Below are 144,179 nucleotides of genomic sequence, written 5' to 3'. Positions count from 1 at the left end.
AATTAGGGAAACTATACCCTTCACAATAGCCACAAATAATATAAAGAATCTAGGGGTAACTAACCAAGGAGCCAAAAACCTGTATTACAAGAAGTTCAAGTCTCTGAAGAAAGAAACTGAAGAAGACAGAAAAATCTCCCATGCTCAAGGATAGGTAAGATTAACATAGTAAAATGGCCATCTTACCAAAGGCAATCTGCAGATTCAATGCAGTCCCCATCAAAATATCAACACAATTTTTCACAGACCTTGAAAGAAAAAATCTAAACTTCATTTGGAAAAACAAAACAAAACAAAAAAACCTAGAACAGCAAAAACGATCCTATAAAATAATAGAACTTCTAGAGGTATCTCCATACCTGACCTCAAGCTATACTACAGAGCAATAGTAACAAAAATTGCATGGGACTGGCATAGAAATTGTCTGTTTGATCAGTGGAATTGAATTGAAGTCCCAGAAATAAACCCATACACCTATGCACACTTGCTTTATGACAAAGGAGCCAAAACCATACAATGGAAAAATGACAGTATCTTCAACAAATGGTGTTGGTATAACTGTATATCTACATGTAGAAAATGCAAATGGACCTTGCACAAAACTCAAGTCTAAGTGGATCAAAGACCTCAACATAAAACCAGATACACTAAGTCTGCTAGAGGAGAGAGTGGTTAAGAGCTTTGAACTCATTGGCACAGAAGACAACTTCCTAAACAGGGCACCAACAGCTCAAGCTCTAAGATTTACAATTACTAAACAGAATCTCTTGAAATTGAAAAGCTTCTGTAAAGCAAAGGGTACTATTAATAAAATGAAATGGCGGCCTACAGATTGAGAAATGATCTTCACCAATCCTACATCTAACAAAGGGCTAATATCCAGAATATATAAATAACTCAACAAATTAAACAGCAACAAACCAAATAATCCAATTTAAAAATGAGATACAGAGCTAAACAGAGAATTCTCAACAAAGGAATCTCAAACAGTGAAGAAGCACTAAAAGAAATGCTCAATGTCCTTAGTCATCAGGTAAATGCAAATCAAAATAACTCAGAATGGTCAAGATCAAAAACTCAAGTGATAACTGTTGTTTATTTTTAATATTTATTATTGAATTATCTTTTAGTTAAAAAGCGCTTATTCCTAAACCAGCTGTGCACTCAAGCTTCCATACAGAGACTAGAATTTATTTCATTAACTCAGAGCACAATGCTGGGCAATAATTACTCCATCCTAAACCTACAAGTCTGCATAGTTTCCTCCCATTCAGATTTCCCACATTATACTTGCTTTTAGCCATATCTTAGGTCCAGTTCGTCTCTCCTCCTGGTTCCAAGTCCTCTCTTGCTGATATCTCTCTCTCCCTATCCTCTCACTCTTTTCCTTCTCCTCCCCTCTGGACCAGGATGTCCTACCCTATTCTTTACATTGCACAGCATTGGCTGGATGTTTAATTGACAATACAGAGAACAAATGGTGGCACGTTTACACAGACTTGAGACAGGTGATGCTTAGAATAAACAACACAATACAATGTCCATATTGAAACCAGGTAGTGTGGTAGAGAAATCAGCATTTGAATGAACAAGGGTAAACGGTATATATTCCACAAGAACATTATACCAACAGATAACACATGCTGGTGAGGATGTGGAGAAAGGGGAACACTACTCCGTTGCCGGTGAGAGTGCAAACGTGTACAACCACTTTGGGAATCAATCCGGCACTTTCTCAGAAAGCTGGGAATAGCCATATCTCAAGACCCAGCTGTACCAGTCCGAGGCACACCCCCACAGATGTTCCACCACACACCAAGGACATTTGCTCAGCCGTGTTAACAGCAGCTTTCTTCATAACAGCCAGAAACTGGAAACAACCTCGATGTCCCTCAAACAAAGAATGGGTAAAGAAACTGTGGAACACTTACAGAATGGAATACTTACTACTCTACCATTAAAAAAATGAGGAAATCATGAATTTGCAAGCAAATGGATAGAACTAGAAAACCTCATCCTTAGTGAGGTAACACAAACCCAGAAAGACACACATGGTCTATACTCGCTTATAAGCCAATTTTAGCCATATAGTACAGGATATACATACTACTATACACAGGCCCCCACAAAGATAAGTCTGATGGACATCTTAGGCTTCATGTTGGCCCACCAGTTAGGGGAGTGGAGGATATGTCTGGCACACACTATATTGGCTGCTTTCTGATCACTTCCACCTGAAGGGACTTCCCTAAGGGTCACAGGGGAGGAAGACAAACTCAGTCCTCATGTGAATAGATGACCTGGGGCATATGGGTATAGGGGCCTCTGTATTCTGAGGAATAAGGGAGAGGGGACGTGGGGAGAGAGAGTGGGACTGGGGGAGAGGAGAAAGGGGCCTATGATTGAGATGTAAATTGAATTATTAATAAAAAGAATAGCTAATACACTGAACACTTAATATTTTTCACTAATTTAAATGCATTGTCTACTTATTTATTAAACTGTCATCATAACTCCATGAAGTAGGTATTATTATTTTGAAGAGAAAAGTAGACAATGCGGATTTGTTTAATATCCTGCTTATAAATATTAGAGTACTTCAACCTATGCAAATTCATTCTTCAACTTGTGTTATTGTCATGAGATGATAATGAAGAACTTAAGAGGACCTTCTGTTTATCTAATATGTTGATAGCTGCTGAGAGAGGGAATGCTTCCTTCAAGGACATGGCCCCTGGTAGGTTTCTCATGCCACAGTGATGGTCTCATATCATGTGCATATGAGAAGTACTAATTGTACTCAAGGGTTTATTAATAATAATAAAAAAAATGAGGACATGAACTTGGGAAGGAGACAGGGTGGAGGAGCATTTGGGGCAGTAGGAGGGATTAATAGTGGATGTATTTGAATGTATAATATAATAATATATAATATATAATATATAATAATATATAATAATCGTTATATAAGTATATGCAATTTTCAAAAAATAAACTAAAACTCTTAACAAAAATAATTAAAGACTTGGAATTAAGAACATGGTTTGTTTTGTTTTTAGTTCTTTATGTATTCTGGATACTAACAATCATAAAAAAAAAAGAAGACGGTTTTTAAATAGTCCTGGACTGGTAATATATGCAGCTGTCAAGTAGACTCCAAAGCAAATAAAGTGTAAAAGAGTTAGCCTCTAACTCAACTGTCAAGGAATTCTCACAGTAAACCACCTCCGAATAAGGCTTGGAGTATAACGTCAGAAGACCCAGAGAGCCTCAAGTGTAGAGCCACTGGAACTAGTTTTAGGACTGAGATTAAACCACACAGCAGTGTTGTGGAGAATGATGGGCACAGCGTAGCAGTGCTTGGCACTTATTTCTTGTTCTCTCTCTCTCTCTCTCTCTGGCATCAGTCAGGAGGCTTTTTAAGAAATTACGAAGGTGCTCACCACCCGTTATCAAGAAGGCAACATCCCAAGGACATTCTTGACAGATGGGTAGAAAAGCTGATGAGTAGGTAACTCCACCCTTCACCCCATGACAGATACTTCTATAATGTCAACTTCACCAAAGTTCTGGTGGGGCAGAGTCCCAGCGGCTCAAGATAGATCTCAGTCAGTTCCGCACTAAACCATCATCTCCAGCACTCTTTCCTGTTTGTTTGCTTTGATCACATCACACAGAAAACTATTTGCCTGAGAATTTAAAATACAGACAAGGGCTGGTTGTGACGGCACACAGCTTTGATCTCAGCACTCAGGAGACAGAAGCAAGCAAATCTCTGTGAGTTCAAGACTTGCCTGGTCTACACAGTGAGTTCCAGGCCAGCCAGGGTGCTACATAAAGAGTTCCATCTCAAATATACATATATAGTTACACAAATATATTTATGTGCGCATGTGTTCTGTGTGTCTATGCATTTGTGAAACAAAGGACTATATAAAACATGAACAAGATGACTTCGGCAGAAAAAAATAGAACTTTTAGAAATAAAAAATTTTAATATAAAACTCAAAGGAGTCGTTAAACATAAAAAAATATTAAACTGGAAAATAAATCCAATTATTTTTTGCATGAAACAAAACTGAAACACAAATGTGGAAAATATAGGACAGCAAAGGGAAAATATCTACAAAAGTCAAAGTGAAAAATGTTAAAAGGGACATTTGAAGACATGCTATTCAAAGAAATAGCTGTGGAATTTTCAAAAATGGAATAATTTCAGTCTTTGGAGTCACAAAACCCTAACTTGGAAAAGAGAAATACATAGAAAAGTTTGAAAAATAAGAATATAACTGAGATGGTAACATCTGAAAAACTATATTAATGGAAATGGAAAAATACACCTATTTAAAATTCAAGATTATTGAATCGAATTGAAAAATTAAAACTTACCTGTAACGTAGTTTATAAAGAAGGTATCTATAAGTAAAAGAACAACAAACTGTTGAAACCAGAAGAGTGAAAATCCATGGGCTGGAGACCTGGCTCAGTGGGGAAGAGCACCTTCTGCTCAAGCATGAGGACCAGAGTTCTGATCCCGGCTCCCCTATAACAAGCCACCATGCCTCAAGGATAATGCCTATATGACAATGTCCTCTTTAAATTTTTCTAGAATAGCCATACCAGTAAATGCTCAAAAAAGCAGCCATCAAAGCATCCTCGTTACAGTTTGGTATTTTCTCTTTTCTAATACTTATTCTGATGTGGAATCTTTTCTCTTAAATTTGCCTTTTTGATCTGCATTTTATAATCTATTCCTTTAGTCGGTTAGGAGTCTCCTTCTACATATCCTATGTCCATTGGCTAGTGGGTTTCCTGTCTTTTTCATGTTGATATACAGGATTTGTTTTCAATAAGATATATATATGTACATTCACATATATATTTGGATTTCCACATTATACATATTTTTGCTTGGTGTATAATCTGTCCGTTAACTCTGCTTATGCTATCACTCAAATGGTGAATAGACATACCCCCAGGTAAAACACTCATCCACATAAAAACATCAAGAATGAAGTGAGAAGGTGCCAACTATAACATTGGAAGGAGGGAGCAGCTAGAACTCGTGTGTGCCAGCCAGCTTTCAGTCACTATGACAAAACCCCTGAGGATGCTGGGAGACGGATGTTGTACTGTATGCCAGGAATCCCAGCACTCCAGAGGCTAAGGCATGAGGGCTCTGCATTTGGAGTCAGCCTAGGATCCACAGTGAATTCTGCTGCCCTCTGTCTAAACAAAGCTCTTAGAGCCCCGGATGTCACACAACCCTCTTGGCCGCAGTTTCACTTGGGAAAACCAAGTCCACAAGGATGGTGTGGTTTTACAAGCAGTCAGGTGGCGGCCTGTGGGGTGCTTTTGTTTTCTGAGCTGGCTAAAGCCGACTTCTCCAAGCCATGAAGGCCATATGCTTCCGGGAGAACTTCTCCTCTAATTCACACTAGCTGCACTTGGATTTTCTGGAAAGATTTCTGTTGACGCACGGGAACAAAAATTCTGACAGGTTTCCAACCACTATCACCAGCAGCTTCAGTTTCCTTGGATTCTGAACCCTTCCTGGAGCTGAACAAGGCTCTGCCCTGCAGAGCACCAGCTAGCCAGCCTAGGAAAAGCAAAATATACTTTTGAAAAGTAAAGTCTACCTAGATAAATTATAGCCCAGGAACAAAAACCATAAAACTTTCTCAGCTCAGTTCATGGAGGGGAAAATAATAATAATAATAATAATAATAAATCTGGACAAGAACAAACCTAATTACTAGCCTCTGGCCTGAGGAATGGAACACAGCTGTCTTGTCCTGCTTAAAGTCACCATTGCACCTTCATTTTTATGTGTCCCCATTTTAATTTGAAAATGCATTTCTTCAAGATGAATCGGCTCCAAAGTGTCCCAGTCTTATTCAACAGTGTGTGACACTTCATTAAGGGTTGGCGAAAGTGGCAGCTCGTGAGGCATCATTATCCTAAGGAGGCACCACGTCTTTTATTAGCACTCAGCTCTTGACACACACAGTGTCATCTGGTTGTCCAGCATTTCAAAAGGAGCCTGATGTGGCCATTTAGTGAGGATACCTCAGCCAGACTCTTTGGGTTTAGATTAAACTCGGCTCCTGATCTGAAACTTTAATGAACTTGATCAGTATGTGCCTCTGTTTCATATCTCTAATATTGGTGTTTAAAAGATTTCAATCACGTAAACCCATGCACCCATGGACAACTGACTTTTTATAAAGAAGCCAGAAATACACACTAGGAAAAAAAAAGCATCTTCAACAAATGGTGCTGGCCAAACTGTTTGTCTACATGCAGAATAATGCAAATAGATCCATACTTATCACCTGCACAAAACTCAAGTCCAAACGGATCAAAGACTTCAACATAAAACCAGATACACTGACTGTCTCTGACATGAACTCGGTGGCTGGCTCTTTGACCACTGCCCCCTGAGGGGGAAGCAGCCTTGCCAAGCCACAGAGGAGCACAATGCAGCCAGTTCTGATGAGACCTGATAAGCTAAGGTCAGATGAAAGGGAAGGAGGACCTCCCCTATCAGTGGACTTGGAGAGGGGCATGGGAGGAGATGAGGAAGGGAGGGTGGGATTGGGAAGGAATGAGGGAGGGGGCTACAGCTGGGATACAAAGTGAATAAACTATAGTTAATATAAAAATAAATTTGAAAAATATATATTTCACATAAATATGTGAAATATTAATGAAAAAAACAGATACACTAAAACAGCTAGAAGAGAAAGTGGGAATAGTCTTGAATGCATTGGCACAAGAGACAGCTTTCTGAACAGAACACCATTAACACTGGTACTAAGATGAACACTTAATAAATAGGACCTCATGAAACTGAAAAAAACTCTGAAGTATACCCCTATTCCTACACACAAGAGACTTGTCCACACCCTAACCCCAAAACCTTCAGATAGGTTATATTACATGGTAAGGGAGAACTAACGGGACAGAATTAAAGTGACTAATATGCTGACCTTGAGCTGGAGAGATAGCAGTGTAATATTTGGGTAGACCAAATGTAATCATCGATTCTGTCAATGTGGAAGAGAGGGACAGGAGAAGTAACAGATGTGAGAATCAACTGGCATCACTGTTGGCTTTCAGGGTCTTAGGAGATCGTGACTCAAGGAATGCAAGAAGCCTCCAGAAGCTAAAGAGGTGGAAAAGATTCTGCTCCAGAAAGGAACACAGCCTATGGACTCCTTGCTTTTTAGTCAAGTTGTGCCCATCTCACCCTTCTGAACTCCGTAGTTATGAGATCGTGAGGGAGTGCTGTTTCAGCTGCTACATTCATGGTGATTTGTTGGTGCAGTGATGAGAAATTAACACAATATATAATTCTCATTTTGCATTCAAGTTAACATTATAGTTTGGAGTTAAAACGCTCCCCTGCCCTGCAGGCTGCTTCAACACTTGGCTCATAGGTGGTGATGCAGCTTGTGGTTGGTGTGCAAACCCTGGGGGGTGTTGCCTAGCTGGAGGGAGCAGACAGCTGGAGTTCAGGACCTGGAGTATGTGTCTTGGCCTGCTTCCCATCTTGTCTCTTCCTCCATGATCTGCTCAGATGTAAGTAAGCAGCCTCATGCTCATGTCAGCACAGTCTTGAGTCTCCCTCAGTCGTGATTGACAGTGCTTTCTCAAACCATAAGCCTAAATAATTCTTCTGCCCTAAAATTACTTCAGTTATAATATCTCTGCAGCTCACACAGCTAATGAGCTTGCCTCTGGTGTGTGTTTGAGTGAGTGTGTGTGTGTGTGTGTGTGTGTGTGTGTGTGTAAACCTGACATGAAAAAGGCTTGGCTTGGGAGTCTCTGTTAGGAAAGCTGTCCTCATTCTCGACAAAGGCCTGGGCATGGCAAGTGCACTGTCATCTTTGAAGGGAGCTGAAGTTCCAAGCCTGGAAATCTGGCCAGCTGTGCAAACTCATTTCAAAGCCTAAGGACTTTCATCTCTGATCTGGTAACCCAAGGCCACGGGCAGAGTATTTGAGACGCCTCCGCCAGTGCCTCCTCATGAAGGATTGAAAGTAAATACTTTGGAAACACTTTTTTTTCCATTTGGTCTTAGTCCCTGGTCAGTCCATTTTTGGAAACATCATGGGCAGAGGCTAGGCTTACAAGAGTGCAAATGGCCTTGACAGAAGCACGCTGTACAACACAACAGTGAATGGCCAAGCTCTCTGAGTAGCTGGCTACTCTGAACAATGAGTCCATCCCAGAGTCTATGTCAATCTCTCTCCCTCCATCTGCACAGTTACACTGGGGAAATGGAACCCAGGAAGCTAATATCTCCTGTGTCTTTAATCTTTTGCTTATAGCATTCCAGTAAGTGACTAAAGGCTAAGCACTTTGTCTTTGTTGTTCTTGTTGTTTTTCAAGACAGGATTTCTCTGTGTAGTCTTGGCTGTCCTGGATCTCTCTTTGTAGACTAAACTAGCCTCAAACTCACAGAGATCCACCAGTCTCTGCCTCCTGAATGCTGGGATTAAACATGTGGGCCGCCACCACCTGGCTAAGGCAAAACACTTTCATTCCAGGATTTTTTGTCAAGTACCAAAACTCCTGGTAGCTCAGCTTTGTTCCTCGATTCTGTTGTGATACTGGCAATAGCTAACTGTACAATCTGGAACTGAAGTCAAGGCTAGCTAGCTACAAATCTGCACTAATAACAGGATACTGTGCTCATCTTTTGTGTTCAATTGAAGTCTAAGGACTGGTGGTGGCAGCTTAGCCATGGGCTGATTAATTAATGGACTAAATAATTTCTCTGAACAGGAAAATTCAACAACAGTTGGTGATGAGCTAGACATGGAGTGTCTAAACAATTGGCTCCTCTATGGAAACAATTGGCTTAGGGGTGGAGAGATGGCTCAGTGGTTAAGAGCACTGACTGCTCTTCCACAGGAGAGGGTTTGAGTCCCAGCCCCCATATGGTAGCCCACGACTGTTTGTAACTCCAGTGCCTAGGGGATCTTATGCTTTCTTCTGGCAACCATGGGCACTGCATATTGTTCTTTCCTACTTAAGGTATTCTGGGACTCAGAAGCCCAGAGTACTCAGCTCTGAGAGGATAAGGTATCCCAATAAAAGAGCATCCTGAGACTCGGAAGCCCAAAACCACAAATGTCTTGAGGTGGGACAGTGTCCCAATGGAAGGGCATCCTGAAGCATGGAAGCCCAGGAACCCACACAGCTGTGAGAGGAAGCCTCCTCAGCAGAGGCATTGTAGCTCCCAGGGCAGGTTATCCCTGGCTGAGCTCAGGAGCTCAGGAGCCTCAGCCCTGCTCCACTTCTTTGCTTCTTCTCTTTTTCTCTTCATTGATTCTTGGCTTCTTCTGATGAGCAAGTCACACCTGGCAGCAAATCTCTTAAAAGAGATTTATTGGAGGGACATATCTAGGGAGAGAAAGGACAAATCCAGAAGTGGATGCCTCTGCTCCCAGAAGAAGGCAGCAGCGAACTGAGCAGATAAAGAGTTTATATAGGATTTCTTAGGGTCTGAACTTTCTAGGGCAAGGATTTTCAGTGTGATATTTGGTGGAATTTCAAGTCCTGAGTTTGGAAAGCCCAGTCGTTGGTGAGTTTTCTTCTTCAAGGATTGGTGACTTTTCCTACTCAGGGATTAGTAGATTTTTGGGGGAAGCTCAGTAATTGGTGGGTTTTTGTGGGAAACTCGGAGATTAGTGGGCTTTTCTGTTTAGGAATTGGTGGTTTAATTAGCATAACCTCGGATGGCTTCTATTGAGGGGTAGGAGATGACCTTTGTGAGAACTACAGAGGCTGGATATGCTGTTAAGACAGTTACAGAGGTCTTGAGAAGAGCCCCGGCTGCTGGATCTCCTCAGGTAGAAGCCTGGCCACTTTTCTGCCTTAAGGGGTTACAAAGTTTGCAAAAAGAGTCCAGAAAAGTGAAGCCTTTCCCTGTAGCTTGAGTAGCCAATAGAAACTGGAGAGGAGATGCTGCCACCGTGGACAGCTCCTGTGTTGGCATCTCAAGGCAACAGGCTGAGGCAGGGAAAGTGCATACACCATGGACAGCTCCCACTAGGCAGCGTCACTGCTCTGACAGGAGCCGCCATTTTGCCTGCTTTTGTGGTGGCAGTGCAGGCTGGGGAGGGAAAGAGGGTCTCTGACAGCTCTTGGGGCGTTAAAGCTGCTTAAAGCTTTTGCTGCGCCCTGCTCAGAGACTTCACTGCATGTATATGGTGCATAGACATGCAGGCAGTCAAAATAATACATACATAAAATAAATGCAGAATCTTTTAAATAAATAAATAAAAATAATTCTCTTGAGCCACACATTAAATATACAAACACCAACAAAACTTGATGGGTAAAGACAAACAAATAAATAAATATTTGTGTATAATTTGCAACCACATATAAGGAAAAAATGTTCTCACATAATAATTTTAATTAGGTAGTGCCTTACTTACTTGGAGAGTCTTTAAAATTATGGCCCAGGTCCCAAAGAAAATAAACATATCTAAGTAATAAAAACTTTACTGACTTATTACTATTATTATTGTTGTTGTTATTGTTGTTATTGAAAATAAGGTTATAGGCCTTGGAGAAATCAAGTTGGCACTGACCAGGGTGCTTCCTCCCTGCTGGGAAGCTTTTATTGTACTGGAGGTGCTAACTAGGCTGCTGGGGGAGGGAGAAAAGTCATCAGCAGTAAGTGATTAAAGGCTGAACCATCCTATGAACCTTGAGAGCCACAATAATGTCCAGTGTGGCAAGATCAGACCCTGTATAAAACAGCAGCACCTATATCAGGGAGGAACTAACCACTTTCTGAGAAGATAGATAGCACAAATGATCACAGTGGGTCATTAAAAAAAAAGATACAGAGTTAGGGAAAGGAAGGTAGGGGGCAGATTTGGGAGAAGCAAGGGGGTGGACATAACCAAAATAGATTGTATGAAATTCTCAAAGAATTAATAAAATGTTGTTAAAATAAGGAAGATAAAACTGGTGAGGTGTTTCATATTTGAGAAACTAATGCTGTTTTTAAATTTTTATTATACCCTATCTATCTATTTATATTTGTGGGCCATGTATATTACAGTGTGTGTGTGAAGGTCCAAGAGCCACTTGTAGAAGTCAGTTTCTTCCTTCCACCACATGAGTCAGATCAAACACAGGTCCTGGGTGTGGTTACAAGAGCCTTTTGGTTTGATAGGAATAGTTGCAATTCTCAAGGCGTGCTCCTTGTATATTTGGTTCTAATATTACTCCCTTTGCATATGTATGTCTGTGTAGTTTGGTTCATGCATGTTTACATGTACATGTGTGTGTGTGTGTGTCTGTGTGTGTGTGTAGATGCATGTGTGTATTCTTAAGTATAAAGGATGAAGAAGGTGACTTCCTTGCTCTTTTCCATCGTATACACTGAGACAGGGTCTCTCACTTGAAGCCAGAGCTCATCAACTCAGACTAGCTAGCCAGCTCTATCCAGCTTATTTCTACCTCCCCCAAGCTGACATTACAGGCAGGCTGCCACAGCCGCACAACATACATGGGTACTAGGGATCCAGGCCAGAAAAGGTTGTTGGAGCCCTGGTACCGGAGTGATGAGGAGATGGAAGCCACTATGTGGGTGCTGAAAATCAAACAAAATAGAAAGTAAGTAAGAACTTTCTATGCCTGCCTTTGCTCTGAATAACGACAGGAGACGTTCATATATATTAAAAGCTTCAGACACTATAGCTGGGCAGATACTCAGCTATTCGAACCCGACAATACTGGCCTGGCCTACTTCCAGCCACGTGGCTCACTACCTCCCATCACGTTCTGATGGTGGCTCTCCCTGGTATCCACCTGAGACCCTTCCCTCCTTTTGGGCCCAAACATCCCACTTTTTCCTCTCCAACCAAACTACTGGCTCTTCTGATCTTTACTTGGCCAATCAGAAGGTGATGGAGAACAATGTTTTACAAAATACTGAGTCAAGAGATGCTTTACAATAATGACAATACTGCAGCCAGATTTCTGGGTACAGAAATCAGCATTTAAATACACAGTGCACACACACAGACACACAAAATCCTCCAACAAAAAGTCCTCTGAAAAGGCAGCCAGTGCTCTTAACTGGTAAGTCATCTCTCCAGCCCCCACACATAACGCCTTATGGTGCTACTTAGACTATCTGAACTTGGAAAGTACACACTGGAGGTGGCACACATCCCTTAAAGGCAAGCCATATTCCAGCCATATACATACATTTTATATTTGTATAGCACTATTTGCTTTCAAAAAACCACAAACTGGGTTACCAAAAAAAAAAAAATTTTTTTTTCATAAAGTTTTAAGTAAGTTTATGCTTTCGGGTTGTGCCACATCCACAGCCACCCTGAGCTGTGGGGTTGAATGCCACAGAATTAGTTGTATGAGATGAAAGAAAGGGAAGAATAAAGGACGAGTTTCTGGTATGGGCTAGAGGAGCATAAGATGAGGTGGCAGCTGATGTCACATGATAGAGAAGCAGAGCTGTCCTCTGACTGAGAGCCAGCACTCCAATGAAGTGAATGTTGGCAATGGCTTTGTGATAGCTACTATGGGCAGAATTTTGGTGTTTGGATGAGAATGTTAATCTCTTCTTATTTCAATTACTAGATATCAGGAGATGTAGTTTATAAAGGGATACAGCACGCATGCCACTTATGACCTCTCACCATTCCTGTGGTCAGATAGCTTCGTCCATGAAGTCAGATATTGCAAATTCCTGGAGAAAAATGCACAGCTAAAAGGGTTACCATCAACTAAGATGGCTACACAGACACACACAGTCTCCAAATCAAGAAACACAAGAGGAACAGAATTCTTTGGAAATAACAAGATCTGAGGAAGCTAATAATTTGCTAATTAAATAGTTGAGAACCATAAAGCTACCACGCAGTTTTAGTTTTCCACATTTATCATGTTACTTTCACTTAATGTTTAATCAACACAATTAATTAATTTGTCTCCATGTTTAGAGAAAAATTTAAGAATTCATTTAGGCCAGCTATTTGAGGATGCTATGGACGATGAGTTTACTCTAATCCCTTCTTCTGCACTGCATTTCATTTTTTAATTATCTATTCATTTTGCATCCCAGTCTTAGCCTCCCTCTTTCCTCTCCTCCCAGTCCCACCCTCCCTCCCTGTTTCGCCTATCCAACCTCCCCTACTCCTCAGAGAAAGGAAGAGGTCCCCTAAAAACCCACTCTGGAATATCAAGTGTCATTAGGACTGAGCACATCCTCTTCCACTGTGGCCTAGAAAGGTAGTCCCACCAGGAGGAAGTGATTGAAAAGGAAGCAGCAGAGTCCATGTCAGAGTCACCCACAATCTTCTTACTAGGGGACGTATAAGGAATGAGCTGCTTACTGGCTGTGTAGGGGGCCTAGGTCCAGTTCATGCACGGTCATTGGTTGGTGCTTCAGTCTCTTCAGAACCCCCTGGGCCCTGGTTAGTTGGCTCTGTTGGTCTTCTTGTGGAGCTCCTGTCCCCTTTGGGTCCTTCTATCCTTCCCCTCACCCATCCATAAGACTCCTTGTTTTCCTTCCAGTGTGTGGTTGTGGGTCTCTGTGTCTGTTTCAATCAGCTTCTGAGTGGAGTCACTCAGAGCACAGCTATGCTAGGCTCCTGTCTTCAAGCATAGCAGAACATCGCTAACTGTGACAGGGGTTGGCTGTCTCCCATTGGGTGAGTCTCAGGTTGGGCCAGTCATTGGTTGGACAGTCCCTCAATCTCTGCTTTATTTTTGTCCCTGAACATCTTGTGGGAAGGGTAAATTTTGGGTCAAAGTTTTTGTGAATGAGTTGGTGTCCTCACTCTACTAGGAGTCATGTCTTGTCTCCATGACCCCTGTTATGAGGAGTCTTAGCTACAGTCACCCTCATATCCTACCAGAAACTTACCCTGTCAAAAGTCTCCAGCTTGTCACAGAGAAGTCCCTGCCCAAGGTTTCTCTTCCTTCTGCAAGCCCTCTGTCTTCCCATACCTGCTCTCTCCAGGTCTGATATTGACCCTCATTTCTCTCCATGCATCCTCTTTTACCCTGTTCCCTCCTCAATCACTTCTGCTAATTCTATTTCCACTTCTGAGTGGGAATTAAGCATCCTCCTTTGAGTCCTCCTTGTCACTTATCTTCTTTGGGTCTGTGAGTTGTAGTATGGTTATTCTGTACTAACAGCTAAAATCCACTTGGAAGTGAGAACATACCATGTGTGTCTTTCTGGGTCTAGGTTGCCTTACTCAGGATGATCTTTTCTAGTTCCATCTATTTGTGTGCAAATTTCATGATTTCCCATTTCTTAATAGCTGAGTAGTAGTCCATTATATAAATGTACCAGTTTCTTTATTGGGGGACATTCGTTGGTTGAGGAACATCTAGGTAATTTCCAGATTCTGGCTATTATGAATAAAACTATTATGTACATAGTTGAACAAGGGTCCTTGTTGTATGACTATATCCCCAGGAGTGGTACAGCTGGATGTTGAAGTAGAGTTATTATCAATTTCCCGAAATAGTGCCATATTGATTTCCAGAGTTGTACAAGTTTGTACACCCACCAACAATGGAGGAGGGTTTCCCTTTCTCCACATTGTCACCAGCATGTGCTATCCTTGTGTTCTTTATTTTAGCCATTCTGATGGGTATAAGTTGGGACCTCAGAGTCATTTTGATTTACATTTCCCTGATGACTAAGGACTTTGAGCCTTTCTTTATGTGCTTGTAGGCCATTCTACATTCCTCTGTTGAGAATTCTGTTTAGCTCGGTACCCCATTTTTAAATTGAATTATTTGGTTTGTTAGCATTTAATTTCTTGAGCTCTTTATTTTAGATATTAGCCCTTTGTCAGCTGTAGGGTTGGTGAAGATCTTTTCCCAGTCTACAGGCTGCTGTTTTATCCTGATGACAGTTTCCTTTGCCTTACAGAAGCTTTTCAATTTCATGAGGTTCCATTTATTAATGTACATCTTAGAATCTGAGCTATTGGCATTCTCTGTTCAGGAAGTTGTCTCCTGTACCTCTTCTAAAAGATTTAGTGTTTCTGGTTTTATGTTGAAGTCTTTGATGCACTTGGATTTCAGTTTTGAGCAAGGTGATAAATATGGATTTATTTGTATTTTTCTACATATAGACATCCAGTTATACCAGCACCATTTGTTGAAAATTATTTCCTTTTTCCACCCATTGTATGGTTTTGGCTTCTTTGACAAAAATCAAGTGTTTGTAGGTGTGTGGATTCATTCCTAGGTCTTCAATTCGATTCTATTGATCCACTTATCTGTTTCTATGCCAGTCCCATGCAGTTTTTATTACTATTGCTCTGTAGTACAGTTTGAAACCAGGAATGGAGATACCTCCAGAAGATCTTTTGTTGTATAGGACTGTTTTAGCTATTCTGGTTCTTTTTTTTCCCATATGAAGTTAACAATGGTTCTTACAAGGTCTAAAAAGAATGTGTTGGTATTTTGATGGAAATTGCATTGAATCTGTAGATTGCTTTTGGTAAGATGACCATTTTTACTATATTAATGTTATTGATCCATGAGCATGGGAGATCCTTTCATCTTCTGATATCTTCTTCAGTTTCTTTCTTCAGAGACTTGAAGTTCTTGTCATTAAGGTCTTTGACTTGCTTGGTTAAATTTACACCAAGATACTTAATATTATTTGTGGCTATTGTGAAGGGTATTATTTCCCTAATCTCTTTCTCAGTCCATTTGCCATTTGTATACAGAAGGGCTACTGATTTTTTTTTTTTTTAGTTAACTTTGCACCCAGCCACTTTGCTGATGGTGTTTATCAGCTGAAGGAGTTCTCTGATAGATTTTTTTTGGGGGGGTCATTTAGGTATACTATAATATCATCTGCAAATTATGATATTTTGATATCTTCATTTCCAATTTGTATTTGGTTAGAACTTCAAGTATTATATTGAAGAGATACAGAGAAAGTGGGCAGCCTTGTCTTGTCCCTGACTTTAGTGGGATTGTTTAAGTTTCTCTCCATTTAACTTGATGTTGATGTATATTGCCTTTATTATTCTTGGGTATATATCTTGTATCTTTGATCTTTCTAAGACTTGTATCATGAAAGGATGTTGGATTTTGTCAAATGCTATTTCTGCATCAATTGAGATGATCATGTAGATTTTTTCTTTCAGTTTGTTTATATGGTGGATTATGTTGATGGATTTTCATATATTAAACTATCCCTGCATGGCTGGGGTGAAGACTACTCGAACATAATGGATGATATTTTTGATGTGTTCTTGGATTTGGTTTGTGAGTATTTTATTGAGTATTTTTGCATCAATGTTCATAAGGAAAATTGGTTTGAAATTTTTTTTCTTTGTTGAGTCTTTGTGTGGTTTAGGTAGCAGGGTGACTGTGTCCTCATAGAACAAGTTTGGCAATATTCCTTCTGTTTCTATTTTGTGGAATAGTTTGAGGAGTATTGGTATTAGCTCTTCTTCGAAAACCTGGCAGAATTCTGCACCGCAATCATCTGGCCTCTGGGCTTTTTTTTTAATTAAATTTTTATTTTTTATATTAATTACAGTTTATTCTCTTTGTATCCCAGCTGTAGCTCCCTCCCTCATTCCCTCCCAATCCCACTTTCCCTCCCTCATTTTCTCCCATGCCTGTCCCCAAGTCCACTGATAGGGGAGGTCCTCCTCCCCTTCCATCTGACCCTAGCTTATCAGGTATCATCAGGAGTGGCTACATTGTCCTCCTCTGTGGCCTGGCAAGACTGCACCCCGCTTAGGGGGTGGGAGGGATATGATGGGAGACTTTTAATAACTTCTATTTCTTTAAGGGTTATAGGACTATTCAACTCTTTTACCTGATGTTGATTTAACTTTGCTAAGTGGAATCTATCAAGAAAATTGCCTGTTACATTTAGATTATCCAATTTTGTGGACCACGGGCTTTTGGAGTAAGACTTTATGATTCTTTGGATTTCATCAGTGTCTGTTGTTATGTCACACTTTTCATTTTTACTGTTGTTGATTTGGGTACTGTCTCTCTGACTTTTAGTTAGTTTGGCCAAGCGTTTGTTCACCTTGTTGATTTTCTCAAAGAACCAGCTCTTGGTTTCATTGATTTTTTGACTTGTTCTCTTTCTTTCTAATTAATTGATTTCAGCCCTGAGTTTGATTATCTCCTGTTGTCTACTCCTCTTGGGTGTGTTTGCTTCCTTTTTTTCTAGGGCTTTCAGGTGAACTGTGAGGTTGCTAGTATGAGCTCTCTCCAATTTCTTTATGAAGACATTTATTGCTATGCTCTTTTGAGTCCTCTGATGTTGAGAGACATTAATGAACAATTTTTGTTAGTTCCTTTTATTTTGGTGGTGGGAGTGTTTGTGTGCTTGTCTTCTTTTGGTTTTGTTGTGGTGAGGTTATTTGTGTCCTGTGTTTTCTTAAAGTGTACTTAACTTCCATGGGTTGGAGTTTTCTTTCTAATATCTTCTGAAGGGCTAGGTTTGTGCATAAATATTGTTTAATTTTGGTTTTGTCATGGAATATCTTGTTTTCTCCACTTATGGTGATTGAAAGTTTTGCTGGGTATAGTAGACTGGGCTGACATCTGTGTTCTTTTAGGGTCTGTATGACATCTTTCCAGGCCCTTCTGGCTTTCACAGTCTCTGTTAAGAAGTCAGGTGTGATTCTGATCAGTCTGCCTTTATATGTTACTTGACCTTTTCCCCTTGCAGACTTTTATATTTTTTCTTTGCTCTGTACATTTAGTGTTTTGATTGTTATGTGGTGGGAGTAATTTCTTTTTTGTTCTAATATGTTTGGTTTTCTGTAAGCCTATTCCTATTATTCTTAGGTTTTGTCTTTTCATCGTGCTATTTCTTGGATGCTTTGTGTCAGGAATTTTTTTGATTTAATATTTTCTTTGAGAGATGTATCACTTTTTTCAATTGTGCCTGAGATCCTCTCCTCCATCCTTTGTATTCTGTTGGTGATGTTTACCATGGTTGCTCCTGTCCTCTTCCCTAAGTTTTCCATCTCCAGGATTTTCTCAGTTTGTGTTTTCTTTATTGACTCTATTTCCATTTTCAAGTCTTGAACCATTTCATTAATTTCTTTCACGTGTTTGATTGTATTTTTTCTGTATGTCTTTAAAGGCCTCTATTTGTTGGATTGTATTTTCCTGTATTTCTTTGATGGATTTATTAATTTCCTCCTTAAGGCCTCTATTTGTTTGATTGTATTTCTTGAGAGATTTATTCATCTCCTCTTTAAAGTCCTCTAACATCTTCATAAGCATAGGGTCATTTTACTGTGTTTCAGTTTCATTAGGATATCCAGTGTTTGTGGCAGGTTTTGGTGGAGCCACATTGCCCTGTTTTTTATTGATTATGCTGGCCTTTAGCCCTTTGTCTGTCACTGGCATTGGCTGGTTAATCCTGGAGACAGCTGGGATTTTCAGGCATGAAAGAGAAGCCCTGCCTGGGTTGTGTGCTGGATCTCTGCAAGAAGCCAACAGCTTTTCTCTTCTGGATGTGTCCCAGTTGGCCCTATACGCAGGGGGGTTAGGGTGTGGATGCTTAGCTTGTGTGAACGTGAGGTCTGGTGGGTCTGCTCAGGACAGCTGGTAGAGCTGGATCTGTGAATCTCTGGAATCTGTAATAGTTCTCGGGTGGCAAAGTTGGGCCAGATGTCTGAGGCTTGATTCAGTGCATGGTGTCTGGCTGCTGGAATCTTCTCCCCTTTCCAGGGAAACATGAATGGCAGTGGCATTTTGGAGTCAGCAGCATGGGAAGTTGCTGGCTCATAGATCCTGCTCCCTGGGTAGATATTCAGATTCCACGGACACATGGCCATGTTAGTACCAAGTTTTGTATGATCCTATTATCCAGCTGGTCCCCACAGAGAGATGGGTAGAATCATGGACCCAAGGCTAGGGATCGTGTACCTGGTGTTGAAAGGCTGGGCTCTCCTCTGGGAAATAAAATAAGCCTGGTGTCTGTAGGCTGGAGTCGGTATTAGGGAGTTGGGTCTGAGTAGGCAGAAGATGCTGGGTGACCTGGAGTTTCCTGGGTTCAGGAGTCATCCACAGGCATCTGGGACTGTGTGCCTCTAGCTCCTGGGATATCTCCTTTCATCTGGGAAACACAGATGGTAGCATTTTGGAGTCCATACTCTCTGCTCATTTGCATGTCAGATACTGTGTGAATTGCGCTCTGCCATCTTGGAGTCCAAGTAGGCCTGATATGATACATTTCTTTTGAAACATATATTTATTATGCATAGACAATTTCATATAAGTATTTAATGTATTTTGGTCAACTTTACCAGTACGACTCTCTCTCATCCACCTCCCACTGAATCTACTTTCCAACAAGTCCTCCTCCTCCTTTCTTGTGCATTTGTTCTATCTGTTTTCCTTCTTGTGACTCTCTTAGCTGTGGGTTGCTAGAATGAGCATGGGTGAGGGGTGACTTATTGGAGAATGGACAACTTACCAGTGATAATACCACTGCAGAAAATTCTTCCCCTCCACTAGAGACTGTGAGCTAGAGGCACACAGTCCTCAGACAGGGGTGATGTCTCATGATCCCCACTTGTGTCCTCCATGAAGTGTTGACTGGCTCCATACTGTGAATGTCTTACTGTGCTGATGCATGTCTACACCAGGGTAATCACCTACCATAGGGCGCTGCACACTTGGGAGGCAGAGTCAGTCAGATCTATGGGTTCGAAGCCAGCCTGGCCTACAAAGCAAGTTCCAAGACAGCCAGGGCTACATAGAGAAACCCTGTCTTGAACCACTAGAAAAAGGAAAGAAAGAAAACAACAAAACACTGGAAGTACAGCACACTTCCAAACAGAAAGGATACTTGAAATTGGATGTTTTTGTAAAGATAACAAAAGTTGATGACTAGCCATGATGTCTGACAATACAGCTGTTCCTTCTCATTTGGAGGTGATGGACTACGCAGCCTCTGTGCTGTTGCATAGTGGGACATCGGAAGCCTAGGGCCATTAATCAGGCCTACCTACCCGCTTACGGAGTCTCGGCCTCTCAACAGCCTCGTTGTACAAGGCCGCTAACAGGCTGCAGGTGGTTTAGTCCTTCTACAAAGCAGCTACTGCACAAACAGACAGCGTGGCACACGGGAGCACCTGCACCACTAAGACTTTAAAAGTCTGGGTTTCAGACTCCAGTTAGCACATCTTTCTTGCCTTAAGCAAGTCACTACTTGTCTGGCTCCAATTTTCCCATTTGTAAAATTAAAGGCCTTGTTGTAAACTAAAGTTAGTCCATTCGGCACCAGAGGAGCAGGCAGGCAAGTATCCACAGCCTGAGCCTATTACCTAAAAAAATGAACAATAGCAGTCTAACAGAAAGCGTCCCACATGAAAAAGTAGCTTCCACCCCAGAAGGACACCAAAAATTCTTATTACTGTTAAAGGTAAGAGACCTGTGCTGTTTAGTAGCTGTGAAAGCACACAGACAAGAACCTGTTTCATATGAAAAGAAAATATCTTCATTATTAAAACACGATAATGTGCCTTAAATCATCCTGATATTAGCCACACATTTTATATTGGCAAAACAGCTGCTGATAAGGGCAATTATGTACACACTCTCCAAATGGCAAGTCACACTTCAAAGGCCTAGGAATCCATTTCTGGAAACACTGCAAGCAGAGATGGGACCTCAAGTGTAGCTCTCAAGAGAGCAAATGATCCTCTCTTGACAGGAATAAGTGGCCGATCAGTTGTTTAATTTTTATTCTAGTGTCTAGGTTTTCATTCATTCATTTCTTTAAATAAAACAAAACACACGAAGATTTAAAAAAAAACACATCACAATAAAGTTGGACGAGGCAAACCAATGGAAGAAAGAGATCCCCAAGAGCAGGCACAAGAATCAGAAACCCATTGGTTGACACACTCAGGAGTTGTTGGCTACTCACGCCAATTCAAGGAGTGGGAAGGCATTTCATGCTATGGACTTCCTTCATAAATTTTGTAAACTCCCAAGGCAGGAAAGTGACCAGGCCCTGCCAGAGGTGTTCCAGTAGCCAGGCCCTACTCCCCAGACCCCCTAACTGCCCTAAGGTTTGCTTTCCAATGGTTATGACAGTCATCCCCAGCCTAAGGCAGGAGAGTGGCCAGGCCCCATGCTAAAAATAAACAAATAATTCCCACCAAATTCCTGAACAGGAAAATCCATCAATTCCTGAGCTCAACACAGAAACCCACCAATCCCTGAACTCCCTGTTAGCTCAGGACTTGAAATCTTACCAATCCCCCCCCCCCGGAAATATCCACCCTGAAAAGATGCACCCCCTAAGAAATCCTATAGAAGCTCTGCCTTCTGCTCGTTTTGCTACTATTTCTCACCAGAGCGGAGGCAGCCACCCTCCTGGGTTTTTCCCTCCCTATAAATCTCATGTGAGGGTTGTTGTGTGGTATGGCTTTGTGGTATTCCTTGGCTCCTGATTGTCAGGATACCTTTTGCAGCAGAGCTGTAACATTTCTGTAGGGGAAACCTTTCCCTTCGGAGCTGCAACACTGACAGGAGTCCCATAAAAAGACCAAAGTGAAAGCTATAGTAGATACGCAGAGGATCTGTGCAGACTCTGTGCTTGCTGCTTCTGTCTCTGTGAGTTCCTGAGCTTGGCTCATGTTGATTTAGAGGGTCTTGTTTTCTTGGTGTCCTCCAGCTCATCTGGCTCTTACCCTCTTTCTACATTCTCTTCTTCAGGATTCCCTGAGCTCTAAGGGAGATATCCCATTCAGAGCTGCGTATCCCGAAGTCTCTAACTTTGCATAATGTCTGGCTGTGGATCTCTCTATTGTTTTGTTTCCTATCTACTGCAGCAGGAAGCTGCATAATGGCTGAATGACACACTGATCTATAAGTATAGCAGAATGCCATTTGGAGTCATTTTATCACTGAATTTTATTTTTTTTAATTTTTAGACCAGTATTCTTTGCTTTTACCCTTGGCAACAGGGCTATATAGTTTTAGGTTCTCAGTCAACCAGGCAGTGTCAAGGTTCGATCTTGTGAACTGGATCTTAAGTCAAATCAGTTATTAGAAGGCTGCTCCCACACAGACTTTGTGCCGCCATTGCCCTGGTATAACTTGCGGGCAGAACACCATTATAGAGCGTTTGAGGCAAGGTTGGTGTTCGTTTTCTTTTGGTAGCACGGAGACCACCTTCCTGTACAGAAGATGCTGGATCATAGGGGTAGAGGCTCTCTGTAGGCATGAGCTCAACTTTTCTATCTTCAACTAGTTGTGTAGGAGTTGTCTTCAGCCTTGGGGCCTTGCTGCGAGCTTGTGGAGAGCAACCGATTGTCTTGACAACAGCTTGGCTTGTTTGGAGAGAGATTCCTGTGGGGCTCCTTTGGTGAACAACTCAATTACATGTAAACCAGTTCCAGTACTGGAAACTTCATTTGGTGACAAGAGACAGCCAGTTTGGATGCTATTTGGTGATTTCACTTACATCAGGAAGATCTCACTCAGCATATATATATTTCCATCCATTTGCCTGCCGATTTCATGGTATAGTTTTTGTGTTTTTGAGACAGGTTTTCTCTGTATAGTCTTGGCTCTCCCAGACTCACTTTGTAGACCAGGCTGGCCTTTGAACTCAAAGAGCTCTATCTCCCAGAGTGCTAGAATTAAAGGCATGTACCACTGCACCTGGCTGATAGTTTTTTTTTTTTAATTTTTTTTTAAAATAACATTCCATTTTATAAATGTACCTCCTTTTTTTTTTTATCCAGTCTTCTGATGAGGGACATCTAGGCTATTTCCAATTTCTGGCCATTATAAATATATCAGCAACGAACATGATTGGTGTCTCTGTGATAAGATGAAACATTCTTTGGGTATATGCCCAAGAATGGTATTGCTGGATCTTGAGGTAGATTGATTGCCATCTTCATGAGGAACGGCCATACCGATTTCCACGGTAGGTGTACAAGTTTGCACTCACATCAGCAATGTGTGTTTCTTTTTCTCCACATCCTCAACAGCATGAGCTGTCACTTGTTTTGTTGATCTTAGCTATTGACAGGTATCAAATGAGATATCAAAGTAGTTTTGATTCCCATGTTCCTAGTGGCTAAGGATGTTGGATATTTTGTTTCTCAGCCAGTTGCATTTCCTCTTTTGAGAATTCTCTATTTAGATATGTACCTATTTTTTTAAACTGGGTTGCTTTCTTAATATCATCCTTGAGTTTTTTTTAATGTACTTTGAATGAACTGTGTGGTGGTTTGAATAAGAATGGCCCCGTTGGGCTTATATATTTGAAGGTTGGTCCCCAGTTAGTGAACTGTTTATGAAGGATGGTTTATTAGAATGGGTAGCTTTTGGAGTAGTTGTGGCATTATTGGAGTAGATATGACCTTCTTTGAGAAGGTGTGTCACTGGGGGTGGGCTGTGGGGGTTTATGCTTCTACCTTGAATTGTCTTTTCTATGTTTTCCTCTAATAGTTTCAGAGTACCAGACGTTACAAAAGGTCTTTTATCTGTTTTGAATTGGATATTGCTTAGGATGCAAGATGTAGATTTAAATTTTAGTCTTAAACTTCCGTATATCTAGTTTTCCTGGGACCAATGACTGAAGAGGCTATTGAGATTGAGATCAAGTGTTGTAATACCTCTAGCACTGTTATTTCTGCATAAGGACTGCTTGGGATATTTAGGGTCTCCTGTGCTTCCATATAATTTTAGGATTGTTTACAAAAAAAAATCACTGGAATTTTTTTTTATGTCAATTGCTCTGAATCTGTGGATCACTTTGACAAATGGCCAAGTTTTACAGCATTAATTCTGTCAACACAGAAGCATGAAAAGTTCTTCCCATCTTCTAGATTTCCACCCATTTCTTTCTTTCTGATCTTAATTTATTTCATTGTAGAAGTCACTTCTTTGGCTAAGTTTATTCTAAGGTTATCTGTTTCCTTATTGAAGTTATTGTGAATGGAGGGTTTTTGGTTTTTTGTTTTTTTATCCCCAACTTCTCTCCTGGCAAGTCTGTGCAATAAAGATAGGCTACTGAGATTTTGTGCTTATTTTGTATCCTGCTACTTTGCTGAAAGTATAAGATACAAGACTTTTCTGTTATCATTGTTAGGATCTTTTTAGTATTCTATCACCTGCAACTAGGGATTGCTGTGACCAAACACCATTATCAAGGTAACTGATAAAATATAGCATTTAATTTGGGTTAGGGTTTCTAATTTATTAGAGCCCACGATGGCAAAGTAAAGGAGCAGCTGAGAAGACACAGCTTGATCCACAACCTCAAGTCTGGTCAAGACTAGTAATGGCAGAAGTCTTTTGAAACCTCACAGCCTATCTCCAGTGACATACTTCTTCCAATGAAACACACCTCCTAATCCTTCCCAAACAATTCTGCCAACTGAAGACCAAGTAGTAAAATATATAAGCCTATGAGGGCCAAACTCAGTCAAATCACCAGACTGGTTGTCTTTCTCCCTTCCTAAACATAGCTTTTATTTTTCTCTTTCTTATTACTCTAGCTTTGAATGCTATACCAAAGAGCATTGGAAGTAGGCACCTTTCTCTCATTCTTGATTTTAGGAGACATGTTCCTCCACTTTTCCATTTTTAATATATAATGTTGGCTATCGGACTGCCATACATAGGTTGAATCATGTTGAGCTATGTTCTTTCTATTCCTAACTTCTTTTGGACTTTTATCATGAAGGAATACTGAACTTTGTCAAAGGCCATTTTTGCTTTGTCGTGTTACATTTATTTGTTGACATATTTTAAAATAATCTTGTACCTTGAATGAAAACATTTTGGCCTGGTGATCTTTTGGATGCATTTTTAAGTTAAATTTGCAAGTATTTTATAGAGAATTTTTTGTCTGTATCCATCAGGGAAACTGGTCTTTGTTGTTATTATGCTGTTGTTATGACAACATCAGGTTTGTGTATTACTTCCTAAATGTTCCTTCTTTTTTTCTATTTCATGGGACAGCTTGAGGAGTGTTGGTATTAGATATTTCTTAAGGATTTGGTAAAATCTGCTGTGAATCTGTCCAGGCCTTGGTTCAACTCTGTTCACGGGCAATTAATTGAGAGTTTACATTAGAACTATGTTTATCTAATCGCTCTTTTCTCTTTCAATAGTGAAAACACAAAGAGTAATCAGGCCTTTTGCCTAACTCTGGTAGCCATATATGAGCTGACCTTGTAACAATCTACCTGGCAGAAGTGAGTGTGTTCTGAAGAGCCTATTGTGATATCAGACTACTGAAAGAATGGACTCCAAGAAATTATAATTTCCCTGGGAATCTTTTATTGGAAGAAGGGGCTGAAAGCCTAGAGACATGCAGAGAAGCAATTTGTTTGCCAGAGAAAAGGAATGTATATCTCCTGCAGAAAAATTTACAACTTGTTGGGTGACTTAACAGGAGAGATTGATTTGAAGGAGAGAGTTAGAGCTGAGACAGCAGTGGGCAAAGGACCACACTTGGACCCGACTGCTTAGTTATTTATATCTCTTACTTTCTATTTAAACCCTCCCTTAGAGATGAGCTTAGGGCTACTACATCTTTTATTGGCTTGTTACTATAAAGTTGGCTCTTCTAATTGACTTAAAAGCAGGTGGCTTTTGATTGACTTGTTAGGGTAAACTTGTGACCCCCAACTTCAGTAACGATTTGATAACTGAAAAAGCTAAGTGAGTGAGTGGGTACCAGATACGCTAGATGAAGGAATGGCTCACCTCTAGACGAGACAGAGAAGAATGGTACAAGATTTTATGGACAATGTGGACAGTCAATTAAAATCTTATGAAACACTTACTTCTGGAACAAACGCCATCTATTAACTTTGGACTAGGTTAACCACAGAGCAACTGAAACCATGGAAAGTGATGGCTCAGCAGCTAAGAGCACTTACTGCTCTTTCAGAGGGCCTGAGTTCAAATCTCAGCACCCACATGTCATTTCACAGCCATTTGTAACTCCAGTCCCTGGGAATCTGCCCTCTTCTGGCCTGTGAGGATGCCGAATGCATATGGTGTGTGGCTAGATATGAAAACAGGTAAAACACTCATATGCACAAAATAAATTTTAAGGCAAAAAATACTCTTGGGACCATTGACAAATATCCTGTTGCATGTGGGGAAAAAATGGCCAGGAATAGCTCAGAGGCTTAAATTGTAGGAGGCTTCAGGTTTGATTCTCATCAGCATCAAACAAAAACTAATAGAATAGAATCAGAATTAGAACAGGAGCCTCCACACTAGAAAAAAGGCAAATCGTATTTGTTCCTAGAAATTACCAAACACATATACATAAAATGCTAGCATGTCATATAGATAGCTAAAAGATCACTTCCAAAGGAGCTGTAGAGAGAGATCCATGGCTAAGAGCATTTGTTACTCTTCTAGAGGACTCAGACTCAATTGCCAGAACCTACATGGCAGCTCACAAACATCTGTAATTCCAGTCCCAGGGGATTCAATGTTGTTTTTTGGATACTGCAGGCATCAGGCACACTCATGGTGCATACATGCAGGGAAAAAAACACCCACACACTGAATGACATCTTTCAAGATTACTTCCTAAGTTTTCACTATAAGTTAAGACCACCAAGAATTAAATTCTATTAAATTCTATTGAATGTTTGGGAATTAATCTATAGGCAATGAAAGTAAAACATTTTTTTAAAAATCTACGGTTTTGTTATAAATTTTGTCCTGAAATAATAATTATATAATGTGCACGTGTGGAACCATCAAAGAACTTAACACTAAGAGATTTACAATTTGCGGGGCCACCCCACCTCAAGAGGCAGGGGGCAGAAGCCAGCCAGGCCAACCAACCAGTGCCACAGGTGGCAGGCACCACTATGATTAACAGATAGGTGATGGAGAGATAGGAAAGATATGGAGTGGTGCAGTGCACTGGAAATAAGACAGTGGCTGGGACCAGGCTGATGTGAGTGGTCTGCACTGCCACCTGAGGCCATGCTGACATCTGGGTCTACAATGCTGCTAAGGGCCATGCGGGTCTGAGGTCTGACTACAGCCAGGGTCCGTGTTACCACTGATGGCCATGTGGATATCCATTGTTTGTGCTGCAGCCTGAAGCCATATTGATGTTTTGGGATCATGCTGCTGCTGGGGGCCATGGCCGTGGTCTGTGTTGTAACCAGGAATCACGTGGAAGCCTATGATCTGTGCTCCTGCTGACTGGATAGAGCAAGGAAGTTACTTTTGTGGCAATATGGATGACTGCGATACAACTGAGAAAGAGGGACATGGAAGGCTTCTGCGACAACCCCTATCCTACCCCAATCCCCCACCACACCCCCCCAAAAAAAGTAGCATTCTAAACAGAAAACTATCAAAGAGAACTCTTAAGAAAGTGTGATAAGGATGCTAAAGAGAGCTCTCCACAATAAGATGGCTTCTGACAGGGGTGTGGGAGGGCAAAGACGAAGTTCTGTTTAAGGGGTAGTGTGACCATACTCCAGTGAGTATATAGATAACACAAATCAGACTTCATTTCTTTTTTCATTTTAATTTGGGGGGGAGGAGTCATAGAGTTAGGAAGCAAACATGGAAGAACTGGGAAATGAGTATGATCAGGGTATGTGATGTGAAATTTCCAAAGAATCAATAAAAATATTATGTTGAAAAAAAGATGAGCAATTTGAATGAACTCTGTAAGAGCAATCCAAGTCAAATTACCCAAGATAATCTATTTGATAAACAGTCTCAAACACTGAACAGAAGAATAAATTTTGGATTTAAGATGGGTTTTGTGGTGCATGCCTTTAATCCCAGCACTCAGGGAGGCAGAGGCAGAGACAGAGGCAGGTGGATCTCTGTGAATTTGAGGCCAGCTTGGTCTACAAAGCTAGTCCAGGACAGCCAAGGCTACACAGAGAAAGAAACCCTGTCACAAAGAAAAAAAATCAGGAAAAAAAAGATATAAATCCACTATTAATCCCAGCCTTCTTGAGAGTGATAACAGCTGCCTGATCCTTCCTGAATCCTTGAAGTAATGAAGTGTCCATCATTAACACAGCTCTTCACTCATCATGGAAGAGAGAAAATGGTACAAATTGTAAAACAAAACAAACAAACAAAAAACAAAACCCAATCTGGTGTCGACTTCTAAAAAATTGCTAACATGATTTATAGCCAATGCTTGGTCTGTCAAACCTATAATATTGGGCAGACAATAGTTAAGTAAATTTCTAACCTAGGGGGTTGTTTCACCTTTACTGCACATTTTCTGATTATCTAATAAAATACCTTATGCAAGAAGTTTGGCCAATCCAGAATCTCACACACACACACACACACACACACACACACTTCCTGTGGAAAACAAGGAATTGACACTTATCTTCTTTGAGCCAAGACACCAAGCTAGGGTGCCTGATAAATGTAGTCACCAAAGCCTCCACTGAGGAGTGGCTCTTGGTCCACTGTCTTACAACTTTGAAGAATGAGTTTCCTGAACAAACGGTGCCTTCAGAAAGTTCTGGGCTGAGCCGATGGCTCAGTGGGTAATAGCGCTTGCTGTACCATCTGATACCCTGAGTTTGATCCCCATATCGCACAGAGGAGAGAACCAATTCCCGTCTTCTGACCTCTGAACATCCATGTGTGTACACACAGACATTGTCACACACACACGGGCAGTAAAAATATTTTTCAATTTAAAAGTTTTATAAAAGAAAGTTTAAAAGCCACAGAGGACCATGCAGTCAGTCTTGATGAGAGCTGACAGGCTAGGGTCAGATGGAAGGGGGGGAGGACCTCCCCTATCAGTGGACTAAGGGACTAGGGGAGGGGCATAGGAAGAGAAGAGGGAGGGAAGAAGGGGATAGGAGGGAATGAGGGAGGGGGTCACAGCTGGGATACAAAGTGAATAAATTTTAATGAATAATTAATTTTAAAAAAATTTAAAGGAGCAGGAGAGGAATGTAATCAGGCATTTTGGCTACTTTATTGGGTTCTAGTAGAGAAAGGTTAGATGGGAAAGGGGGCAGAGACCTCTTTTTAGACTACTTCCTGCTGATTAGGGGCATCACGTTCTAAGGTTAAACCCAATCTCTGTAGTCCGAGTATCTCCAGCAATCCTGCAACAGCAAATGCAGCAGCAGCAAAGGCAGCAGCGGGGCCCAGCAGCAACAAGGGGCAACAGCTGCCTTCTTTGGAGTGCCCGGGTCCTCTCTTTAGACTCTGGCATTTATCCCCTTGCACAGTTTCCAGAATTCCAAATCTCAACTCTCCTCAGCTGGCAAAGTCACACCCTTGCCAGAGCACAAGACCCATTAGAGTTGGCTGCTATGGACTGTCTGAGCAGCCCCATATCCCACATCTGGGATTAAAACAAACCTATTCACCTGTCATAACCAGGTTTTTAAAGAAACCAAAATCCTCACTACAGAAGAATGACTGCAGAAAACAACCAGAGCTCCTAAACAGCAGGAGATTTGCAGAGAATGACTCCAGGATACAAAGGGAGGGCTTCCTGAAGGGGGCTGCCACTGAATTGTTCGTTTAGAGGCTTCTTACCGGATTTATTGCAGAAACTGGACAGGTCACATCTACTGAGAGACCAGTTAATTCCCTGGGCACACTATGGGCCAAGCCACGTGGGTTCACACGGTACTAACAGGCCCCTTTAGCCTAACCATCGACAAGATCATGCAGTGCTCCCCCAGTAGGCTGTGGTCACGTCCCTCTCTGAATTGCTCCTGTGTTGATAACCTTGGCTGTTGTCAGTGGCTGGCCTTGCAGGTGTTGCTGGTCTTCAATCCTGGCAGGTCTGCCGGCTGCTAATTAGGCTTGAGGCCAGCTGGAATTCACCATCCACCCTTGCGTGCACTGCTCTTACCATTACTGCCAAGACGGGCTATAGTTTTTCTTGTTTAGTTTTTATGTAGCTCTGTCTCCAGGGCAGTCTAAGGTGGTCCCCTCCCTGAAATGGGCAAAGGCTTTTTTGAAGCTGTTTTTACTCACCGTTGAGCGTATGTGAAAGGAAACATCTTTCCTAGGCTTCTCAAGAGGGACTTTAAAGGAGACAGCTGGATCTTGCCAAGAATGGCTTGGTTTTTGTGACAGCTCCAGCCTTCCTCTCAGTAGTCAGCCAGGCTCTCTCATTTATCTCCACAGCATTCCAGAACTCAACATTTTAGCCCTAATATTCCGTACATCTGTTTTTACCATAACACTTAACATGCCTTGTACACACTGAATCCATTCAAACACTGTTATCTGTCTATGTCGCCTAAAGGACTCTTGTTAAGCAAGCCTCCGTCTCTCAGATTATTCTCCATATTCCTCCCCTGAACTGTATTCTCTCCCATATTATTATCTGCATTCACTGACTGCTGAACAGCCCCACTTCATCTACATTAGCAAGAGTACTGTTCAACTGATAACTGATATGCTCCCTTACTCAACTCCTTGTGATAGTGATTTGTGGACTCCATACAAAGAGCAAATAAATCCAGTTATGATGATGACATAAAGATAGCAATGCCTCAAAGCTTTTGGTCAGTATCTCAAAACAGAGAGCTGATGCAAAGGGAGAAATAATTAAACTAAATCCAGCTTGTGACCCCACATAATCTGCATCCTAACTTCCTGCAGAAACAACAGTATCTTAATTTAGGACACAAGTAACAAAATCCTAGCTTAAAAGCTCATTCCTACAGCAGAGCTAAAGCTCAGCCAACAGAGTAGGAGAGCTGTGGTCAACTGCAGGCCAAATGCCTCAACTATATAGAAGAGGTTGCTTCTACCTCATTTCTGGTTCCAGCCAGAACAGCATGCAGAGATCACAATACAGCTATTGGAACCTGCCTGGTGCTGAGAACTGCCAGACTCTAGGGTCACAAATAAAAGCCAGTCATAATCTCAGAAACTAGGTTTGTTGTAATGTTTTAACAAGGCAGTGACCTTTTCCATAATTAAAAAAAAATAATAAAGTGTGTGAATCTTAATTTTAGAGCTAATTATAAGAAATTTCTTTTTTAATGAAACCTGTTGTTTAAAATAACAACTAAAAATATTAAACAATAAAAACTAAAACAGGACCCCAAATGATATGCTGCTTTGTGTATTTTGGGTTCTAATTTGCTACTTTCAATGTATCTGTCTCTCAAATGTCATTGTGCAAATATACTGGCTGCTCACATGAGAAATACTGCATGCGCCTCTTTATCCAAGATGCCACCAGAACTTTTATTTGCTCCCAGTGGCAGAGTTAGAAATGTCAGAAATGCCCCGACCAGCACCTCTGTATGTGCGCTCCTACCTCCCCCTACAGCCAGGCTATAACCACACATGCTGTAACTGCACCAGCACATCTTTTCCAAAATGCCCATCCAATACTTTCTGTCAGGCAGTTATCACTTAAAACATAGCATTTTAATCAAATAAGCAAATTTAAGAAAACATTGCATACTTAAGTTATAATCTACAAATTATATTACAAGTGTGTCATCAGGCATAGACCAAATAGTAAAACAAAATATGATAAATATATTTTAATTTTATTTTCATTATAAATTAAGGCATAAGAAAAACTGAGACCACATAGTATGTGTATATGTGTGTGTGCGCGCATGTGTGTGTGTGTGTGAAACTGAGCACAGAAAGATGCAAATAATTCCTGTAGTATAAGCTTTAATATATAAATTCGATGTCATTTTATCCCATTGTCACTCCAGTCTAAACTTTACATCATGTATCAAAATACTAAAAAGCTAAACAACAACAAAAATAAAACCCATTGCAATATAGGTATAATGTGGGAAAATACATATTTGTGGCTTTACACAATCTAAATTAATCCATTCTATACAATTTTCCAAAATAGAAATGATACTTTACATGCAATAGAACATACCAGCTGGATGTCCTCATATAATATACAGAAAATACCCTTTAAATTAGACAGGTTCACAGCAGAGGTGGAATGTAGAAAAAGGTTTTGCCTTAACATAGTTTTGGATAAGATTACAGAAACATAGAAGAAGAAGAAGAAGAAAAAAAAGACAGTTTCTACTTCCAATTAGCATTTTTTTAAAATGAAGTCTACTATGATTTTGTATTTTCTAATTGTATCACAAACAGAGAAAAACAAAACGGAAAGGAAATGTAAAATAGAAAACCTGATTCTTTATGAATTTTAAGCAGGAGCTCTGCCTGTGGGCTGCACGGGAGCTGCTTTTCTGCCGACAGCTCCCTAGATTACTTCTGTCACTCTGGATTGTGCATCAGTAGTCAGATGAGCTTTCCAGACAGCATTATACCATTGTGTAACCATAGCTGCCACAATGCAGTGCTACGAGGAGTCTGTCCTTGAGTATTTCTTTACTTGGGTATTCAGGTAACTTGAGCATGTTGATGCTTTAAAAATAAAAAATAGGCCACCATTAAACAAAGAATCTCTGAAAATTCTTGTTTTATCTAGCAGTAAAAACGCTGTTCATAATTAACATAAAACCACTCTCAATTTGCATTGAAATTGGAAAAGCCTGAAGTGGTATTTAAAAAGGAAGGAAAAAGAACTGCTGCAGTGCAATCCCTTTCAGAATGCAAATGAGTGGGTGAAAATAAAGGCTCATATTAAAAATAAATAACAGCAATACACAAGAAAGTGACAATGCAACTGAATGACAGACACTATGGCATTTTAACTTTAGTGATATTCAATTAAGTTTTAGGTAGTTTGTGGCCTCCTCTTCAATTTTCCCCTCTAAAAGAGGACCAAACTGATTCATTTGTAGTTCTAAAATTCTAAGGGGAGATTATGGGTGAAGTTTCCTTTCGTTACAGAAATACAGCTTTCTGCACCTCGCAGGCAGCCATGGTTCCTGTAGTTCTGCCACCACTGACAGCAGGAGGCCCTCTTTTCCTTTGGGACCCTAGACCTTCTTCCTACCAGGAACCACAGCCAATACAAGCGGGCTAGGCCTATGTAAGTGTCGACCTAAACCCTCATCAAAGCTGCTTTTTACAGAGAGCCACTAGGCAAAGTGCAGAGAACACGTGGGATGCCCAGCCCCATGTGACACAACCACTACACAACTGCTGCACCAGAGACTCGGGGACCATCAAGAGGGGGAGGAAGAGGCAGAGGACCAGGAAGTCTGCTGAGAGATTGTGACATGAACCTATGACAGGGAAGCAGCCTGTCAGAAAATCCCAACAGCATGGCTCCCTAAACAAGACCAGAACAATTCTAACAACAGGTGGCCACCCAAAGTAGGTGGAGGAAATCTCACAGGGCTCTACCCCTAGATGAAGAGCTACAAGCAACTGACAACCACTGAGAATTCCTCTTCCCCAGGGATGAGCCCCTTGACTAGTTTTCCAATACCAAAAGTCAACCTTAGAAACACACACAAAACCATCCTGAACAGACCCTGTAGGTTGTAATTCTTGTATTTATTCATTTATATGCGTATGTAATAACACTAAAGGAGGCGCCATGATTTGGGAGGGAAGGGGAAAATATGGAACAAACAGGATGCTTTCTTCTGAAGGATAATGAAAGACACCATAAGAAAGCAATAGAATGCAACACTTTGGTTATTTCTTTTATCCTATTATAGTAAAATATACATAAATATAACATTTTAATAATCAAAAAGGAAACACAGCAATTATCTTTGGTCATTTAAAATTAGTAAAAATATTTCATAATGGTTTAACTTACCATGTGCTGGAAGTTGGTAAAAGATTTGGAGTATATGGCACACCAGCAATTGTGAAGTTTTGCAAACCACTTCCACCCATAATGTTGGCAAAACCACCATGCGGGACCCTGGAACTAAGAGTTTGTATTATTAGCTGTGACCAGGAAACAATACCTCAGTCTGACAGACACATTTTAAGTTCTAATTACGATAAGAATATATTCAACTCTAAAACAATGACAGGATGACATTTTTTAGTCTGAAAACTCGGAACTCATTCTTTTTGTTTGTTTGTTTGTTTGTTTGTTTGTTATTAAAGAATTTTCTTAGCTCCCGACTCATTCTGAATTCAAGGGATAAATGAATTAAGCCCCACTAGACCATGGCTTTGCTGTTCACTGAAGACTTTTGTCCTTTCCAAAACAGAGTCTCACTATGAGGTTCATTCTGGCTTTCTCGGAACTCATTCTTATCTTTTGCTTCATGGGTAGTTAGCAAGCTTTGAAAACAAAACAAACAACAACAAAAAACCCTCTCTATGTTTCCATCAGCTAAGCTATACTTTGAACTGGTCACATGATGTATTTACAACACTGTGCCCCTTAGTTCTGTGTCAACCTGACACAGCTGGAGTCTTTCTGAAGAAGGAATCTCGGTGGAGAAAATGTCCCCATCATCCTGGCCCTGTAGGCCAGCCTGTGGTGCGTTTCCTCTCCTGATGACTCATGGGGGTGGCTCAGCGCACTGTGTGACACTCTTGGCTGGTGGTACCGGGTACTGCAAGAAAGCAGGCTAGGCAAGCAGTGCTGCTCCATGGCCTCTGCGCAACTCTTGCCTCCAAGTTCCTGCCCTGGCTTTTTCTCTGGCAGATGGTAATGAAGAAGTGCAAGCAAAAGAAACCTTTTCCTCTCCAAGCTGCTTAAGGCCCTGGGGATTTATCACAGCTATAAAAACTCCAAGACAAAGGTTTGCCTTTGTGTACCTCCCTATTAAATCAGGACTCAAACATGTCCTATTTTTATATTTGTATCACTAGGATTTGTATGCTTGGGATGAGCCAAACTGCCTGGCAATTCAAAACTGTTACATGTTTGCCAAATAATTGGATCACAGTTATCTGAATGGAGAATACCCTCCATAAACTATGTGTTTGCATACTTGGTCGCCAGCTTGTGTTAGTGGGAGGGTTGTAGAACCTTTAGGACAGTGGTTCTCAACCCTTTGGGTTGACTGACTCTTTCACAGGTGTCATCTAAGACCACTGGAAAACACAGATATTTACTTATTTTTCATAAAACAACTTTAATATTACCCAGAGCCAAACAACTTTTGAATCCCTGCTAAGCTGAATCCAATGACAAGAAAGCTTAGAGATAAATTCTGAGCTCTGGCCATCAAAACAGCCATGGCAAGTAGAATTAGCAGTGCTGGTTGGTGGATGGCAGTGTCAGAGAGAGCAAAACATCAGCATGTGAAACACAGATTTTACATTACAGTTCATAGCAGTTATGAAGCAACAACAAAAATAATTTTATGGCTGGGGTCATCACAACGTGAGAAACTGTATGAAAGAGTCGCAGCATTAGAAAGGTTGACAGACTCTGCTTTAGGAGGTAGAGCCTTGCTGAGCAAAGTGCGTCAGTGACGGTCAGGGTCGATGTTTTATAACCTGGCCTTACTTCCTGTTCCTGTCCCCTAACTTCTGCTTGCTGTCATGCACATTGTCCCCACCATAACTGTGAGACAAAATAAATCCTTTCTCCTTGCATGTTCTAATCCAGTGGTTTCCTTCTTTATGAAAAATGTCTAGGTACAAAGCCTCTTCCCTCTATTTTGTTTTCCACAGTGAGGAAACAACAACAAAAATATTTGCATTTCTCTGTCCAGATATGGAGAGTAGCAAACTCATAAGGTCCGAGGCATACCTACGTGTGTTCACCTTGTGCATGTGGAGGTGACTTGAGGCATCTCCTCTGTTCTCACTACCTTATTCTTCGAGACGGCAGCTCATTACTTCCTCTACACTGGCTGCTTCTGCCCACTGGTACTAGGGCTACGGGCGCACGCTAGCACACCCAGCTTTTACATGGGTTCTGGAGACTGGTTCTGAGAACTCAGGTGCTCGCACTTGTACATCAGATAGGTTCTACAAACCATCTTCCCTACCCTCAAATATTACTTTTAACTGTTGTGTAAAAATTTTAAAATCACAAGAGGGCTAAAATTTAATGCATAATCAACTAAAAATTTTAATCCTGGGTACAGAGCTATAAAATATAATTACAACTTTTCAAGTTCTATGCATTTTAAATTAGTCTGTGTATGTGCCATAATTAAACAACTTATTCCTGGAGGGAAAGCATACTGCTGTGAGCATGTAGCCCACTGGAAGTTACTTGCTGAATAGGCATAGGACTGAGAGTTTGAGCCCTAGCACCACAATAAATAAGGGAAAAAAAAAATACTAAATTACAATGGCATGCTATAGTATCTCTAGAATAAATCAGAATATTGACATACATTTAATGAATAAATACTAAATGTGTATTTTTCCACATCTTTTAATTGTAATCATACAAAGTAACTGACCTTCATTATAGCATTTTCATACACATTTCATCCTATTTTGTTCTTACTAATGCACTCCACAGTTCTTGTGCCCCTCTCCTCCTTGCTGCCTCCCTTCATTTCCCCAATAGTCCTTCCTCCCACTTTCATGTTACATACACACTCTATTACCTTCTCTCACTTCCCGTCTTCCTCCCCTCTCATGGTGGTCTTTTTACTTTTGTACCAAAATACATACATATTTATACATAAATTTTGATCTAGATTCTGCATATACCTTTTGGTTGTATAGCTTGGTATTCTTGTGGGACTCCCAACAATGGGAGGGGGGTTGTCTCTGACTCTTCTGCCTGTGCTTGGGACCCTTTTCCTCCTACTGGGTTGCTATCCAGCTGTGATGAGGAAATGTGCCCAGTCTTACTGGATCTTGCTAGTCCATGTTTGGTAAATGGAGTAGGAGTTAGGTAAATGGGAAGAGGGGAGGTAGGGGAGATATACAAGGAGGACTGAAAGAAGGGAAACTGCAGTCAAGATATACTGTATGAAAGAAGAATAAAAGTTAAAAAAAGAAGAAGAAGAAGAAGAAGAAGGAAAGACTCCCTACTTCAGAACCAACTGGCCATGGTGACCATGCCAGACTGGAAATCAGGTAGGTGATCTTTATTCTCCTTACTTCCCCCATTTCCAATTCCCCAGACTCATAACCAACCCCACAGCAGACCACCTGCAGGGGCCTGTCCTCCCTCTCTAGCTGCATTCCCTGGGAACCCCAAAGATCCTCATGGGACCCAGCCTTCTTCCTTCATCCCAACTCTTTGTGGCATTAATATCCACAAGCACTCCGTACCACATGCCAGCCTGGGAATCAAGTAGGTGGTCTATATTCTTCTTCCTGCCCTCCACTTCCAATTCCCTAGTCTCATACACAGCCCTGTGTCAGACTACTCCCACAGGCTATCCTCCTTTTCTGTCTCCCTCCCTGAGAACTCAGGATGAGCGTATCGGCACACCCAGCTTTCCTCCTTCCTATGGATCCTCTCAGCACTGCCCTTGTAATGCCTCCCCGTTCTTTCTGTCAGCCCCCAATATCTAGAAACACATTCTACCAGGGATCCTTAGTGGCTACACCCGGCTAGGGCTCAAAGGAACTCCCTACAAGATAACTCACAGCTACCAGACTACCCTAAGATCTGAAGAGGGCAGCAGCAAACAAGGAATAACCCCCCACACAAAGATAAGACCAAATAGCAACACCTAGAACTACGCTCATCCCAAACCTAGATGCACAGACATCAACACACAAACACCATCAATAGGCAGGCTAGTATGTCTCATCCAGAACCCAGAAACCCTACTACATTTGGACCCCAGAAATGGAATATAGAGGAAGCACAGGACAAGGCTTCAAAATAGCTAGCCCTCTTAATGAAGTCTGTGAAAACACAAACAAACAATGGAATGAAATGATGAAAACCATTCAAGAGATGAAAGAGGGAACCTCAGGTTTTAAAAACAAGGTAGATGAAATAGATACCTCAGTTAAGAAAAATATTCAATCTAAAAAAAAAAATCCAAGAAATCTGGAACACTACAAAAAGACCACATCTAAGAATAATTAGAATCTATTATTGTCCTTAATCTAGTAAGTAGAAGAAACATAGGTCAAAGGCACAGAAAGTATTTTCAATAAAATTATAGAAGTTTCCCTAACTTCTACATGTACAAATCTAGATGGCAGAAGGCATAGAAGGAAAACTTCAATATAAAGAGGTTAAGCATACCCAAGAAAGCATAGCAATAAACAATAGCAGACCATCAAATCAAAGGAAGGAAAAATAACCATACCATAAGAACAAAATAACTGGCTCAACAAACACTGCTTATTGTTACGTTTCAACATCTATGCTCTCAAATCCCCAGTAAAAATATGCAAATTAACAGACTGGATTCAAACCAGGATCTGTGGATCCTGTTTTTTTGATGCATTCAAGAAACCTACCTTAAGATCATGAATAGATATCACCTCAGAGTAAAGGGATAAAAACAATATTCTAAGCAAACAGACCAAAGAAACAAGCCAATGTAGCCATTTCAATATCTGGCAAAATAGACTTCAAACCAAAACTAATTTGAAAAGACAGGGAAGACTTTATATACTCCTCCAACCAAAAATCCACAAAGAGAATACTGCAATTCTAAACATATGCTCCCAAAACAAGGGCACCTGCGGTCATAAAGGAAACAATTACTACAGTTTAAAAAAAATACACATACTGGCTCACACAGTCAATAGTGGGAGACTTCAATACCCCACTCCTGTCAACAAATGGACGGTCTAGACAAAACAAAGAAATACTGTGGCTAAATGACATCATAAGGACCCAGCAGATACTTAGAGAACACATGAAACACATACTACACCTTTTCTCAGTAGCTCATGGAGCTTTTTCCAAATTGACCACATACTTGAACATAAAGCAAGTCTCAACAGATACAAGAGAACGGAAATAACACCCTGCAGCCTGTCTGACTAACACAGATTAAAGCTGGGTATTAGTAACTACAGAAAGCTTACAAACTCATGAAAACTAAACAACTCTCTACTAAATGGAAATCAGGTTGATGGAAGTTAAGAAATTATTTTTGTTTAGAACTGAATGAAAATAAAAACACAACATACCCAAACTTATGAGACACAGTGGAGGTGGTTCTAAGAGTTCATAACACAACTGGAAAGTGCACAAGCAAAAAGAGGAGCTAACACCATCCCAGAGAGAGAGAGAAAAATAATCAAACTCAGAGCTGAAATCAATGAAATAAAAACAAAAAAAAGAAAAGGAAAAATACAAAGAACCAATGAGACAAAGAGCTGGTTCCTTATGAAAATCAGTAAACCCTTATCCAATATAACTAAAACAAGAAAAGATCCAAATTAAAAAAAACTTAGATATGAAAATAGAGAAATAAGAATAGACAACAAGGAAATCTAGAGACTCATAAGGACATAATTTAAAAATCCATCTTCAAATTTCCTGTTTTCGAAATTGGAAAACCTAAAAGAAATAACTTCTTGATGTATACACCACTTACAATAGTTAAACTAAGATCAGTTACACACTTTAAACAGACCTATAACTTGCAGTGAAATAAGACAGTAATTATGTCTCTCAATCAAAGAAAAAAACCAAATTCATATGGATTTGGCACAGAATACTTGATTCAAAGAATTAATGCTAACTCCTTAAATTCTTACACAAAATATAACAAAAAGAACATGCCTGATTGTTTTTATGAGGCCACAATTATCCTCACATATAAACCACATGAAGACCCAACAAAAAATAGAATTACAAATCTATTTCCCTTATGAATGTAGATACAAAATTTCTCAACAAAATACTTGCAAACTGAATCCAAGAACATATCAAAAAGATCACCAACCATGATCAGATTGGCTTTATCCCAGAAGTGGAAGGATGGTTCGACATATGTAAATCAATAAATGTAACTCATCATAAAAACAGACTGAAAGACCAAAAAAAAAAAAAAAAAAACAAAAACATGATCATCTCACTGGATATTTGACAAATCCAACATCCCTTCATGATAAAAATCCTAGATAGACTAGAAATACAAAGGATATACCTCAATATAATAAAGACAATTTACAGCAAACCCACAGCCAACCAATAAGTGGAGATAAACTCAAAGCCTTTCCACTAAAACAGGAACAAGACAAAGCTGTCCACTCTCTCCATACCTATTCAAATTTGAAATCTTAGCTTAAGCAGTAAGCCAACTGAGGTAAATAAGGGTATAAAAGTAGAAAGAAGGAAGGAAATTAATCTTTGTTTGCAGATGACATGATTGTATATAAAAAGGACCCTAAAAACTCTCCAGATACACCTACGGCTGATGAACATCTTGCAGCAAAGCAGGTTACAAAATAAAACACAAAAAATCAGCAGCCTTCCTATAAAGAAATAGAAGCGGACTGAGAACAAAATCAGGAAAACACCATTCACAATAGCCTTAAAACAAAGCCAAACAAAAGTTAGAGTTAATCCGAGGTAACTCTAATTTTTCACTCTAAGCAAGTGAAAAATGCAAATGATAAAACCTTTAAGGCATTAAAGAAAATGAAGAATATATTAAAGGATGAAAAGGTCTCCCATGCTCAAGCATTAGAAGAACTAACACAGTGAAAATGGCCAATCCACTAAAAGCAATCTACAAATTCAATGCAATCCCCACCAAAATTCCAACACTATTCTTTACAGATCTTGAAAGGGCAATTTTCAGTTTCTTATGGAAACACACACAAAAAACCAGGATAGCTAAAACAATCCTGAATAACGGAAGAACTGCTGGAGGTATCACCATTTCTGATCTCAGGTGGTACTGCATAGCCATTGTAATAAAAACAGCACGATGCTGGCTGAAAACCAGACATTGAAATCTTATTGAAGACCCATACATAAATCCACAAACCATCAACAGTTGATTTTTGATAAAGAAGTCAGAAACAGAGAGGGGTTGCAGGAGGGAGAGTGGGAATGGGAGGAGAAGAGGGAGAGGTCTATGACGAAGATATAAACTCAATGAACATCGGTACAAAGTCCCAATTTATTTCTAATATCAGAGATCAGACCTCTACTCTTGCCTGATGCATCTAAAACAAAAAGGGGGAACTGTAGAGAGCTGCGGAATGCTATGCCTTAAAGATGGAGCTGGTTTCCGCCTTCCACCTTCCCGATGGTGAGTGCTCTCTGTCACGAACAATTCCACATTTGGCTAAGGCTGAGGATCTGGCTTGATTCCATGTATGTGGACCTATCTGCATTGCCCACGTGGCACGCCTGGGTTGGCTACCCAGAGGCTATTTAAGCTGTGGGCTGGCTTTCCCCAGGGTCCGAGGATTGTTCAAGGTTCCTGAATAAACTGCATTGAAAAAATAAATAAATAAATAAAATATTTTCTAAATCAAAAAAAGAAAAAAAAAGCAGTATTAAAAAAAAAAGAAGTCACAAATACACACTGGGAAGAAAGAAAGCATTTTCAACAAATGGTGCTGGTCAAACTGAATGAAAATAGATCCATACAAATCACCTTGGACAAAAGCCAATTGATTCAGGGATCTCAACATAAGGCTGAGAACAAGTAGGGAAGTCTTGAGCTCACTGACACGGAGACAATGTTCTGAACAGGACCCTGACAGCACAGGCACTAGACCCAACAATTAATAAACCGGACCAGGTGAAACTGAAAAGCTTCTAACGGTGAAGTGCATCACCATCCAGACAAAGCAGAAGGCTACCAAATGGGAGAGCATTTTAGCAGCTACACATCCCATAGAGGGCTAAAACATATGAAGAACTGGAAACAAGCGTACATCAACAAAAACTGGACATCAAGAAATAGCCCAACTTAAAAACGGGGTACAGATGCAAGCAGAGAATTCTCAAAATAAGAAAACACAAATGGCTAATAAACACTTAAAGAAATATGCAAAATCCTTAGTCATTGGGGAAATGCAAAGCAAAACTACTTTGAGATTTCATGTTAGAATGGCCAAGATCAACAAAATAAATGGTAGCTCATGCTGCTGAGGCTACGGGGTAAAGGGACTGTGGTAGTGCACACTTGCACACCCTTGTATGGTCTGGATGTAACTGGGCCCCACAGGCCCGGAAGACTGGCCCTATGAAAGGTGTAGTCTTGTTGAAGGAAGTGTGTCGCTATAAAGGGGGACTCTGAGGCTCCAAAGCTCAAGCTACTCCCGGTGTGGCACACAGTCTCCTGCTGCTGCCTGCAGATCAAGAGGTAGAACTCGGGGCTCCTTCAGCACCGTGTCTGCCTGCATGCTGCCATGCGTCCCACCAGAATGATGGACTTCTGAAACTGTAAGCCAGTCCCGATTAAATGTTTTTTTTATTTTAAGAGTGGTCGTGGTCATAGTGTCTCTTCACAGCGCTGAAAACCCTAACCACGACAACCCTCTATGATAATCAGTGTGGTGGTTGCTCTGGAAGCTGAGCGTGTAGCCACGGCAAGATCCAGGTATACCACTTCCAGGCACACACCCAAAGGACTCTACATCCGACTGCATGGACACTTGAACAACCATGTTCACTGTTATAACAGCCCTAACAGACAGATGGGAACAAACTAGATGTCCATCAAAGGATGAATGGCTAAAGAAAATGTGGTACACTAACCATGGTACTCAGCTATTAAAAAGTGAAACTTACAGATTAATAGATGGGGCTAGAAAATGCCATCCTGAATAATATAACAGACTCAAAAAAGACAAATATGGTATATATTCGCTTATGTGTTCATGTTAGCTGTTAAGTATCCTTTTTTAAATTTTTATGTTTTATATTAATTACAGTTTATTTACTCTGTATCCCAGCTATAGCTCCCTCTCTCATTTCCTCCCAATCCCACTCTCCCTCCCTCATCGCCTCCCTGCCCCTCTCTAAGTCCACTGATAAGGGAGGTCTTCCTCCCCTTCCATCTGATCCTAGCTTATCAGGTCTCACCAAGACTGGCTGCAATGTCCTCCTCTGTGGCCTAGCTAGGCTGCTCCTCCCACAGGGGGTGGGGAGGTCAAAGAGCTAGCCACTGAGTTCATGTCGGAGACAGTCCCTGTTCCCCTTATTAGGGTAACCCACTTGGATACTGAGCTGCCATGGGCTACGTCCAAGCAGGGGTTCTAGGTTATCTCCATGCATGGTCCTTGGTTAGAGAATCAGTCTCAGAAAAGACCCCTGTGCCCAGATACATTTGGTGCTTGTGGAGCTCCTGTCCTCTCCAGGTCTTACTAACTCCCTCTTCTTTCATATGATTCCCTGCACTCTGCCCAACATTTGGCCATGAGTTTCAGCATCTGCTTTGATATACTGCTAGGTAGAGTCTTTCAGAGGCCCTCTATGGTAGGCTCCTGTACTGATTCTTCTTTTCTCCTACTTCTAATGTCCATCCCATTTGTCTTTCTAAGTAAGGATCCAGTTGTATCATTCCTAGGCATATATCCAAAATATGCTCAAGTACACAATAAGGACATTTGTTCAACCATGGTTGTGGCAGCTTTATTCATAATAGCCAGAAATGGAAACAACCCAGATGTCCCTCAACAGAGAAATGGATACAGAAATTGTGGTACATTTACACAATGGAATACTACTCAGCAATTAAAAACAAGGAAATCATGAAATTTGCAGGCAAATGGTGGGATGTAGAAAAGATCATCCTGAATGAAGTATCCCTGAAGCAGAAAGATACACACAGTATATACTTACTTATAAGTGGATATTAGACCTATAAGATAAGATAAATATACTAAAATCTGTATACCTAAAGAAGCTAAACAAGGAGGACCTGGGGTAAGATGTTAAGTCTTCTATAAGCAGGCTCCAACCTATATAACCAGAGTTTAAGTATACAGCAGTGGTTCTCAAACTGTGGGTCATGTCCCTTTGGGGGTTTAATGACAGGTATTTGTATTACAATTCATAACAGTAGCAAAATTAGTTATGAAATAGCAACAAAAATGATTTTATGGCTGGGGGAGGGGTCACCACAACACTAAGAACTGAATTAAAGTGTCACAGCATCAGGAAGGTTGAAAAACACTGGTATAAGGAACTGGGTAGGGAGTATGGATCTCCCTAGGAACGGGATCTATAGAATAGATAGTTATGGATAAATTGTGGTGGGGGATAAACTAGGGTAATCAAATGGGGAGGAGAAGCAGAGAAGAGATAAGTGAGGGTATAAGGTTAGGGAGGGTATAAGCTATCTGAAGCAATGTATAAGAACAATATGGTGGAAACTTCTAAATATACACATATATAAAAGAAATAAAAATGGGATTACCAAATAACAAGCCCTAAATAAAGAGCTCTAACCACTAAATGAAACCTCCAATTCTACATCTAATCAACCTGTGGGCCAAAGGGGCCATGGAAACAACCCAGGCTATTGCCAAGGCCATTGGTTGTGTTCCAGAAACTTACAGCGAGGCCTTATTGAACATGAAGAAGATGAGCTGGTGCTGATCTAGAGCCTTCATCCCTACTGACTTGTATTCATTATACTAAAGAGATTCTGCCCACCTCCAAAAGAGATGGGTAAACACTAACCCAGCTACAAACCCTTTGATCTATAATGCTGACCTACCTGCAAGATACAGTGGTGCAAGAGTGGCACAAAAGTTGTGGAAGGAACCAACAACTATCTGACTGGAGGTAAGGCCCACTCCCTGAGATAGAATCCATGGCCAACACTGCTCAGGTCACCAACAGTCTGAGACTAGGTGGGCCATAAACCTAGGAGAAATCAAAATACTATTGTTCTGCTACAGGAATATAGCAATAAAATAAGTCCTGATGACATTCTGCTCTAATCATAGATCAGTATCTAGCTCAGCCATCATCAGAGAAGCTTCCCCCTACAGTACATGAGAACAGATACAGAGACTCAGAATGGGACAATGTACAGAGAGTGAGAGACCTTGAAACACTCAGTTCTAACCATTAAATCCTTTCTTTCAGATCTCAGGGACCTCTACAGAAAAGAAGTGTAAAGATTTTAAGAGCCACTGAGGATGAAGAACACCAAGAAAACAAGGCCTTCTAGACATAACAGTGATGATACACCTATGAACTCACAGAGATTGCTGCTGCATGCACAAGATGTGCACAGGTCTCGGCCAGATGGGATCCCAGTGCTGAGGATGGAGGTAGACATGGTCCCATCCCTAAATTAGAAGCTATCTCCAATTGACAGTCACTCACAAAGAAAAAAAATTTCTCTAATGGAGTCTCAATGGGTATACAAACCACACTTAAGGGTATGCCCCATGCCCAACTCAATGGTGTTTTGTAGGTTCTTTCTCTTATATTGTCAGGTTTTGTTATTTTAAACCTTACAGATCCTTTATATATTATGATTTCCAGTTTTGTTTTTATGAATTTTCTATGTTTGGGAATGTGAATGTCTCTGTGTTTGTATGTGTTCCTTGTGCTTTTTCTTTGGCACTTTTCCCCCTTTCTGTTTATTTCTTTTGTCCTATTTCAGTGTGTGTGTGTGTGTGTGTGTGTGTGTGTGTGTATTAATCTTTTCTTCTTTTTTTAGATGCCTCTGTTTTCTAATGAGAGAAATGAATGGTGTGGATTTGAGTAGATAGGTAGGATCTGGGAAAAACTGGCAGAAAAAAACTAATCAAATTGTATTGTTAGAAAGAACTATTTTCCATTAAAAAAAATACAGTAAAATAGGAACTTCAGGATGTGGCTCAGTAGTAAGGCACTTGGCGGAGTACAAATAAGGGTCTGGGGTCAATGCCCAGTCATATGGGGAACAAAATTTCTGAATTTTGTTAGTAAATCACAAATGCATGAGCATTCTTCCTTTGGACAATAGGATAGCTTAAAAAAAACAAGCCAGGGGTATATCTATTTATAGAATTTGAAAAACACAAATTAATTATGTATTTTCACTTTTACCTATAAAAACAGCAAAGTGACCAGGAAAAAAAGTTGAATTACCTTAATTATTTATAAAGTCAAAATTCAATGCAGGCAGACTTTATCAAGACACAATGAGAAAATAAGTCCTCTCATCAATCCTTTTACAAATTGTACCATGGTGTTTCAGCATCTGGCTAAACAACGTAATGTTCTTCACATAACAAAAATTTAAAAGACAAATTAAACAAACAAACAAAAAACACGCTGAGGAAGTAGCTTGGTATAGGATCACCTGCCTAGGACACACGAATGAGTCCTGAACTCAATCCTCAGCATAAATGAATAAATAAGCACCAGCAGATTTCCCACAGTTAAGATCTAAGTTGAAAGTATTCTTTTGGCTTTATTACATGAAGCGGCCCTGAAGCCCTACTCTTCTGTACACCATGAACAGCTGTAGTTAGAGCTCATACTTACTCAGTTAATTTTATACACTAAAAAACTTCAAACGTGATTTTAATTATCCTATAGGAGTAATAACATATAATAGCAAGACATTTAAGAGTCTTATATACCAAAGAAACACTGCTAGGCATGGTGGCACACACCTGTACTCCCATCCCAGAGAAAGCACAGGCAGGTAGGTCTCTGGGATTTTGAGGTCAGCCTGGTCTACATAACAAGAATCTTTCTCAAAATCTCCCTTTTTATATTAGCTTACCTTACAATCAGAACATAACTTGTTCTATTTTCAGTAAGGCTGTAGTAAATTATACTGTGAACTTAGAGAAAGATATTTCAATATGACCAGAATTTTCTGTAAACTCCAATAGGAAAGAACGCTTTGAGTTTAAAATGAGAAATACTGTACCTACAGTAAGGATTAGGGGTCTCATGTAAAAGGCAAGATAAGACTGAGATGAATGTAAGGTTTACTCTCAGCAAAGGATTCGAGTTGTAGTAAGTGCTAAAGAGTTCTTCAAAAAATCAGTGGAAACTCAACCATGCGTGTTTCCTCTCCACTTCCCTGGCTCCGTTCCTCAGTCACAACCACCACCTCAGCTCAAATGAAATTCTCCATATTCTACAGCAATTAAATTTCAAGCAGCTAAGATCTTAGTGATGCTACTTAAGTGGCATGGACTTAAGTATTACTAACCTAACCAATAACAACAACAAAACAACAATAAAAACCCAACGTCTGTAAGGCAGCATTTTATACCTCTCAGTATTAAAAAAAAGCCGAGTGATTTTGTTTTCTCTAACCTAAGGAACTATAGCAACCAAATCACAAGGAAAATGTAATCATTCATCCCGTGGTACTGAGGCAAAAGGCACTTGCAGAAATAGAGTTCCAGCTCATAAGTTAAACCACGTGCTTTAAAAAGGGGAATGCAAAAATTAAAAAGCTAAGAGAAAAATGTAGATGGCTTATTTGGTAAAATGCTTCCTGCCTAAACATGAGGACCAAAGTCCAAATGTGTAGTACGCATATAAAAGGAAGGCACAGTGGTTACGGATGTGACCCTGGCATTGTGGAAGTCAGACAGGCTGATGCCCTGAGCTTGCTGCCAAGCAGTGACCCCTGAACTCACTGGGAAAGCATGTGCAAAAGACAAGGTGAAGGGCAATAAAGGAGGTTCCTGATGTTGGCGTCTGGGCTCCACACCTAAGTGCCGGTGAGAATGCCTGCACAAGTGAGTGCACACAACACACTCACACACATGCACACGCGTACACTGCACATACATTTACACACACATTTTTAAAATGTAATCCTGAGAACAGACGATTTACACAAAGTTCTGATAAGTTGCTAACACTAATTTAAGATTTTCAGTTTATAAATTTAAATTATTTAAAATTCTGTATGTTGATTTAAAGTCAAAGAAAAATGGTAAACTCATAAAAATATATGTAGAGTATCGATATACCAAAAAGAATGCTTAACACTAATTTTTTTAAATGAATGGAATAATGGGAAAAATAAGACAGAAAAAATAAGACAAAAAAGTATATACAATAAGGAAATTCAAATGAACACACATTGTACTCATTAATTTAAAAAGAAAGTTTGAGCATGGCAGTTGTGGCACATACCTTTAATCCCAGGGCTCAGGAGGCAAAGGCAGACAGATCTCTGAGTTTGAAGTCAGCCTGATCTACAGTTCTAGTACCAGGAGTTACAGAAAAACAAGAACAAAACAAAACAAAATAAAACACAAAAAAAGGAAGGAAGGAAGGAAGGAAGGAAGGAAGGAAGGAAGGAAGGAAGGAAGGAAGGAAGGAAAAATTCAATCTCCTGTTTGGCCAAGGGGAAAGGGGGGAATTATGTTCTCACTCCCAACCAATATCGATACCTTTCTGAAAGGTAAATGAACTATTATAGATAATAAAGTATAAAAATTAACATACTCTTTTCATTTTCTGTAAGTGTAATGCTGAGGGAGTTTCTATGTTCTCACTGGACAAATTCCTACCATTCAGACACATCCCCAGTCCAACATAACCTTTATCAAAAGCTTCCCATAGATGTAAATACACTGCTCCAAAAGAATACATGCATTAGAACTTTACTTTTTACAGCCTTATAAGCAAACAGGAAAAATTTACCAATAAAGGTTAAGACCTAAGAACAGGAAAACTATTAAAACTAAACAAATCTATAAAAGGAACACTACTAAATTCAGAAAGTTATAAAACAAGAAACATGGTTTGAAAATTAAAATTTACATACAGAGAATAGTAAGACAAATGTTAACTGGTTATCTTTTGAGATTAGAAGTAATTAGGTTGTTTACTTTTGTCTGTTTATGGCTTATCTATATAAATTATCTAGTCTTAGAAAATACAATGCAGTTTAATGATTTTAATTGAATTATTCAAATCTCTAAATATTCTTAACACTCAGGCAAAAAGAAATTTAACAAGGCTTTCTTTCCTATCTTTAGTATATAATCTGATAATAGTCATGCCTTATTAATTTATTAAAATGTGATTACAGAATGACTTCACCTAGTTTTCTATTTATACGGCTTTAAACGATAGAGCATGGAATAAATGGATCAGTGTGGTTACCTCTGGATGATGAGGTTACCTAATAGGATTTTCATTTTCTTTCATGTTCTACATTTTCCAAATTGTCTAAAATGGTGGTATACTACTTTTAAATAAAAAAATAATGGTACATATATATCATGTAGATTCATACTTGTGCTGGTTGGTTTTTTATCAATTTGATAAAAGGCTGGGTCATCTGGGAAGAGGGAACTTTAGTTCAGAAAATGTTTCCATCAAACTGTAGGCAAGTGTATGGGACATTTTCTTGATTAATGACTGATATGGGAGAGCAGAGGCCACTGTGAGGGTTTGGGGTAATCTTGGGTTGTATAAGAAAACAGACTGAGCAAGCCATGGAGAGAAAACCAGTAAGCAGCATTCCTCCATGGTCTCTGCTTCAGTTTCTGCCCCAGCTACCCTTAATGATAGATTGCAGCCAGTAGGTCAAATAAATCTTTTCATCCCTAAGTTGCTTGTGGTTGGTGTTTTATCACAGCAACAGAAAGCAAACTAATATAACACCCATAATATTTTTAAATATACATAAAAACAAGGAGCTGTAAATACATTAAATTTTATATAATAGCTACTGCTGATGGAATCACAGAAAAATATTCTGTTTCCTAACTTTTAGGGGAAAAACATCACACTCATAATGAAAAATCTAAACTACATTTTCATAAACAAAAAGAAATAAATGAAATTATAATTTTTTCTGATATATTTCATAAATATAAGAAGCTTAAGTCAACTAGTTTATAAACACCTATTATATTTAATGTCATATAATGGAATTCTCAAATATCATACAAATATAGGCTATGAATTTTTAACATATAAAGATCAATAAGAACTGGGGGAAAGTGGTGTGTGTGTGTGCGGGTTTTATGTCACCTTGACACAAGCTAAAGTCATCTGAGAGCAGGGAACCTCAATTAAGAAAATCTCTCCCTAAGTTCAGGCTGAAGGCAATCCTGTAGATTTCCTTAATGACTGATAGGGGAGGGCTCAGCACACTGCAGCACACTGCTGGTTCTGAATTCTGTAAGAAATAATGAGCAAGCCATGGGGAGCCAGCCAGTAAGCAGCACCCTGTCATGGCCCCTGCATCAGTTCCTGCTTCCAAGTTCCTGCTCTGTTTGAGTTCCTGTCCTGACTTCTTTCAAGGATGGACTACAATATTGAAGTCTAAGCCAAATAAACCCTTTCCTCCACAACTTGCTTTTTTTTTTATTATTAGTTACATTTTATTAACTCTGTATCCCAGCTGTATCTCACTCTCTCATTCCCTCCCAATCCCATCCTCCCTCTCTCATCTCCTCCCTGCCCCTTTCCAAGTCTATTGATTGGGGGTGACCTCCTCCCCTTTCATCTGACCCTGTTTTATCAGGTATCTTCCGGATTGGCTGCAAAGTCCTCCTCTGTAGCGGGACTGCTCCTCCCTTGGGGGGTGGAGAGGTCAAAGAGCCAGCCATTGAGTTCATGTCAGAAATAGTCCCTGTTCCCCTTACTAGGGTACCCACTTGGATACTGAGCTACATTTGAGCAGAGGTTCTAGGTTATATCCATACATGGTCCTTGTTTGGAGAAACTGTCTCATATAAGACCCCTGTGCCCAGATATATTTGGTTCTTGTGGAGCTACTATCCTCTCCATGTCATATTAACTCCCTCTTCTTTCATATGATTCCCTGCACTCTACCGAAGGTTTGGTTATGAGTCTTAGTGCCTGCTTTGATACACTGCTAGGTAGAGTCTTTCAGAGGCTTCTGTGATAGGCTCCTGTCCTGTTACTGGTTTTCTCCTACATCCAATGCCCGTCCCATTTGTCTTTCTAAGTGAGGATTGATCATCTTACCCCTGGTCTTCTTTCTTGTTTATCTTCTTTAGGTGTATAGATTTCATTATGTTTATCATAACTTATAGGTCTAAAGAAGTGAGTATATACCATGTGTATCTTTCTCCTTCTGGGATACCTAACTCAGAATGATCTTTTCTAGATCCCACCATTTGCCTGCCAATTTCATGATTCCCTCTTTTTTTATTGCTGAGTAGTATTCCATTGTGTAAAAATACCATAATTCACAACTTGCTTTTTGGTCATGGTATTTTGCCACAGCAACAGAAACCAAAACTAAGATAAGTTGATACCAGGATAGTGGGCTACTGCTGTGACACACTTGGCCCTGTTCAGGAGAAGATTGTAGACGGACTGTGGAACTTTGGGCAAGAAAAACCACTGAGCATTGGTAGCTCAGTGAAATATTCTTTGAGAGCTTGGAAGAATGTTGAGAGCAGTACAAAAAAATGGAGGCCTGGCTTGTGATAGAGGAAGTTTAAAGACTATCAGGACTGTCTGCTCTTTTGATTTAAAATGATTTATTGTTTTGAATTTTAATTCAGCTGGGGCCGAATTCATGATTAATAAGAGACCAGCACCACTGAAGTGAAACTGTTGTCTTAACAGGACAACTGATGCTAGAGCTAAAAAAAAAATTAGCAGTGATTAAGAGACCAGCATCAAGGTAAACTTATGGGGAGTGTTTCCTTGGAGTCAGCACACAGAAGCTGTGTTCCAGAAGCAGCAGAGGTTGCTACAATCAATGTGGAAGTATAAGCCAAATAAACCCTTTCCTCTCAAACTTGCTTCTTAAAGATCATGGCATTTTGTCACAGCAATAGAAACCCAAACTAACACTGTGAAAAAGAAAAAGATTGTGTGTGTATGTGTGTGTGTATGTGTGTGTGTTAGTGTCCATCCACACAAACTGAGCACCTTTATTGTTAAACCAAATCAAAACCATAAAAGACACTAAAAATTCAGGTTTCTGAAATATATTAAAGACTTAGAACTACTATAAATGTTTTCTATCTTCAATATGTAAATAACCATTAGTTTAGCATCTAAAATATGGTCAGAAAGGTAAGAGACAGTAATAATTTTTCATGTTGGCTGTTTTCCTCTGTGATTACTGTGTTGGTCATTAGAAATGAAATACGATGAATTATTTCAATGTTGTCGTAACAGCACTTCTTACCTGCCAGTGACGAACTGCAGGAGAAGAACTCTTTCTTCTTGAGTGATATCTTCTACAACTTCCCAGAACCACTATCAAGAATAACAACAATTTAGCTCACATTTCAGAGCAAATGTACACTTATAGGAACCAGAGACCATGCAATATTCATAAAGCACATTTTCTTCTCTGAAACTCATTTATCAAAGATGATTTCACACAAGGCTTTCATATGCAATATCCCCAAAGAAGAATTTATGCAAAATCTTTACTTTGTTAATGGATGTAGATTTCCATCCAATACAGCTGAAGAGCTTACAAAATTAAATGGCAAACTTAACCTCATTCTAAGCTCTAGAGAGATTTTACCTGAATAACTGGGTCTTCTCTTTCATAGCCACTTGTGTATTCTGTATTTCTTATCCAATCATTCACATCAATTTCTGGCATGCCAGAAAGCAGTAGCTCCTTTGGGAAAGAAGAAAAATATTTCATTAATCTTCCTTGGGAAAAAAAAAAGCCATTACATTTAAATAGTAAATTTGCCTTAATTAGAAACTAATCCCACATAAACCTGGTTTATTTCTGTGACAGTTTCTACAAGTCATCAATAATAAACACGACATAAGGAGAAACGCTCCATGTTGATATTTCAAATGGGACATGAGGGGATGAATCCTCTCTGATACAATCTAACACATAAGAAGGGCGGTAGCTTATGTGTTTATAGTAAACATACACAACAGAATTTGTGTATTATTTGTGTATTACAACAGAATTATTTCTTTGTAGACGATTTTTAAGTATTCCCTCTGGTTCACTTTATTTTTATTTTAGTATTCTTTATAAATATGGTTCTTACCAACAAAAATGACAACAAAAGCCTGAATATTAACCAAATGGAAAGCTCACATTTTTTTCTTTATTTAAAAAAAAAAAGAGTTACCCTCATATGTATTCTATTTTGGAGTTATTCAGATCTTTTAAAGTCAATTTTCTCCAAGGTAATAAAAAGGTGAGTATTTTCTAGTGGCTTTGCTTGCAGTGCTAGGCATGGATCCTGCAGGCCTTGTCTACACCAGGCAAGCACAACCACTGAGCAATGTCCTCAGTCCTCCTAAATATCTGGTTGGCTTCTTTCCACGATCAGCAAACACACAAATCCAAGTGTTTGATCATATAAGTAAAAGTTAAATCAAGAAAGCCAAAATAGTTATCATCAGGTCTTCCAATGGGTAAGAGAACAAAAAGCATGTCTGCATCTCTGAATCAGTCCATGTTTCACTGATGGAAACCATACAGGGAGGTGAAGGAATGAATGATACATTTTTTTTAACAGGGACAGAGAACATAGCTCCAAGTCATGACTTACAACAACTACTATTAACGTGTACCTAATTATGGAAGAAAATACTTCGGCAAAGTAAATACAAGGCAATGCCTGAGAACTTTGAGGAGTTCTGAAATCAGCTGAATAGTCAGCAGGAGTTTCCCTTTTCCATGTTTTCCGTATGAAATTGGAATAACTACGTACAGCTGATCATACTCAGAAGCGGATATGAGAATCCAGTGATTCAGCCAGGCATCACAAATTTGCAAAAATGGGGTCACTCTACTCACTATTTTTGTTCTGTTCTTGGAATAATTTTCATTTCTAAATGTCACTCAGGTTAACATAATTATTAAAGTACATCTCACTTCTAATTTACTTTCATATTCAGCAGATATCCACTGGCATAATAACCCAAAGAAACAATGGCTCTTCTGTAAGGGATCATTGCAGACCAAAAGATTTAGAACTGTTAGTGTGTATGACACAGTCCTCCTTGGCAGGCTCATTAGTGGCTCTTATTGAGCACCCCTCAATGCACTCTGCACTCCTCCTTGTAGACTGGCAGATGAGAGTTTAGCCACTGAGAAACACAGGTAGGGCCCACATCCCGTAAGAAGACTACTCCCTTCTGGTGTCAGCACTGTCATTTTATAGTGACCCTGTCTCTTAAATTGTAAGTAGTACCTCAGAGCCTCTCCTTGACAATTCCTCTCACACAGGGTCCTTCACTACAGTTCTTCTACATGTCTCTTTCAATTGTAGCCACAAGAAAGGCTTCCTACTTTTGCCAGATCTTCTTTATTTCTCATAAACACTGCTAAAATAGTTCCTTTGTTAAGACTGCTTTACTTGAACCAACTGAGAAAATTCTGCTCCCTGGTAGGACCCTGACACAGATCTGTCAAAGAGCACGGGGATAAATTTTACATGTTTCTTATAATTCACAAGTCTAATCCTCTTCTTTTCAGATAAGCTTTTAATATTAGACTGAAGATAAGCTTTTAATATTATTATTCTTTCATAATTAATAATTATAATGAAATTATTACAACTGCACTCTCAAAAACTGTAACTATTTTATGACTATCACATTTGTTATAATTTAAGGTGAGAAAAAAAATTTTTTTTGAGACAGTGGACTACAGGCCTGGAACTCATAGAAATATGTTTGCCTCTGCTTCCATGCAACAAATTAAAGGCAGCATGAGCCACCAAACCTGTTTTTTGTTTTTTTTTTTTTTTGGAGGGAAGGGGGAAATGGAGGAGTTGTTTTGGTTTTACATACTTAATAAACCTTAGTTTTTACTCTCAGAGAATGGACCAAGAAGGCAGTTGTATAAGGAGATTTCTGAATGCTTACAAGAAAACTCCAAGAAACCATGACAAGAGTCTTGTGACCTCAGTTTTGTCAGAAGCACTGAATTGTTCTTGGAATGTGCTTCCATGCTCCTCCCAGGCACAGGTAAAGGCGTGGGTTTCCTTCAGATCACTCATTACAACTGGCTATTGTTATTTGTTTATATGCCTCTATGGGAAAATATCTTTGTCCCATGAGGCTTGTCTACCATGTGGGGCTTGCTCTTCTGACCTCACACTTTACTCATGTCTTAACCCTCAGACTATAAATGTCTGACGCTCTGGATAAAGTTGGCTATTGCATGAAACTTCAGCCCATCTCCTTTATGGGGCTCCATTCTTAGAACAGTGACATTTAAATGATTTTTTCTTAATGCCTTTAACAACTGAGGAAAAAGTTATTGAGATGACAAGTAACAAAAGGGAAATTCACAATAAAAAGTACATAAATAAAAAATATTGTTAAGATCCTATTAATAATTTATTTCTTGAGATTTTTGAGGGTTTTTATTCGGGGAAGGGGGTAAGACAGGATCTTATTATATAGCCTCGACTGGCCTAGAATTCACAGAGATGTGCCTGCCTGTGTCTCCTGAGTGCTAGGATTCAAAGGCATGCACAACTGTCAGGAAAACCTGCTGCTAAGGTTGTAGTCCACCATGACTGGAAAGCCCTGAGCGCATTGCAAAAGAGAGGACTCCCTTTGTCAGTGAGGGGTGAGTCGTCTTCTCTGCCTGGGGAGCCCGAAATCCTCCATGCTCTACCTGAAAATTGTCAAATAGTCCTTAGGGAAATTACAGGTCCAACTTTCTTTCTCCCAATAAGAACCCATTGAACAAGCACTTGGGATTCCTGGAATGCCTCCCCATGTAAATGAGGCATCTCAGTACCTCAGCCCTTCAGCCAATGGTTTTTACCCACTCTGGATATCCCTTCCCCATCCCCAAAATTCTATAAAACCCTCCTTCATCCTGAATAAAATTAATCTGCCTCTCTAAAGCTGATCCTAGAAGGTCATTTCTGTTCTTCCTTACTGGCCACCAAATACCCAGTTCATTGCTTCTACTCCCTTGTTCCTGAGGACCAGTGGCCAATGACCCCAGAAACAAGGGGGAGCCACATACCACCACAATTAGACAATAATTTATTCTTAATACAATAAAACAATTAAACCTTTAAAGATAATAACAAAGCATTAGGCATAATTGCCCACACTTGTAATCTCAGTTCTTGGGAAGTGGAGACAGGATGATTTAGAAGTTCAAAGCCATCCTCAGCTAAACATTAAATTTGAGGCTAGCTTGGACTACATGAAACCCCATCTCCAAACACAAACAGAAAACTACAAATGTCTGTGTATACATAGAAATGCACTTACAAAACAACTGTTAGAACTAGGTATAATCTACAAATTATAAAGGCCACACTTTATAATTTATAATGGAACATGCGTCACAGAAATTAGATTGCCTAGAATCTATATGACGTGGGGTTTTGCTATTCTGGCACAATATGGAATGATAACCATGCAGGCATTTGGCATGAGCCTTCTAAGTGTAATTGTGTTACATGTATCTTACAAATAACCTTTGCTATTATTTTTCAATCTGACATTCATCTCTTTTCTTGGGGTCTCTACCCACAGTGACCAATGACAGGATATTGGAGTTATGTGTGCTTTTCCTGACTAAAACTTTACAATCAAACCTGAGTCCTCAAGTAGGTACACAAAATTGTAAAAAGTTTCCTTTCTTGGTGTAGGATAGTTTTGTTCTATAACTGCATGTACTTAGAACATATGCAAATATTCTCATTAAAAATAAAAAACTAGTGTTTACAGAACTAGTTAAAATAGCCTTGAACTGTAAAGACCCTGTCAATGCTCAAGAGTGTAAAAGACAAAAGGAAACTGACATAATAAAATACTATTCAGTGAATTATAATTACACACAACAATATGTATGATTTTTCGAAAACAAGGTGGTTTTTTTTTTTATTTACATGTATTTTCAAAATAGATAAACCTGCCAAACCCAACACAGCAGGCAATATTCCAGCACACTTGGCCAAAGTCTCAAGAAAATGAGCTGGGAGAGATATCAGAAAAGCAAGGAAGGGACAGTCTAAACAGCTAGGGGGTAAGAAAAGCCTCAGTCAAGGCATCAGCAACAGCAGAGAGAGGACAGCTCTCCCCTTGTGGCTGGGTGCTCAGTACTGGCCATCCTGGAATAGAAGCACACCAAAAACATGATAATTACCTAACATCCCAGATCAAGTGGACTACAGAACAGCTGTCCAAACAGTGAAGCATAAACATTCCCCTCAGTAGCCCACAGAACTTTCCCTAAGGTAGATCATGTATTAGGACACAAAGCAAGTCTAAATAAATACACAAAAAAAACCTAAAGTAACTACTTGCATTCTCTTTGACTACAATAGAATAAAGCTGCAAAAATAAACTACTGAAAATACACAAACTCAGGGAAATGAAGCAATGCACTACTAAATAATGAATGAGTCACCAAAGTAATCAAAAAAGAAATTAAAAAACACACACAGCATACCAAAACATACAGGATACAATGAAAGAAGCTCTAAGAGAGAAATTTACAGCTATAAATACATATATATAAAATAATTTTGGACAGTTGAGCAGGCAAAGGCATCTGTCACCACAACTAATGATCTGGTTGGATTCCAGATCATTTACCACCTAATCTGGCTGCTGGTTTGACAGGTTTGTGAGTTCAATGTATGTATGTGTATATACATATATATGTATATATATGTATATGTGTATAAATATGCACACATATAATTAGAAGCTTTCATATTATCTATGAATATCAGCAAACCAACAGGCAACATTTTATCAATTATTTCCGTCGCTGCAATTTATTTTGTGCATTATACATAGACACAAAAACTAATACTCTTTCTTGAATGTCACAAAGCTCACCACATTTCACATTAAGGAACTGTTGATATGGCTATTAAGCTTAAGAGAAGTAAAACCACATATCTGTTTACAAATTTCTGATCATAAATTCCAAGCACTAATGCCTCATTAGCTATCTCGAATTCAGCACTGAGGGTTCCGGGAATGAAACCCAGGGCCTTCCTTTCACTAAACGTTAGCAAGTGTCTACCAATAAGCTACATCCTCAACAAATGGAGTTGTGTTCTAGTGTGACAAGAAAGAACAGCCTCTTCTTACCAATTCATACTCATCGAACAGTTGTAAGAGGGAAGGTGGGATGAACATGTGAAAACCCCGTAGGAAAGCATTGATCTGAGGCTGAATGGCTCTTGTCATCCGAAGCTCAGTGACGAGCTGCACATACTCCGCCTACAAAAAAGAAGGTTTTGTGATGCTCATGTTTTAAATTTCATACCATTAAGCCAGTACTGACGCATCCATATCTCATGTACGAGACAAAGGCTTAGAACTAACTTGGCACCAATACTCACACCTCAGCAAACCAGTAAACACATTTGCTAAACCATCAAACTCAGATCTCAGCGACTATCCCCATGACTTCTCACATACCATGTCCCGGGCATGAGGGACCACTGTGTGCACTCCAGCACACAACCTAGATTGTCCATATGTAGGCCCTGTTGCCATCTGCACCTCTGAACTGCTGCTTCTCCACACCACAAAAGCACAGTGGACTAACGGTATTGGACTATGCACATTAAAGTACTATTGCTCTCCTCCTCACTGACTTTCTGGGAGTTGAGAATAAAATCCAAATACACTTCCTAGTCTTTAAGGCCTTAAATAGTGTGGCCCCTACCCTGGTGCTAACAGCATTCTTGTTTCCTTGGCCTTACAGGTATTCACCAAATGCAAGTCCTCAATGTATTTAAAACTTCCAGTTCTTTCTGAACAAAATACCTCATTGGAGTCTAATATCTCTGAAGGCAAAGGCTTTCTTTGTCACCATATATTCCCAAATGCAGAGAGAGAGAGCTACCTTATGTCTAATAAATGTATTATAAAACAAATCCATACATTTTGTGTATACTTTGAGCATGGCTAATTTTACCAAACCCAATTCAATTCTGAGTTAAAACAGCGTACTTTAAGTTGGGCGTGGTAGCACATGCCTTTAATCTAAGCACTCAGAGGCAGGTAGATCTCTAAGTTCCAGGCCAGCCTGGTCTACGGAACAAGTTCCAGAGCTACAGAGTCAAGCCCTTAAAAAAAAAAGCAAGCTTACTTTATCTACATTTAAATTTTTTATTTTTTTTCTTTGAAATAGGTCTAGGATTATAAGTAGCCGAGGATTGTCTTAAGCCTATTATCCTCCTGCCTCAATTTCCCAAACATCAGAATTATAACACATTTTATTTTAAATCACATTTTACTCCAAGGAAGCAGAGTCACTTAAAATTCAGCAAGTAATAAAAAATGTGTTTGGCACAAAATTATCCCATGTATACATAAAGTCTATCAGATGTTAGACTACTTATATGTTAAAAAAAAAAAAGGCTTCTAAGTCAGACTTTGCTGAGTTAAAAACTACGATGCAAATACTTTACCCACTTCTCACCAACCAGAAATCACTACTCCGCACACAAAATGAAAACAGCCTGCTGTGATGTGGTTAGATTTTTGTCAATTTGGCCCAAGCCAGGATCATCTGGGAAGAGGGAACCTCACTGAGAAATGTCTCCCTCAGACTGGCCCATAGGCAAGTCCGTGGGGCATTAATTTTTGTTATTAATGACTGATGGAGGAGTGGGGCCACCTCTGGGAATGTTGCCCTGGGTTGTATAAAAGCAGCCTGATCAGGCAAGCCACAGGGAGCAAAGCAGTAAGCAGCGTTCCTCTGTGGTCTGGATCAGCTCCTCCCTCAAGCTCCTGCTCTGATTTTCCTCGACAATGGTCTCTGATGAAATGACAGTGGGAAGGAGCTGCTGGGAGACTCACAGACACACAGTGCTGAAGAGCAGGGAGCCACATGAAAGGATCTTCCCCCTTCGTCACACAGCGTGTATCTGACAGGGTAGTGGGTCCACATACCAGATACACATTGCCATTTCAGAACTGCTTATTGGTTACAGTTTTTGTTGACAAGTAATCTCTTGTTTAACTAAGACGCTATGATTTTAGGACTCCTAGCTGAGCGCAGGTCTGCAGTGTAAACTAAAACAGCAAAGGTAATGCAAGGCGGACAATCCTACAAGTGAGAGGGCACAGAGGGTGAAGGCACTTGTCCGGTAAGCCCACAAAGCTGAAAATAGAGAACCAACTCCACAAAGTTGTCCTCTGTCCTCCATACATACACCATGGCAGGCACACATTCCTACACACATCCATACAATATACATATACAATAGCAATAAATTTATTTTTTTCATTCACTAAGCTCATACAGATTTAAAAATATAAGCAGTTTCTTTTCTTTTCTTTCTTTTTTTTTTATTATTTCAATCTACAGCTTAACAGAACTTGACTCACTGTGTTTTTAAAAACAAGGGAAGGACTTCTTCAGCATCAATTACTGTTCCACGTAGGATGAAGGCCACTAAACTTGGACCTAGGAGGCCTAGACTTTGGTACCATTTTGCCATTCAGTCTTTTTTTTTTTTTCTTTTTCCTTAAGAAAACCAAACTTTCAATATATGGAAAAATCAGTCCCACCTAGAATCAGGATCACCGGACCAGGTGGAAGGCCATTTAGTGTATGATGAGGGGATGGAAAGCAGTGTTCCCAGGGTCAGGAAGAACTAAAGATGGTGCCGAGGGGCTGGCCCCGCTGTCAGGGTCCGAGGTTGCAGCCCACAAAGCGCACACAATGATGTATATAAGCACAGACGTCCAGGCCAGGGCCACACAGTAGCCGCTGCTGCGGAAGAGCAGCCCTAGGAGCACACTGAGTATCACCCCTACATACTGGGAACCACTGTAGGCCAAGACCCGGAAGATACTCAGTTCATTGCCTACATTGACCACGTACAGGTCCAGAAGCAGGGCCACAGCTCCCTTAACACCCACACCAGTGCTGTGCTTGCACAGAGGCCCAACACCTTTGGGAAAATCTTTTCTGAATGACCAGTCATCCCGGCCAGCAGCACATATGTGACAAAGGCCATGATGAGAATACAGATCAGAAGCACTGAGCTCTTCTGTGGGCAGAGAGAGAAGCACATCATGACTGTACTGCACTTCCAGTTCTGATGTGTATAGGGAAAGATCAATAGCCTAGCTACACAGGCTTTGTCCACAGCAAAAAATAAACAAAACAAGAAACAAAAAGTCTTGAGTTTGTTCACAGACACAAAATGGTGCAACTCTTTGTGCACTATGTCCCTTCCTTGGAATACTGTGATGCTGCCACAGGGCACAGCTATATTGGCCATTGGGTCTCCAAGCAGGGAACTGAAACTGAAGGCTATATCAGCTCCTGGGGCTGGGTTTCGTCCTGGTTGGCTTGAAGAGTTACCACATGGATCATTGCAAAGGGAAGTTGAGTTGCCTGAGTCCTGTGCTCAGAACTGTGGGCTCCGTATTCCAAGTGACAAGCCATGGCTAAAACATTTGCTCTACCCAGGGGCTGCTGGCTGCCCTGAGTCGCGGGTACAAACGCTACTGAAACTGCTGCTTCCCTTGCCTACTACTGACCAAAGTTACCCAATAGCCCCACATGTCCCAGGGCTGGCTGATCACAGACACCATGACTGTCACACTTTGCTCACCACTCACTCTAGAAGCTTCCATGTCCTTGTTTATAAATTCACATGGAAAATTAAAAATTTCTCTAAGCATGCGTGAGTAAAACCTCAGCTCCCAATTCTATTTCCTATAACTGAACTTGATCTTATTGTATAAGTATAATAAAGTTTAAAGTTTTTAATTTACAATTATGTGAAATAATAACATTATTTTATAGACTACTATATAAAAACATTTTGCATTGTTTTTCACTTAACAAAATGTTAATAACAATTCTCTATCATTGTCCCAATTCAATAGAATAGAATGTTAAAGTCAGTGAGTTTTAAAATGTGATCATGACTGACAAATAAAAAGTTCAATGCAAGGAAAGGGATAGTTCCCCTCAATTTATGGTCAGACATGCCCTTGAGTCCTGTTTTCAATACAAGCTATTGCAGTTGCTCCTGATTTGATGTAAGCCCCTACTGCTGAAGATGTCACACACACTGATCACAGGACATGGAGAAATCAAGTTGGTACTGACCAGGAAGTTTCTTCCTTCCTGGTTGGTCTTCACAGAACTAAAGGTTATTAAGTAGAAGGTGCTCCTGGGGGATGAGCCATTAATATAGTCTTTCTCAGCCGTGAACCCTGCTGTGAACTACAATAATGACCAGCATGACATGACAAGATCCTTCATAGGTACAGTACTAGCACAGATGTCATGGGGATAACCAACCACTTTCTGACTGCATTTAAGGCCATCTCCACAGACAGAAACACATGCCTGGTACTGTAATCTGGCAAAGGACCCATGGTTGGGGAATTCACAGGCCCCATGCATGAACCTACTCCTATTAGTATGCTAAATGGACACAGTAACAAACTGCCCTCTACTCTGTATCCCTCTTCAGTTCTTACACCTCATCAGAGAAGTTTCTTTGTTTCAGTGGCTGGCTGGTAGTTAATACAGACATTCACAACTGGTCAAAGTGCTCAGTAAGTGTAAGTGGAGGACTCAGAAATAAATGGGACACCTAAATCACACTCCTTCCTAAGGCTCAGGGATCACCAGGAGGCAGAAGGATTATAAAAGTAAGAGGCCAGGGATAATTGAAATGAACCCGTTTCTTCTGAACATGACAGGACTGTTATACTATTAATTCACAGTTGTATCTGCCTGCAGAAGACCTGTCCAGGACCAAGCCAGTCCGTAGTCTAGTACAGATGGGAGGGGTTGGTGAGCCACCACCTTACCTGAGGAACTACTGCAGGCTGACAGCTTATGGGGGTTGGCTGTGGGGAGAGAACAAGTAGTTTTCTTTAAGGGTATGGCTCCTGATAGGTGGGACAGTCTACTAGATGGCCCCACACCCTCAAGTAAAGGTGTAAAAAGATGGCAAAAATTGATCAGAGTGAATTTAAAAAAAAAAAAGACACAAAATTGATGGGGGGAGGAAGGTGGGAGCGGATCTGGGAGCAGTGGGGTAAGAAGATATGATCAAAATACACTGCAGGAAATCCTCAAAGAATAAACATTGTTTTAAAAACATGTCTTTTGAGCCTTTTAAAAATATTGCACATTTTATTAAATCTACGTCCATAAAAATTTTGGTATATTCAGCAATATAAAACTAGATAATATTAATTCAACTTTAAAACAAATGCCATGTATAGATGACCTTAATAATAAAAACAATTAAGTTATATGTGTATGTGTGTAATATATATAAAATCAAGAGATAGGATTTACTAGAACATAAAAGCATGTACAGAGTTTAAACACTGAGATTTCTATGTTAAAACTCTTTAATCTGGTGCAGAGAAGATGGCTAGTGAGTAAAGTGTTTGCTACATAAGCTTAGAACCTGAGTTCATATCCCTGAGCCCATGTGAAAGCTAAGAATTGAAGTGTGCATCTGTAACCCTAGATTTTACGGGGACAGACATTAAGTGACTCCTAGAGAAGGACTGGCCACACAGTGTAGCTAAAATGGTGAGCTTCAGGTTCTGTGAGAGATTCTGTCTCAAAAGTCAGTCAGAACAGACAAAAGCCATATTGAATCAACTACTCAGACTCATAGAAAAGATGAAAGTGGCTACCCTCTCGGCCACCCCCTGCTCTTTGAACATCACCCCTGTGTCGACGCAGGCCTGTCCTTAGGTGCAATTATGTAAGTCAATGCACACCCACAGAGCTTACAACCACTTCACACATTATCCTGCTGCTCGTTTTCTCACTTAGCAATGTTCTCTGGAAAGCAGTATAGAGACGTATGTCACACAGTGACACCCACTTCTATGGAGAACCCCTTTACGCACAGCTGCACCCATGCAACTGTCCCCAAGGCCTAAGTTTCTAAAACAACTATCTCACTGAAGTATACAGCTGCACTAAGCGTCAATAAATACTGTTAAAGGTAAAGAAGCAACTGAAGAAAATGACCATTTTCAACGCCTTGCCTCCACATGCATCTGCACTGAGATACGCCTGCTCATACACATACAGACACCACATACATACATACATACATATAAAAAATTCTTTAACATCTCACTTAAAAAATATACAGTAGTGATAATTGTACATATTACCATCATTTTACTTTTACTTTTATTTTCAATCAAAATTTTCAAAATGCAAATGCCTAACATACAATCAACTAAATACTATTCTAAATTGCCTATTAGCCACCTCATCACAGCACTAGCCTGAAAAACCCTTTCCAATTCAAGTCTTAACTGCGATAGTTCAGGTAACTTAAACATTTTAATCTACTAGCATATGACAAAATAAGTTTTTCTAGCAATGCTGGAATAACTTAGAGAAACTGGCAATCAGAGACTGTACAAAGAATGACTCGGGTAAAAATCTGAATACTCACTTTGTTATTTTGTGTCACAAGAATACTTCCACCCCCAGGCTTCAAAGGCACCTCTTCCATTGCTCCAAACACATCAGTCTCAACAGAAAAAGTCAGCTCTAAACCCAGGTCACTAATATCATTATCTAAAATCCACTGCAAATTTTTGGCATATTCTGGATCAATAGATGCTACATCTTGGTAATTTACAGGAATACCTAAAAAAAGTGCAAAAACAGCAGTTACAATGTACACACTCTGACTTTCTTTTACTTATTGAATGGTAAAATGCTGCCCTCTACAGATGCTTTGAAAAACCACAAAATATAATCAAATTTGTAGCATGTTTTAAATGGATGCTAATTTCTAAATTTAGAAGTCCATTAAATTAAGCTGCTGTTCCTTCCACATCTTTACAATGTAGTCTTTCTTTGAAACAGCTATTGAGGAAGCTGTTTTAAGCTTCAAAATTGCCAATTACTTTAGGTATACCCATACAAAAATAGATGCTTTATATAAACACACACTAAAATGGAAGTGAGAAAAGTCTAAAGGTGTTTTGTTTTGTTTTTAAAGTAGGGCATTTTTCTCTTCCTCTAGCCCCCCGCTACTTTAGGAACACAGATGGTCTGGAATCAGACCAGTCATTATCTAAGCAAAATGGCACTGCTTATCCAATTGGTTCTCCCTAGAAGCTGTAAGAAAAGTATGTGAATGTCTTCAGAATGATAGCAAACTCTTACCAAGAATGTGCTTGTAGAATGAGCGTGTGAAGTAAATATTGACCAACTGCCTGTGGTTCAAAGCTAATCCCAAGATCTGTCCAGCAAACCGGAAATAGTTCAAGTGATCAGGATTGACATAGGAGTTGCTATTGGGCTGAAAAGTTGTTCCTATTGAAATAAAGACAAAACAGTAAAATCTACATGCAGAAGAGAAAATGCAGGTAAATTTATTCACAGGTAAGTCAGCATGGCTACGGTTACACTATGCAGTTCTTAGTGGAATATATAAACAGACAGTAGAATTGTAAGTATAAAAGACAACCATCAATTCACATTTCTCAGGATAATCAGTGTACAGAGAGAAAGTTATACAATAATTTCTGACACCAAAGAGACCCTGGTAAATACGATAACAGATCACACACATATACACACACATTTTCCTAGGTACTGTGGCAGTAACTATTCAGCTATAAGCTTCAGGCAGACATTGTTTTATCCATCTATACACGCCCAAGTACTCACTAGATTTTTATTATTAAAATACACAATACTGCAAAAATAACCATTCTTATGTAACAGTTTAATCATTGATCAAAAAAATCTGTTCTACCTAAAACTCATCCAATTCTTTCAAAAGATAAATCAAGTTTTAAAAACTACTAATGAAGTGACAATAAAAATAGTAACCATATGATTAGTACAATTCCATTTTTATGAGCTAAATGAAATAGACAAATTTAGAATAAAGTCACAATGAATTGGTGTTACTTGAGGCTGGAGGAAGCTGAATCAAATAGACAGTTTCCACTTGGGCTGATAGGAAAGTTCTGGAATCAGAAGTGGTGATGACTACACAGCATAGCAAATGTCATGCTAGTGAATGATCTAATTTTAAATGGCTTCAATGCTGAATTTTATATTTCACAAAAAACAAACAAACAAAAAACCTACACTTTGACTTTAACTCTCCTTCAGTACTTCTTTTGTCCATTAGTGTGAATTACAGTTCCATTCATTCATCTAGTAAAATACACAGGAAGCTCATGCTTTATACTACAATCTCATACAAGACTAAAAAAAAGACAAACGGATGAAATTAAGAAAAGAGCACCACAGAAAAGTGGGCATGTATAACAAAATGAAACATTCGTCATTTCAAATACTTATTTTGCAAGGCAAGATGAGATATGAACAGCCAAAAGATTTCAAAGACAAATATAACCATGATTTTAAAAATTATTCTGAGATTAAACATATTTTTTACCTATTTAAGTAATATTGCTTTGGGTTATAGGGTGATTCTACTTTCTTCCCCTCTCTCTGAATATTCCTTCATTATCAAGTTAAGTTTCTGAGAAAGCTGGCTCTTGAAAACAATAGATGAAAAAACATAAACAGTACATAGGCAAAAATCTTTCAGAAAAGGAATTTTTACTTGAAAACTACATAAAACAAGGAGAGTTTATGTTAAACTCTAAGTCTGAACATATCTGTGAGCCTGCCAGCTTCCTAGTTTTAGCATTGAAAGCTGTTTAGCTGGCACTGGACAGATGCTCAGAGGTAAGGAGCACTTCCTGCTTCCGGAGGATCAGAGCTCGATTTTGAATGCTCACGTCTAGCAGCCCACAACCACCTGAACGCTGCTGCACGGTAATCTAATGCCTCCAGCCTCCATAACCATCTCCCTTTGCATGAACACACCCACACACATAAACATAATTACAAATAATTTTTAGAAAGCCAAAGAAATTTAGAAATTAATTATTTTGTCAAATAAGGTTGATTGAAATATTTTTCAAGAAATAGTGAACATTTTTTAAGAGGAAAATCCTATTGTATAAGAAAATACTTCAAAAATAAAAGTAATAACAGCTAATATTTACTTCACACTTTCCATGTGCCAGGGATTGAGCTGTGTTTTCCTGTATCAACTAACTGAATTATTATTCTAAAACATAGATTATCATTGTTATTAAATGAAAAATTAGAGGTTCAGAAAGGTTAGGTTCCTGGAACAAATTTTAAAAAAAAAAAAGTGTCAAAGCCACAATTTCACAGCTACTACCATCACAAAGGCCAAACTCTTAACCACAAAACTACAGTGTGTCTTGATTTTAATTTGTTAAGAAAACAATTTTACAATTTCACAGCTACTACCATCACAAAGGCCAAACTCTTAACCACAAAACTACAGTGTGTCTTGATTTTAATTTGTTAAGAAAACAATTTTACAATATTACAACTATTGAGTCTATCAAAATATTCCCCTCATAAGAATTCTTAAATCCTAAATCATGACAACCAAAACAAATAACAGGGACTATTTCCCCTGGATTTTAAGTTACTAAATACTATGATGCCAGCCCCCAAGAGAAGACACACGTGAATGACAAAATGAACAAATCAGACTCTTAGTCTCTATGATTCCACAAACACTTTGCTCTCACATCACTTAGGAAGTACATCTAATGACACCACACATGCAACTAACCTGACTCAGGGTTAATAAACTACAAAGAAGACTGCTGAATAGAGCTTTTTAAAAATTGGTCTATGTTATTAAACTTGGTGTTTTATTAACCTTGTCATAAAAACCACAAACACCGTATTCACCTCACAGTAAGCAATCAAAGGTTACAGAGCTGCAGCAGGCAGTCCCCCCTCTGTAAGTAACTTCAATTATTGCAGGTGCCAACAGACACTGTACCACAATGCATGCCAACAGCCTCTGCTTCTCCATAGCCCTCCTGGTGCCTCCTCAACTCTTCTCCTTAAACAGGCACTTGGTGTTACCTTGGTTGCAGCAGTCAAGGTTATAATTGTCAGGGCGGTGGTGATGACCTGCATTCCTAGCACTCGGGGAGGTAGAGGGAGGTGGATCTCTGTGTGTCCAAGGCCAGCATGGTCTACAAAGCGAGTCCAGGACAGCCAAGGCTACACAGAGAAACCTTGTCTTGAAAATGTCACAATTAGTAAGATATTCTTTCAAAAGAATGCACTGGGGAAAGAATATTTCCAGGAAAAATAAGCAACCATACAAAGTATCTGAAAACTAAAATCCCATCTTCACTTCAAATGCCTTCATTAAGTTACATAGTTCTCAAATACACCTCTCAAAATGAGCTGGGAACCCCTAGCATTTAGTTTACAGTATCAAATTATATCTTTATACAGGTTGCAAGAGCCATTTCTACACTGTGGTTCATCATATATCTGGTTAAGTATATATTTTTAGTTGCCCAATTTTGATCTCTTAAAAGAATTACAAATAAAGCCAGTAAGATGGAATATCACAATTACTAGACTTTGATTTTCATGATCAACAGACTTTACAGATAGGAAATGCAACTAGGGTTAGCAAAATTTTTTTCCAAAAAGAATTTTTTTTTTTTCAGTCCATCTGCTACTATTTTCCTCTTCTTTTTGTTTTGTTTTGCTTTGGTTTTCTGAGACAGGGTTTCTCTGTGTAGCCTTTGCTGTCCTGGACTCACTTTGTAGACCAGGCTAGCCTCAAACTCACAGAGATCTGCCTGCCTCTGCCTTCGAGAGTGCTGGGATTACAGGCCTGTGCCACTGTGCCAGGCTCATCTACTACCATTTTATAAAAGAAAATGTTAACTAAAAATAATACAGAAGGGCAGTCAAATACAGTAACAAAAAGATCCTTAAAACTGAGTAAATTTTAAAGCTCCAAAGAGAACTTTTCAGGGCCTTAAGACAAAAAGCATTTGGAAACTGACTGTTTGGTAGAAAGCTCTATGAGGGAGGACAAACTCTGAACTTCAATTTTCTCTTCTATGGCATGGGAACACCCACCTAGACAACAGGGCTATTAAAGGAAACAGATAAAATTCTGACACAGTTTGATGAATATGGCAATCACAGGAAAGCTCCAAACTACATAACTTACCATCTGCTGACTGGGTGAACAGTGCATAATCAGGATTGACAATCTCATTAGACAGAATATCAAACCACTCACGCACAACACCTTGACCCTGAATTCAAGAAAATAAAATTTATCAACAACAAAAATATACTGTATTTAGACATTTTCTCTTAAGTAACAAAATTTAAATTATATTCAATTACTTCATTTACTATATAAATATTCAACTTTTTAAAATGTTATATTTTATATACCCACCATGCCTTCTTCTCCATGAAATCGAACAGCAATCCCCTGCTTTAGCTTTGCACAATTTGCTTTTGATACAATTTCACAGCTACTCCTAAAAATAGAATCTAAATATGTAGCATTGGTTAATTTTAATACTAAAACTTACAATAACAACTATGTTGTAGCTTATCCATCTATCAGTTTCTTTACTAAACATACCTCTGTGAACCAGGAGAATATCGTTTTCATTCACTGGTCTGTGTACCATGTCTGAATCTGGCTGTCCTGAGTGCAAATGTTCATAGAACCATTCACAGCGATCTTTAAATGGCTATCCCAAAAAATGACAGTAAAAAATGTTAATGTTATCATTATTTAAACCACCTAATTTCCAAATTGAAAAAAAAATACACAATCATTAATGTCCTAACTTTTCAATAAACATTCACAAAGAAGTGATATTAATTACCTAATATATTTTTATTTATTTTTATCTTATCTATACTGTGTTCTGCCTGCTTGTATGTGTGTGTGAGGGTGTCAGATCCCCTGCAACTGGAGTTACAAACAGTTGTGAGCTGCCATGTGAGTGCTGGGAGTTGAACCTGGGTCCTCTGGCAGAACAGCCAGTGCTCTTAACTGCTAAGTTATCTCTCCAGCTCCTTTAATATATTTTTAATTCCTATGTTTTTCACAAAAATAGACAATTTATACCAAAGAACTTAGTATCACCACATATGTAACAAAATACTCTCAATTTCTTTTAAATCAAACAATGCTTATATGAAAGCATTTCACACCTTGAAAAAATTATGCTGACTATTCCATTTAATTTTTCAAAACTTAATCTCTGAGCTTGAGAAATCCTCAGTAGTTAAGAACAGAGTTCTTGTAAAGGACGTGAGTGAGGTCCCCAGTACCCAAGTGAGGCAGCTCACAACCGTCTGTCACTCCAGCTCAAGGGAATTCAATGTCCTCTTTTGGCTTCCACGGGTACCTGCACTAACATGCACATACAACATACATACACATACATTTACACATAATAAAAAATAAAATGTGCATAATGAATCTAAGCAGACTAACTCCAATAGATGCACATTTTACAAAACTGAGCTAACTTTAAAAGTATCAAAGTGATGAAAATGAAGGAAAGACTGAAGAACTGCTCCAAGGTGAAGACAGCAGCAGACTGGATAACTGAGTACAGCTCATGAATCGCTAAGAATATCACTGGGAAGTGTCAGAACGTGAACTAGGGTCTAAGGACGAAACATAGTAACTACGCGCATGCAGTTGTGATGCAGTTATGTAGAAGATCTGTGCTGTAGGATGTATACCAAAGTATTTACGCGTCCATGGTATAATGTTGGCGGCTCCCGTCATGCCAAGGGAACTAGTGCTTTGTACTCCACTGTACTTGAAAGTCTTCTGGAATCTGCAGAACTCTCCATTCCAAAAAGGTTAAATACTAACTGCCACGGTTAATCTTGTCAACTTATTAGACTTCAGAATCAGCATGAGAGAAGGCCTTGGGCCCCCTGAGGAAGGTTTTAGGTCATGGGGACTGAGGAAGCACCACTCGAAGTGTGAGCAGTGCGCTTCTACATGCTGAGGTCCTACACTGAGTAGGAAAGAGCACAGGTAGGTGAGGACCAGCATTCATCTCCTGACTGCAAGTACACTATGACCAGACTCCCCATGCCATGAACTGCGAGCCAAACAAACCCTTCCTGTGCTGACGAGTTTTTTATCAACTTGACACAAGGGTCACCAGAGAGAAGAGAGCCTCAACTGAGAAATGCCTCAATAAAACTGGGCTATAGGCAGCCCTTTGGGACATTTTCTTAATTAGTTACTGAGGCGGCAGTGAGCCCAGTATATTGTGAGTGGGGTACACACGCACACAGACACACACGCATGCACACACGTACACACATACATGGCCTCTGCATCAGCTCCTGCTCTGTTTGAGTTCCTGTCCTGACTTTCTTGGTGATAAACTGTGATTCTGAAGTGTAAGCTGAATACGCCCTTTCCTCCCCACTGGCAGTGGTGGCGCATGCCTTTACTCCCAGCACTCAGTAGGCAGAGGCAGGCAGATCTCTGTGTTCAAGGCCAGCCTGGTCTACAGAGTGAGTCCAGTAGAGCCAGGACTACACAGAGAAACCCTACCCTGAAAAAACAGGCAAACACAAGTTTGCTTCGGTCCTGGTGCTTTATCACAGCAGCAAAACCTAACCAAGACACCTCCCTTCTTGAGTTGCTTCCTGCCAGGGTGTTTGCTTGCAGCAATAGCAAAGGAAAAACAATACATTAACTGCCTCTAGTAAAGGACTGCCAGCTTCTTCCATTTGTGGTTTTCAGGTAACCAGTGGCTAAAGACGGGAGAGATTTTCTATTTATGTACAAGTAATATTGAGAGATTTTGAAATCAGGCTTTTGTGTGTGTGTGAATAACGTGTGGAAATATAGTCACCCAGAAAGTTTACACACAGAGGCATACCCTTTAGCTGTGCTGGAGGATCTTACAAATACCTTTGCTAGCTATTCTTTCTTTTCTCTCTCTCTCTCTCTCTCTCTCTCTCTCTCTCTCTCTCTCTCTCTCTCTCTTTCTTTTTATTTTCCAAAATGTTGGCAGAATTATCTGGTTTTCCTGAAGCAAAGTCACACTTAAAAAGACTTCAACAGCATATGATCCAAATCTACTTTTTAGAATTGTATCTTCTCACCTACACAGAATTCCTGCTGCAGCCACCAGTGTTATCACTTTCCTATTTTCATGCACTGACCCTCACAGTGGATGTACCACTCACCCTCTCTTTCACTCACATTAAAAACTCACACATTTTTCAAGCCTTTCAGAGTCACTTAAAAATCTCTCCCTTTTTGAAATATCTCTTCACTTTAACACCCAAAAAAAAATCTCCTCCTTTCTTAAAAGAACTTAGTAATATGGTAATTACTAAGATAGATATAGATATATAGATATATTTATTATCTTCCCTGTTGGATTTAGTAACAATCCTCTTTGAGGGTCTTTAGAAATTGCTCCATAATTAAGATCTTGGCTGCTCTCCCATAGGACGACCTCAGCTCGATTCCCAGTACCCACATGGTGGCTAAAAACTGTAACTTGAGCTCCAGAGGATCCAATACCCACTTCTGGCCACCATGTGCACTGTAATTCACGTGGTATACACACAAGCATGCAGGTAAAAACACTCAGAAAATAATATTTTTTAAAAGATGCTATTTGAGAACAAAAGGATTTCTATCTCCAAAACTACCACCATATACTGAGAATATATACCAGTCTTTGGTCTCTCCTACTCCTAGCGAGCTTGCGTAATGATCTCCATATTTTATAGATTACAAATATCAAGGTTCTGTGGGATGGGAATGTAGCTCAAGTGGCAGAGTGCTTGCTTTTAGCCTGCACAACAACCCGGTTTAATCTCCTACATCAAATAAATGAGGTGTGGTGAAATATGCTCTAATCTGAGCATTTAGAGGGGGAGGCCGAGAATCAGAAATTTATGGTCACTCAGTTATATAGTGAGTGTGAGGCCAAGCTGGGCTGCCTGAGAACCTGACTCAAAAGAAGTTTTTAATTAAAAAAAAAAAAAAAGTTCAAGGATGTTAAGAAATGTGGCCAAAATCACATAACTGATAAAGAGCGGAGCACAAACAAATGAAATAAACAGGTACAACCCTAGTTTTAAAAAAAAAAAATCAAATCAAGTACATTTGGAGGACTGTCAAGTTAAATAACTTTCTTCTTTTTTTTTTTTTTGGCAGTTTTTCAAGACAGGTTTTCTCTGTGTAGCTCTGGTTGTCCTGGAACATGCTCTGTAGACCAGGCTGGCCTGGAGCTCACAAAGATCTGCCTGCTTCTACCTCATGAGTGGAGGGATTAAAGGTGTGTGTCACCATGCCCAGCTAAATCACTCTTTTTACCAAAGGGTTTAATAGCCCTTTACCATACTATTGATGTGTTTTATAAATTCCTAAAGGGCATAGGTGTGATTTCCTAAATGTATTTGGGAATAAAATCCTTTCCTCAGAGACCTTCCAAAACGAATTAGAAACATAGCAATGGTGCTGGAGAGATGGCTCGGCAGTTAAGAGCACTGACCGCTCTTCCAGAGCACCCAAGTTTGATTCCCAGAACCCACATGTCAGCTCATAACTGCCAGTAACTCCAGGATCTGCTGCCTTCACACAGACACACATGCAAAACACCAATCCACAAAAAATAAACATAAGTAAATTTAAAAGAAAGAAGTGTGGCAATGTATTCTGCTATCTCTGTGCATGCCTTTGTACACAGCAGGCACTAAAACACGATTCTGGAAGAAGAAAATTCATTCCTCATGCTAAACTAGCATGGAGTGCCATCTTTCACACAGTAATTTAAAGTAAAGCTACTGAACAAAATTCAGAATCTGAAAGGTACTTTCAGAGGTCTAGAGAAATGGCTCAGAGGTTAAGGGGACCAGAGTTCCCAACACCCACGTGGTGGGGAGGAACTCCAGTTCAGGGGATCTGGAACCATCTTCTGACCTCCACAGGCCTGCACATGGCACACACACATATAGGCAGAGAAAATACCACACACACAAAATCATAAAGACATGTTTTTTTAAAATAACACAAATTTTTAAAAATTAAAATTACAAATACTTAATTTTATTAATAGAGAAAAATATTTTATTCCACTATATTAATAATGAGATAAAGAAAGTTTGTACCTGTGCTTTTATGATATGCATGAATCTTGACATCAACTCAGGACATTCAAGAAGAAAATGAAAATGGTCAAATATAATTTTGGGATTTCTAAAAAAAATAAAAATTAAATGAACAATAATTATCACTGAGTAAAAAGCAAAGTCAGATATTCAATGCTGAAGTAGAAGAAAAAACATATTACTCTTTACCTGCTATACTTTTTGTTAATGACCACATTTTTAATAGACCTAATTTGAACAGAATTATTTTTTTCCTGTAAATGAAAATGCATAACTAGAGAAAAGGCTGCCAAGACAGTCTAAGAGTCCCATAAAGCCTTACCTGTTCACAAAGCATTTTAACACTTCATCATGTTTGCAGACAAATTCAATGAAACGAGGCGAAGTCATTCTGGGTGAAGGGAAAAAGCAATCAGAATACACAAAGTTGGTGATCTAATATACAAATCAAATAAATTAAGTGGAACTGGCATCTAGATCAAAAGAAAGAACTTAGAAATATCTCTTCCTTAAAAACTGGGTATACCTAGGCAGTTATGCACAATGAAACAATACACGTAACTTGTTATTAACAGATGATAAACAAGTGACTTCTAAAAACTGTGAAACTTTGTACAGCTCTTTACAAAGTAACAGTCACAAATTTACATAAAAATAAATGTATATACTTTTACAAAATGTAAATATTTTACTAGATTTGTATTAGCCCAATGAGTATAATAAAAAATGCTAATAGAGCCTTTAAAAAAATCAAAATATTATATTTGCTTTTGTTGAAATTACAAAAATATTGTAGTTTTTCTTCATGTATAAGAGAAAAGTAATAATAAGTCAAAACTTTCTTACCCTGGAGGCATCTGACAAGAGCAGCACATGTAAAAGGCCTGAATGACAGCACTTAGCCGGTTGGCTGTCACAGAAATAACATCCTGACAATCTACACTGGCTTCCTGTTTCCCTGCAAGCACATCTGGTTTGGATTCCTCTGTACCAGTGGATAGGTTTTCATAGCTCCCAGGTCCTGAGGGTTCAAATGGTGAAATGGAAGTGGCATCTTGATCCTGGCCTTTTTGTTTCAGTAAAATAGAAGTGATATCCGTTGAATCCTTTTTGTTTTTCATTAATTCGGTAGCTATTAAAACTAACCATTCATCTAATGAGTGCCAAAGTAATTCCAAAGGCTAAAAAGAAAAGAAACGGGCTTTTAAAACAACATTCTTAAAGTACATTGATTTTTAAGGAAAAGACAAAATTAAATCTCATCTCCAGATGGAGAAAATAAGAAATTTATTCTAGACATTTTTATCTTCTCAATTCTTTTTGACAGTAAAGCTTAAAGGTAATGAGAATATGCAAATGTTAAAAAAATTAAGTCATTTACATTAAAACTTATATGTATATTATTTCTATAATTTATAAAAAATAAAATCTAACAAAAATTTATAAGTAATCATTCATTTTCAAATATGTATTTTTAAATGGCTTACTGCTTTTATAATCCCTTAATGTTTATTATAATGATGTCAACAATTTTCAAACATAAGTATTTTTAATTTAAAAACCTAAAAATAGCTACAAAAAAAACCTTAGTGAACTGTTTAGTTCACAGTGCTTCTTGAAAAGCATTTCTACGATTTTTCATAACTTATAAAATTATAAAATAGGGAATACTGTAGATGTTCACATAATAAAACATACATATGTAATTCACCTCTAATAATTGGTAATTTTTAGAATTATCTTATTATCTTAGTGTGTGGGACATCCATATGCACCATGTGTGTGCTGAAACCAGAACAGGTCAGCAGATCCCCTGGGACTAGAGTTACAGATGCTTGTGAGCCACCACCTGGGTGCTTGGAATTGAATCTAAATCTTCTACAAGAGCAGCAAGTGCTCTTAACTGCTGAGTCATCTCCCTAGTCTAAATAACCAGTAATTTTTAAGACAAGTAATATAATGACTAAATTATAAATTACAGACTTAGCAGGACAGTGAGATGGCTCATCTAATTATGGCACTTGCCACTAAGCCAGACAACATGCATCCTTTCAATCCCTAGGAAACCTGCGAATGAGAGAATTGACTCCTAAGGTTGTCTTCTGATTTCTGCACACATATCTTGGCATGCACACATGAATACATGTACACATGTGGGAGCACACACACAAAAAAAGTTATCAATTTTTAAAAATTAAAAATTTTAAAAGTAAAAAAAGGCAGAATAGAATCCTAAGGAGTTTTTCTTCCCCACCAGTGCCAGGAATCGAACCCGGGACCTCATGAATGCTCAGCATGCTCTACTATTCTGCACTCTAGCTAGTCCTTAGTAAACAAGCACTGTTGCTGCTGTGGTTCTTTCTGAATTCCGAAAGAGCCCTAAGATAGCTTCCAACTACGTATGTAGCCAAGACAACGTTGAGCTCCAGGTCCCCCTGCATCTCAAGTGATGGGACCACAGGCAAACAGGACACTGGAGAGAACTGAATCTTACTTCTAAATACTGAAATCGCAGCTGAGAAGAATGAAATGTCTTCTGTGACGGATCATGTACTACATTTTATACTTTAATTCATGTTCTCACAGACCAAGTATCAGAGATGAACTGTAAATGACCTATAGCAATTGGTTTATAAAGTACACAAAAATACTCATGCCTAGCTACTGAATTTGAATGGCAGTACAGGTTTAACAGCCCTTCATATTATACACTATTTTAAATATCCCTATTAAGAATTGGCTCTCAGCTTTATTTGTGATGGTCAGAAGTTGGAAACAGCCCAGATGCCCCTCAGTTGAGGAACAGATACAGAAATTGTGGTACATCTACACAATGGAATATTATTCCGCGATAAAAAATAAGGAAATCATGAAATTTGCAGGTAAATGTGGGAACTGGAAAAGATCATCCTGAGTGAGGTATCCCAGAAGCAGAAAGACTCACAGGGTATACATACACTCACTCATAAGTGAATATTAGACATAGAATATAGGATAAACATACTAAAATCTGTACACCTAAGGAAGCTAATCAAGAAGGAGTACTTTGGCTAAGATGCTCAATCTCCATTCAGAAAAGTAAAGAGGATGGACATTGGAGGAGGGAGAAAACAGGGAACAGGACAATAGCCTACCACAGAGGGCCTCTGAAAGGCTCTACCCTGCAGGGTATCAAGGCAGATGCTGAGACTCATAGCCAAACTTTGGGCAGAGTATACGGAATCTTACAAAAGAAGTGGGAAACAGTAAGACCTGGAGAGGACAGGAGCTCCACAAGGAGAGCAACAGATCCAAAAAGTCTGGGCACAGGGGTATTTTCTGAGGCTGATACTCCAGGACCACTCATTGAGATGGCCTGGAACCCCTGCACAGAGGCAGCCCATGGCAGTTCAGTGTCCAAGTAGATTTCCATAGTAATGGGGACAGGGACTGTCTCTGACAGGAACTGATTGGTCTGCTCTTTGATCACCTCCCCCGGGGGTGGGGGGGGCGGCAGCCTTACCAGGCCACACAGGAAGACAATGCAGCCACTCCTGATGAGACCTGATAGACTAGGATCAGAGGGAAGGGGAGGAGGACCTCCCTTATCAGTGGACTGGGGTAGGGGCACAGGTTGGAAAGAGGGACGTAGGGTGGGATTGGGAGAGGAGGTGGGAGGGAGCTACAGGGGGGAGACAAAGTGAATAAACTGTAATTAATAAAAATAAAAATAATTTAAGAAAAGAATAAGAAAAAGAATTGGCTCTCTGGAGCTGGAGAGATGGCTCAATAGTTAAGAGAATTGGCTGCTCTTCCAGAGGACCATGATTCAATTCCCGGCACCTACATGGCAGCTCACAACCGTCTGTAACTCCAGATCGAGGAGATCTGACGCCCTCACACAACCGTGAATGTACTCAAAACTACCAATGCACATAAAATGAAACTAAATTTCAAAAAAAGAATTAGCTGTCTTCCTCAAAGCGAATGCTTCATCTTTCTTTTGAATGGTGAATAATTATAGATACTAAAAACTGGACCAAACATTTAAGAAAGACCTACTGTAGAAACATCTCGCCTTAAAAATAACAATTAAGCAAGAGAGAGGACCCTAACTAAAATGTCCAATCCCCATCCGGAAAGGCAAAGAGGATGGACATCAGAAAAGAAGAAAACAGGAAACAACCTAGGAACCTACCACAGAGGGCCTCTGAAAGCCTCTGCCCTTCAGACTATCAAAGCAGATGCTGAGCCTGATGGGCAACTGTTTGGCAGACTGAATGGAATTTTAGGTAAGAACTGGGAAATAGTAAGAGCTGGAGAGGACAGGGTCTCCACAAGGAGAGCAACAGAACAAGAAAATTTGAACACAGGGAACTTCCCAGAGACTCATACTCCAACCAAGGACTATTCATGGAGATAACCCAGAACCCCTGCACAGATGTAGCCCAGGGCAGTTCAGAGTCCAATTGGGTTACATAGTAATCTGAAGAGGGACTGCCTCTGACATAATCTGATTGGCCTGCTCTTTGATCACCTCCCTCTGGGGGGAAGCAGCCTTACCAGGCCATAGTAGAGGACAATGCAGCCACTTTTGATGTGAACTGACAGACTAAGATCAGAAAGGAGAGGAGAACCTCCCCTATTAGTGGACTTGGGGAGTGGCATGCAAGCAGAGGGAGGAGGGAGGAGGGAGGGTGGGATTGGGAGGGGGGAGGGAGGGGCTTATGGGGGGATGCAGAATGAATAAAGTGTAATTGATGAAAAAGTTAAAAAAAAAAAACAATTAAGTCATCTTGGTTTCAGGAACCATCATGGAAAGAGACTAAACACCCGTATTTCCAACCTTAGAGAATGTTTAAATAGCCTGGGCTGCCAGAAAAAGCTCCACAGTATCTACTAATAACAATACCTCCGCCACATCTCCTGTTTTACTTTTCTTTAGCTTTCTGTAAACCTGAGAATTTTGCTCACTGAATTTACAAATAATTAATGTATACTTGCTTTTTCATTTACACATTAAACAAAAAGCAAAATTAAATTAATCCAACTACATTGAACTAGCCTAGTTCACTGATTCAATAAATACTATGCTCAGGGTAGGCAGGAAACCAGAGTATCTTCATTTTAGTGAAATTAATTTAACCTTCACCAAAGTTGAAATGAACACCTTTCTCGCCTAGAAAGAGGGTTTTTCAATAGTTGTAAGATTCCTTAAAGTTAGAAGATTTAGAATCCCTGCTGCTTAAGAAAGAACCAACACAAACATCAAAATGAGATCATCACTGAAAATACCTTAGGATTCTAATCACAATCCAAGAGTTTCTCTTCATGACCAAAATATTAAATATGCATATATATTATACATGGCACATACATAATCTCAAGCTTACTGGGAAACTTTTTTAAATCTCAAGATATGCTGAAGTGAAAACAAAATCTAACAAGAAAGCCAACTTGTTCACAAACATCATAGCACTTTCAAATCCTGTTCTTCTCAAATAGATAATGCCAAATGCCATACTACTCCCCGAAAGACCTTTAAGCTAAATTTCTCAACTTTTTCTTGGCTTCTAAAAAATATATTCCAAATTACAATTTTATGAAACTATTAAAAGTCACAGCTTACTGTTAGGAAGAAAAGGGCACACCAACACGTGAGAAACCTAACTCTCTTTCCTATGCTCACTGATGCAACAACAAAAACAACATTCTCCCTCAAATACTCCAAAGCTGCTAGACACTGGATAAAAATCTCTTAATACTGAAAGAAAGTGTTACTATTAACTTAGAGGACTTCTAAAATAAATCAGATAACTACTAATAACAGGATGTTCAACCATTTCACCTACTAAAAACAAATGGCCTATAAACACACTCAATCCTAATGGAAGGCCCATTAGTTAATCCTAACAATAAAATGACATGCTAGAGTATATAGTTAATGAGATGGCAAGTAGGAATCAACTGCTACCTTTGACAGAATGTGGTAAAGTTAAAACCTATTTCCAGTCCAGCATTAGCAATTCAGCAAATGGTCCGGGAGTTTACAACTTCACATGAGCGGATACAACAATAAGCCTCACATGAATGGATAACAACAAACAGTCTCTACTTTGTTTTTATACATAAGAAGTTAGATGGCTTTCCCATCACTCACAGATGACATATTTAATTCTCAAAGCTAGGACGAGACTACAAGAAACTTCAACAGTTAATACTTAATTTCTGTAGCACTTTATTTTTAGTCAACTCGTAAAATACTTGCAAACCAAATCCAGGAACACATCTTAAAAATCACCCACGATGATCAAGTTGACTTCTTCCTAGAGACTTAGAGATGGTTTGACATAAATAAATCAATAAATATAATCTACCATATAAACAAATAGAAATACAAAAAAAAAAAACCACACATGATCATCTCATTAGATTCAGAAAAGCCCTTCAACAAATTCCAACACTTCTTCCTTCATGATAAAAATCCTGGTGAGATTACAGATACAGATTATGATAAAGACAGGTTACAACAAGCACACAGCCAACATCACCTTAAATGGAGAGAAAGTCAAAGCAGTTTCCCTAAAATCAGGAACAAAATAAGATTGCACACACCTCGTCATACCTATTCAACACAGTACTTGAAGTCTGAATTAGAATAAGACAACTGAAGCTCAAAGAAATACAAATTGGAAAAGAAAAAAATCTAAGTATGTTTATTTATAGATGATATGGCAGTAAACTTAAGTGACGTAAAAAATTCCACCAGAAACCTCCTACAGCTGATAAAGACTTTCAGCAAAGTAGCTGAATACAAAATTAACCCACAAAAATCAGTAGCCTTCCTATATACAAATGACAAAGGGTCTGAGAAAAAAAAAATCAGGAAAACAAACACTTTTCACAACAGCCTTAAATAAGAGAAAAAGTCTTCGGATATCTCTAATCAAGCAAGTCAAAGACTTGTCTGATTTAAAAACATCAAGTCATTGAAGTAAGAAACTGGAGAGGTAGACAGAGAGATTTCACATGCTCATGGATCCATAGTATTAACAGAGTAAAAATAAATATACTACTCAAAGCAATTTACAGATTCAATGCAACCCATCAAAAACTCTAACATAATTCTTTACAGATACTGAAAGGGCAATTTTCAGCTTCATACGGAAAAAGAAAAAACTCAGAACAGCTAAACAATCCTGATTGATAAAGAACTGTTACAACCCCTGGTTTCAAGCAGTAGTATAGAGCTATAGTAATAAAAACAGCATAGCACTGACACAAAAACAAATACACTGATCAATGGAATCAATCTGAAGACCCAGAAAAAATCCACACATGTGAGAACACTTGACTTTTTTTAATTAAAAAACAAAAACAAACCAATAAGAAGAAGAAGAAGAAACAGGTTCTGTGGCACATGTCTGTAATCCCAGCATTCTGGGAGGCAGATCTCTATGAGTTAGAGGCCAGCCTGGTCTACAAAGTAAGCCCTGGACAGCCAAGGCTACACTCAAAAACAAACAAACAAACAAACAACAACAACAAAAAACCAACAACAAAGAAAACCAGAAATACACATTGGAAAAACGATTGAATCTTCAACAATACTGGTCAAACTGGCCAGCTGCATTTAGAAAAATGAAAATAAATCCATACCTATTACCTTGCACAAAACTCAACTCCAAATGAATCACAAAACTCAATATAAAACCAAATACACTGAACCTGACAGAAGAAAATGTGGGAATAACCCTGGACTCATCGGCACACAAAAAGGCTATCTGAAGATAACACTGTTAGCACAGGCAGCAATATCAACAATTAGTAAATGGAACCTCATGAAACCCAAAACCTCCTGTGTAAGAAAAGGACACTGTCATAGGAACAAAACAGTGGCCTACAGAATGGAAAAATATTTTAACCAACTATTCATTCGACAGAGAGCTAATACCTAAAATAAATGAAGAACTAAAAATACTAGATATCACAAAAATAACCCAATTTAAAATGGGGTAGAGATCACAACAGAGCATTCTCAAAAGGGAAACTCAAATTCCAGAGAAACACTCAAGGTAAACAAACACTCATCCATTGCTGATGGGACTGCAAACTTGTACAGCCACTACAGCAATTAATGTGGTGGTTCCTCAAAAAGACAGAAATTGATCTACCTCAAGATCCAGCTATACTACTCCTCAGCACACACCCAAAGGGTGCAATATCCTACCACAGAGACACTTGCTCAACCATATCATTGGTGTTCTAGTCATAGTAGCCAGGAATTGGAAACATCAGAAGGATGAATAAAGAAAACACAGTGCATTTACACAATTTACAATTTATATTCAGTCACTTAAAAAAAGTCATGAAATTCACAGGTAAATAAATGGAACTAAAAACTGTCATCCTGAAAAGGTAACCCAGACCTAGAAAGACAAATATGATATGTATTCTATTATGTGTGGATGTTAGCTGTTAAGTCAATAACACCAAGCTATAATCTACAGAGCCTCTGAAGAGAGAGGAGAGGCTGGGAATAGATACATCTCCCTAGGAAAGGGAAACAGAAAACACAGTGATGGAAAGATGGAGGGTGGAGGAACATGGTATGAAATAATGGAGTAAAAAGGGAGAGGGATCAGGAGCATGATGGTGGGAATAACGGAAGAGACAGAGAAAAGTAAGTGCTATTTTAGTAGTAGTATAGAAAACACAGTAGAGTCTTCCTAAAGTATGATGGATATCTAAATAAAATTGCCAAATAACGGGGGAATAACAGCCTCAACTGGCCATTTCTTGGCACCAAATGAAAATCCATAATTAGGAATGTTACATCTAATTGAGTTGACCAAAGAGTTCCCACTGGAACCCCCACAGACAAACTAGGCTATTGCCAACACTATATGTTGCCTTCCACATAGTGACAGCAAGGCCTCACTGATGAAGACAACACCTACACAACTCATTGAACATGGAAAAGTTGATCAGGTATTGACACACAGTAGGCAACTATCACACCTATATGGTACTGAAAAGTACTTTGCATGCAGCCAAAGGGAGAAATATTAACAACAACCAAACCACAAATCCTTTAATCTATTATTGTATCATGCCTGCAAGATACACTAGGGCAACGGTAGCACAAAGTCTGTGGGAGTAACCAACAAAGAACTGATTTGATTTAAGGCCCACTTCATGACCAGGAACCCATACCCAATACTGCTTGGATGACCAAGAACCTGAGACTAGCTAGGCCAGGAACCTAGGGTAAAACTAAATAACACTGGTCTTAAAAAATATAAGAACAGAATATAGCAATAAAATGACTCCTAAAAGAAATTCTGCTTTACTCACAGATCAGTGCCTTGCTCAACCGTCATCTGAAAAGTTTCCTCCTAAAGTAGATAGGAAAAAATTACAGAGATCCACAGCCAGGCATTATACAAAGAATGAGAGACCTTGGATCACTCAGCCCTTAAATGAGATGCCTCTATCAGATCCTTCCCCTTGGGGCTCAGCAAGATAAGGAGGCAGAAAGAGAGTGAGAACCAGAAGCGATGGAAGACACCAAGAAAACAAGGCCCTATATACCTATGTGATCAAAGCATGCATGCACTCACAGAAACTGATACAGCATGCTCAAGATCTACAAGGGTCTGCACCAGGTCCTTTGTGAACATATTACAGCTTTCATTTTAGTGTTTTTATAGAAATTCCTGAATGTACAAACAAGTGGGTCTCTGTTTTTGTTCCTTCTCTTGGGCTCATTAGCTTCTGTTTCTTTGTTTTGTCCTATTCTGTGTGTTAGTTTTTGTTTTATCCTATTTTATTTTATTATTGCCCCATTGAAACCTGTTTGTTTTCTGGCAAGAGAGAAATAGGGGGTGAATCTGAACAGGAGGGGATGTTGGGAAGAGCTAGCAGAGGGAGCAAAATCATAATCAGAATATAGTATATGAGGAAAAAAAGCTATTTTCAATAGAAGGAAAAACACTTAAACTAAAAACACAATAAATGTAAAGGTGACGCCCACAGATTCAGTACCTTGCTCAGCCCTCAACAGAGAAGCTACTTGCCACAACATAGAGGAATTAACGCAGAGTCACAACTGGACAACGCACACAATGAGACAGTTTGGAGCACTCAGTCTTAATTAGACATCTTCATCACACCCTTGCCCTCAAGCTTCAGGAATCTATCTTAAAAAGGAGGCAGAAATACTTTAAGTACCAATGTTGATGGACAACATAAGGAAACAGTATCTTCCAGACACAAGAAGACTGATACACACGTGAACTCAGAGACTGTGGCAGCACACACAAGCCATAACAGGTCCTAGTACTGAGAGAAGGAAGGAGACACGGTGTCCCATCCCTAACCAAGAAGCTATTTGCAATTAATGCTTGCTGTGGAAGGGAAAAAAAATCAGTTTTCTACACTGGAGTGTCACTAGGTGTATCAACCAAACTCCAGAACAGGACCTATGATCAAGAATTGTTGAAAAACACAAAACAAACTTTGCTTCTGTTTTTTTTTTATGGGGGGGAGCTTTTGTTTTGTTCTGTAATGGTTTTTTTTCTCTTATTTATTTCTTGATTTATACATTTTCATTTGCTTGAGAAAGAGAGAGGGACGGAGAGAGAAGAGAGATAATAAACATAAAGTTGGGTAGGCAGGGAGGTAGAAGATGTTGGAGGAGTTGGGGGACAACCTGATCAAAACATCATATGAAAAATTTTTTATTAAAAAAATTAAACAGTCAAAATATAGCTTAGAGATAAAGCACTTGACTAAAATATATGAGGTCCTGAGTTCATTTCCCAGTACAGCAAAAAATAAAAGCAAAGAAAACCCTTAAGTATATGACAAAACACAAGGTCTGGATTTCATTATGCAAAGAAAAAAAACATGACACCTAGAATATGTGAGGCCTTATATTTAAGTTCCAACACTGAAAAAATAGAAAGGGAGAGAGTGGGAAACAATATCTCTGACATACTTTTCTATAGTTAAGCCTGTATTGGTTATGTATAAAACTAGCATTTAACAACTGTTATATGTTTACACAGAGCCCATTAGCAAGACAGATTCAAATTTCAAGAATAATGAAAAATCAATACTGAGAACAATGATTGCCTATACCTAACATGATTTTCCACTTATCATTACAGATGAGTAGAAAGTAAAATTGGGGGTAGAGTCAGTCCTCACAGTGAGCCATGCCAGAATATACTAAAAATAACTGCATAAGATATGATGTGCTTTAAAAAGCACTGACAGAGAGTAGATTAATCACTTAGATTAAAATGCAATAGGAACAATGCACTGTCAATCCTAACAAAAGGAAACAGTACATGGGAAACCAATTTAAAACAAAAAAATGCTTGATTTCCTTCTTCCAGAAGGTGGCACAAGAGGTAGGAAAAGCAGTAAAAAGAAACACATGCGTATAGCTGAGAATTATCTTTCCTGTACTGATTAAAAAAAAAAAAAAAATGAAACATATAAGCAGATACTTAGACATCCCTTTCTAAAGAGCTATCACACAATTCTTAACATTCAAGAGTACAGTGCTGGACAGGAAAATGGCTCAGCAGGTAAAGTGTTTGCTACATGAGCTCAATACCCAGAACCCACAGAAAGGCAGAGAGGAGAAAACCAACTCCCAAAAGTTGTCCTATGAGTTCCACCAGCCTGCACTCAAATACATACATCATTCATAGAATAATAATACTCAAATATTTTTAAATACAGTATCAAAATGCTTGCAAGCCATTTATCTGTTAAGCATGTCAAAAGTTTCATGTAAGACAAATAGAATTGCTTAGCTTATAATAATAACTTTGATTCAAGTTTTATAGACAGTAAGTCTTTTCAAGTAAATGATACTATATAGAAAATATTTGTATTACTTCTTAAGAGATACCCTAAAGACTGTTGCAAGAATAATGTCTTCATGAACCTCAAATGTTTATTCTATAACACAGAAACCTCTTAAGAAAGACTACGCTTAATAAAAAAATGAAAGGTATTAGTGTGACCCACAAGTAGAACATTTGCTATGCACCAAAACATGCTTTTTTGTTGTTACTGCTTAGTTTTTTGCTGTGCTGAGGAGCAAAGCCATGGTCTTGCATATAACATACAACAACATCAACAACCATTAATAGGAACTTAGGCATAGTTAGTTCATAAATGTATAAGTTGTCATAGATAACAACAATGGCCTGTATTAGGAAATAAAGCCGAAATAATGCAACATTTTTTTTAATCCCAAATAGTCTTCTTTAAAGAAATCCCAGGAATTGTTAATAGAACTATTAAGTATGAGTACCCTTTCTTGTAAAATATGTAACACAGATACAAACACACAGCACATATGTAATAAAATTGAGCAAAAGTAGATTATTTTACCTTCTAGTAAAAAAAAATGCATTAAAAATTCATCATTTGAGCTAGACTTGGTGGCTGAGACTTGTAATCTCAGCTACTTAGGAGGGGCAGGATGTAGGAGAATCCAAGGCCTCTCTAGGCTACAGAACCAGGAACAAGTAAGTCTGACCAATTTAATGAGATCCCGTCTCAAAGTGAAAAGTAAAAGGTAAGCTAGGGTTAACTTAATGGGTCAAATGCTTACACAGCACATACATGGCCCTAGCTTCAACATCTAATACTGCATAAAATAAATCAGCAAACCTGTAATTCAGTTCAATTACTTTAATACTAACTATCTCTATCCTTAAAAACACTAATGAGATCAATTTATGGAAAAATAAATTTTAAAAACTTACCAATTAAATCTTGTTCATTAGACAGAAATGAAAGAAAAATATGTAACCAAGTTATGTACCAAACTTATATCCTGACCATGAGGTTCTGATTATTGAATGCATGCTGTGTTACAGTCATCTCTTTTCCGTCTACCTTCCTAACAACAACTTTTCTGACCTTGAACACCTGGCTTCTTGGAGTTTTATTCCCATTGTAGCCCATATCGATTCCATTACTGGGAGATGAGGGGCCAATTCGAAAGACATGACAAAAGATCCTCACAATCCTTAAAAGGCTCTTCATTTGAGCATCATAATTGCTAGATAAACTGAAAATGAAAAAATTAAAATGTGAACAGATTAGGTGGAGCCAAACAAATTCATCTTCAAATAGTTATTTTAAAACATATTTATCCCACTAACCATCTGTTTCATGAATTATCTATAGTAAGATAATTTCTTACCATTCTAGGAGACAGAATGGTTTATTAAGCAAGAAATATATTATTAATATATACTGTTAAATAGATTTAATGTATCAAAATATATATTAGAAGTCAATAGATTTCTAATTTGTAAGCACCCCCAGAATATAACCAATTATCAGAGCACAAAGTATGAAGAAAATTACACCCACAGAACAGATGTTATCTTGAGATACAAATTTTAATGTAATTTGTTCACTTACAAAAGTATACTTATAAATTAAACCAATTGTTTAGAATGTCCCAGAGAAGCACTAGCATTATGTTCCAGGTCAACACAACATAACCATCTTAACTAAGCGGCTGAAGCCCTACTGTTCTGCCATAGCTCTATATGCCCTCAGAATGAGGAGTAATCAAGTGTTTACACAAGCCGTTCACAAATGGTATGGCAGTGTTACTAATCATCTGATCAGGGTCATTTTCTATATAATGGGTTCTTATTAACCACGACGAAAATCAAAGAACAATTCAAATCAAACACCTTAAGCCATACTGAGTATCACAATAACCATTTGTGTTCAGGATGTAGTTTTATTTTGAAATCTCCAATACCAGTTATCTTCTGTAACTATTGTGCAAAAAACTTCATAAACTTTTGAGAAGTTTTGTGTAAATTTACTCATCAAAAATTTACTGTGTCTTCACCATGTACATTTAGCCCAGTTCATTCTAACACTCATTCTAAAAAATAAAATAAAAATAAAATCCCAACTAGACTATAAATTCTGTATAGGGAGCTAGACCATCTGTTTTCCTCATAATCACCTAGCTGATAGCCTGGTAAATAGTAGATACTCAAAAATATGCAACAGATATACTAGTAAACAGTGAAGAGAACTACAGAAAGTCTGCTGCTGAGATCACACAGGTATTTAGTAAACAGTATGTCTGAACTTATACCTAAATCTAGTTGACTCCAAAGCCCATAGCTCATGGGATTTTTGTTTGTTTTTATCTTTTAACTTATGATTTTAATCGTCACAAATTATAACTCATTATATTATAATATAGGTGAATGACAGTAACTATGTATATGCTTTTTATTCTGAATGTCATCTATGCATATAATGTGCTATGATCAAATACAGCTCCCACTTGTCCCCCTCCACTTCTTTCCTCCTCTGTTTTAATTTTCCTGCCCAAGTCTTAACGTTTCATCAAATACATGAATTACTGGGGATGACTTAAAAAAAAAAAAGTGAAAAGAGTACATTATGGATATTTCTGTTTCAGTGAGTCTTTCAGAAAAAAGAATCTGAAAGTGCTTACAAGAGAATATTGAAGGCAAATTAGGAAAAACAAACAAGCAAGAAGGTGCTATTGGTATGAATTAGCAGAAGGCCTTTCAAGTAAAGAGTACAGCAGCACACAGTAAGTACAGCTCACAAATGAATCCCCACACCAAAGCATGAAGCATGAGGATAACAAGTTCAAAGTCAGCCTGAGCTAGATAGTGAGACCCTATCTAGAAAAAGAGGGCAAGGGTGGGGCAGAATAACAGTCAGTCTGACAATGCAGCTTTCTAGTTATATCTTTTATAAACTGCACGATGTTGCAAAGAGAAAGGTTTCAAAGCAACTATGGAAGTGGAAAGTTATCATAAACTGTCACTGTAGAAACAATCTGTGAAAGAGTAATACAAATTAGAATGCATTCAAGTTAGAAGATCAAATCCGTAAGTTAAGAAAAAGTAACACACTAAGTACTTGGTAGTAGCTGCCTATTGTCCTAAATGGAGTGGCTAATCATACACAAAGAAATACAGCAGATGTACAAGCTATACATAAAAGTAAGTAATAGAAAGTTTAGCTCCTTAGACCTAGCAATGAGTTATTAAAGCCATATGATCTTCTAAAAAGAAAAAAAAAACTGCATTAGGGAAAGAGGGGCAGGACAGGGGAAAAAAAACTTTATAATGAATCATGAAGAAATACAGAGAAGTTAAAAAGTGAGATATGTCCCATTTTGTAAGTCAGAAATTCAGATTCTTGAACTATTTTCTTATGTAGCCCAGGCTGGCCAAATTCACTATGTAGCTGAGAACGACCTTGAACTCCGGTTCTTCTATGTCTAGCTTCCAGCTGCGTGGTCTGAAAGGAAGTATGACCATACCCAAGATAATGGATTCTTCTTCACACACATTTACTTACAGGGCTAATCTTAAGCAATCATTTCACAAAATTCCATTCACATATGCCAAAATTCATATTAGCATGCTTGAGGTTTCTTTATAAAGTCTTCTGAATAAAAGCTGATCAGCCGGGCCTTTTTAAACAAAGCAATGACCAGTAAGTGTGGTGGTTTGGCTGAGACGGCCTCTACAGTCTTGGCATTAAAATGCTTGGTCTGAGGTTGGAGGCACTTTGGGGAAACTCAGGGGTTATGGCCTTCCTGTTACTGAAGTATCTTATTAGGCTGGAGGGGCCTCTGAGTGTAGAAATGTACACCATTAGATTGTGCTCTCTGCTCTCTGCTCTCTGTTATCAAGTCAAGGTGTGAACCTGAGCTTCTGCTCCAGCTGCCTGGTCGGATGCTTGCTGCCACATTTCCCTGCCATGACAGACTCTTATCTCTCTGTAACATTAACCCTTCTCTAAGTTGCCAAAGACATGGTATTTTATCATAATTCAGAAAAATAACTAATAGGATAAGCCAGCAAAAATTTTAACTAGCTCACCAGTGACAAAAAGATACCTAATTATTCAGGAGATCAAGCAGACAGACACTACTACCTGCTGATTTACTGAAATGCTTACCTAAGCAGTTTGTGGCCATTTGTTGTAGCAACTTCAGCAAGGCTTGTCAGAATCTTTAGGTACTGATTTTCACTTTGCTGAGACAAATGCTCCAGAACTTGCCGTAACTGGTTTTATATAAATTAAAATCAAATTGGTTACATAAGTTCCCCATTAAATTCTATCAAAATATATGCATGTGTTCGTTTAATAAATGTCTTGAAGCCAGATAACTAATATTTTAAAACTTTAAGTTACTTTGCTTTATTTTCATAAACTTAAGAGCCAATATAGAGAAGAAACTTGACAAAAAAAAAAATCTCTCTTCAAAATTATCCAGTTTAAAAAATACACATGGGAAATCAAATATGCATGTGAAAATTTAATTCTAAATTTCTAAAGTTTATAAGGGTTTCCAACTCTGCATCTTTCCAAGACTATCACTACTGCAAATACTGAGCTTGGGGCTGGGGATAGAGCTCAGCAGGAGTGTACAGCAAAAGGCCCAGGTTTACTCCCTAGCACCACAAAAAACAACAGGAAAAGAGCTCTCAAGTGGTCACCAGTCATTACATAATATTTCTCCTTTACATTCTTTTCCTCGATCCATGAGGAAGAGATCTCGTAAGGAAAACCAAAGAGCCAGACAGATGAATTAGACAGCCAAATATCACAAAAGATGTTATTATACACAGTTACACTTCAATATACCTGGTAACCAATTCCAACTGGCCCCTAAGTACCCAAAACCTATAGATGCTCAAGTTTTTATAAACAAAGACATAGCAAGTGCATATATTCAATGTATATTCTCTCATAAACTTAAAATCATTTTCACATAATTTATTATGCCTAATAAAATATAAGTGCTATGTAAATAGTTGTTATACTGTATTCTTTAAGGAATTATGACAAAAAGTCTTACCATGCTTAACTGTAGTATTTTTGTTCAACAACTGATTGATTTTTGGCTGCAGAATCCCCATATACCAAGAGCTAAAATAAGTCAGTTATATAGGGCCTAGCAAATTCAAGTCACTAAAATAACCGAGATAACAGAATTATTATTACTCATTTACAATCTATTAGCAAGCTTATACTACCATGTTTTCCCGAAGGTCTTCATTCTGTGTCATTTGAACAATAGTCTGAAAAAGCCTCGGGTGATACTGAATTAATACTTCACATGTCTCTCCATATCCACCCTGAAAACAAAATTCACAATTATGCAAGTCTAAAACCAGACTTTTAAAGAACATAGTTTTCACAAACTAAACATCGTTACACTGTCATTGATGAAAAACATGATTTTATTATTCATAATTTCTATCATAAATGGAATCAGAATTAAGTATTAGAAGCATACCTGTACACATAAATCTAGAGGGGTTACTCCATTTTTATCTGGTAAATATTTGGCTCCTCGTAAAAGAAGAATCTGTGCAGTATCTCGCTGACCATGACTGTATAAAAGAGAACCAAATTAAGACTCTAGCCATTTCATTTAACTTTCTACTATAAATTAGATAACTACTATCCTCTATGGAGACATCACTTCACAGCAATAATGATCACACAGATTTCCAAGAAATGTAAGCAAATAAAAAACAAGCTTGTATTTCAACCAAATGGCACTGTATAAAAAATCATTTATAACCAATTTGAAGTAAGCATTCAAAGTGTCGTGCTATGAATCTAGTGCACACAGACAATTACAATAGGTTGTATCACTGTTTATAATTTATGACAGTAGTAGTTACCTTCCTTGCTATACACAACAGCTGACCAGAACTAACTTAAGAATAATATCTAGGGGCCTGGAGAGATGGCTCAGCAGTTAAAGCATCAGCTGCTCTTCCAGAGGACGGGGGTTCAACTCCCGGCATCAATATGAGGCTCACAACTGAGTGTAACTCCAGTTCCAAGTTCCAAGTGATTCAATACCCTCTTCTGTCCTCTGCAGCACCAAGCATACAAATGGTGTACAGACATACATTCAGGCAAAACACACACACATAAAATAAGCAAGTAATTGTTTAAATAATAGTATCCAAATTTTTCAAGAAAAAAACAATAGATCAGTCCTCTGCAACCAACAGTAGTTAGTTAGCATTATTATTAATGTTCAACAAGAAGCCTCACTCTGTAGCCCAGGCTGATCCCAAACTCAGGGCAATTCTGCCTCAGTCTCACAGCTGCTACTATAACAGGCACAAAGCAGAAGGCTCAGAAGTCTTCATCAGGCATCAGTGTTAATAAGCTGGAGATACCAGCCAAAATATTACACAGCTATTACAATAGTGGTTAGTTCATACTGCCCTATGCTAAACTGCTCCTTATCATGCCCAAAATAAAACGGAAAAGTAACCAAGGTAAACTTACTTTATGTCAGAACATTAACACCTCTGCTAGGAGCCAATCAGCTAGAGTTTTTATATAAACTATCCAATTTTAATAACTCTTTCACAGTTGCTTAATGTCCGTGTGTTCGGCCTTTCTAATAAATTGCCAACTTTAAAAAATATATATACTTATTTTATAATCATGTTTTCCCTGTGTGTATATATGTACATCATGGATGTGTCTGGTGCCCTCAGATGTCAACACTTTAGAACTGAGTTATAGGTGGTTGTCAGTCCCTGTTTGAGTGCCGGGAACTGAACACTGATCCTCTACAAGAACAAGTGCTCTTAACTGCTGTGTCATCTCTCTAGCCCCTACGCTGCCAACATCTAAATAACAGAAATGTTCAATAGTACCAATGCTGGTAATTGCTATAACATGTACACATCACATTTTATAAATTGTACTGTAAGAGTCAACTTAATATTTCATACACTTGATAATTAGCATTACAGAATGAAGGAAGAAAGAAAGGAAGTAATAAGTAGAAACCAAACACAATTTCCTAGAATCTAACAGGTGACAAATATTATCTTAGTCCGTTTGTCTTCAAGGATGTTTTGTCCCTGTGCTTTGAGGCCCCATGCAACAAACGTCAAGCTAAGAGTAAACAAGCAAATAAGAATGTTGTTCATAGCAAATATTCAAATGTGAAAGGTTTTGTGTGTTTATGTGTGTATATATGTGTGTGCACTTCCTAACTCTTACATAATTCCTTGTTATGTCTTAAATAACTAGAAAAATATGGTTAGTGTATTTGGCCTTTCGGCCTTGGTTCTAGAAGTAGTTTTGGACCAATGAAGTAAAAGACAATTTCTGTTAAAATGTTAGAAGCAAAACCTCTCCAGTACTCTCCTGCCCTTCTTCAAGCACCTCCTTGTTTCCCTAAAGCAAACTTCTGTAAGTGAGTCACAGAAATAAAAAATATACTCCTTTGACATTCTTCTGATCTATCGTGTCTAAGGATCCATCACAAGATCCCCTTTTCAGATAGTGCTCTACCTTGTGCCTAAGAGAAAGGAATGCTGCTGACAAGGCTATCAAGAGCCTGAACAGAAAACACCCGGCTGTGTTTGCCACTCTGTTCCGACATATTAAGTCAACACTGTTTTTGGTCCAATACCAGTTCTGCACAGTTGTTAGTAGATCATGCCAACACAATAAGTTTCCATTAAAAAAAAAAAAATCAGGGCTGGAGAACTTCCTCGCAGGAAGGTAACTATGAAGTCATCTGCATGCCCAGAGGATGGTATATCTCAGTGCACTATCTTAAAAGAAGAAGGAAGAAGAAAAGAAGAAGGAAGAAAGAAGAAAGAAGAAGAAGCTCCTACGCTTGGGAACCTTCTGGACCCTGCCCTATAGATCTGTACTTACTTATATCCCTTGCACTATCCTTCATAATCTAATAAACAGAAGCACAGTATTTCCCTGAGATCTATGAATCACTCTAGAAAATTGTTCAAACCCAAGCAGAGAAATCTAGGAAGCCCGCTGGCAGCCAGGTCAGAAACCACCCAGGATGAGACCTGCACCAAGTACCTAAGATGCAGAGTATTCTGTCAGGACTGAGACCACAACCTGTGGGATCAGGCACTATCACCAGCAAATGGTGTAAGAACTGACGTAGAAAATATTCAACTGCTGGCCACTGCATCATCAACTGCTGGCTCCCTGGTGGGGAGGAAACGCCTCACACTCAGAATGACAGAAGTGATCTGTACGGTGAGTAGGACAAACTGAGTGTTTTATCCCCACGTTCACAGATTAAGTTTCAGGCAACCACAGGCAGCCAATCCATCAAATCATGCCCAAATAAGCCTACACTGTGGCTGCAGTCAATGAGGTCATTATCCACTTTGCCTCAGAGCTTACTGTTTAGACACTGCTAGCACAGAGCTCTCTGAGTCACTGCTGGTTCTGACTACTACCTAGTTTATACAGTGTTTGTGCAAATCAACTGGGTTTAGTACTGTCTGTCTAAAGTTTCTTTTTAAAAGGTTCAGTCATTGTTTCAAGAGTAAATGTGGCCACAGAGGAAGACAATGCAGACACTCCTGATGAGACCTGATAAACTAGGATCAGTAGGAAGTCGAGGAGGACCTCTCCTACCAGTGGACTTGGGGAGGGACATGGGTGGAGAAGGAGGAAGAAGGGGAGGAGTGGGAGAGGAACAGGGAGGGAGCTACAGGGGGATACAAAGTGAATAAACTATAATTAATAAAAAGAAAAAGAAAAAGTAAATGTAGTTGTTCAAGATCAACAATTAAACAGTAGATACACAGGTGTTTTTTTTAAGCCTCCATATAAAAATTTTTGTCATACAAACAGCAAAATGAATTATTAGCATGAGGGTTGAAGAAGCAGTTTAGTGCCTAGGAGTGTATCTGAGCTCACTTCCTATCACACACATGTCAAGTGTTCATAAAAGCCTGTAACTCCAGTGCCAGGAGGATCCAGTGTCACCTGTGGGCGCTAGCACTTAGGTACACATGCTTATACACAGACACATACATATACTTAAAATTTAAATTAAAATAAATCTTGGGGCTGGAGAGATGGCTCAGCAGTTAAGAGCATTTGTTACTCTTGCAGAAGAAGACCAGTGTTCAGTCCCCAGCACACACACAGTAGCGCATAGCTAACACCCTCTTCTGAACACTTTGGGTACAGGGCACTCACATGATACAAAGACATACAAGCAGGCAAAATACATACATAAAAAATTTTAAATCTTTTTGTAAAGAAAGTTATAAAAATAACTCTTCAAAAAAAGAAAGAATAATTCAGCCAAGCAATGTGTCACACGCCTGTAATCATAGCACTAGAGACAGAGGCAGGCAGAGCTCTGTGTTTGAGGCCAAACTGGTATGCACAGAGTAAGTGCAGGACAGCCAAGACAACACAGAGAAACTGTGTCTCAAAATACAAACAAAAAGAATAATTCACATGAAGAAAAAGAAATGCCACTACAATATTTTGAGAAAGCTGGATTTCTAAAACTACATGAAAATCACACTTCGGATGAAGTGACATTTCATTTCAAAAATGGATTAAAAATAAGAAGCAATTGCTTGTAACATATAAAATTAGTACTTCAAGTGACATATGTGTAAAGCTGTAACAGTTTACAACTATCCAATGACAGCCTGTAAAGAGTTGCAGAAAGAATACTTTTCTTGATTTGATTTTTGAGACAAGGTCTCACTATGTAACCTTGGATGGCCTGGAACTTGCTTTGCAGATCAGGACCGCTTTGAACTTACAGAGATCTGCCTGTCTCAGCCTCCTGTGTGCTGAAACTAAAAACCAGCACTACCACTCCCGGCTAAAAATTTTTTTTAATTGCCAACTGTTTTTAATAGCCAGCTTTATAACTATATTCGCTCAGCTTTATGATTATATCCACTAAAGGAAACAGAAACCCTCAGGATGATATGCTATGCCTTGTAGCTAAGATACAAATGGAATACAATTACACTCAATGGCAAACATTGCAGTGTATTCTGGGTTACCTCTCACAGGCTGATATTTTGAAGTTCATTATATTTTAGCATGATTTGGGGGCACAAAGAATCTTTAGTCTAAATAACTGCAGAAATTTACCAAATAATTATTCTTTATAAAATTTAAGGCTAGTTTAAGATCTATAATACTTTATTAATTATTGATAATTTCATACTTATCCTCCCACTCCTCCTCCTCCATCCTTACAGACTACCCTGCAATTCCATGTCCTTTTTTTTTTTTTTCCAATAACCTCTTTGAGTCCAATTTGTGCCTCCCATATACTCTAGGAGTGTGTCACCCAGTGGAGTGTAATCAACCCACCACGGAACACTTGCCTCAAGAAAACTGACTCTCCCTCTCCCTAGAAAGACCAAATTTTATACTGACTCTAACAGTACTCTCTCCAAGGACACCAGATGTAGTTTATGAAAATAGAACAATTTATCCAACTTTTTCAGCATTCTAACTTTGGGCTCTCTCAGCCTTAAATGCCTAAGAACTTCCACCTGGGCTTATAATGGGAACTACAGTAGTAACTTTTTTAATTGGTTATGAACAGAAAGAATATTGTACTACTCCACAGGTTTGTGAGTGTAAATTTAAGGTTACTTTATGTGCTTTTGTGATTCTGAGTCTCTAACTGAAAGAATTGCTCATCAGGAGTTACACTCTATGTTCTGAAGTGTAACCCTTTTTAACACTACAGAGGCCTCTGAAAACTCCACTGACTTACTAACTTACCTATATATGTTCCAACTTATCTTACTTTTCCTAATTACAGTTACCTGTAAATAGAAAAAATACATGAGAATCTAGAAACAACAGTACAGTTAAAATCATGCCTTCAAGGCTGCAGAGATGGCTCAGTGAGTTAAAAGTTTGTACTGGGCGAGCATGAGGAATTGATCTGAAATCGCCAGCACCTATGTAAAGAGCCAAGCACACACACCTGTGACCCCAACATTGTGGAAGAACAGAGACAGGAGGAGACTGGAGGGGACTGGGGCTTACTAAACACTTAACCTTCTCCTCTGATCCCATGTGCATGCAGTAGCTCATGCACATACACCCAGGAGCCACCTTACACAAATTAAGACAGTTTAACACAAAAAGAGGACCTTCAAATGAACAGTGCCTCAGATAGCTTTCTCCTACAATGACAAATTTATTTTTTTCATTTCACTTCTTGGTATCTTTTTCAGAAAGATCCAATGCTTACTAAATAAAAACTTAATGGCCAGCTTGGTGGTTTGTGCCCATAATGAAGAGCATTTAGGTGAGAAGAAATGTCTGTCATGAGTTCTAGGCCAGCCTTGACCACGTAGTGAATCCTAAGCTAGCCTGGACTAGAACACCACCCTGTCTTTAAAATAAAAATTAAGGAGGAGTTAAGCATGGCACCAGACATGAGTATGCTAGGAACTAAGCTCAGATACACTCTCAGGCACTAAGCTGTCTCTCCATCCCTCATGCTAATAATTTGTTTTGCTGTTTGTATGATATGAATATGGTACAAAAATAAATACTTTTAAAATAAACTTTTAACCATATTCTTGTATTCAGAATACCTATAGGAATATTTCAGTTCTGCATAAGAATATAATATTGTATTAATTATTTAAATGTCATCGTTTTGTATGTAACTATAGTGATACACTCACAAGAACCCACTAAACATAAAATACTGTACAAACACCAGATAGAAAGCAGTAAAAATACACTTTTTGCTTTCACTGAAGTTGAGACAGACTACAAACTACGAAATAGGTAGATAAACAAGGAGATAGTAAATAAGTGGATACAAAATGCTCTACAGGCCATACTATGACACTTTAATAGAAAAGTTGAGAAAAGATCTTCTGAAATTGGTCAGATTTATATTTCTAAACAGCAAGCCCTGGCCATGCATGGAAATAATCTAGACCCCTGCACAGATGTTGCCCATGGCAGTTTAGTGTCCAAGTGGGTTACACAGTAATGAGAAGTGGGACTGCCTCTGACATAATCTGGTTGGGCTGCTCTTTGATCACCTCCTCCTGAGGGGGGAGCAGCCTTACCTGGCCACAGAAGATGACAATGCAGCCACTGCTGATGAGATCTGATAGACTAAGATCAGAAGGAAGGAAAGGAGGACCTCCCCCATCAGTGGACTTGGGGACGGGCATGCATGAACAAGGGGGAGGGAGGGTGCGACTGGGAGGGGAGGAGGGAAGGGCTTATGGGGGGATACAAAGTGAATAAAGTATAATTAATTAAATAAAATTAAATTTAAAAAAAATTGAACCCAGATAAGAACTACAAGAATAAAAATAAAAAACTCTTGCATGCAAAAGCCCCTTGAATATAACAGTTTAACTAAGTTTTACAACTCACATAATTTAAATTAAAAATATCAAATACATACAGGTTATATTTACATGCTTAGGAGTATGTGTGCGTGTGTGTGTGCATGTGTGTGTGTGTGTATAACAACAATTAAAGAAAAAGAGGCTATGAATTTTGAGAGGACAAGTGGGATTGCATGGGAGGGGATAGAATGAAGTGATCATAATTTTTAAAAATAATACATTATATATATATATATATAAAACTACAGTGTTTTGTAAACTGCCTCAAATAAAGGGTTTGGAGAAAGAGAGTTGGAGAGAAAGCTCACTAGCTGAAAGTATGTTCTGCTCTTGCAGAGGACCCGAATTCAGTTTCCAGTCAGTGACAAGTCACCTCTAACTCCAGCTCCAGGGCATCTGACACCCTCTTCTGGAATCCATAGGCATCTATAACTATGTGCACATAACCCCAAAAAACATATATACACATAATTAAAATTGAAACTTTTCTTAATTAATAGATTATCTGAATTGGTCTAATCAAGGAACTATCAGAGACATCAATGAGAAACAAAACAGGAAAAAGACACATTTTTCTGTTCAAAATAAACCTCTAGTAAAATATAAAAGGCTGAAGAGATTGCCCAGTACATAAGTATCAGCTGCTCTTGCAAAGGACACAAGTTCAATCCATAGCATCCATAGGGCAGCTAACAACTGTCTGTGACTCCAGTTTCAGGAGATCAGACACCCCCTCCTCTGGGCTCCACAGGAACCAGGTACACACACGGTGCACATACATACATCCCATCCACATAAAATAAAGATAAATGATTTTAAATGATATGAAAGAATAGCTAAAGTTTCTAGATTCTTTATAAAAATGTAAATGAATGATTAGAATGACATATAATCACCATCCACACCTATGGGTTCCATATGAACGGACTAACAGTACTACTGTCAGGCATACAACGGTTGTACCTGTATATACTTTTTCTCTGATCATTACTCAATATGGCACAACAACTAAATACATAGCATTTATAATAGATGCAAACAAAACAGAGATAACTAAACTATACAGGAAGATGTTTAAAAATACATATAAATACTTTGGCATTATACATCAGGGACTTTATATTACATGTGGATGTCCATCAGGGGTGTAAAGCTGTTTTAGAACCAACACCCAAGGATACCAAGGGAAATCTACAGGACTAAAAGCAAATATTACAGTAGGTTTCTGCACTACTCCTAACCGCAAACTACCTCCGCGTGACACATTACAAACATATACAGGTTTATGTGTATCGGTACAAGGGTGTATGTAATCAGTATACTATGCCTCACGGTTTGTTCTGTGTGGTAGATGCTGGGGTTGGCTTTTTCACTCCCCTGGGGTTGGGGAGGCAAGAAGGGCCTCAGAGGTGCTTAGACGAGTCCTCTACTACAGCCCAGCCCTTGCTGATACTGTTTACTAATTCTTATATGCAAATGGGATAAGTGAGTAAGCCAAGTAAGCGAGATACCTGCTTAGTGAGTAAGCCAAGTACCTGCTGCTTATACGAGACATAAAACAAAAGAACAGGTCAAGAAAAATAACCAAGACAGGTGTACAAAAGCAGAATATATTACACATAACTTAGAATAATGATTCAACACTTTTTAAAAAGTTATACATAAAAAGAGAGAAAAGACTTGGCTCCAAACCAAGGCGCAGTCGGCAGTTTATCCCAAAGGAGCAGACCTAGGTACTTAATAAACTATGAAATTCACTGGATTACTGCTTTGTCCTAAAATTGAAGTCGTTAAGTACATAAAAACAGCTCCACCTATAAAATTTAAAAAAAAAATCCTCTGGCAATGAAATGAAATGCTAAGCATAATGGTTCACACTTATATTTCCGGCATTTAGGAGGCTGAGGGAGGAGGACCTAAAGTCTAAAGGTAGCCATGAGCTACATTGTGCATTTTCAGCAATCCAGGGCTACACAGTAAGATCTTATCTCAAAATAACAGTAATAGTAATAGAAAATGCTTTCTTTCCTGAAATTAACAGAATTGTATTTACCATGCTAAATGAAATGAGTTTTAAAAACATACACACCTATTTATGTGTAAAAATACAGTTGAAACATAGCACTCTTTAATGGAAGCATATGTGAAAATATGAAGTTTCATACCTGCAAGCAAAGTACAGTGGCGTGGCTCCTGATACATTAGGCCTGTTGATATCAGCACCACTGTCTAGCAAGCACTGCACTGTCTGGGGAAAAAGTTAGAACAATAAAGTCAGAGAAATCAAACAAAAGACACAGTTACTAGAACTTTAATCCACATAAGAAGAATTCTTTACTCCTATGACCCTCATTTGAGTTTCTCCTGGAAAAAAAAGAAAAGAAAGAAAGAAATGAAGAAAGCATATAAAGGTATTAAAAAGAAAATAGCTTTGGAAATGAATTTTTTTAGGATTACTTCTGGATTACCTAAGAATACTGGTACTCTAAAGCCTAGTCCTATGTCAACAACAAGATCACAGTGCACAACCCACAGAGAAAGAAGAACGAGTCCAAGCACACACTCTCCACAGGGAGCATTTGACAGTGCCAGGAGATAGTTTGCGTTTCATGACTAGGGAAGAGAGGATGCTATTGATTAGCTAGTAAGCAAGGATCAAGAATATAGAAAAACAGTCCATCATGTGCAGGACAGAACTCCCAAACCCCTAACCAAAAAAAAAAAAAAAAAAAAAAAAAAATCAAGTCCAAAATATGGACAGAGCCACTAGGAACCTCGGTGTACAGCTAAGCCCAGCAGTGATGAATTTATCACACAATGTCCCCAATCAGTGCCCCTTAGTGTCTCACTACTAAATACGAATGGACAGATAATATTTAAAACACGACTAAAGCCAACCTTTACAAAGACAAATATCCAATCACAACAAAACCCAAAAACATAGAAAATAAAAGAAGCAATGTAGAAAAATTAGAAAAGTAACTGCACAGGGTGGTATATGCCAATAACCTCAACTCTCAGGAGGCTAACAAGGGAGTATCCCACAGGAGTATCGCAAGTGTAAGGCCAGCCTGGGCTACAACGCAAGTTGGCGGTCAGCCTTAACTATATAGTAAAGCCTTGTCTCAAAAAGACAGACAGATGGAGGAAGAAAGGGAAAAAGGAAGGGAGGAGGATACACTGTACAGGGGAGAAAAGATGATCTTGGTTTGAAAGAAGGAGGGCTTTACGTACTATCATGTTTTATTAAAAGATTTTGATAAAAGACTTTAAAATAGTCATATATTGCTAACTAAATTTGCTATCTCTACATGAATTATAAAATCCAAACAGTGTAGCTCATTTACAGCTTTTTTTTTTCTTTTTCTTTTCTTTCTTTTGTCTTTTCTGGAAATCAGGCGAATATAGATTAAGGGAAAATTAGAAACAATGCCTGATAATAGGGGCTCAAGGGAAGAATACCCTTTGGGTTGGGGTTGTTTTCTTTTGCTTTCGGTGTGTGCTTAGTATATATAAGGCCCTAGGTTCAATCCCCAGCAGGAAAAACCAAAGATTATAGAAAATTATGGTATCTCCTATACAACTTCCTTAAATTTAGACAAACAGGACTGGGGAGATGGCTAGATGGGTAGAAGTACTTGCTGTGACAGCAAGGAGACATGAGTTCAAATCCCAAGTGCTCACATTAAAGCAGGGCATGGCAACACGTGCCTGTAACCCATGTATGAAGTAACCCAATGATGAAATGAGTGGATCCCTGGAGCTCACTGGCCAACCAGCTCCGCTAAACTAATGAGCTTCAAGCTCAATGAAAGGACACTCGGTGTCATAGAATTAAGATGCAAAGCAGTTAAAAACTACCCTCCACAGGAGCATGGTGAATATGCATAACTATGCATATTTGTCCCTGTTTCTCAAGAAAAGGCTTATGTGGGCATTTTGATCATGGCTTCACCTTTCAAATTTCTGCCCCAACTGGATTTCTGCTGGATCTGATCTCAAAGCAGGAATGAGATGTAAAGTAGTTACTGTCCATTGCTATTACAGAATTTATAGACAATGAACTTAAACATCCAGAAGACTCAGGAGTGAGGAAAGCAAGTACACTGAAAATACATGTTCAGGGGCTAGAGACAGGGCTCGGTGGTAAAGAGCACTGGCTGCTTTTCTGAGGATCCTGGTTCTATTCCCAGTACCTACATGGCAGGTCATAACCATCATTAAGTCCAGTCCCAGAGGAGCTGATGCCCTCCCTCTTAGTGCAGCACGCTTATACATGGTGTATAAACATAAATGCAGCCAAAGCGCCCACACAGAAAGAAGAGGTTCATGTGTACCACAAACCTAACAGACAAAAACTAAAGTATGAAAAGACACTAGGTATCTAGCTATAGATCTATATATTTATACAGATAAAATAGTTAAAACTACATGATGGTATAATATGAATAACCTTAACATGCACCCAAACACTGCTGATAAGCATACTGAATTCCAAATTCCATCACACAATAAACAGATTAAAAGCCTAAACCTATAATCAAAATAATTTCCTCTTTTCCATAAAGTAGAAGTTTCATATTTCTCCACAGTTGTATCATTATAAACTACATTACTTGCGGAATATTCTATTTACTTTTAAACGTCAACTTGCCATAACTTAGACGCACTGGGGAAGAGAGTCTCAACTGTCTCTATCAGGCTGGTCTGCGCAAATGTCTGGATGGACTGTCATAGTGCTAACTGATGCAGGAAGATGCCCCCTCGACATTCCCAGCACCGACTCCCGGGCCCAGGCCCTGGGCTGAGTAACAACCAGCAGGTTGTACTGTGCACTTACTCCCCTCTGCTCCCACCTGTGGATACAGAGTGAGCAGGTTCCTCCAGCACCGGCTGCTATGACCTCCCTTTAGTGATCAGTATAAACTGCACTTGGAAGCTCAACTGCACTTGCTCCCTTCAGCTGCTTTCTGTCAGGATGTTTTACCTCAATAACAAAGGTTAAATAAGAACACACTGATGCACTGATCCTTACCAGTATCTATAAAGTACTTAACTAAGTGCCTAAACAGTGGCTTGTTTGGTTTTTAAATAGTACCATTGTTAAAACTATATACACACATTTTACAGTGCTTCTGTATTTTCATTTATACTGTAGAGTTTTCAGGATAAAATTAATTTAACCATAGACTAACATATTCCTTTATTATTTTCATGACCTACAACATGAAATGTCAATGTTCCCGTCTTCATATATCCTACAAATATTAAAAATTTGCTCCTTTCTTATATACATATCCTTGCATGTACTAAAAAATATTAACAAAACACACCTGATTAAGGTACTGGTAACTGATTATTGTAGTATTTTCTTTTCCATCCAGGTAGGTATTTTTTTCCCAGTTTTAAGAAAATTATCCCAATTAAAATCCTCAGTATGGATTTGAAAAATGGTTCAGTGACTAAGAAGATTTGCTACTCCTCCAACGGACCTAAGTTCACTTCACAGGACCCAAACCAGGCAGCTCATAACCTTAAATCTTTTTTTAAAGATCCACAATTTATGTAATTATTAAAGGAACTTTTACAGTTTCAGCTGTAGGTAAATGTTGCCTATTTAAAATAAAAAAAGGAAACTACTTGCTCTAACAGAAAGGAAAAAATATATAGCTAAGAATCTGAATGTAAAAAGTTCATTTTCTAGTGGTATTAAACTGCATCAAAGTGATTGAAAATTCAGGTAATGCATTCCTTTAATCCCAGCATTGGGAGGCAAATGTGAATTCAAGGCCAGCCTGGTCTACAAAGTGAATTCCAGGACAGCCAAGGCTATATAATAAAAACAAAACAAAGAAAACAAAAACTGTCTCAGAAAAAAGAGAGAGGAAAGAAAGAAAGAAGGAAAAAGGGAGGGAGGGAGGGAGGGAGGGAGGGAGGGAGGGAGGGAGGGAGGGAGGGAAGGAAGGAAGGAAGGAAGGAAGGAAGGAAGGAAGGAAGGAAGGAAGGAAGGAAGGAAGGAAGGAAGGAAGGAAGGAAGGGAGGGAGAAACTAAGCACAAATTTTCTTAATTGTTGTTGATCTCTTTTTAGGAAAGCTCTAAACAGACAGGGAGTTGACAGTTGAAAACTCAATCAGCAATTGACTCCATACCATAAACAGAACAGCACCAGTAAGTGACAGGCAACTTAGTCGCAGGATTCCTTTAAATCTCCAGTCACTGCTCTTGAGGTATCTATCAAGTGCTCATGGCAACAAAGGCAACACAACTCTCCATCACCCTTCAGTTCTGGTAGTTCCTGTTGAGTCCTGATAGGAGGTGAGCCTTCCTCAAGCACTTGCCTGGCCTCAATTACACAAGGCAAAGTCACTCCCAGATAATCCATGGTGACAATAAAAAGTGTCACTAGTAAAGCAAAAGGCCTAATTGCAACAACCGTTTTCTTGCTAACAAAAAGTATTCATGATGTAGAAGTAAAATATCATGGGAAACAAAACGTACGTAAAATTACACTGAGTTGCTGACATGACCCAGGTTTGAGTTCCAGCACCTACATGGCAGTTTACAATTGTCTATAACTCTCTTTCCAAGAGATCTGACATTCTCATCTGCCTTCTCAGGTGCTAGGCACATGCTGGTACACAAACTTACATGCAGACAAAACATCCATATAAAAATTAAAATTAAAAAAAGGAAATGTCTTTTCAGAGGCTTTATAGCCCAAAGCATACTTCTGCCATTTTATACTATGTATTCATGCAAAGCAACATTCTCAGCACTGGCTATAAAACAAAATATTGATCAACTCTGAAAAAACCTTGAAGATGCTCTAGATCCTGCAGTAGTAAATACCCAGCCCACTGTTAATAAAACAAATTCATCTGAGTAATAAAAAAATCTGCCTTCATCTTTAATAGACAGTAAAATTGCATTTACACCAATGAATTGTTTTTAAATGTTATTTATAATTTATTATCAACAAATATTTTATGTAACAATATACCAGAGGTTATATAATACTTTCTCAGGCTTTTGAAAAGCGGCTGCAAATAGGATTTTAAAAGCCCTGCTAGGGACTACAGAGATGGCTCAGTGGATAAAGTTCTTGCCAAGCAAGTATAAGGACTTGAATTGGAGTCCCCTGAAACCAAAATAAAAGTGCACAACAGCTACCTGAATCTCAGCACTTAGAGTTGGTTAAAATGGGGCTCCAAAGGCAAGTGGCTAGCTAGAGCCAGACAAGCTAGAACTGGCATTTGCAGATCCAGATTCCACGAAAGGCCCTGCTTCATAAACAGAATGGGAAATTGATCAAGGAAGATAAGCCAACCCCAACTTCTAGCCTACACACACACACACACACACACACACACACACACAAATAAAAAATAAAAATAAAAAATAACGCCCTGCAGAGAACTATTTTAAATAGCATAAGTATAAAAGTGAAAGAACAAAATGCCATCTTTTGAGACAAGGTCTTACTAGGAAACCCAGACTGGCCTGGAACTCACGATGTAGACCAGGCTGGTCTTGAACTAGAGATCCTCCTGTATGTTGGTATTAAAGCTGTGTGCTACCAAACCCTTTCCATGAGTTCCAGCACATACATGGCAGTTTACAATTGTCTGTAACTCTTGTACATTACACCAAGGGAAAAACAAACAAACAAGAGATAAGCAAACAAATAATGCAGAACGTGCTAAATGGTGATCAGTGCTACCCAGAGAATAAACCAGAATTCTCTCCATTTATTTTAAAAGTATATATTGCCTACCTGCAAACACCTTCATGAAAACTGTTTGTATTGAGCTATAAGCCATAAAAGGTCCAAAATGTGTAATTGCAATTTACAATGATAATCATAAATTCTCATCTGAGAACTGTATGGCTTCTTGTTTACTTGTTTAAAAAAATAAGTTCAGAGCCAGGCGATAGTGGCACAGGCCTTTAATCCCAGCACTTAAAAGGCAGAAGCAGGTGGATCTCTGTGAGCTCAAGGCCAGCCTGGTCTACAGAGTAAGTTCCAGGGTACCAAGCCGGGTTACAGAGAGAAAACCTGTCTTGAAAAACAATAATAAAAACTAGTAATAATTATGTTCAGCAGCTCACAACAAAACATACAGCTCGCAATAACGTATAAACACGTAAAAATGTATCAACAAAAATATCTGATGATTACCCCTACTTTTTAAAAGTATAAAATTTTTAATTTACTCTTGGAGAATTTCATACATGTATATATCTTGATCATATTAACCCCACTTCTCCCTCACAACTCCTCCTAAACTCCCTTCCATAATCCCTTCCAACAACATGTCCTCTTTAATTTTTTTTTCTTTTTAAATACAACTACTAAGTCTAACTAGTTTTAGTTATATGTACTTGGGTATGGGGGTGCCAATACATTTTAAAGCTAATTTAACAAATATAACTTTAAAGACTGTACTTAAAACTGAAGTCATTTTGTGTGTCAAAAATACACTAGCAAATTAGTGAAGTTCTTTAAAAAGTTGGGAGTGTAATCAGGTGTGGCCTAACCTGGCTTTGTCCAAAGCTTCCTGGACAACCTTTCTACTTCCTCTACCCAGAGCTGATGTTGTTCCATCCAGAAACAAAGTATGAGGCCGTCTGACAAGAACACATGCTATGATAATGCACCTGCTCACTCAAAGGCTCAGTTCCTTTGTCTCCTCCACTGTGTTGTATGTACCGTTCCGACTTGAGTTTTGTGTATGACGTAAGACATGTTTGTTTTAAAAATTATTTTGCACATGATTATCCAGTTCTCTCAACACAATTTTTGGAAGTCTCTTCTTACTCTGTCTTGGTGCCGTTGCCGTTAATAGTCTGTGAATGCTCAGATTTACTTGTAGGCAACCTACTGTGTTGGTCTATAATTTTGCTGTACAATTTGAATGCTGGATGCTTTATTCTTGTTTAAGATTACTTTAGCTATTTCAAACATAGTGGTTTTGTATGACTCATACCAGTTTCCCAAAGATCTCCTAGAACATGAGTAGTCTTGTATCCAAGTTATCAAAATGAATGCATTTCCTGGTCAAGAAACTTGTTCATATAATTCTAAATGAGTGAGGCATAAGAACCAGGGCTGTTTTCTTCTCTGGGCACAAAACCTCTTTACAAACATGTAGCTCAGAGATGACTTAAGCACAGCCATAGGTTGTCTGTGATCCTCCCATTTCCAGTGGTATCTAGACAAAATTCTTCCAAAGTTTTAACTTTAACCAATAGCTTGGGTTGAGAATGTGTAACTGTAGTTGGATGAAAATCATAGTAAACACACAAAATAACAATTGTTGAGGACAGTTGTTTGACTAAAGCAAAAAGGTTCTTAACATAAGGACTATGTTCCTATGGTGTCAGTGACTATCACCACCTTTCATAGGTGTTTTCTGTGACAGAACTTGTTGTGAAAGGATATCCTGGCACAGATGACCTGAGGAGCACAGAGGATGGAAGCCAAGTTACCTCAAATGTGTGGGACTACAATAAACACTGTGTTCTTCACCTCCATGAAGAGAGACTACAAAGAGGGTGTCACAGAGAGCATCACAGAGTTTAGAAACATCATGGAGTTAAGATTTTTATATTTTGTGAAGCTTGGACCTCATCTGCCTTCCACTTGATCTTCATTTTATTATATTCTGTCAGAGCTCTTGCTTTCTGGATAATCTTCTTCTGGATTTCTGTATCACTGTTTTCTGCCACTAGGTTCTAATTTTTGGCTCAATTTCATCTGTCTTGGCTCTTCACAGGTGCAACGCTACTTATACATTCATTGTGTGTAAGCAATTTATTATCTAAAATGAATAAAATAGAAGGTGTACAGAAAAAAAAAGTTGGGAGTCTGAGGGACAGAAAGATGGCTCAGTGGATAAAGTGCTGCACATGCAACCTGATGATCAGAGTTTAATTCCTAGAACCCATGTAAGGGTGGAAAGAGAACTAAGGTCACAACAGCTGTCCTGACCTCCACACACAAGCTGTGACATGCATGCTCACATGCTTACCTCATGCAGACACACAAACACACATGGTTTTTAAAGTTAGAATTCTGCTGAGTGGGTGGTGCATGCATGTATCCCAGAAGGAAGAGGCAAGGATTTCTGTGAGTTCAAGGCCAGCCTGGCTCACATAATAATTTCTAGGCCAGTGAGGCAGACATGGTGAGAGCCAGTCTAAAGACAAAAAAGAAAAACCTATTCAGCTAGTAGTCCCTGACTATGTAAAACAAACATAGGTCCTTTCTCCTGACAGAATGAGAAGCTACTCAGGACAGACCGGGAGGGGGGGGGAAGCACAGAAAGGATTTTCACATGGTAAGGGATCTTTTAAAAACAACAGATTCCATAACCTTCCAAGAACACTAAGTAGAACACTAACATGCAATCTCTAACTTGTACACAATACACTGTCAACTACAGCCACCAAAATCCCAAACAGCTCTGCTTTATCATTGTCAACTCTCAGAATAACACTGATCAAACTGTAAAGAACAGTATAGCTGTATGCAAATATCTCAACTATAATACTATCATTTACAAAAATGGAACAAAATAACCTTAGTTTTGGGGGGGTTTGTTTGTTGTTTGTTTGTTTTCGGTTTTTCGAGGTGGGGTTTCTCTGTGAAGCTCTAGCTGTCCTAGAACTCACTCTGTAGAACAAGGCTGGACTTGAACTAAGAAATCCGCCTGCCTCTGCCTCCCATGTACCACCCAGCAGAAGCATCTTTTTTTCATTAAATAGCTCTAATGATGATTTACAGCAAAGACAAGTAAATTATATGCTAAGAAAAACTGCCAGCTCCATACTCGGTGAGGAATTGCACAGCTCTTTTACAAGCCTATCCTCCTAAACCTATGAACTCTTTGACCCCTTTTGTGAGCACCAACAAAACTTGTTACTATTCAATTGTGTTAGGAAAATAAGTACCAGAAGGAATTTTTACGAGGAAATCATGAAATTTGCAGGCAATGGTGGGACCTAGAAACGATCATCCTGAGTGAGGTATCCCAAAAGCAGAAAGACACACATGGTATATACGCACTTATATAGACCTATAAGATAGGATAAATATACTGAAATCTATACACCTAAAGAAGATAAACAAGAAAGAGGACCCAGGGTACGATGATCAATCCTCACTTAGAAAGACAAACGGGATGGACATTGGATGTAGGAGCAAACAAGTAACAGGACAGGAGCCTGTCCAAAGAGGGCCTCTAAAAGACTCTACCTAGCAGTGCATCAAAGCAGATATTAAGACTCCTAACCAAACCTCCGGCAGAATGCAGGGAAACAGAAAAAAGGGGGTGGGGAGTTAATACAACCTGGAGAGAACAGGAGTTCCACAAGGACCAAATATATCTGGGCACAGGGGTCTCTTATGAGACTGTTTCTCCAAACAAGGACCATGTATGGATGCAACCTAGAGCCCCTGCTCAAATGTAGCCCTTGGTAGCTCAGTATCCAAGTGGGTACCCTAATAAGGGGAACAGGGACTGTTTCTGACATGAACTCGATAGTGGGCTCTCTGACCTCCCCCCACCCAGGGAGGAGCAGCATTGCTAGACCACAAAGGAGGACTTTGCAGCCAATCCTGAAGACACCTGATAAACCAGTATCAGATATAAGGGGAGGAGGTTCTCCCTTATCAGTGGACTTGGAAAGGGGCAGGGAGGAGATGAGGGTAGGAGGGTGGGATTGGGAAGGAAAGAGGGAGTGGGATACAGCAGGGATACAACGTTAACAAACTGTAACTAATATTAAAAAAATAAAAATTAAAAAAAGAACATGTACGAATATGTACATAAAATAAATTCAATGGAAAAAAAAGGAATTTTTATTATCTAGTCACATTTTCCAGAAGCATTTAAAACAGAATCCTAGCACTGAAATAAATAAGATCACTCTAAACATAAAAATATATTCTAAAACATGTTTGCTTACTAGCCTCAAGGCACAATTGGATTAATGCTTTACAAACGCTTTCAATGAAGTCTTCATGTCTGTCAGGTGACTGGAAGAAAAGTTCGAAGCCAGCTTAAGATACCAAGAGCACAAACAGAACGGAATTGACCACTGTTCCTAGCAAATGTGTAAGTACATCTGCACAACAGTGGCATCACACAGTTGTTCTTAAGTTCAGGGCTATAAATCCACCCAAACAAGATTCAACTACAGCTCTAGAGTGCTCAAGAAGCTTCACATAATAGCTGTATGAACTCGCGGATTAAAATGTACTCTTTCAAAAGAATTTTGAAATAAGTTATAGGTTGGTGCTTAACCTTATAGTACTCTAACATATACATTTAGACTGACAGTTCATGAGTTTTCTAAGTCTAGGTTTTCCAAATCAATCATTTATGGCAATACTACACACATTAAAGCTTGAAGAGTAATGGGATAAAAAGTACCAAAGGTCAGTCTTTGGCCAAAAAAATCTGAGTGAATTGTGTGTTTGTGCATGGGCAAGGGTTCTACTATCATTTCTAACAATAAAATTAATGAACAACAAACATCATGCTATATTGGCTCCAAGCACTTTCTTCTTCTAAGAGGATGAAGAAACTTCAGTAGCTACCCTGGTAAAAAGCTACACAGGCAACCATAATAAAATATGACCAATTTCTTTTTTGCCTCCTTTGAGATGAAGACCAAATCCAAGGCTTTGCACCTGCCCACTGAGCTAACTCCCCAAATCCAAGCCCAAATTCTTAACCATGAAAAGAAAGAATCTATATTCTATTTTCTTTTAAATAGTATAAATCTGAAAAAGCATTTCTTGTCAAAAATGTAAGAATACTTTTATTTGTCAATTCCACAAAGTTTTTGAGTTATTAGGCATTTGTCCAAAATCTTTTCATAAACTCCTGAGGTTTACTCTAAGATAAAGCTACAGCAAATTTCAGTTTATTTGGTTTTTTTTTTTTAAACTGTTATTTTGGTTTCTTTAATTTGAAATAGCTGGTAAGGTTTTTTCAAAGATGTTTTTAATACAGTGTTTTCCCCCTTAAAGTTTTATAATTTGTTATATAAAATACACACAGTAGCCAGGTGTGGTGGCGCATGCCCTTACTCCCAGCACTGGGGAGGGAGAGGCATACAGATCTTTGTGAGTTCGAGGCCAGTCTGATCTACAAAGGAAGTTCTAAGACAGTCACCAAAGTTTTCTAATTAACCCTTGTTTCTACACTAACTTCAAACAGCTAAAGTTAACTTCTGTGAATCACTTCCAATTGTAACCTGGGGTTCCTATACAAATACAAGGATTATAAGTCTTAGCAAGTGACATTCCATTTACCTGGTATGGCAGAATGCTGATGTTAAAGTAGATTCTTTTGCCTATCCCTTGAGAGCTATCACTGACTCATTTTCTAATATGCAGTAGTTCCTCCAAGACGTAGCTCAGTGGGACTGGGCATACACCCCCAGCCATGAGCACTACGTACAAAAGGTCCTGGATTTGAACACTGATACCACAAAAGGAGGGAGAAAAGCTGTGTCACTCAAATCAAGACACTTCATTTTTTTCACATATAATATTTTTAAAATCCAATAATACTGATGAGAGAATGAAAGACATGATGAACCAATGAGAAACAATGCTACTTGAAAATGCTCAGGCCAGCAATGGTGGTACATGTCTTTAAACCAGCACTTGGGAGGCCGAGGCAGGCGGATCTGAGTTAGAGGCCAGCCTGGTCTACAGAGCAAATTCCAGGACAGCCAGGGCTACACAGAGAAACTTTGTCTTAAAAAAAACAAAAATAAAATAAAATACTTGGATATTTCTCAAATGATAAAAACAAACAAACAAAAATCTACAGATGAACAGTGATATTCAGAAGACATTCCAAGAAAGAGAAAAAAGATCTTACATCTAAATTTTCCCCTAGACCTTATTAAACACAAATTACGCTCAGCCTCCCCACCTTAAAGAAGGCTACTACCCTGTGAAAAACAGAGAGGTGTGATGACACAGTTTGCAACGGTAGCTCTTAGGAAGCATGGGCAGGCACATCACCTGGGCTCAAAGGCCAGCCAACCTAACCTACTCAATGAACTCCAGGCCAATGAAAGACCCCAACTCCAAAAGGATAAAAAAAAATTTTTTTTTAAAGGGAGGGGGATGACATCTCAGGAAAAACACTCAACGTTGTGATGCACAACACATACACACACAGAGAGAGAAATAGAAATCTAGATCACAACACTGTCTTCTAGCAAGAGAGAAAACTGAGAGCTGCCACAAAATAAATAAAAAATAAGTGTGTGAACTGGAGGTGTGAGCAGACCTGTAATCCCGCCACCCAAGAGACAAACACAGAAGATTACTGTAAATGCAAGATCAGCCTCATCTACATAGGGAACTCCCTACAAGCCAGAGCTGCACAGTGAGTCCCTCTCTCAAAAAGTAAAATTATGGATCTATGTGCAGATGCACAAATAAACTTTTTTTAGTTATTGGTAATAACTTTTGTTTTGAGTCATTTTGTTATTGTTATAGCTAGCAAATAAAGAAATTACATTCTATCGGCAAACTTAAATGTCAAAGAAAAAACAGCATCAATAGGACAAGAAATACAGTAAATCAGAAAGCCAATCTAAAACCATACGTTCTCCATCTTTATACAAAGCAGCAATCTCCTAGTGAAAAAAAAAAAACTATTACCAATTAAATGTCTAGACGACAATAGCAAGAAAGTAACACCACAGAACAAATGCAGGATTACAGACATCTGCGGAAAGTGACTTCCATCAATGAAGAAATCAGAAAACTACGATAATGCAAACGGAAATATTAAAACACAGCATCCATATTCACCTTACTAACTACATGATTGACAACTAATAATAAAAAATGCATTGGTACTTGCTGAAACTGAAATTAAGCATACTTACTGAAAATACACGTAAAGACATACTAATTTAAACTTTTAGTAGCCATTTATTTAAAATAGAATCAGAAATAAAATCAAAATTATAACTATTTTGGGCACTATTTACTACTCCCTCTACCCAGACAGAATGTTACTCAGAAGGTCATACAAAAAAAAAAAAAAAAAAAAAAAAAACAAAAAACAGTATTTTGCTATAATGCTGCATGTTCACAAATTCACAAAATAAAGTCTCATGAAATCAAAAATTTTAAAACAAGTCTATGCGCTTCCTTGCACATCTCTGCAGAGAAATTTACCGTTCTGTGCCCATTCTGGCAGGCCACGTGTAAGGCTGTCTGCCCCATTGCGTCCTCAACATCCACATCACTGACGTGCTGCACAAGATCATGGAGTAGCTCTGTCCTCCCATTCACAGCCAGCCAGTGGATCTGCAAAGCCATCGGTTGTCATTATTTAAGAGAATTCCACTGCAAGTCAGTACATGAACAGTGCTATTTCTCTATGGAGCACAATATTCAAACTGAAGATACTGTAACAGTTTTCCCCTGCTTTTAAATGAGAAGAACACATGCATCAAGATGTTGGCTACCACCATAGTATACCACCATATATTATAAAATCAAGAGCTGAAGGACTCAATACAGGAAGTATCCTACGCTTAGGTAACCAAATCCTCTGCTTCTTAGATGACACTGCTCTAACAGCTCATTACTAGAGAAAACAGGTTGTATTCTTCCTTTCCCAGGGGCAAATGAACATGTAAATAAAACACTTCATGTAGTTACAAATGTCAAATATAGCCTACACTAATAATCAAATATGTAACAACAGTTTTTAAAAGAAATGTAAAATACCTATACCACTTTTAGAAATGTTGAATTTCCAACCAGGAATAACAGAGGAAGCTGATAACCTAGCACTTGGTAAGTAGAATCAGGCAGATCAGGAATTCAAGACCAAACTTAGCTACATGGTAAATGTGAGTCTAGCCTAAATTACAAGAAACCCAGTGTCAGGAACACGCCTTTAATCCCAGCACTGGGGAGGCAGAGACAGAGGCCAGCCTAGTCACTAGCTCCAGGACAGCCAGGGCTATACAGAGAAACCATGTCTCAGAATAAAGAAAGAAATCATGTTTCAAAAATGACTGTTCTACTTTGCTTCTCTGTTGCTGCAATAAAACCCTGACCTAAACAAACTTGCAACAGAAAGGGTTTATTACAGCTTACAGTTCCACACCACAGTCCACCACTAAAGAAAGTCAGGACAGGTACCCACGCAGAAACCTGCAGGCAGGAACACACACACACAACATAGAGGAATACTGCTTATTGGCCTGCCTCCCCTGGCTTACTCACCTACCTTTTATATACAGCCCAGACCTATCCACTCAGGGATGGTGCCATCTACAATGGGCTGGGCCCTCCATATTAATCACTAATCAAAAAAAAAAAAAAAAAAGCTGAACCTCAATCATACACATTGGCAAAGAAGAGGCCCCCCTTCCTTTTGTCCTCACCACCACAAGCAGCAGGCAGGCGGAGGGCTGGCTCCAACAGAGTCACGACAGCAGAAGAGCAGGCCCTGCACCTCACCTGGGCAGTACAAAAGAGGTGACCCTGATGGCCAAGGCTCAGGTGAGCCAGCCTGAGGGTATGAGAACTGGCCCTCACAACTTGTCTCTGATGTGGCAGCATGAGTGAGGGAGAGATATCCTCCCCCATCCTCTCCCCTTGCCACCTATAGCAGGCAGGAGAGCTGGTCCTGCCCCTCACCTTCTGCAGCACTTGGAAAAGCAGCACAGTAGAGCTGTCCCTGGTTTCGGAGATTGTTGGTGAGCCAGCCCTGAGGACACGAGAGCAGGAGAGCCGGCAGGCTAGCCAACTCGGATACCACTCAGGGCCATATCTGAGTTGTCCCACCCAAAATCTGCCCCATCAATGAACTGCTGGAGTCCATGAAGGGGCCAAACTACAGAGCCAAAACTACAGAATCTCCATGGCAAGGGCAAAAACAGGATATTCAACAGGAGTCCTACTGGGGTTGCAGGATTAATAGAGTAGCAGAAGCCAGAGGTCCCCTACCAGAACAATGAGTCATTGCTATAAACATTTGCAAGCAAAGGGTGGGAAAAAGTGCATAGTGTGGGACACACTGAGACACACTACAGCTTCCACAATAATTGTTTTTCTTTTGTTGGGGGAGGAGGTTGCAAAGTAGAGAGCGGGTATGGAGGGATGAAGATGGGTAAGATTAGGTTTCATGATGTGAAGGTCACAAAGAACCAATAAAAAGTTGTTTGTTTTTTTTTAATTGGGGTGGAGAGCAAGCAATTTCAAAGTAAGTATTACATTATTTTTCACTTGTTTTTTTTTCCCATTACAAATAGTAAGATACACATACTTGTCTTAAAAGTGCAGACAGATTACATATCTATCAGCTTTAATAAAATCCTACTAAGGTAACAGTAAAAGAGTAGTATTTTAAAGAACCTGTCCAACAAGACAAGGAGAAACAAAAGTTTTGGAAGCTGGAAAACAGGTATTGCATTTAATCTTGCCAGATAATATTTGTTGTCATGTCAGAACAAAAAACAAAGTCATAAGCAAGTAAGAAGGTATGTGAGGGGGCGAGAGAGGGGGGTCAGGGGTGAAGAGCACATAATGCTCCAGCAGAGGACCTGGATTCAGTTCCAAGCACCCACACAGCAGCTCACAACCATCTGTAACTGCAGTTCCAGTACATCCAATGCCTTCTTCTGGCCTCCAAAAGGACCAGGCATACCTAGGGGGCATAGACAAGCAGGCAGGTAAAACATTAATACATATAGTATAAAAATAAATAAATCTTTAAAAATAATTTTTTAAAAAGGTATGTGACTTAGAACCCCTAAAATTTGAAGAAGTATGGGCCTCTTGATATAAAAGACTAAAATCACATCAGTTGAAAATTTGCTTAATATAACTTAAGACTCTCAGATCCCTATCACTTACCAATTTTATAAGGACAGGAAAAGCTCCTCATTAATATGGCAATATATATATATTTTTAAAAAGAGTTGAAAACTAAAAAATCTGTAGATTACAGATACTAAACACATGGAATCAAGAATACGAACACATTTTAAAGGGGAGATTAAACACAAATTTACATCCTAAATACTGACCCAGACTCCTATACTCTTTCCTACCCAGCATCTACCATGCTAACATCTTCCTGATAGTTTCTCTGAGTAATGTGAGCGGCTCAAAAGTTAACAACCTAAGGAAAGCAACATGAAGGGAAAGTCCGACGTGCAAACCTCCAAACCGATCACCCTACACTGAAGACTCTAGTAAACAAACATGAATGCAGACAAGGCTTTCAAACTGCTTTCTTATGCATCTAATTCCTAAAGAGAACATAGGAAATAGGCAAAAGAAAAAGAAAAAAAAAAAACTAAAAGGAAAAGGGGAAAATGGAATATGAATATTGAAAAACTTATTTTAATACTGTCAGAGAGAAGGCAAACTGACTGTATCCTTAAAAATAAGAATGGTATGTTATACTAACTTTTAGATAGGAAAGTACAAAAAAAACTTCCAGAAATCAATATTGTGACAGGGACATGCTAAGTCAAAAGGAAATTCAGAATAATATGTGAAAGAATTCTCCTACAAAGTATACAGAAAGAAGTGGAAAAATGACAGAAAAAAAAAGTGGTACTTTATTAAAATTGACTCATCTGGAAGGGTTAATATCCAAACAGAGTTACCGATAGGGATGAGGAAATCATCAAAGTCATAATTAATGAAAAGTTCTCCTGAGTTCCCAATCCACGAGTTTCTAGGTTAACAGTGCCTGGGTAATACCAACCAAATGGATAAAACATACAAATAAAACATATAATTATGAAATTCAGAATGCTCAGGCAAAGTAGACTACATACATTTTTAGAAAGAAAAGTCAAAATACAGACTTCATTAAAAGAATCAAGAAACAAAATGGCACCCAACTTAAAAAAAAGAAAACCAGAACACAGCAAAGCAACACTCTGAAAACACTAAGGAAAAACAATGATGTCCAATCTAGAATTTTGTTGTGAATTACCAGTATAGTAACAAATTCAGAGCCACATTCAGATGCAAGATGGCAAAAAATTTACCACTCAATGACTTCCTCAGTAAACTATCAAATGATGCGCTCACGCTAGAGAAATGAATGTTCTTCTAAATGAGCCCAGTTCAAGTCCCGGTACCCACACAGCAGCTCCTAACTGCCTGTCGCTGTTCCTTCCTGCTGCTTGGATGGAAAGGTGTCCGGAGTCAGACGCCCAGGTACCACACAGCTCTGTGGGAAGGTGTCCCCAGTAAAGGTGTTACAACTCAGAGTTGTGGTACAGTAACAAACAGCCTCGAAATAATAACAGACTCCAAAAAATAAAATTTGAGAATTGAAAAGAAAACTGTACTTACAGGTTACATTATCTAGGAGGAACTTTTCAATGAATGCATAAAAAAAAAAAAAAAACTATAAATAAGAAGTCAGCAAGACTGTAGGTACAATCAACACATCCGCACACACTATTTTTGCAGAAGTCAAGGAGATGAGTTAAAGGGTGAAAACACTTGCTGTGACAGCTCAAGACCATGCGTTTGGTGCCCAGAACCTCCACAAAAAGACAAACGTGGCGTACACATTTATAATCCCCACACTCCTATGAGAAAATGGGAGGCAGAGACAACAAATCTGGAAGCTCACAGCAAGCTACCTTGGTGCATTCTGCAAAGCCGCAGAAACAAGAGAGGCATTCCCTCAAAAGGTAGAGGACAGGAACCAACTCCCCACAATTGTTCTCTGACTCTACATACATGCAATGGTACTCGTGTGTGCCTATACTCACAAGCATCCAACCTACATATATGAGTGTATACCCAAACAGAAATAATTTTTACAATTTTTACAGAAATACAAATTATAAATAGTAGCACTTGGAACTGCCCTGAAGAAAATGAAGCCCTTCGTTGGGTGCTTAACAAGGCACACAAAGTCCCTGTCCTTAGCAGTATAAAATGTTAATGTAAGAAATCAAAGACCTACATGAGTAAGTATAATGGTTTAATGTCATTCCAATCAATATCCCGGCAGGTAAGGCACAAACAAGAATAACTCACGCAATCTTCATAAAGAAAATATAAGATGGGAGGAATTTCTTTCTAATATTAAGACTTACTACACACCTACAATAACCAAGCCTGAGAGGTACAGGCATAGAGCATATCCATACATCAACAGGACAAATACAGAGCCTAAAGAGGACTACACAAATATACTGAGCTGATTTTTTTTTTTTTTTAAGGAAGACACAAAACCCATTTAATGAAGGAATAAATATATAGATTTTGCTTGTTTGTAAGACAAGATTTCTCTGTATAGTCCTGGCCGCCTGGAACTTTGTAGATAGGTTGGCCTTGAACTCAGATATCCGCATGCCTTCTGAATGCTAGGATTAAAGGTATGAGCCACCACTCCCAGCTATAAATACACAGATACATTATAGTCAGAGTGTAACCTTTAAACAAACGGTACTAGTGAAACTGAACATTCACTCACAAGCAAAAGTAGTGAGCCTCAACCTAAGCTTCACATTTCATAAAAATATGAAACAAAACAGCAGATATAGAAGAAGTAAAGCCATTTATACTTTCAGAAGAAAATAGAAAACTTTGAATATTTAGGGCTAGGCAAAGAGTTCCTAAAGTTGGTATCAAAAGCATGATGTACACACTGGAAAGCTTATCAAAATTAAGACCTTTTACTCTACACATGACCTTGGTAAGCCAGCATAATGTCACAACTGTCATTTCAACATCTGGGAGATTGAGGCAGGAATGTTTTGAGTTTTAGGGCAGCATGGAATACATAATGCGATTGTCTCTAAAAGAACACCCTGCTAAATACTTGGAAAGACAAACTAAAGATCTGGAGGAAATACCTGCAAATGACTTATCTAATGAGGCACTACTGTCAGGGCTGCTGAGACGGCAGGGTGGTTAAGAGCACTTGCTGCTCTTCCACAGAAGCCAGGTTTGATTCCCAGCACTTACTCAGCAGCTCACAACTGTCTCTAATTCTGGTTCCAGGGGACTGAGTGCCCTCTTCTGACCTCAGTGGACCCTGATTATGTATGGTACACAGACATACAAGAAAGCAAAATATCCATACATATAAAATAATAAAATAAAAATAATTTTAAAAATAAATAAGTCAATACAGCATTCTTGAACAAAGTAGTTAAAAAATTAGGCAATGGACAAAGCATATTATGGTGGTTTGAATGTATTTGGTCCACAGGGAGTGGCACTATTATGAGGTGTGGCTTTGGAGTAGGTGTGGCCTTGCTAGAAGAAGTGTCTGTCACTGTGGGAGCCGCTTTGAGGTCTCCTATGTTCAAGCTATGCCCAGCGTCCTTCTGCTGCCTGTGGGTCAAGATGTAGAAGTTTCATCTCCTTCTCCAGCTCCTCCTCCAGCACCATACCCTGCCATGTCCTGCTATAATGATAATGGACAAAACCTCTGAAAGTGTAAGCCAGCCCCAACTAAATATTTTTCTTATAAGAGTTGTCGTGGTCATGGTATCTCTCCACAGCAATAAAACCCCAACTAAGACACATACGAAATGGAATTTCACTTCATATAAGAGAGCTATGTATGCCAGGCATGATGGCACATGCCTTTACTCTCGGGAACTCAGGAGGCAGAGGCAGATGGATCTCTAAGTTCAAGGCCAGCCTAGTCCATTACATAGTGAGTTCCAGGACAGTCAGGACTACACAGAGAAACTGTCTTGAGAATACTAAAGGGTTGGGGGTGGGAGGTGGAAAGTAAGTACATGGAAAATAAGCCTATGAAAAGATACTCAACGCAGGCAATGACATGAACTCTGCAGGCAACAGTTAGGTAGTGTGCACGAAACCCAGCAACTGCATTCCTAAGCAGTTATCCAAAGAAAATATAACCATATATGTTTAGATCAGCTTTCCTTAGAACAAGCCAAAACCCAAAGGACTCACATGTCTTTAAGTAGGTGAAAAGGCTGACTGACAGCATACACACCATACAATTCTATCCAGTACTATAAAGGAACAAACTCTTGATATACACAACAACCCAGACGAATCTCCAGGGAATGAGCACAAAAGCAGCCAAGCCTGAAAACTTCAGTATAATGGAAACTGTTTAATGAACATTCTTGAAATCACAGATTTTAGAAGAAGAGAGTGATTACTAGTTGCCAAAGGCCAAGTGTGGCGAGTGAAGGAGATGGGGAAAAAAGGTGAGAAAAGATCAACACAAGAATTTTTGTGGTACTAGAAATCTTCAAACTGTGACTACGGTGGTAAGCACATGAACACACAGGTAATAATACTGCTCAGAATTTAATTCACTTAAACACACATATAAAATCACTAGAGAAACTTCACAAAGATGGACTGTATCAGTATCCTGGTTACAGGATCATCTTATAGTTTTAGAAAATGATTTCTGCACACTATTTACTACAGGCCTTAGTCTACAATTACCTCAATAGTTTACAGAATTTATTAACCATAAAACAAATGCTGTACAAAGAAAAGGAGTAACTACAGCAAATTCTTGGTGTGGATATGAATTGTGTTCATATCTATGAATCATATTACATATCTATTCAAAAATACATTTTGAACAGTTAACTAAAATTACAATGACTGTAATGGAAAAATACAAAAATGTGTGCTTGGACATGAAGAAGGGAGTGGAAAGACAGGAAAGAAAATAAAAGAATAGACTCATCTCCAAAATGCTAACTGGTGATGTCTAAAACTAGAAAGATTACTATCATGCATTATTCAGTTGTAGAGACATACAACTTCTAAACCTACTAAAAGAGCTGAAAGTCATTTCCTAAGAAGCCAAGAGGCTTAGACTGGGGAAAGTTAAAGGGCAAGCAAGTGGTCAAGAGACCTCACAGGAGGCCTTGTAAAATTATTTAAGTATATCACTATTTTTTTAAATAAAAGACTCTAAATATTTCCTACTCTGTCTTAGTTAAGGTTCAGGAATAAAGAAGTTGGCAGATACAAAAATTATACAATTAAAATATAAGAGCAGCGAACATTTTAGCTTGCCTCAACTTATTGTACTGAAAGAGCTGTGTCAGTTCTAGGGTTTTATAACCCTGTGGTACATACAGCATTTCCAAGCATTCTGTATTCTGAATGCAAGATTGCCTTATGGAGTAGACACTATTATACTGCTGATATAAACAGAGTCTGGACTATCACAGGAATACAGATTCTATATAATAATCATGATGGGCCTACTCTACTCTAAGCCAATATCAGAACACTTGAAAACTCAGGGACTTTCTCTTCTGCTCCACATTAAAAATCATCCCAGGGGGAGAAAGACACACATGATATATACTCACTCATATAGTCCTATAAGATATGATAAACATAACGAAATCTATACACCTAAAGAAGATAAACAAGAAAGAGGACCCAGGGTAAGATGATCAAATCCTCACTTAGAAAGACAAATGGGAGGTGCACTGGACATAGGAGAAAACAAGTAACAGGACAGGAGCCTACCAAAGAAGGCCCCTGAAAGACTCTACCTTGCAGTGTATCATAGCAGATACTAAGACTCATAACCAAACCGTCAGGAGAGTGCAGGGAACCATATGAAAGAAGGGGGAGTTTGTATGATATGGAAAGGATAGGAGCTCCACAAGGACCAAAATATATCTGGGCACAGGGGTCTTTTCTGAGACTGATACTCCACCAAGGACCATGTATGGATATAACCTAGAACCTCTGCTCGGATGAAGCCCGTGGTAGCTCAGTAACCAATTGGTTTCCCATAGTAAGGGAAACAGGGACTATTTCTGACAGGAACTCAATGGCTAGCTCTTTGACCTCCCCACACCCCAAGGGAGGGGCAGTCCTGCTAGGCCACAGAGGACTAGAGGACTTTGCAGCCAGTCTTGAAGATACCTGATAAAACAGAGTCATATGAAAGGGGTGGAGGTCCTCCCCAATCAGTGGACTTAGAAAGCGGCAGGGAGGAGATGAGAGAGGGAGGATGGGATTGGGAGGGAATGAGGGAGTGGGATACAGCTGGGATACAGAGTTAATAAAATGTAACTAATAATAAAAAAAAAAAGCCAAAAGAAATTTTAATTAAAAATGTCTTAAAAACTAGTTTAATAGGTAGATAATCCAAAGTCTTCTTTATTCTCAAAATAAAAACTTCAAAATCTACAAATGTCATGCATGGTAGTATACACTTTTAACCTAACACTTCAGAGGCAGAAACAGGCAGATCTGAGTTCAAGGCCAGCAGGGTCTATATAGAAAGTCCTAAATGATCTAAGGCTACATAATGAGGTTGTGTCTAATTAAAAAAAAAAAACTGGATGTATTATGAAAGGAAGGTTAAATTCAGTTTAACAAATGACATCTTCCACTATGCTTCTGCTTAACACCTTCTGCTATGTCTTCAAAACAGCTGCTCAGTGATCATATTACTCTATTTTATGTCTACTTCAAAAATAAATACAGCTCAAGTAATTATAATATTTGATTAAAATAGTTAAGATTTTTTAACAATCCCTCCAGCAGTATCCAATACCATTTCCCAGTATGTAACTCAAAAGTATACTAACTTATTTTTACATAGAAAATGATAAAAGCAAAATGGATTGTAAAAAACTACTAGTTTAAATACTATAAAACAAATCTGAAAGGAAATGGATATTAATAATGGTTATCTGAGTACAGGGAATACAGTGAGTTCTCATTTCTCTTGTTACCTCTGACCCTTTCTGCATAGGTATACAATTTCCCTGCAATAGCTATAGTAAAAGTTCTTTAAAGACATCATGGGAAATAGCTTACAAAACACTTTTTTTTTGGTGGGGTGTTATTTTTGGTTTCTTGAAAAAGGGTTTCTCTATGCAGTCCTGCCTATCCTGGAACTCACTCCGTAGACCAGGCTGGCTTCAAACTTGAACTCACAGAGCTCCAACTTGCCTCTGCCTCTGCCTCCCAAGTGCTGTGATTAAAGGCATGTGTCACCATGCCCAGCCCATCTGGTAATACACTTTTATGAAAAACTCCCTTGAAAGTCACTGACAAAAACAAGGAGATAAGACTTCAAAATATGTGAAAGTTATAAATCTAACGAAGAGATGAACATTACTCTTCTCAATAACTTCGCTGTATACCTCAAGAGCACTTTACAGAAGTAACCCACAGAGACACTTGGACTATACTTTGCATTTGCAACACATTCAGCATTACTTTCTGGACTAGTCTTTTAATCTCGGATAAAACTGATAGCACCTACTGCTGTAAGGCCTTCGTTATTGCAAATGTTGACATCCGCACTGTACTCCAGTAACTTACTCATGCATTTCTTCTGTCTGAAAAGAAAAAAGACAGTAACAGGTAACTAAGATGGGAAATGGACAAAGAACAACTATTTCACTGAAATGCTAAATGCAACCAACATTCGATTACAACTATCAATATTAGTTATCTTTCCATAATTTCAAATTATAGCTCCTGTATGTAAATGAATACTTTTTTCAAATAGAATACAAAACTGTTTCTATGACCCAAATAACAGATTAAAGAAATGACAAAATCTACTTTTTGTTTTGTTTTGTTTTTTCAGATCACTGAGACAAATTTATCATTTAGACTGCTGAGGAATTTCTAGTCTAAGTAAATCAAATTCCTAGAAACTTCTGGCTTTGGCTAACTAAACAAAATAACAATCTTCATTTGAAATTTAAGAAGATAATACGTCTAATGGGGAGGCAATAGACACAGAAAAGTACCACTATGTTCTATCCTGACTTTGATTATAAAATGCTTAAAATACTAAGACGAATTATAACACAGTACCAGGCTGGGAATCTAACATGGTGAGAAAGCATTTGCCTAACATGTCTGAGACTCTGGGTGCAATCCCCAGTGAGATTAAAACACGTAATCAAAGAATTGGTAAAACACTTCTGTGTGTGTCCATGTGCGTGCATCCGTGTGTGTATATACCCCTTTCTACCCACATTTTTTTAAATTATGTGGTAAAATATATCTAACATAAAATTTATTATCTTAACCATTTTTGTTTGGCTGATAGATTGATTTGGTTTTTTAAGACAAGGTCTCCTTGGCTGGCTGGCCTGGAACTCAACTCTGTAGACCAGACTGGCCTCAAAATCATGGCGCTCTGCCTGCCTGTCTCTAAAGTATTGAGTATGCAGACCTTAGTCATTCTTAAGTGTACAGATCTAAATGGTATCTTACTTATCATAAAGTCTTCAAGACGTATCTATGTTTTAGCACATCAGAAATTCTTTCATCCTTTTTTTTCATCCTTTCATCCTCATTCCTTTCATTGAAAAATATTCTGTTATCTATATATACCAAATATGCCTCATCCATTCATCAGCTGATGGGCACATGGCTTCTTCCATATCTTCCAGTATAAACAATGTTGAGATATATGCAACAACAAATTTCTTTGGGCCTTGCTTTTGATTCTTTTGAGTATATCTAGCTGTGAAAAGGCTAGATCATAGAGCAATTCTACCTTTAATTCCTGAGGCACTATCACATTGTTCTTCACAGCAGCTTTAACCATTTCATATCGCCAACTATCATGTACTCCAATTTCTCCACATCCTTGCCAGTATCTTGTTTTATGTTTGTGTTTTTGCACAGTCATTAATTTCTAGTGGAGCTGGTAGCTCATTCCATTTCCCAATTCCTGATGCTGAGCACCTTCATGTACTCAATGATCTTTGTGTCTTTGAAGAGGTGTCTAGTTAAGTAAGTCTTCTGTGTATTTCTGAACTACCCACCCACTTAATTTTCTTCATAAAACTTCCTTCCAGCTTGATCCATTCCTAGTTAATATCCAAAATTTATCTTAAATTCACCTTCATTAATAATACCTGTTCAAGATTCCTGAAAGTATGAAATCACATACCTAATAAAGACTCATTTTATCCTAGTATTCCTCATATGGCAATCAAACAATGAGACAATGAGGCAGACAGAGAAATAGAAAGACAGATAACATATATATATTCAGTACTGAATTGAGGAACTAGGATATAACCTATGACATAGCGTTAGCTATAATCTAATTGACTAAATCATAACATAGTAAAATACGTAGGTATATAATATATACAGCATTATCACAGAGTAGTATACCTAACACAGTACATGACACATAGAGTATATAATAGAGTTTATCAACTAGTTCAATAACATTTTGTGTCATGGATTATATACCTGTCTAATCACATCAGTGACAAGCACAGCCAGTTACACAAAAATTCTTAATAAATTTTTATCAATTGCTTATTAATAAACATTCAACCTGTGAGTAAGTTAATAACTATCACTGCAAAACAACTGCTTTTTCTTGTTTTGATCTTTGCATTTGAAACAAGCTTAAAAATCTGAATTATTCTCAAAGAAATGGAAAACAAAGCTGTGAATAAATGAAGTTCCAATATTTACAAAGGTCTTTATCTAAAACATTGTTATTAAAGATCTCAGAAGTTAATAAACAATCTTAAGAAACACACCTGACGGCTTTATTAAGTGACTAACCCAACTCCCAACTGATACACATGTAAAACCCATACATCTCAGTTAGGAAAACCACACAACCAGGGCAGAGAGATTATAAAAGCCTAACACCAACATCTACTGTGTGGTAATGTCTTCCACACATGACAAGAAAGCTACATCTACGACCTTTCAACAAGATGGCTGCCTAAAGAAGATCAGCATAGTGCCAACGCCAGTTGACACAATAATTCCATGTCGTCTCACCCCTAGAAGAAGAGCTTCAGGTGGTCAATGCTGCTGAGAAAGAACCTGGTTGTCTCCTAAACAGATGAGCTCACACACAGATCAAAAGTGGTCAGCACTGAACAAGCATACATTCAGCCAAGCAAAATAACTCAGTAAACCTACTGAGTCTGTTCATAAAACTTCCCAAAAAAGAAAAAAAAAAAACCTTTCCTTTAGGTTGATCCAGTCCTAGTCACTAGTATATACATGTATATATAATAATATATATAGGTATTATATATTATATATCTTATATAATATAACTATGTATTTTATATAATATAAACTATGTCTATATATAGTGTATATACCATATACTATACTATATATATACCATATATTATACCATACACTATATATATATACCATATAGTATATATTATATATAGTATATGCACACCATATATACAGTATATATACACTATATGCCATATAAATATATTATATAATACAGTACTATATAGTATAGATACTATACATACAATATAGTAAATATTGTATGTTGTATATATAGTATATATACTTTATAGAAACTATATACAGACTATATATGTACTATAAAGTCTATATGCAGTACTATAGTCTCTATATAGAATATATATATAATATATATGTATACTATAAACAGTCCATATATAGTCTCTATATAGTTATATTATACATGTAGACTATATATAGTCTACATATAGTACACTATAGTCTATATGTATATAATCTATAGAGTACATATAGTATATATACTATATAGTATATCTAGTATATATACAGTATATATAATCTATATAAATAGTATATATTATAGACTATATTATACATAACATATAATATAGTATCTAATATATACTATATTAATTAATATAGAATATATTATAATTAATGCATATGATTAATATATTTTAATATATGATTAATGTGTGATGATTAATATGTAATAAATATATAATGTTATATAATAGTACATATTATTATGTGATATATGATATGTTATATGTACATATGTAAATATATGTAACAATAATTAAAAGATTATGAATTTTGTAAGAGGACATGGAAAGAGTTGGAACATGAAGAGATGAGATATAGGAATGAAGATACAGTACTCATATATAAAATTCTCAAAATAAAATTATTAAATTTTTAGAGAATATACTGTGCCAAATATGCACCTGTGACTGTCCATACAGACAGAATTTTAAGACTAATTCAGAATCCAATCTACACCATTGGCCTAGCTCCAAAATAAGCAGTTGGGTAAAAAGGGGCCAGGGAAATAGCCATGTGCAATGCTCTCCCTTCCAAAAACAAACTGCAGGGCAAGCCAGAAGAAAAACCTATCCTACCTTTCCTATTTAATAGGAACTATCACTACTTTCCACATTCTCAGTCAAAACAACCAACAACTGAGCAGCAATTTTGCTGGAATTTACAGCTAAAAGTAGCCATGTGTAATGTTCTCCTTTCCAAAAACAAACTGGTAGTTTTGCTTATTATGAACTCCTAACTTACCCTCTTATGTTTTTAAAATAATGTTTCAAACCTGACCAATCTGTAACCTACAGATAAATGATAATTTATAATTTCAAAGTGATAAATGAGAATTTATAATTTCAAAGTCTTTCCTTTTAATATTTCATATAATCAGGAGTAAGACAAAATTTCCTATACAAAGAAGCAACTATTTTCCTACCCAGATAATTTAACAACTATAAGATGCTTATAGTGGCCTAAATGGCACAAAACCCCATAAAAGCTTAATGGGGTTTATAAAGGAATGGACGAGGCTTGATGGCTCACACCTATAATCCTATCATTTAGAAAGCTGATGCAGAAGAACTGCTGAAAAGGCAAGCCAGCTTAAGCTACAAAGATCTTGTATATATTTAAAAAAAAAGAAAACAAAAATTAAAACAGCACAGTAATGGTGATAAGAAATACAAAAGCTAAAGCAGGCCAACAAATACATACTATTCATCTGACAGTGACAGCTAAGCAAGCAAAAGAAAGCAACCTGAACCAACCAAAAGGACAAAATTCCTCTGTGATTTACACTTCAGTATGGACAATTTTGATTTCATACTGCAATTACAGTAAAAAAAAAAAGCTTTTTGGTTTGGTTTGGTTTGGTTTCGGGGTTTTTGAGACAGGGTTTCCCTGTGTAGCCCTGGATGTCCTGGGACTCACTCTGTACACCAGGCTGGCCCTGAACTCAGAGACCTGCCTGCCTCTGCCTCCCAAGTGCTGGGATTAAAGGCAGGTGCCACCACTGCCTGGTTATTAGCGGAGGAACTCTCCTTTGGGCCTCTTTTTCTCTCACTGCATTTTTATTCACCCTATGTGTGTGCATGTGCACATGCCATGGCTTGCCCCTCACAATCAGAGGAGTACTTGTAGTAGTCCTTTCCACTGGGTGGAAATCAAGGATTAAAATTAAAGATTCTGCACCTTTAGTCACAGAACCACCTTGCAGGCCCCATAAAAACCTATTTTTGAACATACCAGTAGCTTCTGAAGTACGGAATATTCGAGTCATTTAGCAAACACTTAATTGTACAAGGCAGCCATTCAATAAGTAATAAAAGTTAAAATGTTTAAGTACTGAAGGTCACAAGTATTCTGGGTAGACATAAGAGAGTAAGTTGCATCTTTTTATCTTGCTGATTGCTAAGCGAATTATGCATTACCTGCCCTACTTCTGTATCTTTAAAATGCTAATGTCTTTTCAATTACTGTTGACAATAATGATCAAAAGTACTTTGTGTGTTCTACTTGAAAGGCCTTTACTGAAAAAGAGCGGTCCCTCAACAGTGTTTCTAGCAGAACAAGAACACTCTCTTTGGAGTCTGACCCCTTGGTCCTCACTTTGGAGTCTTGACACCTTGGTCCTCACACACTACGGGGACCCTGTGTGTCTACGGGACCCTACACCAATCTGTCCTTTCCTCTGCAGCTGTTCAAAAACACAGGAAGATATGTAACCATTCAAGAAAGATGCTGTCCTTACCCTAGTAATATAGCTGATGTATCTAAAAAGAGCTAACAATTGATGTCTTTACATGTCTTTACATGTGACGTCTTTACAGCTAACAACTGAACATCTCATGTACAGATAACTACTTAGCTGGTGCTTTGTTACCTATCAATGGTGCACAATTACATTGCCTCACTCATGCAGTGGGACAATCAAATAGACCTCAGACCAAACACTACACCCTTCTCTACCTGCCCTAGATGTAATTATGGTTCATTATCTTCTTGGTTCAATGTATACACTTATATATATTGCAAAATAATTGGCCTCAAGTTAATAAAATAGATGATTATATCTCCAGAGCTATTTTATGTGTGTAGCCATTTTCAATTCATAGAATTCCTGTTCAGAACAGAAAATAAAAGACTAATTAAAGGTACACAACAGGAAAGTAAACTGACAAAGAAATTTTACAATGTTTGAAAAAGATTTACAAACCTAAATTCCTCAAGGCCTAGATCAAAAACTGATTATCATTTTAAATGTTATTCCCATCCTTTTAGTATCATTCCCTAACCCAGTTAATTATAAAAAGCAAATAAATACCAGGATGTTCTAGTCTGCTTTCTAATGCTGTGATAAAACACTGATCAATTCTGGGATGAAAGGGTTTATTTGGCTTACAAGTCTCAGTCACAATCAATCAACGACTGAAGTCCCAGTAGGAACTCAAGGCAGTAACAGAAATAGAGATTATGGAAGAATGTTGCTTATTGACTTGCTCCCTGTGGTTTGTACAACCTCCTTTCTTACACAACCGAGTACCTAGGGGTGTCACTACTCACAGTGGGGTGGATCCTACCACAGCAATCATTAATCAAGAAAATGCTCCACAGACCTGCCTACATGCCTGTAGGCATAAAGTTCTTGTGTAATTCAAATGCTGAGTTATGTAACCTCCCTGGCTGCAATCCTTGCTCTGAGACTCTCCAGTTTCAATGTTGTGTAAACATTGCTCCTGAATTGTCCCGATATACCAGTAAAGCAGCTTACAGCTGAGAGGGGAGAGAATAGGGCTGGACTTTCCTGCCAGCCAGGGGAGGAGGAGTTAGAGAAAGAAGTAGGGGATTGAGCCACAGGCAGTGTCCAAGAGAGAGGAGAAAGATTCAACTGGAGCAGGGAAAGACACAAAGTGTAAGTATCTCAGGGATTTATTCTGGAGGAAGATAGATTAGCTGAGAGGATCAAGACTAGAGTAATAACTGCTCAGTTAATGTGCTGTGAAGCTTGTAAAAATGATATACTAGTCTCAATTATTTGATTGATAATGGGTTAATAGAGAAACAGAGAAACAAACAGTTTTATAAAATTAACTTTAACACATGCCAATATGATTGAAGCACTTTCTCAAGTGAAGTTCACTTTCTAAACGACTTTAGCCTGTGTCAACTTGACAAAGAACCAACCAACACCTGGGATAAAGTCAAAGAGATGTAATAGCTGAAATATGTGGCAGAAAAATACAAGAAAACATCTTAAACAGCATAGAAAGGCTTAAAATAGCACATAATAACAATGATATTAATCAACAATGACCAGAATTATCTGGAAAGACAAACAATATACCTAAAATGCTATCTTTAAGTTTTCACATTTTGAAAACACATGTATTGTATTGGTTTGATTGTTTCTTTAAACACATTTACTTAGGAAGCTTTTTTCATGGCTGTGATTATGAGATCTAGAATCCTGAGAAGCCTCTAGCTATGCCTTTGGGGGATTATCTTGATTTCACTAATAGCTGTGGGAAGGCCTCCCTGACTGAAATACTGGCCAATGCAACTAGAGAAAGAGAGCTAAGCAGTGGCAGCACTCCCTGATCCTGCCTCCTGCCTATGGATGTGATGCGATCAGCTTCTTCCAGCTCCCGCCACCAGACTCCACACCATGAGCAACATAAGCCTTTTCCCCTTAAACTGCCTTTGTCAGAGCACTTTATCAGGGCAACAAGAAAAGCAACTCGGACAACAGGTGAGAAACAGGGCTGGGCGGAGCGGGACGGCTGCATATTTGCCTACTGTGCAGAGTCTCCAGCACGGCCAATGAATAAATGCACACAATGAAGACTGGCTTTGGCGTTGAGGGCCACCCCTCACTAGAAAGACTACTCAAACAACTAGCTCCCGAACAATTATAAACTGTGCAATCGATCAATAACTTAACTCCACTAACAAAATCAACTAAACACGTATTTTTAAAAATAAGCCAAGGAGTGGAAAGATTAACAAAGAAACAAGAAAAACGTAAAATAGATTGTCATTATATCCAAATAATAAATCTTTATTTACAAAAGAAAAACTATCAGAGAAAAATTCAATAAATTGATAAATGATGATCATTATTTGCAAATTTAATACAATAATCTGAGATTAATTTTAAAGAGAAAAGTAGACACATACCCTTAAAAAGACTAAAAATAGTTATAAAAATATACACATAATTTTTTTTAATTTTTCTCAAGATAAATGTTGGGAAGAAAAAAAAAATCAGAAATGAGTTCCATGAACACTTCTAGGCTAATAATGCATCACATGAAAATGAAGTTTACCCATTTCTAGCAGCCAGATGAAGGGGGGTACAGCCTGAAATATCTTGATAGTTAGGATTTGCTCCTTTCTTTAAGAGAAGAACCAAGCATTCCACGGATCCACAGCTAAAATATTATTAAAATACAATCAGATACATTCAACAACAATTATAGTTAAGAAAATTTAAAAACCAACAAAATATATCTAACATTATTTTAAATTCCAATTTACCTTCCATTTAACTCATAACAAAAATTAATTATCCTCTACTATGACTGTAAGTTCAAATAAGTTTCTGAAAGAAGCTATACAATATTCTTGACTTTCTGGCTTTCCAGGGGCTAGTTAATCATGAACAATTAGTTTCAACACTGTCACCTAACTCCTGAAAGGAAGACTGATCTCAGTCAGTCAATGTCAAACTGTGGATAAAAAGAACACTCCCACCTAGGTAATTACTGAGTTCACATGCACACATCACACCCTATTTATCCTTTACAGTGCTAAGGTAAAGGAAATGCTGGTGAATGCACACACCTATGCTTCACCTAAACCAAGCTATGAACATGTGACTATGTATTAAGGCTAGCAATTTATGAAGAGAATACACAGCATACCAGGGGCTAAACAGGACACAGCAACCTTGGCTGCTATAAATTCTCCTCTTTCCCCATAGGAAACTGATCCAAAGCGTGCACCCTTACTCTGGACCAGAGTTTAATGACAAATATTTCAGGCTTACTTTGCTGCAATGTGAAGCAAGCTTCTCTTCACACGTCCAAATGCATAATTGACATCAAATTTTGAATTTGATAGGAGTTCAGAAACAGACCTACACCCCCCCAAAAAAAGATGAAATGAGGAATTGATGTTATTTAAATAATAAAAACATTTTTAAAACATAGTAAATCAGTAAGAACTCTTTAACAATAGTTATTCATTACAACTGTTCTTTAACCAAGAATGAGAGTCAATATAACACTGTTCAAAAATCAACGAAAGAAAAGCATGATGGCACAACCTTAAGAAACAAGTGCTCCCCCTGCATATATGTCACAGATGTGCTACTGGAGTTGGGAGGGTGCCCTGTCTGATGCTGAGGCCTGCCTTTGGAACCCAGGCCCCTAACTGGACTGCCTTGTCTGGCCTGAGTGGGAAAGGATGCACTTAGTTCTACAGCAACTTCAAGTGGCAGGTGGGTTGGTACTCATGGGGGACCTCTCCCTTTTCTGAAGAGAGGGGAGAATGGTGGGGGAGGGGAAGGATGGGAAGGATGGGAGGGGGAAAGGAGTACTAGGATCAGGATGTTAAATGAATAAATAAATTTTTAGGAAATTAAAAAGCTTGCCCTTAATGTTCTAATACTATGAGATTTTATAATTAATTCCCACAGTACAAAATAAACAAATGACAGAAAAAGAAAGAAAGAAAGGAAGAAAGGAAGAAAGGAAGAAAGGAAGAAAGAAAGGAAGAAAGGAAGAAAGAAAGAAAGAAAGAAAGAAAGAAAGAAAGAAAGAAAGAAAGAAAGAAAGAAAGCGAGCTTCCTTACCTGTGCTGATCAGCCATAACCATTGGCATTAATGTGTAAACAGCAGTTTCATTATCTGAGTAAAAAGATAAGCAGAAAACAAATTAAACTAGCTCCTACTTTTGAAACAGTTTTTCTAGCTGTACATAAAAAGGGAAGGGGTCCAACAAGGCAGAACATCAAAGTCACTGCAAATTTCACACCAACATAGAATTTCTCATCTTTTGCTGCTCATGTCTTCTACACTGTCATAGAAAAGTATCCCCTGTAACTTTAACAACTCACAGTTTATTTTTAAAAAGACTTTTTTTTTTAAAGACATGTTCTATTGCAATTACACATAGTTATGGAAGTGTTTTAAATTTGGGAAATTGTAACAACTCAGTTTTAAATACTAGGGTCTTAAAAGGTATATATGTGCTAAAATAATTTTAAAATCTTAAATATGCCATGCCAGGCATGTTGGCTCTACCCATAATCACAGTGCTCCAGAGGGTGAGGCAAGAAGACTGTAGCAGAGGACTGTTATAAACTGAGTTCCAGGCCAGCCTGGGCTACAGAATGAAACCTTTTCTCTCAAAAACAAACAAACAAAAAAATAAAATAAAACAAAAGCCAGAGAAGGTGAAAGGGGGATTTTAAAGGACAGGAGAAGGAAGGGTAAAAGAACAAATAAGATACAAAAATACAAGGAGGAATACTGGGGAAGGATAGGCTTAACCAAGGATAAAGGGCAGGGAGATGTGGGACAGGAGAAGGAGGGGAGGGGGCAACCCAAACCAAGTATGTGTAAAAATGAAAAAAATGAAAATAAAGCCTGAATGGAATGGAAAGGTAGCCCAGGGCTACAGAATGCCTGTTGCTCTACTGAAGAACCTAGTCTGGATGCTGGCTCCCATGTCAGGCAGCTCACAGCTACTCTAGCTCCAAGTGACCTCTTCTTCTGACCCTCACAGCCACTCAAAATCACTGATACATACAACCATACACTCACACAAACACCACACACATACAGAATGAAAGAACAAAAACAGATAGAGAGATGGATGAGAGATAAATGATAGATAGACAGAACAATAGCTAGATAGATGAATATCTTTAAAGAAAGAAACCTTAACTACACACATACTTATTGCTTCACATTTTTAAGGCTTATATTCCTATCTTTAGAGATAGAAAGACAAACAATGTGACCCAAACATAAATTAAAAATCAACATCGAAAGGCTGGGAAGATGTCTCCGTGGGCGAAACACCTGCTGCACAAGGATGAGGATCTGAGTTCTGGGCCTCAGCACCTACATAAAAGTGTGCCTGGAACCTACAGCACCCTGACATACAGGAGAGCTGTGGGCCTTGCTGTCCAGCCAGCCAGTCCAGCCTCCAGGTCCAAGGGGAGACGCCATCACACAGAAACAGGGCAGAACACAGAGGAAGACACCCAATGTCGTCCCTGCATGTGTTATACATGTGTACACATATTCCACATACACAGTCAGTATCTGAGGTGCCACATTACATTTATGCTCTCAGCCAGTACTCTGAACTTACTTTTATACATTATTAAAATGTATATTTTAGTATACACTATATTAGTTTAGAGATTTTAGTATTAGATATACTATATATTATTATATTACTTCAAAGATTTTACTTACCCTTATAAATTCTAAGGTTTACCCAGGTGGTGGTGGCACACACCTTTAATTCCAGCAGTTGGGAGGCAGAGGCAGGTGAATGAGTTCAAGGCCAACCTGGTCTACCGAGTGAGTTCCAGAACAGCCAAGACTACAGAGAAACCCTGTCTCAAAAAAACCAAAAGCATATAAAAAATAAAATAAGATACTAAGGCTTATACCAAAGTATCTCCCAAAAATTACATTGGAAAAATAATAAATTTACAGTAAATACCCCAGCACCTACAACTTTAATAGACTGATAATAGTTAATATCAAAAGAAATAACTCCTACAATCCACAGAGAAAAGCATGATCCCCAAAATGGTGTGACCTCAATCAGATCATGAAAAGACAACTGACAAATCCACGTAATGCCTCAAAACGCATGACCAGTCCTCCTTACAGGCATCAAAAGCAGCATGGTGGAAGAGTGATGAATGCTGGGGAGACTAACGCATCCAACTAAATGTGACATAATGTCCTGGAATACATGCTAAAGTAGAGGACAGGGAGGAAGCTAAAATTCTAATGAAGTCTGCAGTGTAGTTCACAGTGGTACTATATAAACATTAATTTCTTAGATTTGACTACTATGTTAGTCCAAGATGTTGACAAAAAGTTGGATTTTCTATAAGCCTAAAATAGCCAACAATGATTTCTATTTCTGATAGAAACAAATTAACGTTAGCCATTTTCAAAAGTGAACAGTTAATTACTATTAACAATATTCACGTGGTTATGATACAGATTTCTAACTTTTTCTGCGAGTTTTTAAAGACATTAAGTCTGTCTGTTTGTTGAGACAGGGTCTCTCTACATAGCCCTGGCTATCCTGGAACTCTTTACGTAGACCTGTTGGGATGATCTTTGTGTGCACTGTGTGACTGTCGTCCTACTATTAAAATGCTGATCTTTGTACCAGCAGAGAGCTCAGTACAGACAGGACTTTGGAACAGTTAGGCATCAGTCTCAGTGTTTTGTTAACACACACACACACACACACACACACCCGCAACACCTTCTGGTTGGTTAATAAAGAGCTAAACAGCCAATAGCAATAGCAGGAAAGGGAAGCAGGACTTCCAGCAGAGATAGAAACTCTGGGAAAGGAAGAGGTGAGGATGATTTACCTACCGGGAAGTCAGACTTATGACGCTGAGGAGAGGTCAAGAGCCACGTGGCAGAACATAGAGTAAGCACTGGTTATATGAGCTAATTGGGGACAACAAGCTCCTTAAGCTACGGCCTAAAGCTAGTATAAATAAATGAGTTTCTGTGTTATTATTCACAGCTGGGGTGGACACAGAACATCTGTAAGGTTTTACAGACTTGCCTCTGCCTCAAAAGTGACTAAGGGCATACATCATCACACCAGGCCTGAGACACTGATTCTTGAGAGATGAAATCAGCTAAACACAAGCAGCTGGAAGAGCTGAGGTGCTGGCACTGGTAGACTGCTTGCATAGAGGGAAGCCCTGTGGTTATGGGTGTGATCCCAGCACTAGAAAACATTTTTGAAAGGGAGAAAAATAAGCATGTACTGCCTGAGAACAATTAAAAAAAAAACTGCTAACTGTATTATTAATAAATAATATATATATTTACCTGGCCTACAAAATATGTGGAAATAGAGCAGATAGAGCGAGATTGAGGCAATGTCTAACCAATGCCTGGCCCAACAAAAGACCCACCCTATGGGAGAGTGCCAATCCCTGACACTATGAATGATGCTCTGCTAAGCTTGAAGAAAGGAGCCTGTCAAAGTTGTCCTCTGAGAAGCTCTACCCAGCAGTGCCTCAAGCAGATGCTGAGACTCACAGCCAAACATTGGGCGATGCACAGGGAGTGTTGTGAAAAAGTGGGAGAAAATAGAAAAGGACCTAGGGATGACAGGAACTCCATAAGAAGACCAACAGAGACAACTAACCAGGGCCCAGGGGGGCTGGCTGAGACTGAAGCACCAACCAAGGACCATACAGGAACTGGACCTAGGCCCTCTACAAAATGTAGCCATGGGGCAGCTTAGGCTTCATGTGGGTCCTCTGGTAAAGGACTATATCTGTCACAGACTCTCTTGCCAGGTTCTTGATCACTCTCCCCTGGTGGCCTGCCTTGCCAGGCCACAGAGGAAGAGGACATGCTGAGTCCTGATGAGACTTGATGAGCTGGGGTAGATGGGAGGGGAAAAGGAAAGGGAAAGAAGGTGGGACTGGAAGACAAGGAGGGATGGGGCTTCAAAAAGTAAATAAATTTTAAAAATATGTATTTAGAAATATAGGACTCAGTCATACACAGGGAATATAGAAATTTATTACTATTTCGTTATTTTTACTATTTGTAAGTATATACATGAGAACCAATTGTTAGTCAACATTCACAGGTTAAGTATGTAGATGTAATTCTTCACTATAAAAATACTACTTTAGTAATCAAAATATATTATCTTTCTTTTGGGGGATGTTGGTGAGACTTAAGTCTCAACAGACTGGCCTTGAATTCTATGTTGCCAAGGCTGGCCTCATGCCTCCTCCAAAGGCATCATTTTAAATACCATATATAAAAAGATCTTTTATATCACAATTGTTTTACGAAGCAGACATTTGATCTGTTTTAAACACGATCCCTGTTTTACCCCTTTAAAAAAACTGCTATGTGATATTGGCATTTAAGCGATTGATTCCACAGCCCCAGAGCTATTATGTACATGTTACATAACAGCCAGTGTCCTCTCTGTACAATACCAAATGGTCTAAAATACAATTCTATTCCTTTTTTAAAGATTTATTTACTTTTATTTCATGTGCTTTGGTGTTTTGACTATATGTATGTCTCTGTAACCTGGCTGAGACGCCCAGCAGCAGGAGGGAGCCTGCAGTAGCTACCTCCTGTAGCCAAGCAGAAGTCCCAGTGGAGGTGGGAGGACACCAATACACCTATAAAACCTTCAACCCAAAATTTGTTCTGCCTACAAGATGTGCAGGGATAAAGATGGAGCAGAGATTGAGGGGATGGCCAACTAATGACTTGCCCAACTTGAGACCCAACCCTTGGGAGAGAGTCAACCCTTGACACTATTAATGATACTCTGCTACGCTTGCAGACAGAAGCCTAGCATAACTGTCTTCTGAGTCTTTATCCAGAAGCTGATGGAAACAGATGCAGAGACCCACAGCCAAACAATAAGCAGAGCTCAGGGAGCTCTGTAGAAGAGTGAAGGAAAGGATTCAGAGAACTGGAGGGGTCAAGGATACCACAAGAAGACCTACAGAGTAAACTAACCTGGCCCCATGGGCTCACAGAGACTGAACCAACCAAAGAGCATGGATGGGCTGGACCTAGGCTCCTATATATATGATGCAGATGTACAGCTTGGTGATTATGTGGGTCCCCTAACAATTAAAGCAGGGGCTGTGTCTAACTGGATCTATTCCCCCTAGCTGTGCTACCTTCTCTGGCCTCAGTGGGAGAGGATGCACTCAGTCCTGCTACAACTTGATGTGCCAGGATGGGTGGGTAACCATGGGTGGGAATCCCCTTCTCTGGGGTGAAGGGAAGAGGGAATGGGGAGGGGGTGATGTGAGGGTGGGGATGGGAAAAGATAAGGGAGAGGGCTGCAATCAGGATAATAAATAAATAAATAAATAAACAAACAGTAAAAAGAAAAACGATTTTTTATTTTGTGTATTGGTGTTTTGACTGCATGTATGTCTGTGTCAGGGAATGAGGTCCCCTGAAACTGGAGTTACAGACAGTTGTGAGCTACGATGTGGGTGCTGGGAATTGAACCTAGGTCCTCTGGAAGAGCAGCCAGTGCTCTTAAGTGTTGAACCATCTCTTCAGCCCTATATTTCTATTTCTTAATATGTGCACTATATTTTATCCATTTCTTTAAAATGCTTATTGCAACTAAGTAAACTATTCTCACTGTCAAACTGGTCATCATCAGGAGTTGAAAATGACATAATGGCATTCTTTCTCACATTACACACTCTGCACTTCTAAACCGTGACGGTTCCAATTTAGTAACTTCATAATAGTCATAAACAGGTAAAACCTGTATTTGTGAAGCTAAATGTTTTAATCATGACAGTACATGCCTAGCATGGTGGCACACGCCTGTAATCTCAGCACTTGGAAGGCTGAGTCAAGAGGATTTCCCTTGAGTTTGAAGTGAACCTTTGAATACCTGGCTGGCTAAGGCCACACAATGACTTTGTTTCAAGAAAACAAAACAAATTAAAGCACACACCTTAAGTGAGACTCAGTGAACATCAAAAGGTTTTCATTAATTATATTTATAAAACTTTTATTTATGTTAAAATTTAGATACAGATCTTATATTTTTAAGTTACATTCAAACTTATAAAGGTATAGATCACAGCCCGGCACGGAAGCTCAGACCTTTAATCCCATCCAGCACTAAGGAGACAGAAGCAGGTAAGAATCTTTTGAGTTGGAGGCCAGCCTGCTCTACATAGAGTCCCAGGGCATCCAGAGCCGGTGACTCTATCTCTGTCAAAACAAAACAAGACAAAGAAAGATGAATGAACGGACAGAAAGAAAGATGGGCTAGATTACAAATACTCAACATAAGGATAATAAAACAACTGTAATGTTAAAATAACAGACTATCAAGGGGTCGCTCTTCCTAGCACCCACATGTCAGCTCACAACTATATCTAACTTGAGGTCCAAGGGCTCTGTCTGATACCTTCTTCTGTCCTCCACAGGCGCAAAGGTAGTGTACATTCAAGCAAAAACACCCATACACATAAAATAATTTTTAATTAAAAAAATTAAGGACTAAGAAATACTATACTAAGAATAAACATTCTTAGAGTTCCTCCTGCCTCTGCTGGGATTAAAGGCATGCACTACCACTGCCTCACCAAAGAAGAATTTTAGCTGCTGTGAGCTCGCCCTGTGACAGTTGCACAGCGTGACCCTGACTCCGATGTGTCTCCTTTACAGGAGTCTCATTTGTGCTCAGATACTTTCCGAATTCACAAAGATACCTTGGAAAGTAGACACAACACTTTCTAGTGGATGAAAAAATCAGTCAGGTTTGCCATTTTTATTAATACGGTTTTAGAACTAAACTACTCAACCAAAAATTGTAATGAGCAAAGTGTTCCTATTTACTCTGTTTATTTTCAAACTTAATATATTTTTCACTTAAGCAGTCTTTAAAAGTTGTGTATGAGATTTCTCTACCCTCATTCCTTCCTTGCATTTGCCCTTTTCCTTTACTACTTGGCAAGATCTGGCTTTATTTCAAACGATTGTTCTGCAGTTTTTGGCCAGCCCGAACCTGGCAATAACTACCTTGCTGGGGTGGATGACCACACAGATAGTTGTGCCTTTAGCTTTTCCTCACTGCACCTTCCCTTTATACCTGGGTTACTCTGCTGGCTTTTGTAATGTCCTCATACAACCTGAACTTCACCAGCCTTTCAAATGGGCACAGATAAAATATCATACTTCTGCCTCAGTTCTTTGAAGAGGGAAAGACATGACCTTCTTCCTAATGTGAAAAGGTACAGAGATGCCTTTTACAGTTACTGCTTTGGTCAGAAGTCACAATGGGACTAAACTCCAATTTGACAGCTGCTGATCCAACAACCACAAAGAGGAAAGACATGCTGTTGTTTTAAAAGTTGGCAGTTATCCTGACCATGATTCAACTATATATGCTAAACTGCACTCAAATTTTATTAAACAAACTACCTTCAATGTAAATCTAACTGTTGAAACTAGCTTTCTCCACATAGTACACAACATACATGAGCCTTCTAAAGTTCACTGAGAAGCCATGTCTCTGACATAATTTCTTTGCCTTCCTCTTTTCCTTTCACAAAACTCAGTTAGGCCTGCACAGGATGACTCAACAACAAGCTCTCCATCACTCAGTAGTAATATAAGGGTACCTCTCCGTTTCCTAGTCAGTAAATCAAGTATTTACTTATTTACATATTTGTGCTATGCAACAGAGTAGTTCATTTTAGGGTGAAAGCTAACTAGAAACGCTTTACTGACAGTTAAATCCTAATTATGCAAAAAAAAAATTTATTAGATTTAGAAAATCTTAGAGCTTCCATTCAGCCTTTTTTAATTATTGTTTATTATCAGTGTGTTCCAAAGCACACGCATGAAGGACAGAAGACTACTTTGTGGAGCCAGTTCTCTCTTCTCTCCTCTACGTGAAGTCTATAAGTCCGGTAGCCAGGTTAGTGAGGGCAAGTACCTCCACGCACTGACCAATCTCATCAGCTCATGTTCAGCCTTCAAATGCATGATCTACATCAAAGAGCCAAACTAAGAGAATTCAAAAAAAATCATCAAAACAAAGTTCAAGGAACAAAATGAACAAATTCGTTGTAATCAAAAAAACATTTGTAACCAAAGAGAAGATGTAACCAATATGCCATTTTTGCCTAGCAACAGGGGAAACATTTTATTTTTAATTGCAATTTTCAAGTTTTCAAGCACTCAGACTGCTGACTGGAATTTCCCAAAGAACAGGTTAAGAAACTGATAATTAAAGTCCTAAAAATGTTGATTATATAATTAAATCCTGCTCATCTACTAGGAAGGAACCATGAGGAAGCAGAAGACTGTTTTAAAAACAAAGCTGTTCCTCATAAAAATTAGTTTAAAAAAAGATAAACAAATAAATAAAATTGCATACATGTTTTGATTCACTCAGCCTATCAAGTCCTGCCAAATCATTAAACATATTTATGGATACACATCTATAATGTTTCCTAAATGCAAAACAAAATACTGTATGCAATATGTTAAGTAAAGAAAACACTAACATCATTTACTACTGGGCATGGAATGATGTTTGTTTGTTTTTTTATTTTTTTTAGTATAAAAATGTTCTACAATGAAAACTAAATTTTTAAAACCAGGAAATATTATCAAAGCCTTCTATACCATATTTATGGAAAATAACGGAATGCATGTTAACAAAACAAATAGCAATGTTCATAAACTACACATACAGCCTTTTATCAGCTGTCATCAATAGCATGTCATAAGAAAATAAGTGAGAGCAGCTAACCTTAGTGAAAAGATTCACAGGTGGTAATAGAGAAATTGAAGCAGAAGTTTACTTACTAAAATTAGGATTACTCTACATCAATTGCTACTGTCTAGCAAAGTAACAAACATAAAATTATTTTTTGAGCAACAGCTGCCCCAAACTTTCTCTACTCAAAATCATAAAAACTAATAAAACTTTTCAAAAACAAATTATCCCTCAGCTCGCCAACTCCACGTCTCTTTTTCTCCGTAGCTGACTGAAACAAAGTCCTGGGGCAAATGGAATAAAACAAACTAAATAAACAGGGCATGGTAGGAGAGTGCCTGGAATCCCAGTACTTGGGAGGCTGAGGCAGGAAGCTCTCAAGTTTGCAGCCAGCCTGGGCTACAAACATAACTGCCACCTCTCACAGCCACTCAAAGGTCTGACTTCACAAGGGTAGCAAGCAACTTGGCATCACCCACCCCCCAACCCCACCTCCTTTATTTGGAGTTTTCCGAAGCAAAACAGAACAGAGCTTCGATTCCTCTGTGTGAAGTCACCCCAGGTTTCACCAAGCCCACTCGACACCAGTCTTCACGACTAACCACGCGAAGACAGGGATGCCTAGAGAGGGAATGCCCACTCCACCGACAGAGCTTGAGGAACGCCTGTCTAGGGTCTGACAACCTTTGTCTGGTGCCCAACCGGAGCGGCGCCCCGTATTTAAAATACTAGCCCGCCCACCTCACGCTGTATACAGCTTAGGTAAACACTGGGGTCCGGAGCCGAGCCGGTCCCCGGCGCGCACCGCACCCTCCCCCGGTGCCCGGCCGGACCCCGCGGGCATTTCCGCTCGGACCGAACTCCACCCGGCAGCTGGGTCCCCGCCCCCGCGGGCCGCGCCCCCGCGGACCCCGCCGCCCACCAGCCTCAGCCGAGTGAGGTACGCGTTCCCGGGGCGCCTCACCCTCCGGCAGCTCCACGGTGCGCGCGCGGCGCAGCGAGCGCGTCAGACGGTTGAGCTGCTCCATCGCTCTCTCCATCCTCGGCGCGGCCTCCGAGAAGTCCCGCGGTCCCCGCGGCCTCCGCGACCCGCGCCCTACATCCCGGCACTGGCCGGGCCCGCGGGCCAGGGAGCGAGCTCGCCAGGGGCCGGCGCTCCGGAACGCTACGGCGCTAAGCCGAGTTGCCCCGCGACACCGACGGCTGCCAGCTAGATCGCGCAGGGGTGGGCGCCGGCCGCCGCCTCCGCTCGCTCGCGCCTTTCCTGCCGCGGCCCCGCTTCCCTCCTGGGCTCGCGCGGCCTTCTGGGAACTGTAGTTCAGAGCTGGCTGGGCCGCACACCCCGACGGAGCCCCGCCTCTCTGGCCGCCTAGCCACAATCTGTAGGCGAACCTGCCCAAGAGTGTAGAAAGACTTTCTGGGCATTCTCACGCCCTCTCGTTCTTCCCTCCAAAGTTGGGCAAGAGCATTCTCCCTCAGTTCTAACACAACCCAATAAAGCAGATTAGAGAATTGCATTCATTCCTAAATCCATCACCACCATTCTAAAATTGATAACACTTGTTTTAAACAAATGCCTTAACTATGCTTACATAAGTAAAATTTGAAGAGCAATAAAACTCAAATTCGAAAGCAAAACATTTCCTTTATTGTGACTTAACAATACCTTAATTATTTGTTTCTCTTGCTGAGTAGATTTCCGAGAACAGGGACACAACTCTGTCCTATGCCCTGTTGCATATCCCTGGATTTAGCATAGGACATGACACCAGCTCCAAACTTTGAGGAAGATATAAACGATAAATGAAAAAGAAATGTTTATTTGACAGATGCAATCTCACTTCCTATGACAGGACGCAATGGGAAATGCAAAGATTTTGACTTCATGAGTATACCAAGTCACAGAGAAACAGAAATGTCCAAACTGGGTGTAGTAATACTTACAGGGGAAATGCCAGCACTCAGGAGGCAGAGACAGAAGGGTCCTGAGTTTGACTAGCCTGGGCTACACGATGAAGCCTTGTTTTGAGATGGGGGAGGTATGTGCATTGACCCTACCACATGTAGCCCAGGCGAGCTATGGTTTTGATCTTAGGCGGAAACTGCTACATTCCTGCCTCTATCCCCAAGGTGCTAGGATTCCAGGCGCTCACCACCAGGCCTGCTAGACACAAAGCCTCGATTGAAACAAAAATGTCTGAAGTTGAAGCAGAAGCTAGAGCAGCGGCTCTGCAGCTCAAAGCAATGGTCGCTCTTGCAGAGAAGCAGATTTGCTTCCCACACGGCAGCACACGGCCGTCTGTGACGCCAGTTCCGGGGGACCTGATGCTCCGTGATCACCTTCTCAGGCACGGCATACAAATGGTGCACAGACATATGTGCAGGCAAACGCGTGAAAACTTTAACAAAAATGGGTTCAGGGTCTAGAAAGATGATTTAGTGGCGAAGAGCAGGTACAGCATCCATACCTGAGACTGCAAAAGCTCGCACGATTAATCCACTTCCAGGACTGACAGACTTGGGTACCCATACCCACACAGAGATTGCATAACCAAAAAGAAAATGTCTTTTCAAAGTAGTTTAAGGGGCTAAAGAGATGGCTTAGCCACTAAGAGCAGTGGTGTTGCGGCGGAGGTCCCAGGTTGGCTCCCCGATGCCCACAC

At 38.9% G+C, this 144,179-nt stretch overlaps 1 protein-coding gene and 1 pseudogene across 3 annotated transcripts; both read right to left on the bottom strand.

Annotated features, from left to right (window-relative positions):
- Positions 1 to 31,544: 31,544 nt before the first annotated feature.
- Hace1 (HECT domain and ankyrin repeat containing E3 ubiquitin protein ligase 1) lies at positions 31,545 to 142,810 on the bottom strand. Of its 3 annotated transcripts, XM_021648449.2 has the most exons (24): positions 142,481 to 142,810; positions 132,827 to 132,881; positions 132,020 to 132,109; positions 131,298 to 131,402; positions 123,188 to 123,263; positions 113,113 to 113,244; positions 100,057 to 100,139; positions 91,000 to 91,096; positions 90,737 to 90,838; positions 89,655 to 89,761; positions 86,589 to 86,739; positions 74,505 to 74,839; positions 73,981 to 74,049; positions 73,659 to 73,746; positions 69,124 to 69,235; positions 68,932 to 69,029; positions 68,695 to 68,782; positions 64,800 to 64,949; positions 64,078 to 64,274; positions 57,743 to 57,874; positions 52,206 to 52,304; positions 51,858 to 51,928; positions 33,737 to 33,850; positions 31,545 to 32,424 (listed from the first exon to the last, which is right to left on the bottom strand). In XM_021648449.2, exons 1-24 carry the CDS (start codon positions 142,554 to 142,556, stop codon positions 32,322 to 32,324), a joined length of 2,730 nt encoding a protein of 909 aa, XP_021504124.1. In that variant the 5' UTR covers positions 142,557 to 142,810; the 3' UTR covers positions 31,545 to 32,321. The 3 variants fall into 3 exon arrangements, with proteins under 3 accessions (XP_021504124.1, XP_021504125.1, XP_021504126.1); XM_021648450.2 differs by lacking the exon at positions 113,113 to 113,244 and having other exon boundaries at positions 142,481 to 142,807; XM_021648451.2 differs by lacking the exons at positions 100,057 to 100,139; positions 123,188 to 123,263; positions 131,298 to 131,402; ... (1 more) ...; positions 132,827 to 132,881; positions 142,481 to 142,810 and having other exon boundaries at positions 113,113 to 113,225.
- On the bottom strand, positions 58,853 to 61,329 carry LOC110555296 (protein YIF1A-like; annotated as a pseudogene).
- Positions 142,811 to 144,179: the final 1,369 nt, after the last annotated feature.

This window comes from Meriones unguiculatus, chromosome 20, assembly GCF_030254825.1.
Source record: "Meriones unguiculatus strain TT.TT164.6M chromosome 20, Bangor_MerUng_6.1, whole genome shotgun sequence".
Classification (NCBI taxonomy): Eukaryota; Metazoa; Chordata; class Mammalia; order Rodentia; family Muridae; genus Meriones; species Meriones unguiculatus.
Note: the sequence above shows the minus strand (reverse complement) of the source record. Positions and strands in the feature narration are given on the sequence as shown.

Bases quoted from the DNA above. Each gene is read 5' to 3' on its own strand.
- Hace1 (XM_021648449.2), bottom strand. From the start codon at position 142,556: ATGGAGAGAGCGATGGAGCAGCTCAACCGTCTGACGCGCTCGCTGCGC. The intron at 113,245-123,187 runs GTAGGTGCTATC...ATGGCTTTGCAG, and splicing joins ATAACGAAGGCCTTACAGCA to ATCCACTGGCTGGCTGTGAA. The intron at 86,740-89,654 runs GTAAGCATTTCA...TTTCATTTTCAG, and splicing joins AATGGCCACAAACTGCTTAG to TTTATCTAGCAATTATGATG.